The 144,179-nt window shown below is 40.9% G+C and overlaps 3 protein-coding genes across 3 annotated transcripts; 2 read left to right on the forward strand and 1 right to left on the reverse strand.

The window, feature by feature from the left end:
- The first annotated feature begins 9,276 nt into the window (after positions 1-9,276).
- Positions 9,277-11,725, forward strand: SMIM19 (small integral membrane protein 19). The gene is made up of 3 exons (XM_062493758.1): positions 9,277-9,440; positions 9,538-9,662; positions 10,827-11,725. Exons 1-3 carry the CDS (start codon positions 9,277-9,279, stop codon positions 10,892-10,894), a joined length of 357 nt encoding a protein of 118 aa, XP_062349742.1. The 3' UTR covers positions 10,895-11,725.
- A 24,896-nt stretch (positions 11,726-36,621) lies between these two features.
- Positions 36,622-69,527, forward strand: SLC20A2 (solute carrier family 20 member 2). The gene is made up of 10 exons (XM_062492963.1): positions 36,622-37,352; positions 42,131-42,271; positions 43,498-43,583; positions 45,574-45,670; positions 47,665-47,781; positions 48,483-48,686; positions 50,147-50,735; positions 61,226-61,411; positions 62,124-62,208; positions 67,878-69,527. Exons 1-10 carry the CDS (start codon positions 37,064-37,066, stop codon positions 68,040-68,042), a joined length of 1,959 nt encoding a protein of 652 aa, XP_062348947.1. The 5' UTR covers positions 36,622-37,063; the 3' UTR covers positions 68,043-69,527.
- Positions 69,528-92,013: 22,486 nt separating this feature from the next.
- On the reverse strand, positions 92,014-108,281 carry FAM241A (family with sequence similarity 241 member A). The gene is made up of 2 exons (XM_062492965.1): positions 108,155-108,281; positions 92,014-95,400 (listed from the first exon to the last, which is right to left on the reverse strand). Exons 1-2 carry the CDS (start codon positions 108,254-108,256, stop codon positions 95,155-95,157), a joined length of 348 nt encoding a protein of 115 aa, XP_062348949.1. The 5' UTR covers positions 108,257-108,281; the 3' UTR covers positions 92,014-95,154.
- Positions 108,282-144,179: the final 35,898 nt, after the last annotated feature.

A 144,179-nucleotide genomic window follows, 5' to 3' on the forward strand; every position in this document is an offset into this window, starting at 1 on the left:
CCACATCTCTTTCCTATTCTCTCTTCTTCAGCTTGTGTGTTGTCCAGCGCTGTATTTCAGCAGGAATAAATCAGATTTGTTCTGAATACAGCATTATGGAGCTGCAGTTTCTTTTTGGGGATGTTGTTTCAGTCTGTGGGGAAACGCTAGATGGCAGCATGAAGGTCAGTTCAGCTTTGGTTATTAGCAGCTGCCTCTGAAGCCCAGACATAGCCAGAAACGGGCCTTGCAGCCAGTATTTTATTTTCCTGGCAAACTTCCATGAATCCCTTAAGGATCTCATTGTGTTTGCTTTAGAGAGTCTGAAGGAACAAGACAGATAGATATAGGGGCTGACCTACTAACCACACATGCCACACATTGCTCGTGGTCTTTGTGTACTTCACTGTCCATTTCTATCTCAACCTGCTGAGACCAAACATAAGTTTGCGTGTCACCTCCTTCCAGTCTTTCAGTAAAATCAGATGTTGGTCTTGCATCTGCATCTTGCATCTTTCTATTCTTCCCTGCTAGCTCCTTCTGCAGTCTCAAGATTGCATTAATCCAGTCATTCCTACATTTCCAGCTTATTTTCCCTTAAAGGGAAGAGGCAAGACATCACAGAGAGGGGAAAAAGAGGCAGGACAGCCCTACATGCAGCAGTCTTCTCTCTTTCCACTCTTTTTTCTGAGCATTTCAATCTTCACCACAAATCACAGCCTCTGATAAACATTCAGGGATTTGCTGCCTCAGTACAAGCAGCTCTTGTCTGTCTAGTGGAAAACATCAAAAGATGAAGGGCAGAAAGAGGCCTGTTCACAGCTGGGAGCCTGCAAGTCCCTCTCTGCTCACCCACTCCCCAGCCAGCTCTAGACCAGTGGACATGACTTCCTATGCTAAGACCACTGCCACAGTTCTGCCTAACCTCAACAACAGCTGTTGGTTCTTATCTCAAGCTCAGATCAAGTGTCCCACATTCCCTGTCCTTTCTCACAAAAGATACTTCTCTGGGGTCTGTCATTGCTGTGTTTCTTACTGTATTATTGTTCTTCCATCCCAAAAGTCCAGTCAAAGAAACTACACAAAGAAGCAGGTCACACAAGGAGAAGGACAGCTACTGATGCTTATCTCCTTCAGAAAACTTAAGAGGAGGTTCCCCAAACCACCCTAGGTAGTCAATACCAGGCAGATGCGATCCCAGTCATTCCAGGGCTTTTGTTTGCTGTTGCTTTCCTCTTTGCCTGTGGAAGTTTTTCCCATTGACATGCTAAGAAGCACTGAGGGCTTGGTCCTTGAGACTGGGGGGGGGGAACCTCCCTGTTTTTTTGGGAGTTCCTCTCGAAGCGGAGGGGGGGGGGGGGGGGGAGAGCGGACACCCCCGAAATTAGAAGCAGCTAAAAGCAGAGTGGGGGACAGTTGCTCTCCCTCGCTCGCTCTTGGTTTCAGAGGAGCAAGGTCGCTGTTACCACCACTATCCCAACGCCGGGAACTGCCTCTTCCTCTTCTGCTGGACCCCAGCACCCCGGACCTGCTAACAAGGACGCCCTCCCGCTTTCAGCTCGCTGTTTCCAAGCATCCTGCCTCTCTCCTCCATCCCTTCCTGTCTCGGACACAGCCGCCATCACCACAGCGCCCCCTGCAGCCCCGGAGGGATCATTGCACCGGCCCCGTGCACCGGGAGCCGCCAGCGCTCCCTGCCGGCTGTGACGGGAACTGCACCAAAGGGAAAGTGCCTGCGGCTGAGAGGAACTGGAGCTGGGTCATTGGTTCAAATTGTTATTAATTTCATTGTTGTTGTTTTGTTTCCCTTGTTAGATATACTAGTAGATATATATAATATATATACATATTCTTATCCCCATATCTTTGCCTGAGAGCCCCTTAATTTCAAAATTACACTTAATTCAGCGGGATAGGATTTACTTTCCCCATTTCAAGGGAGGGTCCTGCTTTTCCCTAGCAGATACCTGTCTTTCAAACCGTGACAGCTGTCATCATCAAGATGAAGGCCTGTGTCTGGTCCCTTTCCAAGGGACAGGGAACCCTTTTGCTGCAGTTAGTGTAACCACCTTACCCCTCCATTTTGGGCAATGCCTCCCCTGCCATCCTTGCAGCAGTCCCCCAGCATATTTCACCCACCCCTACCCACCCAGCTGGTAGACAAAGAACCAAAGCAGAAGCTGCCTCAAGAAATAGTGCCTGGTTCCCAGAGTGAGCTCTGCTGGGACACTGCTGTGCTAGCAGTGGAGGAGACCAAGACACTTAGCTTAGGGCATGCTAGCTGAGCCTGTTGACTGTCTGGCTGTGGGTGTCAGCTGTATCAGGACCCTCTACTGGTATGGTGCATTCTATCCTAGGCCCAGTGCTGTAGCCAAAACAAATTCCCAGTGGATTTCTACTAAACTTCACCCCTTACCAGGTAGGTTTGTGCCACAGGTTACAGAACGGAAACTGCCTGTCTCAGAGCAAGTTCCAGATTCAGTTCAAACCCACTGCTCCTTTCATTTTCTCCTTGGAGCCATCTGAAGAATAGCACTGTCAAAGTTATGCTGTTTTCCTTTCCAGACTGACTGCTGGCTGCACACTTCTGGGGGGGGGGGGTAGGGAGGGGGGCGGCAGAGAGTCAGTCTGATGGAGCATTTCCCGTTTTGTGGTATGGATTTCAGACTACATCCTGAAAGCACTCCTGTAACACTAAATCCTGTAGGGGTGAGCAGCCTATATGGCAGCCCATCTGTATGTTTGACACCATCAGATGTAAAAAGTAGTGCATGAATATCTACATCAACTGTTGTGTAGGTCTGAGTAAATGTGGAGGAAATTAAATGGAAACAATGTATTTAATTAAACATTTGTTTGATTTTTTTTTCTTTTTGAAGGATCGGTTGAAAATCTGCATTACTCTGTATTTAATAGAGTAGTAACTTTCAAATGTATCTGAAGTTTAGAATACCACACAAAGTTTTTGAAATTCCATCACAAGCTCTAAAGTAATATTTTCCTTTGGTGCCACATAAACAAAACATCAGATCATTATCTTTGTGAAACAGAGGCAGTGTTGTTTGCCAAGTATAATTTGTGAGCTATTTGGCAGAATATGCAACTGTAAACCAATTCTATCATTATGACTGTAACATCTTACCAACAGTCAAGAGACCCTGGGAACAAGAAAAAAGTGGTTCTCAAGTTCTTCTAGAGTGACATAATGTGTATATTTGTAGAGTCCAACCAAATAAATTATATGCCAGATGGTATTTTTTAAAAAGGAAAATGATTTTGTGGTTTTATTTTAATTGAGGCACTGTATACTTGAGATGACCACATGGTTTCCAATAATTGTCAGTCTCTGTTCAGAAGTCTATAATCCAGTATTTATCAGAATTAAATGGTGAATATATTTACATTACAGTGATATTTATGTATCAGCAATTTTTTATTCTATTTGGCTCTGTGTAACTCAGAATGCATTAAAATTATATATTTATACACACACAGAGATTCTTTGGCCATAATTTTTAAAATACTAAGATTACTGTTCCAGCAGTCACATTTTGGATATGAAGTAACTGGATTTTCAAAACTGATAATATTCAGTAGCTCCCAGTCAAATTTCTAGTAGTTGCTGGATGCTAACGACTTTTGGAAAGTGAGTTCTTTCCCTATAGAGCTGGGAGACTTTTTCAGCAATTCTCTTATAAAATAAATCTATGAGACTGAAGTTAGTACTTTTATCAAGTACACTCTGGATTTCTTTGTGGAATGAACAAAATCTCTATAAAAGTTGTGATTTTAAAGTGCTTTTCTCCCTAAGAGCTCATTCCTGGGTTGGAGGGAGAGTGGGGTGGTGTGTCTAACTCAAACTGAAACCCCACAGGCTTATTTGCCTGTAATGCTGAAAAACTAGCCACTAAGCTTGGGCCTTCATTAACTATGTGTAGCTTATGCTAGTGCCATATACTATTATCACATATTATTATTTTGTTGCCTCCAGGCTTTGGTCATAGGCCAGGATTCTGTGGGTCAGATACTATAAAGGCACAGCACAAAATAACAGTCCTTTCCCTACACTCAGCTTTTGTATAAGAAAATATGAAACAACCTCTGGCCTCATGAGTGAACAGCATATGCAAGTATTGGTTATCCCATCCCACCTCACCCAAGCCACAAATAAATATGCTACATAATCTACATGTACAGGTAACACAATTTCTCACACAAAATTGCAACTGCAAGGCCTGACTATGCTCTCTCTGAATTCAAGAGGATCTTTGCTGTTTGAACCAGATTCCTCAGGGAATTCATACAGAAACCTGCACTCCCAGAACTCCTATTTCTACAGTCAGGTGAGGGGAAGATCAGCCTTTTTCCTCATGTTTGCAAGGCTGTGAGGCTCAGGGCAGCACCAGCTGTTGTGCTCCTCAATCTAACTCTGTCCTACCCACTGATTCTCATCTACTAAATTCAGAGGGGTATATGGAAGGAGAAAATCTGTCTCTGCCTGTCTTGTACATTGGGGGTGTGTGGATAATCAAAGTCTTAAATCAAGTGTTTCATTAAATCAAATTAATTGGGCAATGCTGAGTGAGGCAGTCTGTTTCTGTGTGCTGGAGGCTGCAGAGAAAATCCCAGGACCTGAGATCATGTTTTGTGGATGCAGGCCTTGGTTTCCTCTGCATGGGAGGCTGCGTGCAGATTCCTGGGACATCCCAGTTCCTTCCTGGCTTGTCCAGAGCAAGCTGTGGGGTTAATACAAAAAGTACCTTCAGTTACAGCTGAAATACAGCTTCTCTCCTCCTCATACAAGGGAGCCTGATCTCAGCTGAGGTCTAGAGACAGTAATGCAATATGAAAGGGCACCGAAGTTAGTTACATTTGTTCTTTCCACTTTTCTTCAAAGATGTATAATACTTTCTTGTCAGTCTTGCTAGCAGAAAAGTTCAGCATATTAAAAAAGCAAACAAAAAGCCTCAACTTCACAAGAAACTGCTTTAAATCCCTCTGAAACCATGCTTAATTAACTGTCTTTTGTCATGTTGTGTAAGTGACTTTTTTTTCCATCTTAGTTCTTTCCACAGTTCTGTGCATGGGTGCCATCCCAATTTAATGACCTAGAATTATGTCTAATTGCTGTTCTATCCTCCTTTCCCACACCATGTGGGGCAAGGAAATGTTCTCATGACACCAGTGCCTTGGGTTTTTTATTTTTTATATGGTCATTTTCACTCATATTGTTTTGTGTCTTGATCAAAGGCCTCTTAAAATGAATCTGTTCCTTACCATGTAGAGAGAAAGACTTGGAACATCTGGCACTGAGAACACAGGTTCCCAAAGCATAGAGTTTCCTCAGGCTGATTAGACATCTGCAAAGCAAGTGCCATCAAAATGAGGTGTCTAGACTTCTTGCATTCAGTAAGGGATCACTGGATTTCCCGGGCACAGGAAGTGTGATTCAGAATGTTTGACATAGGTTAGATAAATCACACCCTGAAAATACTTGGGGTTTCGCCCTTTATGCTCTCATAAAGGGTGAAGATGCATAACCACAACACAAGCACATACCCCAAATACATGCTAAGCAGAGGGACATGGACCATATTGCTGATGTCTAAATTGTAATGCTTTTAGTATCTGAAGGAAGCTATGGTAAAAGGAAGTATCAGGGATAGAGGTGGATAGTAAGCAGAAGGCCCTAGTGAAATGTGCACCTAACCTCTCATATAGTTCAAACATTCCACATCAGGCATTCAGGAAAAATTTTGTGTGTGAGTATTAGAGCAGCCTAGTTTACCTACATCTCATTAAGCAGTTCAGAAAACTTTTCATGGTTCTGAGCTGAAACACTTGCTCTGCCAAAGCATAATCCTAGAACTGTGCTTTTTGGCATCAGGAGCATATGGACCAACAATTAAGCTATGTTATTCCAGCACCTGAATATCCAGCAACTCCCCTTTTGGCACAAAAACCAACCAACCAACCAACCAACCAAACAAACAAAAAAAAAACCCAAAAAACAACAAAAACACAAACAAACAAACAAACAAACCCGCAAATATTTCAGAAAGACCTCTTTCTATTTTGACAAATTTAGCTGTCACATTTAGTTCTTATGTGAAAAGTGAGATCTCATTCCAATCTGAATCTCTTTTTTTTTGACACCATGTACTGTAGAACTACATTCCATTCCACATAATTCTACTGCTGCTGCATAAGCACCAGCCCAGCCAGATGACTCCACACCTGCCAGGCTCCTAGAGCTGCTGAATTCACACTTCTGGCTCCACACCCATCTATGCCTTTCCCTTGGATGCTGGCACTGCAAAACCAAAAGAGTTGTTATATCTTCCATGCCCATGTCTCTGGGAGAGAAGTGGTCCACCCTGCATGTCCTCTCCCTGAGGGACTGGGTAGCTGGATGGGAAATGAAAGTGTGGCAAGGCAGCCCTGGGCCTCACGGACAGTCCAGAAAAATTGGATTAGTTACCCAGTGTGCAACAATTCAGTAATTACACACCTGAAAGATACATTGCTTATTCTCTCTACAGCTCCCTGAAAGCAGCCTGTAGCCAGGTGAGGGTCAGCCCTCACCATAACAAGTGACAGGACAAGAGGACATGGTCTTAAGTTGTGCCAGCTGTTGGGGGTTGGTTCTTTCCTTTTTTCCCTCTGTGGAATTTTCCCCATTGTCATGCTAAAATACCTGTTGACTGGGCCCTGGTGCCAAGGGGGAGGGGAGAGAAGAGGGAATCCCTGCGAGATTCAAACAGCCAGAAGAGGAAGCGGAAGGCTGGGCCTCGGCCCATTTCCCCCGCGGAGTTCGGACGAGAAGGACGATCGCCGTCTGTGTCCCATCCCTGCCATCCCAACGTTGGGAAACCATCCTCACTACTATCGGACCCTGCCCGGCTGTCTTCTCGCTGTGAACTACCACCATCCAGCACTCTGCTGAGCACCAGGACCCACACCGTAAGCGGAGAGCTCTCTCTCCATCTCTCTCTCCCCCTGGGACAGCGCTGCCATCACCCCCAGCCCTCCTGCAGCTCTGCGGGACCCGCCCGCCCCCAGCACCGGGAACTGCAGCTCAGGGAAAAGGTGCCTGCAGCCAGAAAACACTGGGACTGAGTTACTGTTCTGTTTGTGGCTAATTTCATAGCTGTTGTTGTTCTTGTTTGTCTTGTTAGATATACTAGTAAAGAACTGTTATTCCTACCCCCATATCTTTTCCTGAGAGCTCTCTTAATTCTAAAATTATAATCATTGGAAGAATCACATTTTTTTTCAGTCCAAAGGGAAGCTTCTGCTTTCCTTAGCAAACACCTGTCTTTCAAACCAGGACACCAGCATAGGTTTAGGTTGGACATTAGGAGAGATTTCTTCACAGAAGGGATGATTTGACACTGGAATGGGCTGTTCAGGGAGGTGGTGGAGTCACCATCCCTGGACACGTTCAAGGAAAGGCACTTGGCGCCATGATCTGGTTGACAAGGTGATGTTCAGTCATAGATTGGACTTGTGATAATTGATAAAGGATTCGTGTTAATTATAAAAGTATTGAACTATCTGGTGGTATATGGGGGAGTTTTGCTTGGGGTCCCCCATCCATGGGATCAGAGGGCTTGCTTTTTCTTTGTCCTATTTTTTGGAGTGCCTTCAGTCACACACACATAAACTTTGCCTCCCTTTCGTGGCTCACTTTCTCGTGGGATACGGGAACTGCACTACCAGGGAGTCTGCATTTGCTTTGTCCTGTACCAGACGTCTCACAACGTCACACTCTGGGATTCCCAATCCTAACTGAACGGATACCCGGCCTATACTTACGCACTCCTGCATCTTCGTTCAGAACTTCGTGCACAAAGATTACGGGGTTGCTGGCTTTTCTTTTGTTTGCTGCCGAGTTTTGAGTTTGTCGGTAGAGGGTCTGATGGGATCTCACCCAAGTGGGGGCTGTTGTACAACGGGGTTGTCCGTTCCCCCCCCCCCCCCCCCCCCCCCCCCGTATGGGAGCCCACACCAGGTAGCCTCTATCCGAGTCACGGCACCAAATTTGTTATAAGTGACTTACAGGAATTGACAGAAACAAATTCAATTAGATTCAATGCAATTTATTGAGCAAGTGACAGTAAGCAAAACAGCGCTGGGTGGCCGGGGAGTCTCCTCTCCACTACCATCGCACGACCCCCTTATTTGATAGTCCTGACTTACATACTTTTTAACTTTCTGTGTCACGTACATTTTCCGCTGTGTTCTGCGCATGTGCGGTGTGTTGCTAGGGGGTCTTTTTCTGCTTCCTGGTGGTTGTGAGGATGAAGGCCCCTCATCTTCCTCAGTGTCCTGATGAACCTTTACATACTTGTTGCACAACTTTCAGGTCCTCCTAATTTATTTTTTGTTTATTTTACTGGATGGCTGCAGTCAGTTCTTACGTCTGCAGTTATTAGACCTCATGTCTGCAGTTAGACCTTATGTCTGTTAGACCTTGGGCAATGTACTTTTTCATTCTCTTCTCTGTTAACTAGTGTTGTAAATGAGAAACAAAGTCTCGATATTTAACAAAATTTAAGTTTCTTTATTTGATAGAGAGAGAGCAAGCAGAGCTGGGGAACGTGAGGGGTCACCACCCCCTCCACGCTCCGTCGAACCTTGGTTTGCAGCTCCTTTTATAGTACGGTTTTCCTTGTAGTAATCAATAGCTGTTATTTTTTTGTTGTCATAATTCTGCCAGGTAAGCGGTGGCTGTCAAACAAAACCGTCCGTGGGACCGCTTGTGAAATCTCTGGACAATTTGTCAAGTAACCGTCTGGTTTTGGTAGATAAAGAACAGCAGAAGTGGGAAGTCTGGTCTTAGCAGATAGGTTGCAATTGATTACACAAAGGCAGGAAATCTGATTTTGCAAAATCTTTCAGGCTGTGGGAAACCCTCGTTTTGCAAACTGGTATTGAATACAATTTACTAAAAAACACACTATTCATAACAGGTGTATTTAAACAGAATGATTTAATAATATATATTTTTCTCTATCTAATGTCCATGCTTCATTTCAGACCCAAGTATTCCGGTTTATAGAAACCCCACTACTTTTATGATTGACACGAATCTTTTATCAATTATCACACTAGGTTCGGTGAATAAATACTGATGGTACTCTGTTAGAAGCGGCATTAATGTTCCCCGGAACAGTTTATTGTGACCATTAACTACGATTATCGGCGCCCCTCGAGGCACACCCCCCCCCCCGTCATGGCGCCCGGCAGCGGCTGACGTCACATCCGGGGCCGCCTCTCCCGACCGCGCTCCCCATGGCGGCGGTGGCGGCGGGGGCTGGTGGTGGTGGCGGCGCCTCGGCGGCGCTGGGCGATGGTGGCGTCATCGACTACTCGGTGCACGAAGCATGGAACGAGGCCACCAACGTGTACCTGCTGGTGGTGCTGGCCAGCCTCGCCCTCCTCGTCTACGCGCGGCGGTGAGAGGAGGCCCGAGCGGGGTCGGGCGGGGGCTCCCGCGGGGCCCCCGCGTGGAGGGGCGACACCTCTCACCGCTATGCCCCCTCCTCCTCGCAGGAACAAGAGGAGGATCATGCGCATCTTCACCTTGCCCCCGGCCGCCGAGACGCCCCCCGAGCCCAACTTTTACGACAGCGTGAAGAAGATCCGCCTGCGGCAGCAGCTGGAGATGTACTCCATCGGTAAGTCAGTGGGAAGAGGGGGCTCCCCCGGGCCTGCGGGCTGCTGGGGGCCGTTCCTAAAGGGGCCTTCGAGCCTTCCGCCTGTGCAGTGGGTGCCTGTCCTGTGGCACCATGTGAGCCGGGGCTCTGCAGCAGCCAGGGCCGCAGGACTGGTACTTGAGGAAGTAAGAAGCGAGGGGGCGGCTGTGGAGTTGTCCTGAAGCAAATGTCAAAACGAATCCCGTGTTACACTTTGAAACAGCTGCGAAGGTCTGGATGTTGTCAGAACGTGGACAGATTTGTAAAATTTGAGAGTATTGTAGAATTATGAGTAAGACGTAAATTGAAAATAAATGAGAATTTTACTGTATCAACAAATGTTGCTGCTTCCATCTTAATGCTGAAGGTCAGGATGGAGGCAGGAAAGAGCCCGATGCTCCTGATATTCCAGTGGTCCAATTCAGAGAAATACATGATCTTGCATTACATCTGCCTTTCGTGCATGCTTAGAGGAAATACGGCAAAAAAACCCTTAGTGACCTGAAACCACCTTTTAAATGCAAAGACTTGATGTAAAGATTCTTACAGCAGGCCATTGCATTCTATAGGAACAAAATTTGATGTTCTTCCCGCAGTGGAATGCCTGCTGCTATTTGCTGATGGTGTTTGTACCACTGCACACAACTCTTTGATCTCCCTTTGCCTTGCTAACCAGATTAATTTTGAAGTCACTGTAATTGTTAGCTTGTGACTTGTATATTGTTGAGGAGGTGAGAAATGCAGACATTGGCCTTGTGACTGTTGAGCTGTTTAGGTCATCTGTAATAGAACTTCTGAAACCATAGCCTTTATTTATTTTTATTTTTATTTTAATAAAAGGACAGGAATGGAATCATGGTTCTCTGCCATTGATTTTACTGACGTTTTGCTGTGACTACTGTTCAGCATTTATAAGGCCATACACTAAAGGTGAAGTTCCACGTGGTGACTGAAACTTCCCTTTGTATGGCTGAAATTAGGTTCTCTGATATTATGTCATTTTCTTGATTGTTGTCATAGTTATGTGAATATATATAAACACATGTGCACATATATATACATATATGTAATAAATAATATAATATTAGTAAAAATAATATAAAATAAATTGTACAATCAGTGTTGATTGGTGTTTCTTTTTTTCAGCAAGGAAGTATGAACAGCAGCAGCAGCCACCAAAACAGACTGAAAGTGTACAGCTCTCAGTGGAATGAAGCCCACAGTTCTGTAGGAACTCAGGACATATATCCAGTGCTGATTTTAGGAGTCAATGTGGAGCTATTTTCAATGCTTTTTTATTGATACATAGCTGAAGACAGGGGGGGAAAGGAAGGGGACTGTCCCTAAAAACTTAGGTCTTTGTAGCTTTTCTCTGAGCCCTCTTGAGGCAAAGTGAGTGCCCACTGGAACATTTCAGCATGAAAGTACCCTGCACAGGGCAGACCTGCTCAGAGGAACCTGAGAGTAGGGAAGTGCAGTCTTACCAATGTCTGAAATTGTCTCTGCTAGCACCTTGGAAATCAGCTTCTACCTTCTCTGGCCAACAGCACCTAGAGAAAGCAAGGCAGTACCTATCTGCTTGGAAAACCTTGTGTTCCTTGATCATGAATTGTTGAATTTGCTGAATACAGTCAGTAAGTGTGAATGAAGGCACTGTGGCTGTACTGCCTGGTGAAGGTGTACAGCTTTGAGAGCCCAGAGTGTCACTGGTGGTAGTGCAGAAAAGTTCTGCTGTCTGTTTATTTGGGAGTCATGTATGCAATACTGTGAACCTTTCCTAGAGAAACTTTTGAGAAGTACACAGTGAACTACGAGTAGAGAAGACACTTAAAGCCACTACTCTAGTGTTAATAGCAAAGGTGATTAGTTTAATTTAGTTAAATTGCTGCACAGAATGGGTCGATCTGTATAAGCAGGTCACAGATTATCCAGAAGAGACTTCACACTGCAGCTAGTTTGTCTTTCTAGGCAAATATCAAAATTTGTCAATTGAAAGGATTCTGCAGAAATTACTTTTCAATAAAAGCATCTAATCGTGAAAACTACTTGAAGACGTATCGTGCTGTAATTCCTAAGGTTACACAACTTGAGTTGGCTAAGTGATGAACAAACAGCACAGTGCTGGGACTTCATGTCCAGAAGTTTTTGCCTATTCTGCGCTGAAATACAAGTCTTGGAGCAGTGGTGAGCACCACTGCGGTTACATTTGGATACTAAGAAACTTGGCTTTGTGCACCAAATTTTACTATATTGAAGTGATCTGTACTTCTGTGGCAGAAGGCTCAGTGAGTCTGCCCATAAAAAGGCTCCTTTGGGTGAAGGGTGGCCCCCTGTGACAGCTTCCTCGGCTATAACCTCGGAAAACAGCGGGGTCACTCGCGGGGCCGAGGGCCGGCAGCCCCAGGGAGCGCAGAGGGCGCGGAGCCCCGGGCCTGCCGATGCCGTGTCCTTCCAACGTTACTCTGTCCGTGTGACGACCCCGCTCCGCAACGCGTCCCCGTCCCTCGGCGGGGTTTACGAGACACAGAAACCCATGGCCGGGCGCGGAGGAAAGCCCCGGAACGCATCCCCCTCCACCCCCCGGAAACGGCGCTGTTTCCCCTTCTCGCGACCTCACTTCCTCCCGCGCTTCCGTCTCCGGGACGCGCCGGCTCTCACCGCCGCCGCCGCCGCTGCCGCTGCTGCTGCTCGGAGGCCGGAGGCACCCGCCGGGCGGTGAGTGGGGCCGCGCCGCCCGAGCCCCGCCACCCCCCCGCACACCGTCCGCGCCAAGGGGAGGGGAGGGGAGGGGAGGGGAGGGGAGGGGAGGGGGCGCCTCGCCGAGCGCCGTGGCGAGGCGGGAAGGGGTCGCCCGAGGAGAAAGCGCGGTTGGGGGCGGGGAAGGGGTGTCCGGTCCGGCTCCATTCCCGCGGGAGGGCTGCGTGCCGCCGCCGGTCCGGGCGGGCTCTCCGCTCCGTCCTCCTCGGGAGCGCGCCCCGCGTGTCCCGTGGCCGGGTTCGCGCCGCGGGCGCCGCAGCGATATCCCGACAAGGGGGCTCGTGGCTGTCCGGATAGCTGAGTCCTCCCTCCTTCCCACCAGCCCTGGTGGGGAACGGAGCCTTTCCAGTGGCACATCTCCGCCGGCGCCGCTGCCCGCCGCAGCCGCCTGGTGCGGCTCTGCTCGCTTCAGTGGAGCAGCGTGGCAGAATGAACCCGCGCCTTGCCGCTTACCCAGCACAGCCTTCTTTCGGGCTGCAGATAATAATTTCACGATTTGCCTCTCAGCTCAGCTGAAAGCACCGTGAAAGGCTTAGAAATCTGGAGAAGCGTGTGGCTTCGTTTGTATTCACAGATCTGGGGCAGTGGCACGAGCATCCCAAACTTACTTGTCCAGAACAAAAAAGCTTTAAGGAGAAGTACCAAAAGCAAAAAGTTTTCCAGGGTCCGTGCCTCTTGCACGTGCTAGGTTGTTCGAAGTATGCTGCTTGAACCATGAGCGAAGGGCAGGTCATAGTTTGTTTTCCTGGCATGGAAGTGCAGCCATGGAAGTTCTGTCCCAGTGGAACTATACCCTGTTCTGCAGGGAGGTTTATGTTTTCAGCTGTACGGTACAAGTATGTATTGGGACAGAAGGTATACTCAGCTTTTGAAATTTTACCTCAAATGTCTGCATTGATTTTTGTCTGTGAATTCATGATTCTAAAAGCAAAGGCAGGGTAGAGGGACAATAGTTTTTTGTGGAGTTTTTTTTGCATCCATTTTTAGTAGGCAGGCTTATAGGCATGCATGGGAACAGATTCTCAAACTCTCATGGAACTTTGTTCATGAAGAAATTTGGATGTCTCACATGGGGCAAGTTTATGACCTAACAAAAATTGGGCCAAAGTTATCTTCATTACATTTATTTTTGAGAATGCTGTACAGGGGGAACTGTTTCTACTTTACCCAATGCTGTTTAAAAATCTTATGTGATGTGTAGATTTAGTGGTGTCTGATCACACAAAGCATGTGAGGGAAGGCTTTCTCAGCAGTTAAAACTTTACATCTGTAAGATACTGTAGAAAATCATTAACAAGTTGCTCTCAATTACAAGTCCAACGTTTTTGAGAATCTGATCACTCTGTTGTCTCCATGTGAACTGCTGAATGTCAGATCTTTGTAAATGTAGTCTTCAGATGGCATTACAACCATGACTCTGTAATCTTATGTGAAAACTATAATCTTCTGTGGAGTGGTGGAAAAATCATCTCTCTCCTGGTAACCCAAAATGTGTCTGGCTAAGTTTTTTACTCAGCAATGCACAGAAGAGCAAAGGTTTTTGGACAGAGCTGTATAAATTCTGTGACAAGTCTTTAGAGGGTCTTAAATATTTAACTTATGAGTATGTCTGTGTTTAAAGAAGACGTCATAAACTCTGAGGGCCTTGTAATGAAAATATCCTCCCCTGTGCCATGAGCATTTAGAATTTCAGTCCAGTGTTACATGCCTGGATAGTATGAACTGGTATGTGCAGGGCGAGCCCAGATGAGAATCTATCCTGCAGCAGCTGCCATGATGCCTTATAGCCAGCCATAAGATTTAGGAATTTCAGCAGAGTGATGCTCAAGTGGTCCTAAACTTGCTTTCAAACTTCCCTTCCAAATTTGCCTGATCCATTGAAAAGACCCACAGAGGAAGCCTTTGTTGTACCACTAGGTACTGCTGATGCTGGTAGAAGCTCTGAAAATGGGGAGAAGATCCCAGTGCTTTTGTCTGAGGACAGTTTGCAGGGCAGCTTCTTCAGTGCAATGCAAAATTATTAATTGAGAATATTCTAACCAGTGATGAATCTTTCTGTAATTTATGTTTTGCATATATGATTAAACAGCATTGGCCAAAAGCCTGGTGACAGCACAGGGCTCTGGAATGTTTCCCTGTTGCCTGGGCAGTTTATTCATGTTAGCTTACTTCCGTGAGCTTAATCGCTCCTTTTAAAGTCCTCCTGAACTCAGGAGTGCCACCGCTATTGAGCAAGCTGAAATTACACACGCTGCAGGGAAAAGGTGGGGATGTTGCAATTTAACATCTCTTTCGGAGGAATTGAAAAGATTTTGCCCCAGCCCTAATTTCTGCATTAAAGAGATTGAAAATTGTCTTTGCATGCCTTCTTCAACAAGGAAGCAGCACGTTGTTATAAAATGTGTTATTAAATCCATGATGTCTTTGGCCTGTTATGCCTAAAGAACAACAGCAGTTGGATGCAACTTGCTGACAAATTGGAGTCTTCAGTCATGGTTTCTTATATTCCAGATCAGAAGTAGTGATCAAAAGGCATTCCCTTTCCCCTCCAAACATTTAAACTGGGTCTTAGTCATGGTAAGGAACCTGGGTGTTTATTAATGAAGTCACTCAAACAAAAGGCAGAACTTGATCTTGTCTTAAGGATCCTGTACTTTAGAGGGATGAAGAGCAGAAGGTTTCAGTGCCTCAGGCCCTCAGGAAAGGAGGTAAGATCCTTCACTTTGCAGCTCCACATCTGTTGTGGCATAAGAGTTAAGGGCTATGATCTAGTTTTTTGTAGTCTAACAAGCTCCACCAGAATTTGACATTGCCTGGGTCCGGGGGACTCCCAGCTGGCTGAGGGGCAGATATGGAGGATGACCAGAGATACTGACTGCTGGCAGAACAGCCCAGAGCCAGCACAAATGTCTCATGAGGAATCTGACATCAGGGAATGGAAAATGATGCTACTTCTTCTGTAACAGAAGGCAAGAAGAGAGTAACAAAGAAAGACACACATACTGTTAGGAGCAAAAGGCTCATGATTTTTTAGGCAGAAAAATCCTGCCTTAGTTGCTTTTTCCCCAAGTCTCTGATAAAAAATGGCTGATAAAAGTTCACAGTGCTCAGCTGTCTCTGTGAAATCTGTGTTTGCATTGAAAAGACTAAGAACCTTTTTAAGAATGAAGGTGTTTTGCCTTATTTTTGCAAGGAATGTCTAAGCTTTGGGTGTTACTTTAATAAAAATAATTCCTGTTCTTTTTATGGAATGTCTAAACTCTGGGCGTTACTTTAATAAAAATAACTTCAAACTCCAAGATTAACAGAATTGCTAAAAGGAATTAGTTCTCAATATGAAAAACAATAAACTAACTTTGGAATTTCTGAACCAAGCCCTCAAAGGCAATTGGTGGCAAAACTCCAGGAAAAAAACCCTAATTTTTATAAAATAGCTGTATATCTTGCTTCTCAATCTAGGCACTGCTTAGAAAAGTGATTCTCTCCTTACAGATGCCGAGGAATGAGGTGTTTTAAGAGAATTTGGTTTAATTTTAATCTAGCAGTAAAATGAATTAATCTTTGAAAAGGGGCTGTTCAAATTTGGGATTTACTGAAACTGTACTCTGAGAAAATACTTTACATTTGCATGTCTGAAGAAGAACTTAGATCCTGAGTCTGAGAAGGAGTAGTCCCCTTCAGTTTCTGCTAGGCTGTCAGACTTGGCTGGAACAGGTTTTGGACATTCATGATGTATGAAATGTATATGTGGATCTATAGCTTGCTCCTGAGAAATACCGTGGTTTTGATAAACTAATAGCAACATTTGTAATTTTTGTAATGGAGTAGAACAGGTATTGTGAAAAGAATCAGCCAACAGGAGGACTGTATTACTTTCCAAAATATCCTGTGGATCATCTTGGAAACATAGTTTGTAATATGCTCTTGACTGACAGTGTAGGGTGTGAGGTGTAAATTCCTGAGCAGGAAAGATGTATGTGGGTTGTGCAATGGGAGACTCCATGTGATGTCGTTATTTATGGTGCTTCTCTCAGATGTCTTTCTGGGACTCAAACAGCTGCTGTGAACTTTACCCAGCACCAAGCACTAGGTGTGTTTGAATGACTATTTTGCTGTTGCTTGGATCATGGTGGTAAGCAGTACAGAGCTAGGTTCTGTGACACTGGCTGGAAGAACAGAGCATAACTTTTTCTGGTTAATGGAAGCCTTGCAAGGGGAAAAAAAAGTAAGATTATCATCTTCCATAGCTTTGCCCGGTGGACATCATGGAGTGGTTGTCGAAGGCAACCCATTTCTTTCTGCTGTAATATGGAAGGAAGGGTGGACTGACATAAGAAGAAGAGTTGCTTTTTCTTTTCAGGGAAAGGTCAGGAGGATAGAGGCAGAGGTGCAGGTTTTTCACTCTTACCTCTTTTCTTCATGACTGTTTGTTAAATGGCAGCATTCATTGTTTGCAGGAACTTTTCCTTGCTTTAGTAAAGAGCTGTGGGTTGTCATGCGTGTTGATATGTGGCAGTGCTGTTGTTAAACAGATCCAAATCTACAGTCAGATAAGGCTCGGAATAGTTGATGTTTTTAGCTCAGCTAAATAACTGAGTTCACATGATCTGTAAGTGGCCAGTGCGTTTTTTCTTAGGGAAAGTATGTAGTGCTTGTATTGTACATTTATTTAAAGCTAATTTTATCTCAACAGATTGGGAATTGTATCTACCAAAAATACCTTAGTTGAGTCCATTAAAAGTCTGCTTACCCGAAGTCTGTTTCTGTGTTTGACAAACAGAAGATGTCACTTCTTTTTTACTTCATAGGCAGTAATGACCCCAAAGTGGTGAAGGCTTTGCACTCTGTGCCTCCGAGATTACTTTTGCCACTGCTGATGGGAGAATTGTTCTGTATCATTATTGTCTTCCATTTCAACCTCAGCACATTCTGGAATGCCAAAGGCAAACCCCTTGCTGGCTGATCAGAGGTTCTGTTGGTGCTGGTATGGCAGTGCTCTGAACCCTGTGGCTTGGACCACTCCTTGAACACTGCCTAAAGAGCATTGTACAAGTACCCAGCTCAGTATATTCTCTTTAGACTCCTGAGACCAAAGAACAGGAAAGTGTTCATGGCCTCTTAAAAAGAAAGTGTCAAGATCCTTGCTCTGAAACAGTTTCTAAGACCACTGTAACTATTAAACAGCATGGAGGGGTCCTTAAGAAATATGCAAAAGGAGACTTTTGCTGCTATTATGAGACCTGTCACCTTATTGACTAATAAGTCTCTGATACTCAAATAGAGAAAAAAAGTTGCAAGTGTTTGGATTATTTAATGAGGTAACTGTTGTAAAAGTGGTGCCTGTTACCAGTTCTGTTAGTGCTGTTTTGATTATTACAGAACTCCATTTGTTTCTGGACTGTAAGCTGGAAAAGGCTTTTTCTCTCACCTGATTGCTTGCCTGAAGGTTCTTCCAAAGAGAGATGAAATGGTGTAATTTTAATTTTGGTTGAGGCAAAGAAGTATTCTCTTACCATAATTCACCAGTTCCAAGCCTGTAATCACAACATTTGTGGTAAAACAATCATGACTCTGTGGTATTTCTCACAAATGCTGTAAAAACTCTGTCATCTCCTTGGGAGGCCATCTTCCCATGAGATACCAGCCTTTCTGTCTTTGCTGAAGACTTTTGGACTGAGAACCTGTGGCCTGAAGTCCAAAGTTTTAACTTCAAAGGCTTGGAGAAGAAAATGCAGCCAAAGTAATGACTGAAAGCAGGACTGTGTTTCAGGGAGACAAGAGGATCTGGAATGTCAAGTGTGCTTTAAGAGTCAGCCTTTCATGTCTGCTTCTTGCATATATATGGGTTTTTTTCCCCTCCAAGCTTTTGTTGATTGAAGGTGTGGCTTTATACCTTGATGCATGTTGGGCACATTCTATGAGCAGAAACAGCAGAGATCACTGGAGCTTTAATAAATACTTGGCATAATAATCACAATGAGTGTGCCATGAGCTCATCCATAAGCAATGAAAGTAGCAACATAGGCTAAAGTTATTGCACAGGGGAGCCCGCAGCCCACAAGAACATCAGCCAAGAGGAAAATGGGATTGGTGTTGCATGGTTGGGCCCTGTTGCTCTTTATTCAGGCATGGAGATGAGAGGGCATCTCTTTGTTGAGAGGTTCCTGTACAGTCCTTAAAAAGCTGAGCATAGTATGCTTGTTGTCTGTTCTAAGCAAATTTATCAGAATCTTGAAGGGGTGGTTCAAAGAGCACAATATAAAGCAAAACATATTGCTTATAAAAGTGGCAGCTCTGGAGTGGAAAACGTCATAAAAGTGAGCTTGTAAGATCTAGAACAGGGTAGGTCCTGCTGAAATCTTGGTGGAACTGCCAACATTCCTACAGATCCAGAAAAGTAGCTTAAAGAAATGTTGCTAGATATCTGGTAGAAGTTGCTCAGTTGTTGCCTTGAAGATCCTCAGATTGTGTTCCTGTCCTGTCACAGGGCACAGTGTGGCATGCAAATTTATGGTGCAAGGTGGCTATGCTAGTTCCCATAGTGCAAGAACAAAGGGATATTTAAATGACATTAGGCATAAATACACCACATGATATTACCAAAGGCAAAAGTTTAGTTTGATTCCAAGCAGACTTGGGTATATATTTAATGACAATGTCCAGAGTTGCTGTAAATAGGATTAAAAATAAATTAAGCACATAAACCTTCATGCCAATTGGTGAAGTCAGGAAGGAATTAAACTTTTGGGGTATTACATAATTGTTCACTACCTGAGCTATTCCACCTTCTGAAGCATCTGGTCCTGAGCACAGGAGCCTTCTCAAACAAAGGCACCAGCAATCTGACCTGTCATGCCAGTGCTTAGCTTACACTACCCGGGGTATGATCTTGTTGAAAGGGTTTGAGAAACAGATGTTTTTTTGGGATTTTTAGAGTTTTTAGAGGCCACCTGTGCTGCTGTGCACCTGTATGTCAGCTTTTCCAGATTCTCATTGGTGAAACAGGACAGCTGTTGTCCAAGTGCCTTTAATGAATCCTGAGAATTGCCTGCTGACATGTCAGCAGCAGCCCTCATAGAGATGGAAGATGTGATAGACTGAAGGCATTGGTGCGCTGCTCCGTAGATTCAAAGGTAGCTCAGTGAGCAGCTGAGCTAGTGGAGATAGGATTTCCCTGCAGCTTTCTTGGTTTTGGTGGCATTTCAGTACTTTACACAGTTTTCCTTCTTTCTTTCTTTCCAGTACACAGCAGTGCTGTTAGCATTTCTGATTTTCCCAACAGCACAGTGTCTGAGCAGCTTCTCACTGCCTTGTAGTTAGTTCTTGAGTATATTTAATCAAAACATGCTGTCTTCTGATGTTTGAGAACCAGACTTGTTGCTCAGAGGGCTGCCTTGGTTGCTTACTTTGCAAGTGTGCTGTAGGAATTGAGCGCCTGTGAAATCTCTGTGCTTTTGCATGAGATTAATTTGAAATTTGCCTTATAGTTTACATTTCTGTGCATGGGACAATCAGTGTGATTGTATAACTACTGTTTCTTTGGGAAACAAGGAACACTTTCAGTCTTGCAAGCAAATCACTGTAGAATTTTTTTTCCTCTCAAAGCAGTTAGGTGCATGAAGAGTTACACCAAATAATTGAGGCGTGTGTTCTTTTAAAACATGCACTGTTTAATCTTCTAAGATTTTCCCCAAGGTATAAGGGGTAGGCTTCCTTGCCAAAATACTGTAATTGAGTTAACATTCTGGGAAGTTTCTGTGTTTTGTTACTGAGCTATAAAGCTTCAGAACTTCTGTTACTGAGCTTCTGCTGGTGTTGGAAGGAAGGAAGATCAAAGTTAGAAGTACCAGCCTGCCAGTAAATTGTCTCTTCAAAAGAAAACTGAAAATTCCTTGGTTGTTTCAGGTGGCAGCCAGCATCAGATCTTTTTGACAATTACTAACCTTTTTCTGCAGTTCTCTTGAGAACAGTGAGCAGCCTGGATGTCTTGTAGTCTGTATGGTGTATATGCTGACTGTAGACATCTGATTAACAAGTGAGGATGTCAGTAATAGACTGAATTCCTTGTCCTCAGTTAATTTCTGCTGCTTAGAGAGAATGTGGAGTTATGATGACTGTGGAAAAGTGAAACTATGGTTTCTGTTTCCTGTATACAGTGATCATCATGATAAAAGATTAAGAATCACTGTAGTATAAAATAATTTGATGGTATATATTTTATAAAATAATTCTGGATGTCCTGACAGCTGGGCGTTTGTGGCTTTCTCAGCTTTAGTGCTTTTGAAAGCTTTTAAGCTCTTGATATCTATGATAGTTACCTTTCCTGAGTAGGCAGTAGCATGTCTCAGTAGCAGGCATGATCACTGATCACTGAGGTGTGAGTTTTCAGGACTGTTTGCTGCCTCCTAAGCATTTTTGAGGGTAAGGACCTAATCAAGAGTTCAGAACTGGGGTAATATGTATTTTTCTTTGACATGTCATCTCAGCACAGCAAATATATTTGTATCTAGTTACTTAAAAAGAGTTTTTTCTGCAATATCCAGAGCACTCTCAGAGGCCTTATTGCTTTGACTGTCTGAGGCTCAGTTATCTTCTCGACTGTGATGTGCAAGAAGCAAAGCCAAAACTTTGTGCTCTAATGTGACTATCCTTACATCTGTCCCTTACTTCTGAAAGAAAGTCATAATAAGCCCTGTTTCACAGGGAGGATTTGGGGAAGGACTACACTGTCTTTCTGATCCATCCATATGGAGGATGCTGCTGTCAAATGCTTTTGCAGAATGAAAAAGGATTTTAGATGGGATGTGGAATTCTGAGAAGTTTAGGTGGTAGCCGATAAGATGTAGGGTCTGCTCTGTTTATGGTACAAAGAGGTTTTGATGCTAATGTTTATTTAAAGGTGGCCTTAACCCTAAAAGGGAGAGATAAAATTGCTTTCATGTTTCTATTTCACTGAGAGCTGGCTGGCAGAATGGTTTTGGTGCCTGCTTATCTGCCCTGAAGGCTTCATGGCTGGGGAGGCTGCAGAAATAATTCTCCTGTACCCCCTCATTCTGCATTCAGGCAAAACTGTAAGGCCAGCAGATGGTTTAAGCTGCATCTTTGGACACAAGATGGCTGTGTCTCCATTTTGCAGATGAATCACCCCTTTGCTGTTTTTAAACAGTTCTACTCTTGGCTTTGGGCCTGCTTGATCCCATTTTGGATGGCAGAAACAGATAGGCCAGTGCCTTCCACCCCAACACCAAATCTTATGACAGGTTGAAAATACCTTAGGCCTTTGTCACCTTGTAGTTAAGCTGCTGTAATGCAGAGAAAGCTTTGTCTTCTCTTGTACCTGATAAGTGTACAAAAAAACCCAAACTGTGTGCTGTGGAAGTTGTGTAAATTAGGGAGCAATGGGAGAAGTAGAGGAGAGGCTTACTTACGTCTTTGTTTTTCGTCTAACTTGTGGGCTAGAGGTCTACTTGGACAAATGAGTCCTGGATAAAGATAAGTGGCATTGTTTTCAGTAGCGGGTAAGTCAGCAGATGGGTCAGCAGTTTCTTTTAGTTGAGCTGGCTGCCGCAGACTGGTTCTGCAAGCTTAGCACCCAGTAATATTTTCCACAGTATGTATGGCTAGCTGGTACAGGATTTCTCCTGCTCATCATGTCAGGATCAGAGGTACAGATTGGGAGATTGCATTAGTTGCCCCATTTTTAGCATGCCATGTTTTGCCAGACTAGGTTTGTAAGCTTTGCACTTGTGAAAGGAACTCTGATTTCCTAAAAGGAACTTGAATGAAAGTTGGGATTTTATTAAAGACACAGAGGCATATTATTATTCATCTTTCATTGCTTCATCCCTGTGATGTTTCCTGTTTTGCTTCTTGAGATACAGGTGTCATGATGAGGAGCTTCTCAGAAACAGAAGTGGATGATGAGTGGAGATGAAGAAATCATACATTTAAGAAGTTGGCTCAAGTTTCCGTTACAGGCATGGAAAGTTTCTGAGACCAAGCCATGTGAGAAGAACATGAGTAAAGAAGAGGGAGATGTAGACCCAGACTTTCTAAAAGGGATTGCAGGATTTGAGAGGACACTGCACAAACGTCATGTAGTTTTCTTGCTTATTCATTTACCTGCACCCCTGAACTGTAATACTTTGTTTGCATGTCTGTTTGGAAGTTGAAAAATCCCCTCACATCTGTGTCTTTAATATAATCATGGCTTCAAGCTTGTTTTAGAAAGAGCAGAACATCGCTGTAGTTTTTTTTTGTGGATGAGATAGCTGCTGCTTTGTACTTGAAGTCAATTTGGGACATTTTTGTTGAAACATACATTGAATACGGAAAAGCTCAGACAAAATAGGAAGTTAGAGGTTTTGCTTACATTTAATAAATAGCCTTTGTATAAGAAAGTATGATGACTGGTGCATAGGTAAAAGAAAAAAAAGCAGTGCTAGCCCTCTAATTTGAGTAACTTTATAATGTATTGTTCTCATGGTGACCTTAGATGTCAGAATCAAATATTAATCAATTTTATCTTTTCTATCTGACTGTTGGTCAGAAAAATGTTCTAGATAAGATTTCTTGCCAGGGTTGTGGGGTTATAAGTGTAGATTACTTAGTATTGAGTTAGAAGAGAGTTTTTTTGAGAGGTAGTTTTCTGAACATCTTGACTGTTCCGTGAATTATCTTGAAAGAAATACTAGCCATGCAGTCCAACAACTTAATGATGCTGTGAACAGACTTGATTGTAGTAAGTCTCTGATACAAAGTCATTAAGATTTTGACATATCTGTATTTAAAATTGTAAAAGTAAATGTATTTTCCGGTATTGAAAAGTATTGCTGGCAGAGGCAGGCAAAGAACATCTTTATTTTTCTTATGAGCTCCTGTCTGGTGTCTTATCCTTAATAAAAGGCTATGGTTATTTTTTTATACTAACTATTTGGCCTTTAAGAGTATATAATTAGATGGAAGGGTAAAAGCAGTTGTTCAAGGACTGTTTTTTAAATGAAAATAGTTTGAAATCGTGTAATTTTAGTTTCTTCCAAATAAATGTGATTAGTGTGTAAGAAATACATCTACAGTGGATATAAAGGGAACAGTTGAGAGACAGTGGCTGAGAATGTGTCCAGCTATTTTTGTAGCTAATAGTTATATTTTTTCAGTCTCTTTACTTAGATATTTCCATGTAATTGAACTGCTACATCACAATGGGATACAAAAACTATTTGCACTTTATAATATTTACATTTAAAAATAGGTTTTATTGTACTAATTGATAAGTAAATTGCAATGACTGTGATAAAACCCTAGCCTATTTTATTACTTTGATAGAAATTTGAATATGGGATAGTATTGTCTGTATCATATAAGAATGTTTTCATGGATTTTTAGCTGCTGAAATGGAAATCAATAAACTTTAGCTACTGTTGTTGACTGGAACAAGTAAATCTGCACATTTGTTTTCTTCGTGTTACCTGTACTTCTGTGTTCACCTAGTGTTCTCCCAGCATTACTCCTTTCATGGTGTTTGCCCATGAGGCACACTCGGCGTGGGTTCCTGCATGTTCTTGTGGAAGATTTTCTTGATGGAGAACTGTGCATTTGAGATTGTGCAAATATTCTTTTTTCTGAATATATCTTAGAGAATCTCAGTCAAAGTAGAATCCCAGGATTAGAGTAGCCAGTGGATCAGTTTGTAATTTTTTACAGATTTTAAATAGATTTTTCAGTAATTGATAATAGTGTTTTAAGGTAGATAGAGAATGGTCTTCTGCACCCCTAAATTTCACATTTGATTAGTGCATCAGCATATCCCAGATGGAAAGTACATTAGTGAGCAATATAGTCCAGGTTCTGGATTACTTTAGAGAATGGAAAATACTTTTTGCTTAATTGTGAAATTTTTAAAACTAGAAGGGATTATTTTTCTTGTAAAACCATAGTACTTTGGATTTGAAAGAAACAAACTTGTAATATAGCCCAAATTTATTGTAATTTATTTAGTTATTAGTATTAAATTAAGTGATTAAGAGATCTTAATCTCTGCAGAAGTTTTAAAGAAAAAGTCAAATTGGGAAAGATATCTGGTTAAAGACTTGAAGACAATATTGATTGAAATATTAAGCCCATTTTGGGAATAATGTATTCCACTGTTTCAGAGCAACTCTTTTCCTCACATAATTTTATTCATTTGATTGAATTAAATATCTGCTTAATTCAAAGTGGAGAAACTGATTGATAGTTGAAGAAATATTAATTTCCTCCTTTTTAATTTATGTGTAGAAGAGATGGAAGAGGAAATTATATGACTTCTGAAGGTCTTGGTGACTAGAAACTATTTTTTTTTATTAAATATAGATTCCTTGATTCCTTCCTTGAAGGAAAAAAATACATTCTTTTTGCCTGTGTAGTCAGTGTTCTTTATTTATATGATTATCTGCTTGTTTTTTGGATAACAGTGGGAAAATTTTCTTTATCACTATGACAGAAGTAGACCGTGGCCATTCCAGGTCTTGCAAGAAATGTGCTTTGCATATCTTCTTCTGTACTTTAGAGGACTCTTGATGCGCTGTGATTCACATGTGTGGCTGTCATAGACTTAATTTTAATTATTTATGGGGGTTATTTTCTCCTTTTCTGCTTGATTTTTTCAGCTAATTCTGGAATTTGCACCCTTCCTTGGGGTAGTGTGGCTCTTCTCACAGTGCTTGTGTGGAGTGGAGAGGTCTGTGTCAGTGCTGTGCCACTCCTACTGTTGGGTTGGTCATTTTGTGTGAGGGAGGTGCATAGTCTGGAGAAGTCCCAGCTTGAGCCGTAGTGGGCATAGCAGATCCTGGCATGACCAGCTCTGATTCTCACACCAGAAGGCAGGGAAGTGGGGAGGGTTCTTCATGGAATTCCCTTTGCTCTTCCTGACTTCTCAGCAGCATCCATTCTGTCTTTTCTCCTCTGGGCAGCCATCGGGCTGCTGAAATGTGTCACTGTGATCATTGTGGCTTAGCTAAAAACACTTTTTCCTGAGGATAAGCCACAGTAGCCACCACTGTTGGTTGGTGCCAGGTACTTAAATACATTCTGCTGCCTAATAACTTCCTCTTCCCTACAGCCTATGTGTCAAAGCAGAGTAGTTTTATTTGTTCAAGTTCTTTTGGAAGATGAATATGCTCATCAGTCCATGTGTCCTGTTACCTTGCCCAAACCTTTAGCAAGACCCTTTGTGCTCCACCTGGACACTGGCACTGGACCCACTGGGTTTGCTCCCCAGCCTTCCATGAGAGATAAAGCCTACCTTTTCTCAACTTGCTTCATATGACCACACACCCTTAGTAAGTCCTCTTGGAGCTGTTTGCTAAGCCAAGACCCCATCTGTGGGACTCTCTTTGGCATGTTGCATTGACAGTGATTTAATATCTAGCCCATATGACAAATCTGTTGGCCACTTCTTTGCTTCAGTAGTATTGTCAACCTGAGGTGAAGCTACCAGGATGTTAATGCTGCGTGGTAGGTAGAACTCAAGGTATTTGCTTCACCATAATGCCTCTAGCAGCAAAGGCTGCAGGAGACGTAGCCTATTACATGGTCTCAAGAGCAGATCAGCAGCTATTGGACTCTGAGGGGGAAACAGGCCTATTATTTGGCAGATGCCATGCTTTGCGTGGTTGCCAGGCAGCATAAGCATGATCACCAGCCTCCTGGTGTAATATTTGGCTCCCATTCCTGTTAAATGAGCCAAAGTCACAGCTTTCATTGCTGTTTTCCCCTTTATATCTCTCTATTACTGCAATGCTCATAGGGAAAAAACCCAGCAAAATTTCCATTGCTAGAGAGTGCACTGGCCTCATTTACTTCCATTTACCCCCATAACCTCTGACACCTCTGTGAGTGTTGTCCTCTGTTTGGTTGTACCCTTGGTCCTTTCCTCCTTTTAACATTCAGCTAGCTCATTTCAGCAGTGTTTGGTCTTCTGTCCTGTGGGCCACACTGATTTTGGAGGTTGGCAGTGAGAGCCAGCCGGTGTGGTTTGGCATGTTGATAGCTACTCACTCACTCCAGCTCTGTTTGAAGAAAGCGGGTTGCTGGACTCAAGGGAGCTCCAACCATCTCTTCTGGCTCAAACAGAAGTCTCCACAGTGATTGTTCTCTGAAACCCAAACTGAAATGGAAATGGCAGGCAATCTGGGGCTGGATGTGTCAGGTTTCCTTTATCTGAAAAATTTGCATTGTTGACTTTTGGCAACCACACTCTGTCTTTTCACCAAGGGCATCTTTGCATAAGCCTCTGAATTTGCAAAATGCATATTTTTGGATTGCCACAGGAGTGTTTCATGGACAGTTTTTATGTACTGTGTAAAGTCAGTACAAGTCCATTAGTATTTCAGGATAATGCTCCTTGAGTTGTCAGCAGTAGCCAGGGTTTTTATAGTACTGTGCCCGTGCTGGTTTATTTGGATATGGGTCTGGAGGGGGGAAGATTAAGCTCAGGGTGGCTCAGAACAGCAGCTTACCCTTTTCCTTGGTCTTAGTATGGACACAGGTATGCTCTAGTCTCTGGTCAATCAGTTGGAGTCACAGGTGATCCAAGTCTGGTTCTCTGCATTAACTGGGGCAGTGCTTTTGGCCAAAGCCTTGCTCCTTCAGAATTGCTTTGCTGCCTTTGAACTCCTCCTGGCTTGACATGGGCTTGTGCTGTGGTAGGGGTTGGAGTCAGCATGGCTCTCCCAGGCCACACAGCACCCGGAGCCTGTGTCATCCTCTGTGCCAGTCTTGGCCTTCAGCAATTCCACTTGTGGGTTCCTCCCTTTCATTTCTTAGGGCTGGCTCACTCAGTAGACAAGTGTGATCTCAAGCAGAGTCACATGCTGTAACATGGCAGCTCTCCATGCATGCCTGTGCAAACGCAGCTAATTCACCTCAACCACTGGGAGTGGAAGTCCCCTAACAGGGGTGGGATGTCCTCTTCGAGAGCCCGCAAGCTTGCTGGAAAGAAAAATGTTTGGATGACAGGGTGACAGAGTTCAGAGCCATCAAGAAAGCCCATCCAAGGGGTTTGATTCCTTAGAGCAGAGCAGTCGCTCCATCCCTGAATGCTAAATGACTTCTTAATTTTTATGTCTACTGCATTAAACTTTCTAGAGCCCCTGAGATGGTTTTTCTTGCAGTGAAACATGAATGCAACTCTTGGAGATTATCCTGATAGGTAACAGAATGTTTTGGAGCTTGCTATCCAACATGCAAAAGCAGATGTACTTTTACTGTCTCTTTTTAACTTAAAATGTGTTTGCAGCTCTCTGCAGAGCAGATGCTCAGAGTTTTGTTGGTATTCATTGAGCATAATAGACCTAGCAGAGCACCTAGAAGCTCTACCTGTGTTTGGTAGAGCAGTGTTAAATCTCTGTTAGTCTCAAGGATCTCAGGGCTGATATCCAGGTAATGATTAGCCTGTGGTGTCCTTCAAGGCCCCCATGATGGAGATGGTCATGGGGACCTTCAATACCAGAAAGAAGAGGGTATTACAAGAGTTGGATTTCTTCAAGGTACAATGGGCTGCCATATGCTATCCATTTGCATTCGTCCTCATTAATTTTATTTTCTTTTTTAATAGATTGAGGGGGAATAAGGGTTCCCAGGCAGGGTCAGGGTCCTCGGTTCCAGGTGCTTCTGGCTCCTAGCTTTAGAGGAGGTATGTGAGAGCCCAGAAGCTCCTGTGGTTGGTCAGTAACCTTGTTCTAGCTGGCACAATATAACTGGAACAACATCTTGCAGCTTTTGGATATTTTTATTGTATTTCTGTTCCTGATTAAATACATTTTACAGGCATCCAGGTTCCAATTCTTATGGGGTTTTATATTAGAAAATTATACTCATTCCCCATTATTTTCTACTCAAAATGTATGTTTTAAAATATGAATAATCGTTTACATATGTAGCCTTCCAACCTGTATGGCAAAAAAGGCCAGTTACATTTGATATAAAAGTTACACTAAGTTGCAAAATTAACTTTGTTTTAGTGGTCACTGGGAAATGAGAATCTGGGTGTCTTTCAGAAAATAGCTGATGCAGAAATGCAAAAGAAAAAAAAGGGTTTTGAAATTAAATATTTAAATTGGCTTTTCCTATTACATTATTTAAGCCTGAATATAAATCTGCCTAGCATGAGTTTGTTGAATCAAACAAGGATCTATCAGTTGTGGATTTAGCAAAATCATCCAATTAAAACCAAATTATGTTATCTGATCAAGTTTGTAATTTATCATTTCTACAAATATTTGATGTGATGGGAACTAAACTGGTGCTTCCATTTCCAAAAACTGATCCTCATAATTTATTCTGTGGTCTTATAAATTTTCCTTTGGTTGCTTCTTTAGTGGTGTCCCAAATTATAACTCTTTTTAATGGTCAACCTATCTTGGCTTGAATTTTCCGATGCCTGAAGTCCACAATGCTGATTTAGCAGAACAAAAACTTTGAAGATATTTCCTTTTCTCTGTGCTGTTTATTATATCCTTTGCTTTGTGTGTAGACCAAGCAAGCTTAGGTCAACAAGAAACCACCACTGTGGCCAGGCTGGCTCGTGGGAAGCAGCACTCAAATGTAGCTCCCCTGGGTCTGAGATGCTTCCCACAGGTCAGGTTGGCAGCTTCTGGGGTTTGAACTTGAAATAGATAACCTCTCAAATAACATATCCCCTTAGCAGTGGTTTTACCTGCACAGTGGTGGTGGTTACTCTAGGCTGGGGGAATGGTCCTTTAAGGAGAATTAGGATGGATTTAATGCTTACTGGGACCCTTTGGGTTGGAGACAGACATCAGCTATAAAGAGAACATGAAATTATACATTATCTATCTATCTATCTATCTATCTATCTATCTATCTATCTATCTATCGGTATTTGGTTTGTTTTGGGGTTTTTTTTAACTTTATAAAGTTAAATAAGTGCTACAATAAGTTTCTGTGCTTGTTTATTCACTTTCTTCAAACTTTGAAATCCAGATCTATAAATACAGGCTTACTTAATGTTTACAGTTATGGTTGCTCTTACTTGAATTGATTGATGCTACTAGTTAAAAAAAAAAACAATTTTAAAACAGGTATTGAGATATATAATATGCAGGAAAAGATTACTGTACTTGTTGTTAAAATATGTTGCTTTTGTCCATAAGGGAAGGCCACTGTGAAAGTTTTAGCTTCTCAGTTTTCTAAAAACTGGAAGCCTGTTTGCCAGCTATTACAGAAGCAAAAGGAAAGACATCACAACCACACTTAAGAGATGTAGCTTTTCATAAAGGTAGCAGCTATATCACAGGCTTAATTGTAGTTGGATATTGACTTTCAATAAAGAATCAACATTTCTTAAAAATAATCATGGCCCAATAGATATAATTTTTTGGGGGGGAGGTGGGAATTTTCATGTAATTTCTTCATTGCAGATTTCTAGTTGGAGTTTTGCCCTAATTCTTTTTAGAAGGTGATATAGGCTTGTTAATCCAGGTTTCTCAAGAAATGTAAAACACTCCTCAGTTTTACCAAATTTACCCTTCAGATGTGCAGCTGAATTTAACCAATTCAGAAAATTTTGACTACTTGTTAGGAAATATCTTTTATTCAAACTTGAAAAACTAGATGAGGAAAGGATTACATTTCCAAGTCTGTGTTTACAAATCTGAATTGATTTGTTTTTTCTCAAATGTTCAGTATGCAGAAAATTTACAGATTTAATTTTATTAAGTTGGAATATCATTACACAATGGAGTATAACCTAGCAGATAAATTTATAAGCCATAAATGTGTCCAAATAAATTTTTGTCTGTCAGATTTTTAACTGTGACAATGCAGTTTTGATTTTAATTTGGTTTTGCTGAATATGATAGCTTAATTGCATTTTATAGTCTTAAAGCAAGTATTTTATATAAAGCTAAGCTGGGTACTTTTAGGCAAACATTAGTTTTGCCTTGACTTATGTGGAAAAATGTTTCCCACTTAAAGGAAAGCAGTTGAAGGAATCTGGATTGGGTAATTTAGGCTGAACTGTTGAAAGTGAAGTTGTTTGCTTAGGCATTGATCCAGTCAAAACTTGTGCACATCTTTAACTTTCTGCAGTCTGTGTAGCCTGTGGGACCTCTACTGACATGGATAAAGTAGCAAGAATGCAACGTCATTCCCAAATTTGATGTATGTACAAATTAAAAATGCATTTAAATGTGCTTGCAAATAGAAGATCTGGGACTCCTCAGAGATTACCTGATCTCACCAAAACACCCATCTGACAGCCAAAAAAGAGGTTTCCTTTCTTGTCTATGTCTATGTCTATGCCTGGGGGCGGGGGGGAGGGAACATTTTGTTGCTTTTAATGCGAGCGTCATTGGATTGGTTTGTCTCTCTGGTGCAGTCCTGACGCAATGTTGTGTTTTATCAGTGCCCACCCCCAGCAGAATTCTTTGCTTAAGAGGAGGCAGATTTTCACCTACTGAATAAGAATCGGGACTCGCATTGATGCTTCTCAGTGTTGTCTTGTGTGCTCTCCTGTGCCAGAGTGAATTTTATCCCCGGACTGCCTGGTGTAAGTTATAGCCCTCTTTCTACCCTCTGAAAGTTTGCATGTTCAGATGTGACTGTGCTGAATGATAGGATGTCTGTTTTAGACTTCAACCTGTATTTCTAATCAGGAGGGAAGGTTGGTAGAAGAACTTAGCTCCTTTTTCTCTTGCAACAACTTTTAAATACTGGATGAGTTTTGAAGACTTCTCTGAATGGTTTTCTTTTATAAAACATGTTTTATGTAACTATGAACACTTGTTTTCTCTGAATAGATCTTGAAAATCTTTAGTATTGAGTCATAAAAATGATTTGCCTTTAAAAAGACTTTGTTCAGTGACTGAAGGATAAAATTGTCCTTTAGTTAGAGAAAAAGATATCAGCAAATGCATGAGAACTTGTTGATACTTCACCTTTCTTACTTGTTTGTAGAATTGCTTGAAGTGACTGCTGTCTGTGTTTTTAGTGAATGTTTTCAGCAACAGAATCTCGTGCTAGATATTTTATATCCATTTTTGACCTTTCAGTTGTGGGAACAAAAGGTTGATAGGGATTAAGAAAAGGAAGCATCCTCTGGAAGCTTTGGGAGCTGACAGTAACAGTCCCTCTCTGCAATGTTAAACTGGATGGGAATCCTTGGAAAGCTATCAACTTCAGTCTTGTTTCCATATCAAGTAACAGCATGAAGTATGCTTAAACACATTGTGAATGTGTTAAAATAGGAACTGATTGATATAAAAAACCTGCTTCTGCTCATGTGGTAATTGTTTTTTTTTTATAGTAAGTTGGGAGTGCTTTTAGTGTACTAGAACATTAAACTTGCATAATGTTTGGCCTTGTGACAAGTCCTGTGCATGTAATTTAGAGCCATATAGGGATGTTCTCAGTATTGAACCACTTGATTCAATACCACCTTTCATATCATGAATGTAGCGTTAGTAATTTAAAATAAATAATTTGTGAGTCCTGTAGCCTAAGCATGAACTGGAAATGATAAGGACTATTGATATGAATGATATGAGTAGCTCTGGTTATAAATCAGGCTTGATTTCTATACAGTGCTGTGTTTAATACCCATAGACTGGAATGCCAGATCTGGCCTAAGTTTATACACATAGGTGGGAACCTGACAGATCGGTTTTATATGAAAAGCAACATACAGAAATAGAGAAGATATGGACTAACCTCCCAGAAGCTGCTGTCTGGGAAGCATTTTAGACAGACTTTTCCACCACTGGTAACTAGAAGTGAACCTGCCTGTCAGTACAAATTCAGTGCCTTTGTCAACCATGAAACGTCTACTGTTTTCAACATGGCAGAGGCAAAGAAATTGTTCTCCCTCATCTGCCTTGCCATAATGCAAAGCAGAGTAGTCATAAAAATTATTTTGGGAAATGCTTCACTAGCTGCTGTCCTATGATTTTTGTTCATACTTGGGCAACTACAAATTGGTTAAAACTTGGACATCACAGAATCTCTGTCCCATCCAGAAAAGAAAGAAAATTTTCAGCTGCAGCACGGGGCAACTTCTGAGAGTAGGAAAACTGCATACAGCATGATTTATATATGGTATGAGCTGCATACCTTTCAGTGTTTCACAGGTGCTGTAGGTTCTTCCCTGATTTTCAGTGAAGAGAGGATTAAAGGGCATTTATGAGAGCTCTGTTTGTTCCTTTATGTCACACAGTTGGATTGCTGGTGGGTAATGCACTCTGATTGCTTCTCTGGAATTTGAACGTAGTCCTGAGCTTTTATTTATCCATTCATTCCTGCTGTTAGATACTTCTCTGTTCTGTTTAGCAGCAATTTGTTCAACAAAAACAAAAATCCCCAAACCCTGATATTTCTGATTTTCAAATTTAGTATTATTTTTTTTCACTAAAACTTGTCCAGGCTTAGTAGTGTACTGTGAATAGCTTCTAGGAGACCTGTCTTAGTAAATGTCCCTATATAAACATGTCCTAAAATGATCTTATGGTTACCATGAGATCCTAACTTTTTCCTGAGGATTCACTTGTCATTGTGCATGAATAGAGGTACTTTTAACCTAGGTTTTGTTCTCATCTCTCCCTTAGGGAAGAAATAGCACTCTGTGTTGACAGAGTTATAACAAGCTGTTTAGTTAACAACAAAATACAGTCTGAGAGGGGTGTCTGGATTATCTCCCAGTGAGGCAGAGGGACATGCTTAGCATTGCCAAAAATCAAATTTTCTCATTGAGGTGCAAGTTTCTAAGTCCACTTAAAAGGCTTCAACTCAAACCTTGTAAGTATGGTACACTGACTATGGACCATAAGAAAACTCTGTTAGCTAAAAAACTTACCTTAATGCAGAATTAGCTTCTTACAGCTTGAAATGTCATCTCTACACATTTCTCTCCACTCTAACAGCCATCAGAGATGCATGGTTCAGCTTCAGGTCCTAACACAATTCCTTTGGCCTGCTAATGCCCAAGTGTGAGTTTGCAGCATGGCAGAACAGGGTGGGCTGGTTCAGGAAGAGTTATCCAAAGCCTAAGTAGGAAAATGTACTTTTTCAGACAGAGTCTGCTGTAGTAGCATAGCACACCTGATTGCAGAGGTGGTACCAATCCCAGAGGTAAATGGGAGGATCTCCCAGCATCCAGCAGGTCAGGTTGAATTGCATTTGGGTTGCATAGAGGCACTTTGATGAAATATAAGTGAGAACAGGAGAGACACAGGCTGGTGACTTCCAGGTGTCACACATGGAGCAGATCACCTGCCATTCCCTACTGCATGGTGTTTTTTCCAGTTTCTTTTTCATCCCAGTAACAACATGACATACCGCAGGCTCTTGGGTTACGTTAGGTGATGAGGGGCATAGCTCAGCATGTCTGAGCATGCCAAATATATTTTGGGCTCTAGAAAGAAGCACGCTACAAGATTTAGCCTGTATTTAGTCACTGGTCTGCTTTGCAGGATATTTTGCATTTCCGAAAACTTTCTTAGCATTGATGTGCCCTTTTTTTCTTTCTTTTTTATAAGCATTTAAAATCTCTTACCATTTTTAAGGTTAATAGTAGTAACACCTAGCCATTCAAAGGCGGCCTACATGTTAATTTTTTAACATGTGTTTATTCCTTTTTTCCTTTTGATTTCCATCTTGTTACAGACATGGCTTGGCTGCTGCTGTGCTGTTGCTTGTGCCAACACAGTGGACATGAAGTTGAGCCTCTCAAGTTTTGGAGGAAGCTCTATTTTGAGCCATCACCTTACATAAAATGACAGGAATGGTGACTTCTTAAGACATCCTTTTCTCCTGAGGCCATATATCCTATTTCACAGGGAGAGAGTTTATGTAGCTGCCTCTCTCAGCCCTTTGCCAAAAGCTTTTCTGACAGTCTCTTGGAGACTTCTTGGCCTTCATGAGGTGATTTAGGAGCACACATACACACACTTGAAGTCTTAATTTCTTTGGGACCATCTGGAGGAGTTCACCCCACCCTCTCCCAGGGAAGCTAATAAAGGCAACCTTGTGACTTAGTGGTTTATTTTGGAAACTGCAGGAACTCACTGTGGCTGGAGGAGCCAGATTTGGCAAACATTGCCCCATGAATTCTGTTGTGGTGGGGGAATGTCACAATTGCCCTGGCCTTTCTCTCAGTCCCAGGAATTGGGTCACCACAATAAATTGGTAGGTTGGTTGATAAGTGGAGAAAAGACAGATCTCTATTGGGAATAAGGGTGTGCTTTTATCTAGCTGGTCCAAAGAAATGGGTCTTGTATAATCACAGTCTGTGGATGCATGCATGGACCTCAGTCAGCTTTGCCCATTTTCAGGAGAAGAAACTGGGACACTAAGGCTAACTTGGCAAAGGTTCTGTGGAAGTGCATGCAGGATGAAGAACTTAATCATTAATCTCCAGGATCGAGGAAGGACCTTAGTCCTGTATTTCATCTCCCTAGCAAAAATCTGACACACATAATAGAATTTTTTTAACAAATTCTTTTAGTGGGGTTTTGTCTTCATTCACAGGCAAACAAGTGCTAGCTGTAATTGTTTCTTCCAAATATCATTAGCCTTTTCTGTTTCTGTCAAGTCCTTTTCCACTCAATGGGCTGAGTGCTCATGAATTATAAAAAAGCAACAAGTCTTCAAACAGAAAACATGCTTTGGTGTTTCATTTTCTCATGTTATCTCATAGTATAAAAATCCTTATAGAAATGTTTTTAGCTATTAAGACCTTCTGAAATGTTATTTTAGAGTGTAAGGCATTCAAGAATTGATGTCTGCTTTATGTCTGGAAAAGACTGGAGCAACAGCTGTTCAGCCAGTTTGGAGCCTATGGAAAAAAAAAAAGGGACACCTTTTTTGCTGAATATGTATATGTAGAGAAAGCATCAATCCTTGACATCAGTTTAAGAGTTTTCTAGGAAACCCTTATGGATAGATACTGTATTTTCCTCTTGGTTGTTCTCAAGGATCCAGCACCTCAGGAGTATGCAAAATCTCTTTTAATTTTTCAATTTTGCTATTATTTCAGGAGTTTGAGAGACCCTTCCTCCTTGCTACCGCAGGACCCAAATTGCATTTGGGTCATTGAAAGAAATTAAGCATGATCTTGAAACTGTGCATGTGGGAATATTGTATGAAGTTGAAGTGACTGTGGGGAAATAGTGAGCAGGAGGTGGGCTCGGGCTTTAATCTGTCATCCCCTGCTTTCTAGAAGAGCTTCTTAAAAGAGATGAAGTTGGCTGATGAATATTTGCTGCTAAATGTTCATTTAACCCCTTGCCACAGGACCACAGGACATCTTTGTGGTGGCCAGTAACAGAAGAGAATTAGCCCTTGGAGGAGGCTGGTGGTTTGGGAAAATTTGCTTCTAGCTTTTGACCATTTTCATGTAACTGTAGGCCTTTACTGCTCTTTTTAACAGACTTTTGGATGATGAAGATTTTATGTTTTAAACTCCCTTCCTCTGTGTCCATTTTTTGCTTTGAAAGAACTTACTCTTTTATTTGACTTAGAAAGATGTAATTCAAAAGACAGTCATAAAACTGAAACTGTCAAAATTCATACTCAAAGATATCTTTGACAATAGTTAGTAACTGTTAGTAATAGTTAATAACTGTTAGTAATTGGCAACTACCTCTAGGAAAAAGAGGATTCAATGTTTTTGTTGCACCTTTTTCACAGACTTCTCTAAACCAGTAGGGATACATGGAAATATTGAAATTATTGTGCTGTTTCAGTGACTGAAAAGCTGTAAGGAAGTTGTATTCTTACTGCATGGGATGTGAAAACAACAACAGATGAATATTAATTGCTCTTCAGAGTATTTTCAATGGTGTTTCCTAGGCAGACATACATATAAAGTAATTTTCCAAAGGAGCATATCCATGGCTGCAGCTGATAAAATGTTGAGAGCTCTGCTGAGATCAGTGGAGCTAGGTGTTATATATGAACTGGGAGTCAGGCTGTATGGTATGGTCTATGTACTCTGTATGTCTTATATTCACTGAGTGCAAAACACCAAGAGCAATCTTCCTGCTAGAAAGAGGGCTTATTGCTCTGCTTGGTAAATTCAACAGAAACAAAATTCTCAGACTTTGTAAATCCTTTTAAATTGCTCAAAAGATTTTATTGGTCAGTGATACTGCAAGAAAAATATTGCTTTGGAGGTGACCTAATTTGAATCTTTTCTGAATTGCTTTATGATTAGAGCAGTCACATGCTGAGGTAGGACCCCATTAGTGGGTTTAAATCATCTGTTTGCTTCTGAAAACGTGCACTGTTATGAGCTCTGCTGAGTATCCTTCCTTTTCTTTCTTAATTTTCTTTTATTTTGTTTGTTTGTTTGTTTGTTTTTCTGTTGCAGGACAGAACATCGCAGTCCTACCGGTTTGGAAGAAAAATATGGAATGTGTTTCACTGCTGACCGAAGGCAGCCAAATGAACAGTATTTATAGTAGTTCGAAAATCAGCAGTTAGCAGTTTCTTCACATTCTAACACTACCCAGCACTTTCCAGAGAGAACTCATTGTTTACAAGAAATCTGCTTTCCAAATCCGTTGTGGTGCCCTCCAGCCTTGACTATTAACTATTTGCAAAGGGGAAGCTAATCTACAGTTTGGGGAAAGATGGCAATGGATGAGTACCTGTGGATGGTCATTGTGGGTTTTATCATTGCTTTTATTTTAGCTTTTTCGGTTGGTGCGAATGATGTTGCAAATTCTTTCGGAACGGCTGTGGGCTCTGGTGTTGTTACTTTACGCCAAGCTTGCATTTTGGCTTCAGTTTTTGAAACCACTGGCTCAGTATTACTGGGAGCAAAAGTAGGAGAAACAATTCGGAAAGGTATCATTGATGTCAACCTGTATAACAACACTGTCTCACTGCTGATGGCAGGAGAAGTGAGTGCAATGGTTGGTAAGTAATACTTTCCTATTCCAAGTAATGTTTATTCTGTATTTGTCACTCTGTTAATTGTGAGCATTGTTAATTAACTCTTCCCATCTTCTGGATCTGCACATCTGTTTTTGTTTGAATGCAGGGGCTTGTATTCCTTTTCAAGTCTCCTGTGTATTTTTAAATGCTTCTAATAATTTACATTTTTCAATGGTTCAGCCATTTAAATAATAGATGAAAAGAAATGTTTAACACCATGTATCCTATATACATATGAGATACTGAAAAAAATTATTTTTGGAGATTTTTGTGTTGGTAAATGGAAAATATAAAAGCCTAGCATTTGTGTCTGTACAGAAGATCCTACAGAATCAGCAGTTTGAAATATGTGGGTACGAGAAGGAATCTTTTTAAAAAAAGTTACAGAAAATCCAAACACATTTGTGTAAACTGGTTGCCTGGCTGAATGATTGCAATTAGTCCTACACTTACCCTTGCCCACAGCAAAACTAAGGGAGCAGTAAAGATAATCATACATTTAAGGTATTTTTAGGTTTTCTGACCCAAATGACAGCAGGTCAGCGTCCCTTAGAGTCTGCCCCCTTGCTTGTGTTTGTAGTTAACTAAATCTCTGTTCAGAACAAACAGCATATTCTGAGGTAAGTAAAATTAAGCCGCGGTATTTACTCTTCATGTGCAAGAGGCTTTGTGAGCTTTTACAGAGCTCCCTCAAGGAGCAAACCTGCTTTTAAAGGGCAGGAGGCAGCAGGAAGGAAATCCTTTATCTGTGGGAGAGTCAGCCCCAGCACGGGGTCAGCCCTCCCACCTCAGTCTGGCAGGTTGGTGATATATGCCATGACAGAGTGTGTGATTTGCACAAGTATCGCAGCATCCTCTGCTTGAGAAGGATGTTCCACTTACAGATTTTCTTCCTTAAATCTACTTAAACCTGACCTAAATATTATTTCCAGCTATCCCTTCTAACCTCCTCACAATTTTTATGCAAGACCCGCACAGGAGATAGGTGAGTCTGTGCAGAGATTTACTATATATGATTATTTTCCTGTTTCCATTGGGAAAAAGGAAAATTGAGTGCCTTAAAAAAAGTAAATTATTTTTATGGATCAAAATGGACACTGAGTGACAGTTTCTGGAGTTGTCAGAGATGGCTTTGTGTGCTTAGGAGTATGGAGGTAGCTCCCTTGGTTCTTTGGCTCCTTCTGAGCCTCCTGGAGATTGACCGCCTTTCCTTGCCCAGGAGGCAAGGGGGGGTTTGGTTATCAATAAATCACTGAACAGCAGCCACTTCCACAGATGGTCCCACCTTAAAACCACCTCAAGTGCTCTTGCCCTTCTCCCTCTCCTCCCACCAGTTCCTCTATCCTGATACCTTGCAGAGTCAGCTGTAGATGTCTGGTCCTTCCCTCAAGGTGTAGGGTGGCTTTTTAACACCATTCCACTTGCATCTTTGACCCTTGTGCTTGCTGAGATGGCTCTGTCTTTTCTCATGGGTGTTAGCCCGGGAGCATTGCACACCATCTGAAACGTAAGTGACCTGTGTGTTCTTGATTCCCATTGAAGAAGGGTCTGTTTACTTTTCTGTATCTATTTCTGGTATCCTGATCCTGGCAGGGCAACGTTTGAAGTCTCAGATACCCCCTGTAGAGGCAGCTGACCAGAAGCTCAAAGAAAACAACTTATTTGCATGTGTATTTACTTAAGCCTGTGTGAACTTCATGATCAGTTGCATTCTCTTCCTCCAGGATGGGTCATTAAGAAGAAATTCCACATTATAAGTTTTAGAATTAATCGCAAGTTAAAAAATGCAGATTTCAATTTTTTCCCCTCAAATCTATTTCCAGCTTTACTCTGGATGTATGATATTTTTTCTGTGTTTTCTCTGAGCCTTCTTGGATGTTTTGTTTTCCTCTTTCTGTTTTTGCTCTGCATTTTCCCCCACCCTCTACTCTCATGCCTCATGATCATGTTTTTGCAAATGGATTCAGCTTCTGAATTTCAATGAGGCTTAAATGAATCAACAGTCTGGGAGAGACCTCTGTATCCTCTTTCCAGATGTTGGTAGAAGATCCTTTGATGCTTGCAGCAAACAGCAGATGTAATTTTCAGGTCAACCTTCTCTCTTATAAGAGGAAGTAATAGGATTAAAATTTTAAAATGTAGCATTTTGTACTAATTTGTAGCATGTTAAAATGTTGTTTATTATGAAAAGTTAAGGACTGTTGCTCCTGGGGATAAATTGTAGTACTTGCCCAGCATTAACTAATTGTAGGTTATTGTCAGGACTTGCCTGTATGTTGTTCTAGAGGTTCTGGTACAAGCTGAAGTCAGCAGCTGGTGCGACTGAGGAGATGCCAATAGCAGAGAGGACATCCCAGCCAGGATTAGCAGAGCCAAGTACTTATCTAGTCCTGCAGGTGACATGGCATTTGATGCGGGCTCACAGCTGGCATGGAGCAGTGGAGCCTCAGGAGAATGGATGCCCACAGCAGCAGGGGAGCATGAAACACACCCTGGCCAAATGCTGGTGCAGGCAACTCCTGGTCAGGGCAGTCTGCAGCCAGCCCTCTGTCTTTAGGGGATATTAACTGAGAGTAAAAAGGTGGACCACAGTGTCAGCAGGCACAAAGGGTCTGAATTTGGGATTCCGTGACCAGTCTAGTGAACCTCCTGCTTCCTAAGTTAGTTTTACAAAGGTAAAAATTGAGAGCATAAATATTATGTTAAAGAAGAGTTAAATCTTTGATGTAGGTAGGTAAAGCGCTGCCAGTCCCAGAGTAAAGTCCTGCTCTGGCTTCCTTTGTATTTTCTTCTGTTCCTTAACATATTTCCTTAAACTTCTGTGGATTATGCATTGTCCTTCTCAGACTATCCATTGATCCTCACCTTTTTCTTTCTCTCCCATTTGTTTTCTGTTGAGCAATCTGGTCTAGTGGAAGGTGTCCCTGCCCATGGCATGGGGTTTGGAATTAGATGATGTTTTATGGTCCCTTCCAACACAATCTACTCTGTGATTCTATGAAGTTAAATAGACAGGAAATGGTTCCATACTCCCTCTCTTTCTCCTGACAAAAAATCCCTGGTCCTCACTAGAAATTTGCAGTGCAGCTGTGGCTTGGTTGCATTTCCCTTGTGGTTTTTATACTGACTATTTTGTAATTATGTATCTATGGGTAGCTTATCTTTTTATTTGGCTTCTTTCAGATGTTACCTTCTGATTTGTTCTTCTCACTTCCATTTGCTGGTCTCTAACTTCATGCCAAAAGTTTCACAGTATTTTTATTTTTATTTTTATTTTTATTTTTATTTTTATTTTTATTTTTATTTTTATTTTTATTTTTATTTTTATTTTTATTTTTATTTTTATTTTTATTTTTATTTATCCAGGGGAAAAGAAGCCAAAAAATTAAGGAGCAGTTGTTCCTTGATTGATCTAGAATTTCCACTAGCAAGAGAAGTAACAGTTGTTTTGGGATAGTACTCCATGAGAGATCAGTTTTACAAACTGGTTGACATCCAAATGTAGCCACATATGATACCAGCAAATCACTGTTTTCAGATGGCTCTGTTTCAAGACCTTCAAACCATCTTCTCATGTTGGAATTGAGGATGGAGGTTGAAACTTTGGGTAATCTGCCAGCATGTGTTCAGTGACCTTGCTTTATTAACTGTATCTGCTGCAGATCTTTTAAGAGAGGTGGCATGAGCCAGAAAATTCTGGATCTCTTATGGCAGTCTGACTGCTGCCATTGGTGATTCAATACATGAAGATTTAGTCTTAAGGCCATGAAGTATTAAAATGAAGGAGAGACCTTTGTAAGAATTCTCTAATATTAGGGGAGGTCCACGGAAAGCTTGTGTCACTCCAAAAAGCATTTTGGGGTCCTGAGGTTAGTGCCATTGCAAGAGGAGCAGGGATCATGTGCTTTTGCAAAGTGAAAAGGAGTCAGAGCATGGAGCTGCATGCTCGAGAGCTTGGTGGCCAACTGTGTCTGATCTAACTCCTGAAAGAGGTGCTTGGGATACCTTTTTCCCCTGCACTCTTGGCCAGCATCCTTCCCAGATGCCTTGCTGGAGCACCAGATGTTGCATTTACTTTACAGACCATTAACCACTGTCCCTTAGTTAGTTAGGGGAACTTATTTCCTTATGCCAGGGGTATCTTTGGCTTCTCCATGACTAATGTAAGCTTTTTCAGTAGTCTTGAGTTTTTGCAGTGCAACAACGAGCTGCAGATGAAGGCAGTGAGAGAGTCGTTGTTCTTTCCTCAGTCCATTTTTCCTATAGAGGGCTGGATGGCTGTGTATCACTGAGATGAAGCATAAAATCTCTGTGTCCCACAACTGGAACCTTTCTCTGGTAGTATCCAAGTTTAGGAGCATGGGTAGTTCACTAGTGAAATGGTGAATACCTCCTCACACTGATCACCTGGAAGCTTCCAGGGTCAGCTCTCAAGAATGAGGATTTCTAAGCTTGATATACACTGGGAGCAGTTTGTGTCATCAGGCTGTAAATACTGAAAGCAGAACTGTCATGAGTTGTAGAGAGCTGTTAGTCATTAACAGTCATAAGTGAGATGTAGCATTCAAAGCTGCTATTAAACTGTCTTAGTATCTGCTTTTAGAGACAGAACAGGAACAAAACTCTCTTTAGAAGATTTCTCTTATTCATGAGGAGTGTAGGCAGCACTTGTAAAAGAATGTGGGCACATGGCAAAGAATTTTCTGTGTTACATTATTATTGTTGTTGTTGTTTATACCATATGGTTCATTTGTTTCTAGGTTCTGCTGTTTGGCAGCTAATTGCATCGTTCTTGAAACTCCCAATATCAGGGACCCATTGCATTGTAGGTGCTACGATTGGATTTTCTCTGGTGGCAATTGGTACACAGGGTGTCCAGTGGATGCAGCTTGTCAAGATTGGTAAGTGCTCCTTTTATGTGTAAAAGTCTCCTTTTATATGTGAAGGTATGTGAAATAGTGTGTGTTGCCTATGAAAAACATTCCCAGAAATCTGCTTTGTGCAGATAGCACTCCCTCATTATTTTCCACCCCAGTTGTGTCATTCAGAAAAGGCAGTGGTGCCATGTTCATTGAGGGCTGCAGTGTGTCTCCAGTGGAGAAAGGGGTAAGACAAAAGTTGTACTTCCCCAGTGGTAAGCTGGAGACACATTGTCCCTCAGGAAACATGCTTCAAGGTGACATTCCTCCTCTTCTGATTTTTTTGTGGCAGCTCATACTACCCTGTTCTTGCCCTCAACAATGTGAATGCTATCATGTGAATGCCCACAGTCATGTTTCTCCACCCACCACCTTCAGGGCATACAGCACATTTAACTCAGAGCCTCCCATTGCCAAAATCAGTGGCACATCCAAGCAGGGATGTGATGGAGTGTTTTGTTATTGTTTTGGAAGCCTTTGGAACTCAAGGAGCAGCCTAAAGTCTCTATTAAAAGGATTTTGCGCTGAAGGCAAGGTAGTATATTAGAACTTTAGCAATGCATGTATTTTTTTTTAATTCTGTCAACAGTGAAAGAATTTTCAGTGGCAGCAGAATCAATCTGTTATCCATGCTGCAAGCAATAAATCACTGTGAATGAGATTTCCAGAGTGCTGCCCTAATCCAGTTTTATTGAAATCAGTGGGAGCTTTGCCACCTACTTCAGTGTAATCAGTCCTGGACACTTGGAATGCTGGCCTGCAAAATATGTACACACATCATACATTATAGTTGATACTTCTCTGGTATTCTGGAACTTGAGGCTGTTAACCTGGGAGCAGCATAGCATCCTGCTAGATGCAGTTCCTTTCCACTTGCCTGCAACATTTGTGGTCATGGTGATTAGGAAATTGCTGTGCTTTCTTGGTCTACTCTGATTCAAACTACAAGAAAGTTTCCTGATGAGTTTGACTGCTAAACTTGCAAAATTAGCAGGAAATGCTTTGGCTGTTGTTTCTAATGGTGCTTAGCATTACTTTGACTTTCATGAGTGTAGGTGGACATTGAGTTGCACCAGTTGTAAATAAACATGTAGAACATTAATTCCAGTTGTACAAGAATGGTTTTAAATTTATTGCTCAATAACAATGTACTTAACTATTATGCAAGAATACTGTTTATTTCAGATTTCATTCTTTCTTCAACACAGTTGCCTCTTGGTTTATTTCCCCACTGTTATCTGGCTTGATGTCTGGAATCCTCTTTGTGCTGATCAGATTCTTCATTTTAAACAAGGTAAAGAAATCTCACTATTATAATGAGTGCTTAGTATGAAGGCTGTGTTTTAGCCTCCAATTTGAGTGTTGACATTTCCAGAGTTGAGAGTTTGTGACTTATTTCTGGACAGGAGACTAGTAATTTTTAATAGCCATTTGAGTTATACTTGCTCTTAGCAGTTCTGAAAGCTCACAGTAAGTAATTTGACAAGTGTTTGAATCTTAGAAGGTGCTATGTGATAATTAATATTGTATATTCTGTTTGGTCAGAGGGATGGTACATTGAGGCTGCTTCTATATTGGTACAAGCTTGATGGCATCAGCTTAGCCTCACAATAGCTGTTCTGACTGTAATTTAAACAGAACAGTCCTCCCTTGGAGATACTCTAATAGGTGTTTTAAAGCTGTGAAATTTTAAGCCTTGGTTTTCCAGCACGTCAGACATTAGAAGATGGGCATCTCCCTATATCTCAAGAAGCCTGAATCAATGGGTTTTAGTGACCTGAGGTAACATCAGTCCATGTATCTCCAGTGAAAAAGATGACTTGTCTGCCACCCAGCATGAACTGGAAACCTGAACACTTTTATCTGCCTTTTCCATTTCTCTCACACCATTCAACTTGCTAAAATGGGGAAGTGCAGTGCATGACAGTGACCTAAAATAAGGGACACTATATTAGCAGTTATATAGGGAACTTAAATAGATGAGGGATTAATTCTTTTGCTATAAATAGCACCACCTGTAACCTCAGCTTCATCATTCTTTCTTTCTGCTCTAAATAAATGTCAGTGATAAAAACAGATGATAGATTTGATCAGATTCAGCTTTGAATAAAAAATAACTCAAGTTGCATAAAACATAAGGGGTTCCACAATTGTATTTACATCCTAGCAACTTAAGAAATTAGCCATCAAAATCATGTGAACTTTGGTATTAAAGCCACATATTTAAGCATTCAAGAAGCAGAAAAAGTTCAAATTCAGGAAATTGCCTCCCAGCTGCTGTCTGTGCCATTCACAAAGCAGTAAGATCTGTAGAGCTTCTGACCTAAGCAGGTAGTGACTTGTGTGCATGCATAAAAAAAGAACAGCTTTCTTGCTTGTGAGTCTGTGGCCTGTATAGGGCTCCATGCCCTTGTTGGGGGTGTCTGTGAATAGCAGCTGGCCCTGCAAATACAGCCTATCTGCATCACACTTGGGCACAGGGTGGCCACAGCCTTTTCTCAGCTCCCTTTTATAGCTCGTGGCAGCAAGAAATAAAACCACATTAGCCAGCCCTCAGCTTTGCCAGGCTGTTTCCAAACACGTGGAGCCCCTTGAAAGACCAAAGCAGTCCCTCCCAAAGGCTTTGTCCATGGCTCCCATGGTGCGTTTCCGCTGCACCGTCAGCTGAGCCTTTCCTTGTGAGTGCTGAGAGCACGAGAATGCAGTCGGCAGCAGACACTAAACATTGCTGTGTTAAACACTGCCTGCTCACTTAATGTGTATTACCTGTTTAATACAGCCAGACACTTGGGATTTCAGAGATTTCTGTTAGCTGGTAGGAAGTGCCAGGCTGTCTTGGTCAAAACAGAGAGCTTAGGGGTATGGTTTTGAGATGATGCATTGCACTGCTGCTTGTAGCACTGATCCAAACATCAAAACCCTCTCCTGCTTGGCACCCTTCATTCGTGTTAAAGGAAAGGGGCTCCTCATCTTGGACACAAAATAAATAAGAATACACTTATAGAAAGAAACCTGCCCTCAGGTCACTCAGCAGGTCTGCAGCTGACTGGAAAGTATAGCAAATGTCCCCGGTTCCCATTAACAGTGTCAAGCTTCCCCAGAGTGCTGGTACTTGCCAGGACCAGCATTGTGGATTTGGGTGTAGCAAAACACTTCAACATGTAAAAGCTCCACCTGCCTGGCACGGACTCCGGAGCACGAGTTCTCTGCATGGAGGTTCATGCTGAGGTGAATCTGGTGTGAAATCCAACTAATATTTCCTTTTCTCCATGGTTTCTGTGCAGGAAGACCCTGTGCCCAATGGCCTCCGCGCACTCCCCGTGTTTTATGCTGCTACAATAGCTATTAATGTGTTTTCCATCATGTACACTGGGGCACCAGGTGAGTGAGCCGGGGAAGCACTGGCGGGAGGCTTCCCACAGCGTGTAAGGATGCTCTACCAACATCACCAGACACCACAGGGTTATCTCCTGCATTACAAGTTAACGAGGGCAAGAGTAAATCATTCACCTCCCCACATGCTTCTATTTGTGTGTGTGTGTTTTTGTGACACCCTCCTGATCATTCTGGGTAGTGGGGAAGAGCACAGCTACAAAAAAATCCCTCTTTAGAAGAAGGGAAGTTACTGAGATGCAGCTTTGGCATCATAAATCTGGGCACATGTTGAGCTCTCAAAAGTATTCTAGATTTGTGCATCAAGGAGTGAAGGTTCGGAGCAGGGTGGGAGAGCAGGTGCTGTCTGCACTCAGTTTAATGCTGTCACTCCACTGATATCAGCAGAGTCACTGTTCTGGCATATCTGGCTCCAAGACAGTTATTTAAATTTACTTCTTTATTTCCCTTTAATGGTAAGAATCCCCAAGCATGTTTCTTCATTGAATGAATCTTCTTTCTTTGGTGTTGTGTTTTGATTGCAACTCAGTAGAAGGAAATGAAGTTGAAGGACTTCTTTTATATTTTTGTATATTTGTGTATTTTATGTGCACTTACATGTTTGTGTTTATTCATATATATATTTATATCTGAATTTTTATTTTTGTATTAGTTGAATTTTTATATTCTTGTATTTATATTTGTATATATTTATATTCTCACATTTTATGTTTATGTATTTGCATTTATGTTTTTATGGTTTACTGAAGTGGTGTAAATTTAAGCACACACTTCTAGCAAAAGGGTTCAGAACAAAGATGTTCAGTGATCTTAACTACTTTTTTGAAGATTCTGGTCATTAAATGTTATCTTTAGGTTAAATTATTGTCCAAAAAACTATGAATGAAGATAAGAGTCATGAACATGGTCCTGAATTAAGAAAGCAGGCTTAGAAATTGACCTTTTTGAATGGAAATATTTCTCTAAAATCCAACACACTAGATGTACTAAATAAATGCAGTTGCTAGACCCTACTCCATAGTATAGCAGTACTGGAATTAGTAAAAAAACTTGAGACATTTCTAATTTGGAGGTAACATTACTATTCCTCTTAAGTCTAATTGGCTATGTATGCAAGATGTTTAACAGTAAACCAGCTGTATAACTCACATTTCCTCATTAGCTGTACTGCAGAAGTAGGTCAGGCACTCTGCAGTGACTCATTAAGCAAAGTAAATGAAATAAGGATCTTAATGTTCCCTCTGTTTCAGCTTAACAGTCTCTAAAGTGTGTGAATAGAAAGGTGGGACTCCGTTTTTGATACTGGGGAAATGCATATTTACTGTCCAAGGCCTCCGTTCTGGCAACATTTATTCACGAGGATGAATTAATCATGTAGGTTTCAAGATAGGCAATGTATATATGGGTTTGAAAGATTGGATTCCAAGCTCTTTCTTCGTTGAAAGTCAGATTGTTACACTGAATAAGTGCAAGGATGTCTGTTGGGGGAATAATTACAGAAACATGAATTGTTGATGTCGCTGTGCATCGCAGAATGAAGCCTCAGCTTTGGAGTGCTGCATTAAGCTTATATCATAAGCTAATAAGGGCTTAGAGCAAGCTAAGCTCAGGTTTTATGGACAAGAGCAAAGAAAGGTCAGGTAAACACTTAACCATAATGAGCAACATGGTTTAATGTGCATTTATCACTGCAAACTTGTTTTAGCAGCCCTGATGTGGGGGTTTTACCCTTGTCTCTTTTGGAAATCACATCCCAGTGGGGCAACAGGAAACTGGAAGACTAAACCTGCAAATGTTTCCATGTCAACTATACCTTTAAATAGTGCAGTAACTTGTAATATGTTAAAAGTCATCAGCGCCTTCATGTTGTTTTTGAATACATTGTGAACACTGGCTTTTCTGCAACAGACTGTTCTTCCACTGCCTGGGGTAATTAAGTAATATTAATTTATGGCTTACTTTGGTTTTCTTTGTCTTTGCAGTACTGGGACTGATACTGCCAGTGTGGGCCATTGCTCTAATATCAGTTGGTGTATCCTTAGTATTTGCTGTCTTAGTCTGGATTTTTGTGTGTCCCTGGATGAAGAGAAAAATAGAAAGTAAGTAGTTATTTTATGAAATGTGAGTGGTATAAAATCACAGAATATTACATTTCAGAGGTGGAAGTGTCCGTGAGGGTCACCTAGTCCAGCCCCCACCCACAGGCAGGATGTGCCTAAACTATTCCTCATGTATTTGTGCAATTTGCTCTGAAAAAGCTGCAGTGGTAGAAATTCAAAACCTTATTAGGCAAGCCATTGCAGTGCTCAGTTCTGGAGTCTAGCAGAAACAGGAAAATAAAACCTGGAATATAAACTGGTTTCTGTTTTGTAAAAAAAGTTAAAGAGAAAAAAACCTGTCAGAATGATCATCTTTAAGTGACTGTTTTATCTTTACAGTAAGTTGGTAAGACTGTTTTATCTTGCAGTAAACTGATCACAGCTTTTAGTTGCTGTATTGCTCTCAACAAAATGCAGAGAATAGTTTCAGGTTTCATTAATAGATGAACAGCTCTGTTTTACTTCAGTTACCTACTTTGGTGAATTTGATCAGAAGAAAAAAGATGTAGAATTTTCACAAATGAGTGAAACAGTTAAATAGTGAAGTGTCAGAAATAAATAGTGTGTGTATGAAATGAAGCTTGGTTGTAGCCAAGTTAAACCATGCTGTTGATGCAAACAGTAGACTTAAGTAACTTAAGCAATTTAAGTAACAAGAGGTATAGGTTGGGTTTAAAATTACAGTACTATTCTTTCCTTAGGCCGGTTAAAGAAAGATGCTGCACTGTCAAGGATATCAGATGAAAGTCTTGATAAAATTCAGGATGAAGAAACACCAGTCTTTAAAGAGCTTCCTGGTGCCAAAGCATCCGATGAGAGCACGATTCCCCTTACTGGCTCAGTAACAGAAGCTGCTGGGGCATCCGATAATATTGCAAATGGAAACCATCCACGTGTACCATATGGTAAGGAATTTAAACAACTTAGAGGGTTTGTTCTATTCCTGTTTCATCAAGGTTTCTTAACTGCAAGTAGGTCTCTGCTGTATATAGCAAATTAGAGTTGGAATTTCCACCTCTAATCCCTTTTTAGTGCTTGTTTGGAAAGATGCTAATTTACAAGTGACGTTTTCTGGAGAGGACGTAAAATCAATTACCTTTTTTTAGCTGTATTTCAGTTTTAGAAAGAGCTGAAAAGAATTACTTGCCTTTTTGTGTTGGTTTACTTTGTATTCTTAGTAGTGTTTCCATCCTATCAAGCAGTGGAAAAATACAGACCACAAAGATTGCTGATGTATGAAGGTTAAATTCAGCATAAAGATGATTTGCATACTACAACAGGAGATGAAAAGATTTGAACTTTAGTTGACAAATGTATGACCATTTGGAGTGTGTTCACTAGAAAAATCTTACACATTGTTTTCTGAACATATATTTTTAATAATTAGGCTTGTGTGCATAATGCTCTTTCTGTTCTGACACATGGTGGGAAAATCCCCCTCCACTTAGCGGTCTGCTGACTTTGATGTCACTTTGCTAACATCTACAGAACCCTGTAATTTGGTTAATAAATGCCTAATATATTCAACTGATTCGTACAAAATCAAATAAATCATGACGTGGAGCCCCTAGAGTGTGTGCTTCCAGTTTAAAAATAGCCAAACCAGAGTCTGAATGTTGCACAGTGAAAATTCAGGAAGTCAGGAAATGAAAAAGACAGTTTCTTCAGAAGTATTACCTGTGATACATTTTGATGTGTGTCCTACAGTGTGTGCTAACATTAAATGTATACAGTGGAAATAATCATCATGTTCATAGAATTATTATATAGAAAATGTTGCAATAGCTAAGGAAGTACTTCTGTAGAACATTAATATTTTCTTTGGTTTTTTTAAAATTATTTTTAAAAGCTATATAAATGTCTTCTAAACAAAAGAGTATGAATGAAATGTCTCTTAAACAGATAATTCCCAATATGAAATTGCAGTAAACCACATTTCAGAAACCCTAATTATTCCTATTCAATGTAGACAAAACCTCAGAAAAAAAGTAGAGCTTGCTTGTAAAGCAAGGAATTGAATAGGAATAAAATTCCAGAAAGGAATTTTATGGAAATTTGTATTTTCAAAGAGCCTGGGGTTTTAACCATCAAGTATCACATTCAAATGGCTCATCCCAAGTGACTTGCTGCAGGTCATACAGCATGTCTGGGGAGACTCAGCACTGGAACAAAGCTCCTTTTGCACAGAGGATAAGAGACTTTATTTTGTAGTGAATTGAATGGGTTATTCACTGCATGTAGTGCAAATTGATCTTCTTTGTCCTGTATTCTCAGATACTAGCCACGTTATTGTCTTGTGTTGGAGGAAGGGGTCTTTTGTATTGCATTTTGTGTAAAGAAAACTTCTAAATCTCTGCCTTTTTAGGAAGGGCATTTTCAGTGACGCACACCTCGGTGAAATCACCTGTTTCCAATGGCACCTTCAGCTTCGATGGCCACATGAGGAGCGATGGCCACGTTTATCACACTGTGCACAAGGACTCAGGTTTATACAAAGACTTGCTCCACAAAATACACCTGGACAGAGCCAATGATGACAGGCCCACTGCAGAAAACAACTACAAACTCTTAAGGCGCAACAACAGCTACACTTGTTACACTGCTGCTATTTGTGGCATGCCCGTGCATTCCTCCTTTAAGGCAGTGGATACATCTACTCCAGAAGACAGTGAGAAGTTGGTGGGAGACACTGTTTCCTACTCCAAGAAGCGAGTCCGCTATGACAGCTACTCCAGCTATTGCAATGCAGTGGCTGAGGCAGAGATTGAGGCGGAAGAAGGTGGGGTGGAAATGAAGTTGGCCTCTGAACTCACAGATCCTAACCGGCCCCCCGTTGATCCTGTGGAAGAGGACAAGGAAGAGAAAGACACCTCTCAGGTCCATCTGCTTTTCCACTTCCTCCAGATCTTAACAGCCTGCTTTGGATCCTTTGCCCATGGAGGCAATGATGTCAGGTAAGAGGATGAAATCTCACAAACCAGCAATTTTACAGTGTAAGTATGTGGAGCGAGGTTTGCCAGCTTGGCTGGTTGGAAAGCGCAATCATTTCTGCAGGTAGATGATCATCAGGGCTGTGTATCATCAATTCCTCAGTGCTTTCCAGGAATTGCACTGCTTATTCTATGGTTTCTTTTCTTCTCAAGGGCAAAATTTTTATTTGCTGCTAAATAACTGTGAAGTAATTTGTTTAATTTGCATTTAATTTTGGCAATCTTGGAGGCATTGAGACTCCACCCAACGTGCCAGCCACTGTAAAAACAAACAGGATAGTCCCAGCCCTGCAGAATTTGCAGCCTATTTTAACTGCAAAAGCAGAAACTTTATAAACACATGAGAGGTTTTTAGACTATTTTTGCCATTATATGAATTTCATCTCTTGTCACAGCACTTCACCATCTCGGTGGCATGTGGCTGAAGAGCAGTTCAGGTGGGTTTGCTGTGCCACTGGGAATACTATGCATTTTTCCTTTAGGATGTGGCTGGACTGCCTCTTCCCTAGACCTGGAGCAATCCATTTGGTGTTTAATGGATGCTTTTTCCAGTATCATGGTAAGGTCCTCTGAGAAATTCTCTCAAGTGGCTTGTTGAAGCAGCTGTCCTTATTTGGGTTGTGCCTGGGGCTGTACCGAGTCCCCTTCCTGCTGGACCCTTGCTGTGTTAGCCATGCCCAATGGTGTTGGTTTCAGTGTTTTCAGCAACACTTTGTAGTGTTCATAATTTTCACTGTCCTCCTTAGCCTTCTGGGCAAACCATGTCCCACTCTACAAGAACACTTATTTCTCCTTTCTCTCGTCAGCCTTAGGAATTTAATTTGTAACTCATCATGAAAACACTTACAAACATGTTTCTTTGCTTCCCATCCATCCTGCATACTGGGAATTCAGAACAGGGCTTTCTGAAAGAGCCTTTTGTACTTCCTTGGTATCCACAGGGATCTGGCTCTGGGAAGGAGTCCAGAGTCCCCTCATGCTCTAGATCAGAGGGCAGTGCTGTGGCTCTCTTTCCTCTCATGTGGTCTCTGTTGTTAAAGACCTCTGCTCTAAGCATACTGGCCAAGACCTAAGATTCTTGGGGGTCAATATGCGAGCTCTGCAAGTGGCCAGCAGCGAGTGCTGAAGAGAACACAGACATAAGGACAAAGACTGCTGATATTTCTTGTAATGTACCCTTGGAAATACCACTGCAGAAAGTTCACAGCCTATATCAGCAGGTGCCACAGCTCCTTTATTCCCTGCAGGTGGTGCTTATACATACTCCTCAGGAACTCACATGTTTATGCAAGCATCATTTGCATGTTATGTAGGAGGCAAGGGTAGTCGATTTTGTTAGAAGTGATCTGTAAGGATGCAGTTAGTTCAGAAATCAGATTTGGTGTTGACAGGAGCTGATCAGGATGAAATACAAAGTTTAGACTCTGTGCTGTATGTGTTGTTGCATCTTACACTCTAATTATATTAGAATTTTGCATTTGGACTAGCCTGTTACCATGGCAATATCCTTTCCTAAAAATTCATGTGTTTGTAGTGTTTTTCAGATCCCCACTTCTGTTGGTGATCCTATCAAATTTACCAGGATACATGTCTTCATTAACTGCTGTTTATTCCAAAAGCTCTTCTTAAGTTGAAGTCATATAACTGCAAAACTAAAGAACAAGTTGGCTTCATTTTGTCAAAGCTGGTAGAAAAGCAGGGAGATGGTCATGTGTCTATGCTTGGATAGGAACCCATCCTTGCAATTGTATTGAGTTCCAGCTAAACAATAAAATTAAAGACCCCTTCATATGCCTAAAAGATTTAGTAGATAAATCTCTCTGGGAATGCAGATATCTATCCTGTGGATCATATAGCAGAGGTGTTTTGTCATTCTTTGTCTAGCGGAGCAAAAGATGTCTTGGCTCCACCACATGCTGCATGAATGTCAGCAGTGCTCGAAAGGCAGTGCATTGTTTTAAAAATGATGCAGTAGAACCTGATGAGTAGCACAGCTTTCTATTAACATTTATGTAAGAAAGTAAGCCCTGGCTGTCCATCTTCTACTGACAATTGCTATCTTTTCATCTCCCTTCTTCGTACACTTTCCTTCTGCTCATTTTAGGTGCTGCTGTCAAGCTGTTTCTCTAATGTTTTTCCTCAGCCTTGAATCCTGTTGTTAAAATCCTGCTTTCCCCTGCATTTGGTTTTAAGCTCCTCACTCATATAATTAGGATAGCACCTCCATTGTCCACATCTTTTTCTTTGGACTTGACTGCAACTTCTTTGCATATTCTGGAACTTACTCTTGTGCCATGTTTTCTATTTATTTTCCATCAGGCTGTTGGTGGGTATTCCTTGAAGGCACAGGAGCAGATAAGAGGTGCAAAGAGAGAAAAATAAAAAGCCAGTATGAAACTTAAAAACTGCAGGTGACTGCAAGGTAAATGATTGACCTGTTTTAGAGCATATTTAAGCATGGGGCATACAGTACAGACTGAACTGTGATGCAGCTCAGAAAAGCTTCATGGATCAGAATTGCCCCATATTGTTTAGACAGCATTTTGGTGAACATAAGATCATATAGAGATCTCTCTTGCTTTATTGTCCAGGATTTACCCAGGGACTTGGAAGAGATAAATCAGTATTTTGCCCTCAACTGCAGGACTAATTCTTTACTAACTCATGAGGTAGTTAGATCGCAGTTCCTTCTGTGCTTTTAAGCTTCATAACAAAATCAGCCATCTTTGCTGTGGGAGCAGATGTTTGTAGCCATCAGGGCTCATGTTCAGGCTGACATCAGCAGGGATCCTGGCTGGGCCAGCTGTGTGTTAAAAGAAAGAGGGAGTCATGGTAGCACCTTATTTGGATGACTGTTTTGTTTGGACCATCCTGTACTGCCCCTGTCACCAAGCTTATATGCACTGTGTCAAGGGTGCTGGAGCCCTTCCAGGGCTGGGACCAGCTGAGCCAGGCTGAGAGCCTTGTGACACCACCACGCACATGGACTGAATGAAATCTAAAGAATTTAAAATCCCAACTAAATGTGTTGGGACAGAACCACTGAATAAAATGTTGTTGTTGAACTTAATTAGTGGCGCCAAGTGAGCAGGTCCCACTGGCTCAGCACCCCAGCGCAAAGAGAATGCGTCAGGTCATTGCAAGGGCAATGGGAGAATAAAAAGGGCAGGATAGAAAAAAGACCTGGGCCAGGAGTGTGACACAAGGAGAGCTGCCAGCTTCTAAATATCTGTTCAGAGCCAGCTTTCCAGAGAGGCTAGGAGGCTGGGCTTTGTTGGCCAGTACGGATTATACATACCTATGGTTGAGTTGGACTGAGCTTATTTTTCTGTAGATATAGGCTGATTCAGCAGGAATTGTGATCTGGAGCTTCAGTGCTGCAGCCACAGCAGCCTACCTATGTAACAACAAATAGCAGAACGGTTGCTGAAGCTGCTGGGCTTATGCTGTGCTTTAAAGTTTCGATGCATGTCTGAATTAACTAGTTCTCAAAAACAAAGGCAGTGGGGCAGGCTGTTTTGGACATGGCTAGAAAGGACTGCTAACCCTAAAAAGTCAGTATGAGACTTAAAAACTGCAGGTGATTGCAAGGTAAATGATTGACATGAGATATACAGTACAGACTGAACTCTGATGCAGCTCAGAAAAACTTCATGGATCAGAAGTTTGCCATATAGTTTTAGAGGATCATATGGAGAGCTCTCTTGTTGCTTTGTCCAGGATTTACTTATGGACTTGGAAGAGTTAAATTGGTATTTTGCCCTCAACTACAGAACTAATTCTTTACTAACTCATGAGGTAGTTAGATCCCAGTTTCTTCTGAGATGGTGCTTTTTAGCTTCATAACATAATCAACTACCTTTGCTGTGGGAGCAGATGTTTGTAGCCATCAGGGCTCATGTTCAGGCTGACATCAGCAGGGATCCTGGCTGGGCCAGCTGTGTGTTAAAAGATCAGGGAGTCATGTTTTCTCTGGTGCCCAGCAGAGTGGCTGTGGCTGTGGCTGCTCTGCTACTGGGTGGGAATGAGAAAGCTGTGAGCAAACAGTGTGTTTGCCCCATGTCCTAGCAAATTGGAAGATGCATTTGTTGACTCTAGCAATCTCTGGAGCTTGCTATTCCTTGAATTCTTGCAATCAAAGCAGGGTGACCCACAGAGAGATGCTGTAGGTCAGTGTGAGTTTTGCTGATTAAAATATGCTGTTTATGCTATGAGGAAAGCCTGAGCCTTTTAGTCCTTCACACTGTCTGTGCATGTGTTTAGTCATTTCTCATACAGATTCCTTCTCCTATAAATGTGCAGCCTCTTCTGTTCCTTGCTACCCTCCTTCCCTGCCTCAGGCCATCACTCCTGCTGTTATAGGAGAAACCCTGGAGGTGTCAGAATGAGCTGTGTGCCTTGGCTTGTGTGAGCAGGCAGCTACCTGGGCCCATGGATTCGGGCCATGGAGGAAGGTTGATTTAGTGCCATGGCAATGGCAGGAGGTGTGATGCTCCAGCTGAGCAGGGTGACCATGGACCATGCCACCACCCATGTCTGTGCATGCCAGGGGACAGGCAGTGCTGAGGTTTGGCTGGTACATGTTGTAGAGAGGAGAAACCTGCCTGCGGTCATTTCACAGGATCTCAGTTTTGCTGAGTTCCTGCTGCATAAATTGTTTGAATGTGTCTGCTCTAATTAAATTTCCTGTGGAGGACTTCAGGCCTCCCCTTGCATATTCATGCTTAGATATTAGGAAAAAGGGGTCATTGGAGTTAGAGTCTGCAGGTAATGCCATATAGATTTATGGTACAAGTTTGAGAAAGAATAACCAAAGAATATAGGCTACATCACTGACAACAGGATTCAAAAGCATTTTAGAACTACAGTAAAAATGTATTATATTTTTATATGTTTCTATACATTCTTTCAGTGGTTCTTAGGGAAGCTGACTGCTACTAGATAGGGAATTCATTTTTAAGCAAAGCAGTTTGAGAAATTAGGAAATGTGTGCTTGCCCAAAATATGTGGAGAAGAGCTTTCTCCTCTCACCTTCATACAGATTTCACTGGACATTTAGGTCAGAGCACACAAACAGCAGTAGGATTCACCTTTTTCCTCTCTTCCTAAAGTAAATGCAATGGGATTAAAGGAGGGAAAGACCAGAACATTGCCAGTATCTTACTGCACACCGAGAGCTTAGTGGGATTCAGCCTCTTGGCTAAATAAGGAGTCTAAAGGAGCTATAGTAAGGCTGGATTACAAAACAGGTATTTCTTATTTCCTCCCTGAGAGCTGCAGTCAAGATCACTGAGAATATTTAGGAAGCTAATCTATTTCTAATACTTAGTGAGGGAAGCCTGATTTCTTCCCTTTTTAATAACAGTCCATCCTGTGAGTCCAGCCTGTGCCCCAAGTAGATGTGAGTCTTCCTTTCTGCCCTTAATTTTGCAGGTGCGTGACATTTTTGTTGTGCCATGCAGGCAAGTCAGAGAAGAGCAGCAAGAAATGGGGTCTCCAGTGGGCATGGAAATCCCTCCCCATTCCTCTGTGAGCAGGGCCCATGGCTGGGCTTGCTAGGGGAAAAGCTGATGCTGATGGGCAGGGGGGAGGATGGACCCAATCCTCCAGGATCCAGGGAGGTGGGGTTTCAGGGCCAGTATTTGCAGGGCACAGAGATGAGCTGCAGGAATAAAAGCATATCCACCCTGACTCATTAACACACCCAAAGCTTGCACTTCACAGGGCACAGCTCTGACACACTTTTGTTGTGCTGTGATAGATGCACTATTTCAAGGCTGTCCAGTTGTTTGAAGTAGGATAAAACTCTCTGGATAATCTGATATCCCTGGAGATTAGGGCATGCTTTTTCCTGTTACTACATACAGGTGTATCTTACCTTCACTCTTGCTCAACTGGGTGATGTCTCAAGGCATAACTGCAGCCTGTTCAGATCCCACTGATTTTCCCAGTAGAAGTTTATTTATGAAATCCTGGTTTGGGAAATAGTCAGCTGGCTGGACATTTTATACTTGTAACACCTAATACAGATTTCTCAGATGGCTGTTTTTCTTGTAATTCAGCTTTAATTGATAATGTATGATGATAAGGTATGTTTCAAGGTTCTTTCACTCAACTAGAAAATGTGGCTAAAAAGTAATCTCCAGAGAATCTAAGCATGGTCATCAAGGAGTCTATACATTATTCACAAAGCATATTCAGAGTGCAGTTTTCAAATACAGTTAGACTTTCTTTTTGAGCAACTCACTACTACCCTCAAACAACAGCAAGGAAACATAACATGTTTCATGGGGTTTGGCCATACAGCATTCACCTGATGGCTGAATTACTGGGGAAAAGCCCCTTATTTTTTTACTAAAAAAGATTGAGAAGTGTTAGTTCTTATTCCTCCAGAAAAGGTCTTGGACTTCTGACCCAAAGGTACCTAAAAATTTCTGCGTGTTTGTGTGTGTGTGTGCATGCACATGGGAAACTGTCATTTCTAAGCCTGTCTCATGATAGCTGAATGTGGGGTGGTTATTTTTGTTGGTAATACTATCTGTCTCACAGGGGAGAGGAGAAGCCAGCTCTATTTATAGTTCAGATTCACTTTCAAATGCTATTTTCCACAACGGTTTTATAAATGCTGTGTGACAAATTCTAAACTGGCACAAGCGAGGAGAAAAAAGCGAAGTTCTGCCAATTCACATTAGTCAAGAGTGCCAGCAAAATCATCACGAGGGTCAGGCTTCTGAAACATGGAGCAGCCCTTGAGTGAGCCACTCTGGAACACATCTGCCAGTTCAAGTATTGCTGTGGGGAGCATTAAATCCTCCACTGCACTGGGAAGGCAAACAGCCCCTGTGCAGCACCCCAGCTGTAGAGCCCTGTGCCCTGCGAGTAATAGGGCTGGCACAGCCTGGCAGAGGTGGGGGAAGGTACTGAATGTGGAGAATACACTTTGCAACAGGCAGACTCAGGAGATGGGCTTCTTACACCATAGCATTTTATAAACTCATCCTAAAATTAACTTGTATTGGCCACCCCTTGTGCTCAGGGGCAAAGTGTGTATTAGGTGTGCAAAATCAAAGTAATACCATGACAGGAGCAGCTTATTTTCTGTTTTAAGCCAAACAGCTAGATAATACAGTAAATCCTCTAAAGCACTTCAGTTTCATAGGAACCTGAGGGCAGTTTTATATACAGATAGATGTCGATGGGGGTTCAGAGCCCCTCTGTGACCATCTCAGGCTTTTTTCTTCTCTAACCTACCATGGATAAGATGGGGAGCACCAGCACAGATGAGAGAGGTAGTTAAGGTAAGTAGAAACTTGTGTGGGAGAGTAAGAGAAAATAACTTATTGAAAATAGACTTGTGAAATGAGTCTTAGCCTAATGCATGGAAGATTTGAGGTCTGCTTTCCTGCTAGTCATGTCTTGGATCAAATGAGCTAGAACCAGTGGGAAATACTGTGAAAGGCACATCCTAGTCTAGCCAGCATCCTTGTGGTTGATCTGGTTAGTCACTCAGCTGTAGGAGACATCTGTTAAGCAAATTTTCTTATCTAACAATGCCTTTTTAATTGCTGGGGATTTTTTTTTATGTGTTGTTTCTCTCTTACCCTCTCTTACTGTGCTGTTGGGAGTGGTTGTCTTCTACCTCTGTGCAGAACCTAGATCGTAGTCTTTGCAGTGCCTGAGTCAGACCCATTTGCTGTGAGCTTTTGGCAGTTTCATGGTGGGACGGGCCTAGCAGCTTCTTCTAGAGCTTTTCCACTGGCATAGGGAGCATTGATACCACAAGCCCCTTGGACCATGCCTCCTGAACAAATCCAGAAGCTGAAGGAACCCCTTGGAGAGCTGTGATGGTGTTAGATTCAAGCCACTGTTGTTACTGTTTGTAGTCACTTGCAGATATTCAGGCTGAGAGATGCCACTATCCATAGGAGCTGAACATTTAAGTCGCGTTGAACATGATTTACTGGGAGACAAGTGTCCCTCTGGTATAGATAACCAGTGATGCAGACACCCGCAAAGGAAAAGTAGGTTACCTTTTTGCCTTTCCAAGCCTATATGGATCCAGTGCTGTTAGGCTTTCTTTTCTTACAGAGGAGGTATCAGAAATGCTGCCTCTGTGGGCAGCAGTGTTATCTCTTCTGATCTGTTGGACAGAATCAGCCACTCAGATTTTCTGAGGCTAAGCATAAGTCAGCAGAGTCTTCCGTGCCACAAATAAGAACCTTTTCCTCAAGGATTAAGCTTTGTTGATTCACAGAGGTGTAGCATTTGTAAATAATTAAAACTAGATTTTGATATGGAAAAACATAGTTTGCTGTTGCAGTTTTTGAAGCCTTTTCTGTATTTTCATTTATGTTGGGACTGACAAATATATATGCATTATCTCTTTAGAATAGTTGGGAATCAGTGCCTGAGCTCACTCCACATGTGGCTGTTATTTTAACAGGGAAGTTTTTTTCTATGTCATACAGCACTCTAAAAAGGGATGATCGGTTTTGCCTTTATTCATTTGATCAATGTATTATTTGTCTTTATCCATCCTTCAGCACCCATCAGTTTATTTGTGAAACTTCGTACATTGAATCACCTTTCTTTTTCTGTGCCCAAGAAAGCATTTAAATGTGCAAGTAATTTAATCCACACCTGAAAACACTGGAAAAGCAGTTTCAGGTTGATTTCAAAATATCAGAAATGCTTCAATCAAGAATCTCTTCTTCCATGGAAGTAAAATAATTCTTGCATTGTAATCCTAAGGACTTTCCACATACAGTCCTTCCAAAACTCAGCAAATTGAATGCTTACTTGGACACAGTATCAGATGAGAATTTTAAAGTGTTTCAGCCAATGGAAATCACTCTTTATTTAAAGAGTCTTTATTTCTTCATTGTACTACCCAGCATCTTCAAACCCACTGGGTTTTATTATTCATGTTAGCTCACTAATTTATTTTCAGGATCTTTCTTGAAATCCATAAGAATTATTCATTCTTTTTTATATAAAAGAGCATTTTTAACTATTTTCATTTCCCTTGCAGCTTGAATGTTGCCGTATGTGTTTACAAGGGAAAAGTTTGTCCTTATTACTTTGCTTCAGGATCACTTCTCAGGGTTCAGAGCTCAATTTCTCAAGGGCAAGATGAAAACAGGAGGGTCTTGTGTTGCTGAGATGTTGCAGAGCTTTGCACTGCTGACAACCCTCATCTCTTGGCAATTTCTACTCAGCCCCTGGCACCTCATATCTGGCAAAGATGGTTTCAAGGAAATTATTAACTGGCATATACAGTGGCCTGGTTTGCACAACATTTGACTTTATAACTGGCCCTTACTCCATATGTGTGCTTTGGAGTGGAACCAGGAACTAAATTTAGCAGGTCCTGGCTTCAGGGAGTGCATGGCTGTCCGTCCTGCCTGTGGTGCACACTGTGACCTGCTTTCCTATTGGTTTACAAAGAGGGGGACTTCCCTGATGATTTTCAGATTTTTTGAATGACATTGATCAAGTTTGTTCTGCTCTTCTCATGATTATTTAGACATAAATATAGCACTTCTTCACTAATTATGCTTTTTGGGTGGCAAATAAAAGCTGTTCAGCAAGTCAGGCAGCTACTTGGTTTAATAAAGGAGCTGAAAAAAAGAGGAATGTTGAAATTCTTATCTGCTTTTCACTATTTAACCCTCCAAAGTAACTGGATATCAGCTTTCAAGTTTTTCTTCTAGCTACAGGTTTCTGTTTAGAAATGAGTTGCTTTTTTAGAAAAAACAGAGTCAGAATTCTGACTCCAGCCACCAGTATCAGATGACCTGCATTAAGAGTGGAGACTTCGGTGTTGCTGACTTCCAGTGTTTTTCCAGATAGCAGCAGCAGGGTAGCAAAAAGGGCTTACGTCAGCTGTGTCACCAAAGGCTCCTCTCTGATCCAGTCCAACTCACTCTACAACACATTTGAAGATGACTGAGTCACCTTTCCAGCTGCGCTCAGATCACATCCCAAACATTGCAGGATATCAAACTAGATTATATTTCTGTATTCTTGTCTGTGATGGTAATTTTGTTCATTATTTTCCTCTCTTTGACAAAAAGAGCTAATTTGATACTTGGATTTTAAAGATGCACAAGTCTTGAATTGGTAGATTTTGAGAGTTTCAGAGTGGTACTGAAAATACTGATTTTTGTCACAGAACAGACATAATGAGGTACTACCGACTCTGACATTTCAGGAAACTGTAAAAGTGAAATTCCTTTCAGACCTTGCTCTAGTTATCAGTGAAGTGACAACTGAAAAAGCAACATGATAATAGTTGCCTGCTGCACCCTTTCCAAGTGAGAAAGGGTGTTACCTGTAGTGTCAAGTCAGAGTAGTGCTGCGCCTATGATGAAGAAAAATCATGCAGAAAATAAGAGATTTCTTTCAAGACAACTCTCTGCATTTTTATAACTCAGGCACATTTGTTTCTCCAGCAATGCCATTGGTCCCCTTGTTGCACTCTGGCTTATCTACGAGCAAGGTGCTGTAATGCAGGAAGCATCAACTCCCATCTGGCTGCTGTTCTATGGAGGTGTTGGGATCTGTGTGGGTCTCTGGGTCTGGGGAAGAAGAGTTATCCAGACTATGGGTAAAGACCTCACTCCAATCACACCATCAAGGTAGGTCCACAGGTCTCATTGTGGTTGTGTGAACTTTGTGTGTGAGCTAGTCTGAGAAATTGCTACTCCAGTATTTTGTTTGCAATTCAGTATGCCGGATTTGCTGTGCTTTGATTTTAATGATAACCTGGCTTTGACTTCTCTGTCTTCTAAAAATAATGAAAGAAATAAGCAAAAAAAAAAGGAGAAAAAGAAAGCATGAGAAAAAGAAAAAGGAAGAAACATGACCCTGTAATACTGAGTGTGTTTAAGCCATAGAGGTCTGCATGAACAGACAGCAGAGTCTTCTGTTGATGACCTAATTAACAATGGCAGAAGGTGCATTTGGAAGTGGCAAGATTACAGTGGCTTTCCCATTGTGCTTCAGACTATTAAACCCAAATGTATTTATTACAGTAATTTTCATCTTTAATGTATACTCTACCTCTGCTGGTGCTTAACCAAATTACTAATTAGGCATGATTCACCGCAGCATAGAGTAGTGAAGGTCTCTGATGCAGTGAGCCATGCAGATAGGGTTCTGCAGATAACTAGCCTGTGCCGTTCCCATTATTCAGCTCTTTCTTGTTCTCTTAACTTACTCACATGACAAAAATCAGTTGGAGATAAAACAGTCGAAAGAAGAAACTGGTAAGACTTTGGCACGCTGCATGGTATCAGTCCAAGCTGATGCAAAGAGTGATTGTGAAGTGTTTTCTTATGCTTCCTGCAGTGGATTCACTATTGAGTTGGCTTCGGCGTTCACAGTTGTGGTAGCTTCCAATGTTGGACTTCCTGTCAGTACTACACACTGCAAGGTATGCCTTTGCCCAGCGACTGCAGTCAAGGCAGTCTGGACTATTCATCTTAAAATTGTGCTGCTCGAGCCAGGGATAATGGCACGGTGAGGGGAAAACAGCTGCTGATAGAGGATGGTTAGGTAGGGGTACATCAGCACATCTTAGTCATGCCAGCAAAGTGGGAAAGTAGTCAGGTTTCCAAAAAATGTGTTGGAGTTGTCACAGTAAAGTCACTGGAATTGGCCACAGCATAAACTCCATAGCTGCTGGTGGAGAAAAATAGCACATAGAGAAGCATGACCTCAATTTTAAAGCAAATGATTGCAAGGAAGAGCCTGGTTTCCTCTGATGGTGCCATTTGAACCTGGTAGGGTAACATTTCTCCCTTGTTCAGAGGCTGCGCACCATACTTCATTTATACTTGACTTTCTTGATAAGTGCATGGCATGGGATTTCCTGCATATAACTCTTTTACTACAGGTTTTCCATCTGTCTTTTTTTTTTTTTTTTTATTTCTTCACAGTGGATTTTGCATTGAAGTAATGTGTGCGCTAACGGTACTTGTAGCCTCAAATGTGGGTATTCCAATAAGCTCCACCCATTGCAAGGTATTGGAGTTTGCAGTGATACTATCAGTAAATCACATCACTAGGACAAACCATAACAAAATCTGGGAGATACTGACTGTTGCAGATTGCCTTCACTGTGCCATGACCTGCAGACCATGACCGCAAAATAACGGGGCCCACTTTTAAAGGCAGTACAGCCAAGCAAAGTCAGCATTATAACTAATTGCACAAAAGTCTGGACTGTCTTTCACCCCTACATGGTTGTATTGAACTAATATAGACATATTAAAATAATGTAGATTCGTAGTCTGTGTGAACCCACTTATGTGTATTTTAAAACCACCTGTATGAAAAACACTGGTACATCATTAAGCTAATATTTTAATGCCTCTCTTCTTTTAAACCAACTTGTCCTCACTTTTGTGCATTGTAATACAGAACCCGGCCCTTCTAATTATTCCTTTGAAGAAGGCACTTTGGTTTCTTGTTTTTATTTTTTTTTTTTAAATACCACTTTGTAGTATAGATACAGGCTGGGTAATGACCACAATTTAATTGTGTCATGGAGATTTATATATCTTGTAGACATGAGGGAGCATGTGGACATTTACACTAGTGGAAGAACATAATGGGAATTTGGAATTTTGTTCTCTGGGAAATTCTCCGGTCAAATATTCCTTCTTTTTTCCTTTGTTTCTCCATGGACTGTCAAGCTCCTGGACATGCAGAGCTATTTGTTTCTTTCACCCTCTGGCAGGATGTGGGGAAGTGCCTCCAAAATCAGAGACCCCAGAATGGCAGTCCCTCTGCGTCATTGCACGCCACCAAGACCAAGCCCTAAAATTAGACAGTCCTTGTAGGATTCACTACTGCATCCTGGAAAGTTATTAGGAGCCCCTGGCTGGGGCTGGGGGGTTTCTGGGAATAACTGCTCCATGGCATGGCAGGCAGGCTGGCAAGAAGCCTGTCAGCCTTGCATGTGACATTGACCTGCTTTCCAGTAAAAGAGTCAATGAAATCCACACATCCTGCAAAATGCCTGAAGTTGGTTCAATTGGCCTTTTTCTAGTGAAAACCATTTCTTCAGAAAGCCTTCCTCTGTTGCAAAATCATTTTTTTCTTCTACCCTGGTGCTCTTTGAGAAGCAGCCAAGATTGAACTGCTCTGAAAGGCTGTTCAGATTTCCTGGCACTGACAGAACTCTGGTTCCTCTGAATCAAGCAGGGAGGGGAAAAATAATAACCGTGTTATTCACTTCTAAAAATGCTAGCCTGAAACCACCTCTCTTTAAGCTGACTGGTATATAAAATGCATGATGAAGAATTTGCCAGGGAGAATAATACAGTTTTGATTATCCCAGTTGCATGCCTGAAACATTTCTAGCCAACTATTGTAAAAGAGCAAACATACTTTGGTCCAAACAAATAGACTGAATTTAAAAAGAAAATGTCTTGGAAGCCATAAGCTAATGAGAAGGGTATTCATTCATTCAATGCAGCTAAAAGGTTGGTCTTTTCTAACTGCAGAGCAAAATAGTTATTTTTAAAAGTACTTCCATAATAGTAGCTAATGTGGTTAGTCTGTGTCTGTTCCCTGTAGCTTGCTGTATCTCATTAGATGGACCATTCTTAATAGGAAGATTCACTTTGCAATAGGATTAGACTATTCCAGGGATGTCATGTTATTATAACTGACTCTGTGTTTCAGCAAAATGAGATTCTGAGTTGAAAGATCCTAACTGAGCAACACAAGATAAAGCAAGCACTTGTAACAAGTGTATTTTTGTATTCCTTGTTTTCTTCGAGGGCCCAGGGAAGGAATAAAATAATTGTTAAATATCATTTGCTCCATGTGAAAATGCCTCGCTGAAAGTGCTGTCAGCCACTGAGTCAAAAATGCCTTCTTAAAAATCAGCAGAAAAATTATTTTGCCTTAAAAATCCAAAAGAAAACAGGTTTGAGGTGAGCTGAATCTTGAGCCTCCAGCATCAGGGATTGGGAATTATTCTTTTAATTTTTCTCAGTATTTGCTCCACTGTGAAATAGCATTTGCTTGAGTGGGAGCCCTACTGAAGGGATGTCAGTCAACTGAATGTGCAGCAGCTGGATAAACTGATGGCAAGTGAGGAGCAGCATGAAACAGTTGAGGTGGAGGGAAACCTTTTTGAGGTGAAGCAGTAGACTGTAATGAAAAATGGAGACCAAGTATGAAGGAAAGCTCTGAGCAGCAGTTTTCAGATCTTATAGCAGATGTGGTGGCAAACTGGAGGTTGGTAGCAGGAATAAAAGCATTTAGCTTCTGGGGAAAGTTCGTAAAGCCCTCTCAGATCAGGACCTGCCTTTGGTCCTAAATCAGAGCCTTTGGTCTACATGAGGTAGTCACTGCTCGATGTGCCTGTCCCACATCTATGGCCGAGCAGCTTTTTCACTCTCAGTGCCTGCTGAGGGCCTGAACTGCACCTTCGTCTTTGCCACAGGTCCAGGGGGAGAGGAAAAAGCCTTGAAAGCTTCCAGCTCAAGAGGGCTTTGAGGAAAGACCTAATCTTTTGAGCCTCCAAAGGAATTTGTGGGACTGAATGCAGTAGCCACATTGGTCTGGCTGCACCAGTTCAACCTCCCCTGGGATTTAGCACTGAAAAGCCACTGTGGTGTGAATGCATACCTTCCCTTTCTGCTGCCCAGGTGGGCAAATGATCATATTGAGTCTTAGAGTGTCTATTATTTGTTCTCAGATTGGAGATTTAGAAATAAGCATTTCTTAGCTGTAACAGAATGTGTTCAGGTACAGATAAAATTAGAGTGCAGCAGTTAAAGGCTTTTCCTCTGAAAAAGTGACTTTGCTGAGGTCATTTTTTCAGCTCTGTTTTGCCATTATGATTTTGCGGTTTTGAAAAATATTCTGTTGCTATGATTGAATTATCATGTTCTCTGTGTTTTTTTATTATACCCTATTGCATAGGAACAAGAGAGCCAAAAGCATTTCTATAATGTTTTAAGCAGAGCATACTGAAGGCAAACTGCACTTATTTCCAACCAATCTCAAAGTAGATATCATCTGAAATTCTACGGAAGGTGTAGTGTGCCTACACACAAGGATTAGCTACTCTCCTAACCTCTAGTCCATCAAAAATCACTATTAATAAACTAAACTTTAATAATGCTTAAAACAAATTGCCAATGCCATCATTGCTGATACCATTTAAATTTCAGGAAGGACTCGGAGATTAGCCTACATAGACTGCAGGCTTGCTCAATAAGTATGTTTCTTGTGGATGGATGCTAAGGACACACAAAATGTAAAGCTGAGCCTGACAGCTGAGTTGCTGGAAACCCAAATGCTGTTTCCTCAGGTTAATGCTTTGATGTAGTCACAAGTGTGGCTTCACCCAGATTCACCTCCATCTCCTAAATACACTTACACCTCCTAATTACAGAACAGCATATTATGCACTCCAGGAGTGTTCAGATGAAATATTATCTAATTTCTTATATCTAATAAAGATTTCCTTATTGGGTCAAATTGGGTTTTGGGTTTTTCTTATTGGGTTTTGACAGAGGTCTTATTGGTCATAGCATAGCAAGTTTAGTTTTCCCTTGTTCTGTCACAGGCACCCTAGAGTTACAGGGTCTTCCACAAGTAACTTTTCTCTGTCAAGAAACATTAAGCGGTAGTTAGAAGCTAAACAGGTGTTAGCAAAATATGCAGATTTGATATCCCCATGCTATCTTTCCTTGATTCCCTGTACTCCTGGCATGTATCATTTTCCTGGCTCTGTACAAGGGGAGCAGCCCATCTTTTGATCTATAGGCAGGGACTGATACTCCCATTAAGAAAATAAGCAGAGAGGCAGGGATGGCACTTTAGGGAGCACATGCCCAGCTGTGTCTTGGAGTTTCCTTATCTTCAAAACAGGATATTTCTTCCACATTTCTTGCTGCTTTACCGTGCACTTTGAATAGACTTACCCTGTTTTTGCTAACAGCATGGAAAGCACTTCCAGGGCAGAAAGAAAATGTAGTCTTTCTCAAGTTTTTTGTATCATTTTTCACTGAAAATGTTTTTTCTCAGTCCGGTTTTTTTTTTCTTAAAAACTGATATGCTGAGTTTATACCTGAGCTTATGAACTGAAGATACCTTTGAAGAAAGAAAAGGTTGCAGCTTTGCCCATAACACAGTGTGTTTTGTCTAGAAAACCACTGACCTACCCAGTGCTGCCCTGATAATAGTGTCTTTGAGGGATATCTTGGTGTTTTATCCATTCCGCACCATTCTCTTGGTGTCTGAACAGTTTGTGTGCCCCATAGTATTAATCTGGTATCTTTGTCTTAAGACAGGATTTTAGCTCTGGATGCTTTGCTTGACTAGCTGGTCCAGAAGCGCTAGTTTCTCTCACAGGGCTCAGACTGATGGGTTTGATGTACTGGGTCTAAGCCTGCACTGTCTGTCTGCCCCCTGCAAAGCCACCATCACTGCCACAGGGTGGGCTCAGCTGCTTTTATCTTGCCACTGCCATCCTGTTTGTAGCCTGTAATATTGGAATATGGATGTGGTGTTTTGAGTCAGCACTGTATGCTGGGCTGTGAGCTGCACAGAGAGGCTCAGCAGCTGCTGGGTGAACAGGCAGGACATCCCAGACCATCAAGAGGACAGGTAGGTGGGACAGGAACCATACTAGCTATCCTGGCCTGCCCCATGCAGTGCTCTCCAGCACAGCCTTAAAAACAATTTCCTGGTGTTTTCCTGATTTAAACTGTCAATCAGGCCAGAGTCAGTGGATAGTTGCCCTGTGGACTGAGTCAGGCAGAGGGCTGCCTCAGTTGCACTGAAGGCTCACGTAGGAGTTGGCAGGGCAGAGAAAAACTCACCAACATATTTTATTGCCTTTGGCTGGCCCCAAGACCCATGAAAAATAGAAGAACATTGAAAAGCAAAGGTTTAAGTACGCTGGAAGTGTCACTTCCTGCCACCACACTAGAACAACACCACTGTCATCCTCAGGGCGTTCTGTATCTCAGAGCATCGCTTGGTATCAGCTGACTGGCATTGGTGTGGCATGTTACAGGTGCTCAGACCTACCCCTCATACCTTGTCTCCCTCTCTCTTCCCCACGCTCCCAAGGTTGGCTCCGTGGTGGCCGTTGGCTGGATCCGCTCCAAGAAAGCTGTTGACTGGCGCCTTTTCCGCAACATCTTCCTGGCATGGTTTGTGACTGTGCCGGTGGCCGGCTTTTTCAGTGCTGGGGTGATGGCACTGCTGATGTACGGGATCCTGCCTTACATTTGAGGAGCTTCCTTTCCCGGGAAAAGCTGAAATGGCCAAGCTACTACCAATGGGAGACGTGTTCCCATGAAAGAAGCAGTCAGAGAGGATCCATCTTCCATACCTATCTTCTTATCTACTGTACATAACAATGTGTCATATTGGTGACATGGTGATGTGGTGCCATTTCTTATATATTAAAGAAATATATGCATATAGTAGGTAACAATACCTAAGTTATATCATCAGTGGGGTGAAAATAATTGCCTAGAACTTAATATTTAGTAAAATTTGTACATAGTGTATCATTTTGGTGGCTATTTTTTAATCTTTCGAAGAAGAGTATGGATTAGGAAATGTTTCTTGTACATTTGATATAAGAAGAAGCGAGGTACAGGACTGCATAATACATGAATTTTTTAAAGCTATTAAGATACTGGAACAAAATAAAATGTGCAGAAGTGCTTTTCATAAAATAACTTTGTTCATATCATATTGATTTTTGTGTATCATAGTGTGATGGTTATGGCTGTGTAAAAACTTATGAACGGTAATTTTTAAATGGTGCATTTCCCTTATATATTTTGGATAAGAAAGTTTAGGAAGTACCAAAGAAGCAGGGGAATAGCTTGCCAATATTATGTTGTTGTCTCCACGTGTGTTGTGTTTCCCCACCTCTGATTCAACATTGTTTTCACCAAGCTCCAGCCACCGAGGCTGGGAGAGTACTGTTCATGTCTTAATGTAACTTTAAAAAAAAAAAGCGCACACAAAAATTAGTTCTTGTGAATTAGTATGCAGCCCATGGCTCTCCACATTAGCTGATAGTAAACTGACTTCATTTTGTGGGTTGATACTTGAGTATGTCACTGCTCACTTTCTACCTTTCCCCTTCAAGTCTCAGCTCCTAGTTGCCCTGCTCTCTATTCCTGCGGGAGGGCAGACCATCAGCCTCCCCTCCTTCTCTCCATCCAGACACAAGCACACTCTCAGGTACAGGAGCAGGGCTGTGGAGTGCACAGCACCCCTACGTACAGAAGCGAAGGGCAGCAGTGGGCAGGAAAGGGCTCAGCCCTGGATTTGTGCTTGGAGGTAATGGGCACCCACGGGAGTGCTGATCCATGCAGGGGAGGATGTGAGCAAGTACTGCATCCCCCACCCCCGCAAGTCCGATCTCAGCCACCGCTAGCCAGCCTCCTGCTGTGCTTCCTACAGCAAGGAGGGGTGAGAGCCTGGCCCTGTGTGGATAGAGGTAGAATGGTAACCAGCATTTGGGATGAGGTTTTTTTTCATGGTGGCTCAGGGGAAAATGGCCAGCTCCATCCCCTGCATGCCTTTGGAAAGCACATTTGAGTGAAGGTTACTGAGTTGTGGGTGGGAGGCAAAGGGCAAGGGGTGCCCACGGGAGGTTGGGAATCTATTACTGTTTAAATGCTGCTAAAATTTTGATAAAATGTTCTTGGTACTCCATTGTGATTTGTCCATTGGTCATTTACACCAAATTTATAATTAAAGGATAAACAGCCCCTGTAACTGACTCTTGCATTTTTGGAGTGTTACTCAGCTGTAATGGGAAGGCTCCCCAAGCAGTTAAACCCTGCTCCTTGGCATCTGCTGCCTTTTGTCCTTTGTCTGCTGTGGTCAGTGGGATCAAACCACACTCTGTGATGCTGACAAAACCTCCCTTTTCTTCCTGCTGTCCTGGCAGCCCCAGTGCCCAGCCCTCACTCTGCCCAGGCTTGGCTCACAGACATCTCTCTGTTGAAGTTTGGGAGCTCGTGGGCTGCTTCAGACGCATTCCCTGGGCACTTGCTGCCTCCAACTGCCTCCCTCACTCTGGCTCTATTTCTGGGGCTCTGGAAGCATCCCTATGCCATGGCACTGTGGTGCTCTGTTTCCAGCCCCGCTGAAACGCTAGAGCTATGGTATAAATAGTGCTGGCAAATGGGTGGGAGTAGGGGGCAGCAGCTGAGTGACCAGAGCAGCCGGTAAATGCACAGAAACAATTTGGGACCTGTGGAAAAGAATGGAAGAACTCACCTTATCTTAGCACTTGCAGAAACAAATGCCTGCCCAGTGGCCCAGCAGCTTCCCACCATGTTTTATCTATAGAGACAAAACAGACTTCTCTCACTCCAGTGGCAGGGATGCAGCTGCAGCCCTGCTAGACATAGGCAGCATGCAGAGAGCTGTGCCAGCTCTGGGGGTGTGTGATAATCCCCCAGCACACACAGCTGGGTGTCTGTCAACACACACATATATAAATAAAACGGCTGTGAGGGAAATGGCTGGCAAGGAAGCATCTCCAAAATATTCCTGCCTCAGCTACAATAACCTTCAATGTGGAGGGAGATGGAAAATTCAAAGTCATTTTCTTCACACCCCAGAGGTGTCCTTTGCCACCCCACAGAAGCAGAAACTACAGAGGAAGCACAACTGGTGAAACATGGTGCAAATATGGGCACAGTTAAAACTCCCTTTGCTCAAGCAGCAATCAAAATAGGTCTATTTTTCAGGTCAAAAAATGGTGGGGGAACATTTTTTCAGCAGCATGGGAGCTCAATGAGGCTGGAGACCTGAGCTTGTTTAGCCAAGGCCTATTTAACAAGCACATGCTGATAGACCTCGACAGAGAGACACTGGATCTTTGTGCCCTGCAGAGCTGCCCCATTCCCCTGGCAGAGCTCTTCCTACCGTGGTTCACAGCCATCAGGGCTGCAGCCCTCCCAGGCAGGACACAGGACAGCATGGTTGTCACTGGGCAGACCTTGCTGCGTGCTGGGGAGAGGTGTGCACAGGCTGTTGGGGCTGCAGGAAAAGTGAATACAAGAAACAGGTCAGGAGGCAAGAGAGAGAAGCCTGATGGAAATATTACAAGTAGAAAACTTTAGCCGAGGAAATGCAGCCTGAATTTCAGCAACCTACATGTTTCACTGTGCTTCATAGACCGGTGTTAAATCTTTGACTCAAACCAGCCTGAGGAGAGCCAGCTGGCAGACTGTGATTATGCAAATAGACTAATTACCCTTATCAACCTCTCCTCTTGCCTCCAGCTTTCACCCCACTACCAGATTTCATGGCTTGCCCCGGGAGTTGATTTACCTTTGTATGTCTGATATGTTGGCACATATTATTGCCACTAGCTCTGCTTGGGCTGCTTGGCACAATGTGCTGGGTGGTGAAGTTGCTGTGGCACGGTGACCTGTGCATCCTGGTCTGTCCTCCCCAGCAGAGCAGCCCTGTTCTGACAGCTTCCTGCTGCTTGTCCTCCACCTCCAAGGTGAGTGCCCTGTGTGCTCATGACTGCTCTGACTGGCTGAACACCGCTTGGAGCAGGAGCTCTTGCCCATGTCATAGGCACTGAGATTTGCTCTGGAGCTGGTCACTAAATACTCCTTGTGGGGACGTGTGGTGAGAGAGGCCAGGAAATGCAGTGGGGAGGTGCATAGGGCAGGACAAAGCAAAGGCACGGGGCCTGTATTTGTGGTAGAGAGATCTGGGTTGCTTTGTGAGATATCCTATCCCAGACCTGGGGATCTAGGTGCTCCTGGGACTGCAAGATGGTGCTGATGGAGACATCCATATTTTTGGAGGGCAGAAGACTGTTTGAATTAGTGTCCTGTGTTTTGACTTCTCTAGAGAAGGTGGATGATGGGGAGAGTGGTTTGTTTTGGTTTTCTTTTTTTAAAGAAAAAAACCTTGGGTTTTAAGTTCCTCCTTTCTTGGAGCTTGCTTTAGTGTCACTAATGATTGGTTTGATGGAGCATTGACTCCACCTGCTGGTTACCGAAAAGAAGTCTGAACTAGAGTAAGATTTTTATTGCCAGTATGAAGTTTTGTGAGCCTCCTTTTTCTAAGCAGTAAAGCAGAACAGAAAGGAATTATATGTAACAAAAATGTGAACTGTGCTCCTTCCAGGTGAAATGGTACAAATAACTAAATATTGCGCACTCAGTTTAATTTTTATCTTAGGTTCTAGGAGAAAAAGGTATTACTGAATTAAATTTTCACATTGATTGATAAAGAAGACTTTTCTTCTACTTGTCTTTCAAAAGTAACTAGTATGTCACTTGAGTTCTTAAAACTAGGCTGCTGAACTTCTGCAGTGATGCTATTTTAGCACAGTATTGATGAGGAAACCCTTTGTCCAGGGGTAGCATTGGTCTGAAAGATTTTATAAGCATATTACAGCACTTATTCAATAAATTGCAGTTTTCAGAAGGGTACTATTTTTCCGAAGTGAAATAGTATTTTTAAGTTGTACAAACACGCTGTGCTGTTACCAGCTTTTCGGTGCTGAGGGGTTTTTTTGTGTGAGAAAGTGAATGCGAAGAACAAAAGCTTGTTTCCTTCCTTAACTGCAACCATCTTCAAAACAAAGCTGGTGCCCGGAAACCAAGCACAAACAATGTCTCAGTTTTGTGGCTCCTTGCATCTGTCCCAGCTTACATTAAACATTCAGCTTCAGGAAGATGACTTCCCATCTGATAAACCCTAAATTCAAGGATGTGACATGTGCTACTGCAGTGCAAGTATTTACTGTAGATCATTATTCATTACTGTGCTTCAGGAAGAGAAAAAGGAGTGGCAGGTGTCCAGCTGATGGCCACTCCTCTTCATTACCAAGTTTCAGTCAGCCCCTGGATGGATCTTCCCACATGATGGCACTGGTGCATGCCAGTTCCTTTGCTGCGGGCTTACAGAATTCAAGTTGCTGCTAAAGAACTTCTTCCAGGTCTTTCATTGTAAGGACAGCTGGGGTTCTCTGCCTCTGAAAGCTGACTTCATTGACTAACTAGGAATATTCCACCAGTCCCTATCCATCCCCTGGTACAGAGGGAGACGATGCTTGTACCTGCAGATCGAGTTGCCAGTGTCAGGGAAAGGTGAGGAGGGTGTAGTACAATGCTCTTATGTGAAATATGAAAATGGTTATAAGAAGAAAAGCACTAAAACATTTTTGTATACTAAAACTGTTTTCCTACTGTGAGATGTTTTATCATCTTTTTTGCTGGAGGAGAAAAAAATATAGGAAATTTATTCTGAAAATAGCCTTGCTATCTTGCTGTACTTTGTAATGGATGATCTTCTCTTGACCTTTTAAGACAATGTTGAGAATCCTCTTAATCCTATGGAAAAACAGGCATACCTGGAGCTGCCCAGGGTTTCTGGACTGAATAATTTTCTGTAGACCTGATTTTTCCACTCGTTCCTGCTTCTCATGAAATTCTGGTGATCTAATGGAAATTGCATGTGACATGTTTTTCACACTCATAGGCTTATCATGGTAAAGCTGACAATTTCCTCTCAGTCTCTGCCTTTGCCTCACAACCTGCAGTAAGTTTTGGCTGTTTTCTGACAGATGATTGCTTATGTTTCCCACGAGAACAGAGATGCTTTGCTACACTGATGAAGTGCCTGTCAAGTGCTGGGGTCAAGTGCTGCTCAAAATACACCAAAACCAATGTGGAACTGGCACAAGAAATTATGAAAGGGAGAAAAAGAACTTGAGGCTATACCAAAGGACCATGAAGAGCTTGGTCACTTTAGGGGGAAAATGTCACAAATTCAATTCTATGGACAAGCTTTGGATGGTAGACAAAGGTGAATGCACCTGGATTTTTTTAGGTCACAGCCATGTGGTGCTTTTGGTACTTTCCAATGTTTTAGATATTTTTTTTCCTAAGCACTTAGAACAATTTGGGTACAGAAATCTGTGCCCCAAATACTTAAGACAACAGTTCAAGAGCCAAATTATGTAAAGGTCAGCTAAAACCCCTTTTATATACTTGGGTTAAGGTTTCTAAGCACTACAGAAAGGTTGAAAGGCTTTATCAACTTGCAGGCTGTTCTCTTCCATAAAACACTGTCCTTCTCATTCCTATTCTGAATAATGTTCATTAAGGCAGTTTCCCTTCCTTTATGAAGGCTGCAGTAAATGCTTTTAGATCTCATTTGAAGAAAATCTCCTGGAGTCACATTATTTGTCATATGTATTACAGCAAAGACTTCCTGTTTGCTTCATCCTTTCATTTTGGGTAGTTTACATCAAATGAGTGTAAGGATATTTCCTTTGCTACTAAAAATTACTTCAGATCCTCTTTGCACAGGAATGTACAGAGACAAAAAAATTCTAATTTGTAAGAACTAGAAACAGATATGAGACTTTTTCAGACTGTGTTGATAAAAAGCACAAGTACCTGGATAAACAGAAAGTATAGAAATAAATGAGGTGGGAAGGACACACTAACAATACCAAAATAGCTTTCAGAAATCAAGAGGCTGTGTTTGAGACAAACAGTGGCAGAAACACAAGCTGCTGATACAAAACGAGAAGAGCACTGCTACAGAGATGCTAATGGCCTTCCTCAGAATTCACCAGCTTAAAATGGCCTCTGTTAGAATAGATTCAACTGGCAATATGTTTGTTGGGTTTTTTGTTTGTTTGGTTGTTGTTGTGTGTTTCTTTTTTTTATTTTTATTATTATTCTCATGCCAACATTAGCTCTAGGGCAGAGGTGGTCACTGGCTTTTTAAATGGGGGACATAGAAAGATGGTCACAGAGCAAAGTCAGCAGTCTTTCTTCTGCCCTTATTATTCTCCAAGCTCCTGGGATGTCTGGTCTTATTCTGCTCAGCTAGTTTCAGAAGCAGTACTCAAGGACTAAATTTGCACTTAATTTAATTTAGAAAATAGCTGTAGGGCTTTTCTGCTAACATTGTTTAGCAACTATTTTCCCTGAAGCTGCAATTATCACTGCCAATGCCATTCAGTGAGTAATGGAGGAAGTCAGGACAGGAAACACTTCAAAACCTCTCAGGTGCTACCCACAACACTTGAAAGGCACAGACTCACTCGAAGATACTGAAGTTCAGATACAGCTTGTTACATCTTCCGTTAAGATTCTGCTTCTAAAGAGCTAAGAAATATTTTAATACATTTTTCATTAACTAATTTTTTTGGCAAGGAAGGAAAGGAACCGGTTATAGAAATAATTCCCTGTAATGACCTTAGTAGCTTCCTTTAGACCTGACAAAAACCAATTAGTGAGAACCAACTAGTTTTGAGAACTAACAACCTGTTAAACCACTGAGGAGGTTGAACACGCCTCTGAGAACACACATTTTAACGTGAACAATCCCCAGAAAGCTCTCCTCTCTCTTTCCCCCAAGGACAAGCAATAGGCCAGCCGGGCGGCTTTCACCTCCGCCGGGCCGAGCGGGCTCTGCCGCAGGGCTGGGCCCGTTCTCGGGAACCCGCCGGGCCCCGTCCTAGCAGGGCCGGGCCGGGTCCCTCTTCCCCCAGCACGGCCTGACCAGCCCGTGACTCGGCTGGAATGCTGCTGCCACTGCTGGGTTTCAGCAGAAACCAGCGGGCAGGGGGAGCCATCGACCCACGGCACGCTGCCGCCGTGCTCCAGCCTGGCTGCTACGATCCTCGCTTTTCCCCAGCGCGGCTGCCGAGGAATCCTCCCGTGTAAACAGCTCCGCTGCAGCCCGTGCGGCCCAGAGGGGTCCGGGTTGGGCCCCCGTAAAACTGAACACAGCAAATACCAGAAAACAGCCATGCAGCCAGAGTAGCCACCATCGCTTCTCTATGGGCGCCTGCTGTCCTGGCCCAGCCCCCAGCATGGCCTAAAATACTCCAGCTCAGCTACTCCAGCTTCTGCCCGGGCAAGATATTAACTGTTTCATTACACAAATAAAACCTGCAAACATCAGTTCTCTCTCTTGACTAAACGAAAAGGACAGAAATAAAGACACGCACAAAAACAACATAAAGACACCAAAGTCAGAACAAAGACAACAAAGAGAACAAAAGACAACAAAGAAAAATCAAGTTCCGGATGGAAGGGGATGAGCAGAAGCCTTAAGCTGAAATTCTGTTGTAAACTATGAAGAAAATGCAATTAATATATCATACTCTTTTCTTCGTATAACTCAGAAAATGCATTTTGGGGGGGCTTACGTTTTCTAACCACAGTCATGAGCAGAAGCACCAATGCTAAAGTAAGCAGATGCTGAAGTAGTTGTGATCGCATAAGAAGTTTAAACAGAAAAAGAAAAAAGTGATAAAGACCTTTTGCCCCCAGGGAAGAAGACCTCTGTTCCCAAAGCTGATCTCGGATTATCTGATGAAGAGAACTTGTACTTTCAAACAGTTTCATCCTTAAAATTAGTAGCCCAAAAGTGTGAGAAGATAGGTTGAAAGGATAGTGCAGGATAGTGCAGAAGGCAAATCTTTCTCAATGAATTGCAGCTGTACTGATTACCAAGGAGTGGAAACATCTGTGCTTGCCCAGTGAGGTTGGGTGTTCTAGAAGGGTGGGCTTGCTTGGCCACTAGTTACAGGTAGAGACACGCTCTGCTGCAGTTTGGGATAGAGCTTGCTGGCTGTGCTGTGAGGGACAGTCAGGGTTAGGTGGCTGGGAAATGGGCAGCTTGGAGTTTGGCCAGTTATGCGGAGAGGTGAGAAAGAGTCAGTGCGTTGTAAAGCTGCCTGTGAGGGAAGGAGTCAGAGTTGTCTGAGAGAAGTCCCCTGAAAGAAGGCATGTACAGTTTTTAATAAAAGACTGATGATAATGCCAGTTGTGTCTATCTTGACATAATTACTACATAATGGTTACCCTGATGTGATGACTGGGACTTGGGCTGTAGGGCAAGGTATAGCCTTGAGAGATGGAACCTGGTGAAGCTTGAAAGCAGCAGGGAAGCTGCCAGATCCAGACCAGAGTGATTTTGACACCTAGAGGGATGGTTATCCAGGTGAGCCACTGGGAACACATGTTTTATCTACAGGAAAAAAAAAAAAAACTCTTAAAAAAAAAAAGGGGGTTTTAAGACTGATGAAAGTACTGCCTTTAGTGTTAGAGTATAGAAAGAAGTTGAGGAAACACTACAGTATCTACAGGTGACATGGCAGCTACAGACCTGGCTGCCACTTGGAGATTTCTCTATGAAACTTCAAAGAAATGGAAAGAGAGCAGGAGGTGGGAAAAGAACTAAAGCAAGGAATTGAAGTTAATGGAGGACAACATAAAACTGAAATTCAGCTTCAGAATGTGCTTGTCCCTGAAGTAGAGCCTGCTAGAGCTGCTTCTGTGTCCTCAAAAAGCTGAATTAAGTGCCAAGTCAAAATATGTTACTCCTACACAGCAGTTACTTAAAATAACTACAAAAGCAACTAAGCTAAAGAAGGAACAAATGAAGTAACTAAAATAATAAGATACAGGTGAAGCTGAAGAGAAAGTAGTTCTGTTGTTCAAGGCAGTGTATCTATTTGATGTTGAAACATATGTTCATTAATTGCAGTTTTCTGATACTTGAACTTTAATAGTATGTACTGTGTAAATCTGGGCAATGTATCAAGCTTAATTCACAAATGTATTTCAGAGCTAAGAGACTCCTTAGGTTGATGTTCTATACTGATAAAAGCTGAACTAAACCAAAGCAGACAAAAACAGAAAGTTAACAAACAACGAGAAAATGATGAAGAAGAATTAATTGTAATAAACTGGATGTTTATTACTGGTTGTTATGCTACTGTAAACTCTTACTTGGAGTAATGAAATTGAAATAAATTGGTTATATGTAAGGAGAAACTTAAGTGATAAAATAAGACTCTTGGCTCTGAGAAAAGGTAAATATCTAAATAATCTACAGCATGTAGTCAATTATCTCTCATATAAGAAGCTGCTGAAAGAAACAATCATAAAGTAAAGCTAGGCAAGCTACTTGCAATATTTGGTATGTAGGATTTGAAGTGTATGTCCTTATTGTGATGTGTTGCCCAAACAATTGTATAACTGTTAGTCTGAGGTGAAATATGTGAAAGTGTTATAATGTCAATTTACTTTAATTAAATAAAAAAGGGGAATTTGTGGGAAGATAGTTTGTAAGGATAGTGCAGAAGGCAATCTTTCCCAATGGGTTACAGCTGTACTGATTACCAAGGAGTGGAAACAGCCTTGCCTGCCCAATTCTGTTGGGTGTTATAAAAAAGTGGGTTAGCTGGCCTCTAGTTATAGTTACAATTGGAGCTTGAGGCTGAGCTGCAGTTTGGGATGGAGCCTGCTGGCTGTCTGGTGAGGGATAGATAAGGTAAAAAGATGCTGTGTGAGGGACAGGCAGGGTTAGGGGGCTGGGTAAGGGACAGGTTGGATTTAACCAGTCATGCTGAAGGAAGAAGGAAACTTGCAGAGAAGGAGTCAGAGCTGTGTGAAGCTGCCTATGAGGGAAGGAGTCTGAGAGAAGTCCCCTGAAAGAAGTTTTTAATAAAGGACTGGTGATGATGCCAGTCATGTCTGTCTTGATGTAACTACTACACATAAGTTAACATAGTCCTCAAAAGCAATTGTAAGGGAAACTGTTAGTCAAGAAAAAGGACTTCTGCACAGCAGTCAAATTTCCATTCTCCTGGGCAGCTGACTCACTATAACATTAAAGCCATGAAGGAACTGTTTTCTTGTAGAAAAGTCTCCATAGGCTAATGAAAGAGATTCCTTTCCCGAAATGAACTAGAATATTTTAGGCAAATTAATTTGTTTTTGTACATTGTCATTGTAAGAGAAAAGAAAGTGTGGGAGAAATGTGTTCTGAAAACTTTTATTCTGATTCTTATTTTTTTCAGTTTCTGTTAATAAAGTTTTCTTTTATACTCTTTGAAGCTTGAGCCTGCTTTGCTTTCCTTCTAATCCTATCTCACAGCAAAAAACTGGTAAATAATTCTAGTAAGTGCACCAGCAAATTAGCCAGTGCTAAATCCACCATGTTCATGAAGTCATAAAATCCAACAGACCAGCAAGTTGTTCTACCTGTGGTCTGTAACCATCTGCAGCATTTGCTGATGTATTGATAACCATCCAGTGGTACTTGCCAAAAGTGATAACTTAGCTGCCCTTTAAGGGCCCTTCCAACCCAAGATGTTCTATGATAACACTTTGCACTCTTGCATAGCTCACTGGAGTTTCTTTGATATGTAGTTGGGTCATAATTATATTACTTTCAGGACAGAAATTAATTTCCATTTACGGTTTAGTAACGAATGCAATTGACAAATCTGCTACAAAACTTCTGATAGAGGAAACAGAGGGCAAGGAAAATTTGTCATCCTTGGGAAGCAAGTCTCAGTAAGAAAATGGCAAGTTTCTTACCAAATTAACTGAAGAAAATTTATCCAGGTACTATATAAATAATAAAAATTGCAAAATCAGGGTTTTTTTTTGTTTCATTATTTTGTATGCACTGCTGATTTCTAGTCAATACTCCAGTGTTGTATCCTTTTATCAGTTAAACAGGTATGTTCATGATGCAGAAGAAACTAAGTGGAACAACTTTGGGCAGGATGTGCTAGTTGATTTGTGCTGCCTTCAGCCTGTGGTGTGCTAATGCAGGTGATCCATCAGGTGGTACAGAAAGACAGAATGTGATGATGAACTGATCCTCCATTTAAAGCCTATTAAATAGAGGAGACCAAGTGTCCCCTAAAATGCTTTTTATCTATCAAAAGCAAGTGAGAACTATTGATGTTTCACTGTAACACTAAGCAGGAAAGAGCTCTGTGGCTAGGCTTACCAGGGCTGTAGCTACATGGACAAATGTCTATGAATTCAGCAGGCTTTTAGGCTTATGTAACAGTTTAACCTTTTCAGAGTCTGCCATAGGCTCTAATTACCATGGAGAGAGATATGTATCCTACCTGACCAAACCAAGTGACTCCCTAATGAGCATTCTGAGGAGCAGTGGGACCCATTCCTGCACATGACACTAATTTCAGTGTAGCTCAATTCAATGCAGAAGGGAAGCTGCAGCTGTCACTGGCACCTGCTGGTAGTGCATGGTTGGTGGAAACCTGTACCACATCTACAGGAACACCAGGAGATCCTCCATCCTCCCCCTTGCATTGCTTGCAGCCACACCAGAGCAGGTGAATTTGGCTCAGAAATGTTGGATTGGGGTCAGGGATATAAAAGGAAAAAGCGAGGCTGTGTCAGTTGGTCTGGTGTTTGCTGCTAATGGACTTGTGTTAAGTTATGCTAATGAAGCAGTGCCATCAAAGCTGAAGGCAGTGTTGGAAGCAAAAATCCAAGTGGCAGAGCAGCAGCAGGATAGATATTGCCTTAAAAATGAAGAAGTTGGCTTATACGATGTTTTAATTGAATTTACCTTTTCCTATCATCTGCCTCTCAGGCAACTGGTAAGGCTATTCCAAACTGGCTAGGTTTACCACTCAGAAACAGTAAGTCATGCTTTTTGAGGGGGCTTGAAAAACAAAAGAAGTCTTGTGTTTTGCAAATTTGAAACCAGGCTCATGTGGGGCAGTTTAAAGTCTTAAAAACTGATATCAAGTACTATGTTTTCCTTCTTGAAAAGCTGTCCTGAAGCCCTTGGGGAAAAGCATTGTTGGGGCTTGGAAACTGGCTCATTTGTGCAGTTTTAGAGTTAGCAAATTGGAAACCAAGTTCTGTACTGTTGAGCTTGTAAACAGACACCAAGTCATGTTTTTCGGGGACTTGGTGACCCATTTGGCCAACTTAGTGGTCAAAAACCTGAGGCTAAATCTTGTGGTTTGAGGAAGTAGAAATGGGAATTAACTGGTGCAGCTTTGGGGATTGAAAGGTGGTTCATTTGGTCAAATCTGGGGCTTGGAACACAGGAGACCAAGTCCCATATTGCTGTGCTCAGAAACAGAGCCCAGTGCTGGGATATAGCTGGTTAGAGCCTGGTGCTGGTAATGCCAGGCTTGTTGAGTTTGATCACTTGTGGGTTTGATCAAGCTTATGGGCCACTCGAGAGTCAGACTCCATGATCCTTGTGGGTCCCTTCCAACTCAGAATATTATGTGATTCTTCTTTGGGGTATGGAACAGGGACTGTGCTGCTGTTCCCAGGCTGCATATTTGGGCTCAGCCCGGAGGCTCCCCAGCTGATCCTGGAGAGGGTTTAGGGACAAAAGGCAGTTCCCAAGTCTTTACACAGCTCAGTGCTGGCAATGTTCTGATGGCCAGAGGAGTGGGGGGCTCAGGGCAGGCCTGAGCAGCTCTAAATCCTGGCAGCTGCCATCTCCCCCAGGTCTTTTGTTATCATCATTATCCCCCCTATTCTGGACCCATGTGGTGCTGCACCAGAGAGAAGAAACCATGTGGGAGGATGGAGCCTGGTGGTAGGATGGGTAACTGACCAAAAATACCGTGATGGCCCCAAAATATCCCAGAAGGTTATTAATCTGTCAACAAGAGCAGTTGGATATGGAGATCAGCTGGACAATTTCCTGGAATGTGGTGCTTCGGGGACTCCCATATACCGTTCTGATTTCCTGCTGGTGTTCATGAGGCGGTGGTGGTGGTAGTGGAGAATTCTTGTGTGTGTTACCGTTCCCTGCAGCACCAGGATACCATGCAGACAGGTCACTGGGTAATAGAGCCCTGCCAGAAAGTGTATTTCCTTAAAAAAGCCTGCCTTTACAGAATTTGGGCTGAGTTAAATATCTTGTTCTTTATGCCTAGGACTTTTATGAACAATTTTAAATGAGGAAAAGATTTTTCTATGGAACAGGAATTACTTTGTTAACACCTTTTCCAGTTATATATAGCAAACACTAAAAAATCAGTATTCGCTTAGAAATGGCTTGGCAACATGTCTCATTTCAACAGAATCATAGAAATGTAAATTTGAGAATGCGTTTGATATTTTTTGTCCTGCCTGTTTCACTTTGAAGACAAAAAGAAATCCTGCCAGCCATACTCAGTTGTTTTTTGTATCATTCGCTGGGGGCCAGCAGTGATGGCAGATGTGATTAACGAAGAAAGTGTCAATTAGTTTCACCTTTACATAGACAGATGGTCCACTTAGGTTAAGCCCCCAGGCTCCTGGAAAGCTCTCTGTGCTATTTCCGTCGCAGCATCTGGACTTGTCTGAGACGGTGACACAGCACAGAGCACAGTGCTGCAGCCACAGTTGAGATGAGTTAACCTTGCACAAAGGTGTGACAGATGAGCCCCTGCTGTAATTCAGCAGGTACTAAGCACCGCTTGTTTCTTCAGTTGGTTTTGCGTACCTGCCGGTATTTATCTCAGACACATCCCGCAGGCTGATATTCCAGGCTTGGTGGGTTTTTTTTTTGTTTTTGTTTTTTTTTGAGCAAGAACTGTGTCTTTGAATGTGGCTCCCATGTGAAAGATAATAACTTATCCATTAGCGCACTAAAACACTTAAGTATAATTTCTAGGTGTTGTTACGGGACAACCTGAAACTGCTAACATCATGGCAAGTAACTGCTGTTGGATGCTTAGGAACATTTTCCTGCAGAGCTCCTGGCATCCTGCCAGCAGCTGCCCAGGCAGGCAGAGTTCAGGCTGTGCATGCTCAGTAGGTTCAGCAGCTGAGTGGGAATTTTCTGGTGGGGTTGTTGGGGAAAATGCACACCAGTTGAAAAATATGTTTTTCTTACTGGAACTGAACCAATAATTTGTTACTGAGCTGAGTTCAGACTGGTCACTGATGTTTTCCCACATTCTGAAATGACTGCCCGAAGTGTGGGCCTTTGGCAAAAGTGGGAGTGGGAAAACATGGGGAAATGTGAGACTGAACTTCTGCAGGGCCATGCTCGGTTCTGAGCTCCCCCATAGACTCCCCTGATCTCAGACAAGTCTTGGCTCCCAAATACAAGCACTCCATACCACCCCAGGAAAATTACTGTTTTCAACCCTCTGCCTTTCTTCATTGCTTACTACAGGATTTTGCAGCATCAGATGCATAGAAGTTTGCAGCTATTAATGGAAAACAAATAATACCATATACTGCCTTAGTGGTAGTAAACTCTGTCCTATGGGAGGTGGCTGATCCTATATTGGCATCTGATAACGTATCAGATAAATTACAGGGATGCAAGTTTCTTAAATGACATCTTTTCACTGTGTTTTCTTCAGGCACAAAGAAGGTATGTACATGCTTTTAAAGAGAGCCTATGTGTTTTAACTACACCTATCAACAGGCATGGAGCACAGGTCTGCATTACTGTGGTAGGTTTTCCAGGGAACTTTGCACTTGGAAGAGCACATCGTAGCAATGGAAAACTATTATATGCAGGTTGAAGCAGCATAAACTTGCTGGTCTTGCAATGTCATCCCACTTAGCTTTGATGTTCCCTTAAATGACCTGTTTTATTTATGTCCTTCTTCCTTTCATCTTTACAAAATGGGATATAGTCACCTTCCACTGAGGCAAGGAGAAATTAATCCAAGTTATATGAAAAATTTAATCAGAGTTGTAATCTTTCGGCTACCCCTCTTTAAAAGCTGAATTCAGTTCCATGTTTCCATAAGTCTGCGTTTTTTGGCTCACTGGACGAAGAAGTGCATCAAGCAATGCCACCTGTGGCATTTGCTTTGTGGACTAGGGCTTTGCTTTACTAGCTGTGCTTGAGTCACCTTGTCCAGCTGCAGAAGCCCTGCAGTAATCTCTGAGGTGATGGCAGTTGTGGTTTTCCTGCTGGCTTGGTTAGCTTAGTCCTGAGCCAGAGCCGACAAGACTTCCCTCCTGCCATGGCTCCTGTGGGAGGCTGTGCCTGCCCAGGCACCCTGTGCTGCTGAAGTGCACGTGGAAGGGCAGGAAGTGCTGTAACTGCTGAGCAATTTCTGTTAAACTGCAAAGGGAAATGTTGCTCACATCACTGGCCACGAGATTACCAGTTTATGCGGTCACAAGTTATTAAATGTCCAACTCAGGGTGCTGGGGGCACATTGCTACAATGTATGGTTTATTGAGCAAACCAAATGCAAGCCAGCAGAATTTGGCAATAACTGAAGAACCTAATCAGTTAACTTTCTTTTGCGCTGCAATGGTCTGACACAGACCACACCAGATGGGTTGTTCAGTAGGAAATAATATCACTTCTGCCTCCGACCTGGAGAAATCAGATATTTGGAAACAGAACAGTATGAAGCAAATATAAACTGTGTTATCTTTCAGTTAAACCAGACACAGCTGGAGCCAAGACAAGGTTAGATCACCTCTGTGAGTCCTACACAGCTCTACAGTGTGCTCACAATCAAAACAGGAAATGAGTAAAAAGGTAGTTTCTGCAGAGGACTTAAGTGGTCCCTTGCACTGATGCTTCTGGAAGAGGGTGAGTGAAATAGGTCATCTTTTATTTGTAGCTGTTCCAGAGAACTGGAAGAAACTTGCTTCAGAGCCAGTCTGCTCTTCTACTCTTAAAGACGACCATCCCATAGCATCTCTTTTGAAACAATCAAGCTTTATCCTAAAAGCTCTTTTCAGTTCTTGTTGTAACTGATGTAAATTTTTCAGTCTTACTCAGATGAGGGTTTTGCCTAATGTCTGGACTGAAGTTACTAAGTTTTTACCTAACTACCATGCAGCCAGCATCACCCTTTCGCTTATGCTTTTCCCCATGACTTCATTTTATATTTACAAACAAGCCACCTTCCATTAAGATTTTCACAAAAATGTCTGAAAATTTCTGTACCACAATATATTAAAACAGGATTTAAAAAAAATCAATGCTAGGACTCATTACATGTCTGGTAAAAATATGCCCAAAACATTCTAGGACTTTTTTTTTCTGATAGCCACATTTTATTCTTGGTTCCTGTTCATCCAGTGTGCAACTGAAACTCCAGCTATCCTCTGTCATTTTCAAGAGATGAGCTCTTAGAGTGCCTTTTCATTAGCTCAGAGCTATATGATCTTGCACATTACACTATGAAATTTACTTCTCTCTGTTTTTATAACTCCAGGCCTTAATGTCGAGGCATTTTGCATAATCCTTCCTATTGCTTTTGTAAGTTTATTACATGCCTAATTCTTGTGCTGCCATCACTACTACAAATATGAACCAGGTAGATGTACAAGACCTCACTGTGAAGAGTTCTCCTGTAAAACTTTTTCCAGTCTGACACCTTTTCTTCATTTCTCTTGTCTCAGTTGAAGTTTGATTATACTTTTCTTCCTGTATTGTATAAATACCTTACTGATTTAGAGATTGGCTATGTCTGTTGCTTTGGTCCTGGCTCTGAAATCAGTTATCAAAAGCATCTGGCTCTAAGAAATTAATTAACTTTGTTTTTTTTTTAATGTAGTTTTGTGCAGAAGGGTATGTTTTCTGGTATGGAAATAGGCAGCCTCAGGTAAGCAATTTTAGTAAAATGCAGCAGTTTCCTGTTAACTCTAAGGAGTCTGGGCTTCAGGTGCTCCATTCAAAAATCTTGCTGTTCAAAAAAGCAAAATAGGAAATCCAAGCAAAAGCTACAAATGCGTTAAACTTCCTGGAAAAGCCAAATACAGGAAAAGGTTTAAAACTATTTTTATTTATTTTTTTAAAGGAGAGGACTCACCTGTGAAAGGAGAAGGCTCACCTATGAAAGTATCAAAAGCTTAAAAGAAGCTGAGCTTGCTGAAGATCAGACGAAAGTAAGCCATGAGGCACATAAATAATTTATATTATTTTTTCCCCTCTCTGCACAAGTTAATGCTACTGGAGAACTTGGTTCCTGCTTTGCCCTTACCCACAAAGAAGCAGTAAGTGCCACTGAAGAACAAAAATAATATGCTAAAGCAGAACTACGCTTTAGCATGTTAAGAGTCCAAAAGTATTAAAAAAATCTTTGCAGTAGTTGATTTTTGGAGATAACAGTGATTGAACAGATGCAGAGAAGGTACTATAAAGGAACTGCTACAAAAGCGTCACTCAGCACCAGGACACATTTGCAGTTTGGCTCACACATGTCCAGGCTGTACATTGCTAGGAAGAGTTGGAGATCTCTTGAGTAACCAAGCACAAACCAAAGTTTAAACAATCAACAGCTCTTCAGGCTGTCTGAAACTCAGAAGTCAGTTCAGTCCTAGGCACTTGTCTACTACTGATTCTGTTGTAAGCTGGTACCTACTGGCTTTCTGGTGTTGATGCCTTTGAGTGCTGAACACCCCTCTTTGTGACCCTTAAGGGAATTTGATAATTCCTTCCCATCTTCATGTAAGCTTTAGTTTTGTGTCTGAGAGACACTTTTCAAGACCAGCATATTATGTAAGTGATGAAGAGAGAAGTGCAAAACCCCCTACTTGCTGTGGGGCTGGGGACCAGAATGGAAGCCAGGGAACTGCCAGGCACAGCTCAAGGAAGAAGGCCCTGCACTGATGCTTAGATGAAAGACCTATGTTTCAAAACATGAGATTCTATGTAAATTAAGGTACTGTGTGCAGTATGTGAAGACATTTTAAACTGGGTTTTGTAGCATCAACCTTCTAAATAATACAGTAGTTTCCATTTGTGTGTGTATTATTAGTAGCAGAATATAAAGAGGACACTCCTGAAAGAAACAAATGGAACATTTTTACTGTGACAGCTCATTGTCCAGCCGGAAAGGTAACAGATATTACGTATCTGTGAACTGCAGTGCTAGAATGGTTGTACAAATTTCTGCTGTTAGTAAAGTCATTGAAGCAGGAAGAGATAACAAAGGTAATCATCCCAATGTAAGGCAGTATTAACTGTGAAATTTTTCCATGGAATGCTTCAGTGCTTTTACAGCAATGATGGCACAGACCCTTGTGCCTGTATACATTTATTCATGCAGTAAACTCAATTTCTTTTCCTCACAATAAAGTGCTTTTCAGTTCAGCACGTAAGCAATGTTGATTCAGTAACACACAGGACACCTACACACAGTCAGCTGGCATCACATGGTATCTGCTGAAACACAGCCACCACAAGGAAACAGCTCTTCAGGCAACTGCTAGGACATATGGAAACCCCAGGATGTCCTGGGAGTTGAAATGGGATGCATTATTTTAAGACTCCCTGTGTTTTTGGTTTTACAAAAGAATAGTTCAAATGTCACTTCTTCATTTGAGAAACAAGCTATTCTATGTATTCCTTATAAAAAACCCTGAAGGAGAAAATCAGAAACCTACCCTTAGGTTGTTTTTAAAGTTCAGAGCCTGTTCTATTTTAGTCCATGCAAATATGAACTTGGCAAAGTATTCCACCTAAACCATCAGTCAGAAAACTAGGCAATTGCTCTACACTCCCAGAGAGAGCCAGAATTATCCTTGCCCATGCAAGGAGGAGCAGCATGTGCCTGCCTTGTTGAAAGTCACTGGAGGTGCAGGTGACTTCTGTCACAAAACACATTATCCTTCAGAACAGTGCTGTCATGAAACAGTCCTGATGGATTTCTTCTTAGGGTGCCAAAAAGCTGGGATGCAGTTTTGCTTTAAACCCACAATGGAATGTTTTCCTTGCTGGAAAAACACCTTGGGCCCCAAACTCACACCAAGCAACCCAAGGATATTTTTCTGGACAAGGCTAGAAATCCCCTGTCAACTGCAGCATCTAGCAAGCTTTCAGCTCACTGTGAATGACAGTGGATTGAATAAAAACATAGCATGAAAGTGTATAGATGGAGAATGTTAGAGCTCAGAAGACAAAAATTAACTCTAAGATTCATTGATTACAAACAGAAAAAAACCCAAACACCAGGAATGTAGGATATAAATCATTAACAGTGCTGAAAGTTAAGGGAATAAAAGATTTGACTACACTGTTTTTATGAGAAACTCCAAAAAACCCTTTGTATCTTATCAGAACCCATGACAGTTAAACATCTTATTTCTGGCACACTTCTTCATGACTTTGTGTTACAGGGAAGGTTACTGAAGGTTGAAAACTCCCTTTGAATCTTCTGAGTGATTTTGCAGCTTTCAGCTTTCTGAAAAGGTCCCCAGCCCTGAATTCAAGTTGGAATGGAAGGAGCATCTCCCACATCCCGGCACAAGTCTTTGCCATGCTCTAACTGCTTTTGTCTTCTTATTCTAAAATTCATCCAGAACTCCCCCTCTGCAAAATCACTCTGAAGATTCAAAGGGAGTTTTCAGCAGCAGGCCCCAGTAAGCTCAGTCACAAACTTGCTTTTAAATGCCACTCATCAAAACAACTGAAAAGAAACAACACATATGATATGGGAGCAGAGCTGAATTAAATAGATGCCAAGCTTCCCCAGGAAAACTCTGAAGCACTTAGGGAGCAAAAAATCTCTGTGCACTACTATACAGGAAGCAAGTGCCTTCCAGTGGGAATTGCTCAACTTTTTTTTTAAATTTTTTTCTTCTCTAGTGTCTGTATTACACAGGAATTTGGAGGGGAAAAAGAAAGGTGGCAATCAAGAAGCTTTCAGAAAAGGAAGAAGAGTAACATCAAAATGGTCTGTGCTACCAGTCTCAGAACTTAAGTGGAGGGCATTCGAACACACTGATTTTTTTAATAACAAAGGCAGAACAGAGCATTAATGGCAGAACAGTTACTCATTAAGACCTCAATTATTTTTACAGGATCTTTAGCTCAATTTCTAAATTTATTTGCAAAACATGGTCGTTACAACTCATGGCTTAGTCTTCTGGGAAAGTACAGCAAAGCCACCAGTGCAAAAGTAAATTTGATTAATCTCAACTCTTAACTATACTTTAACCCCCCACCCCTGCAGCTGGTAAAGCCCAGCTGACAAGACAGGCAGGTCTTAACAACGAGGCTCAAAACACTAAAATGTCCAACAGTCCCACCACCACTGAGGTATATCCAAAGCAAGCAATAGAGATTTGTTTGTTTCTTCTTAGAAAGAGAGCATGTTTGGTTTTCTTTCTTTATTTAAAAAAAGGGGGGAAAAATGTTATGCTAATTCATAAGAACAAGAAAAAATAGATGTTCTGAAGAGAAAAAATACAGCAATTTGTATGTATGTGCTGAATACCCTGTTAACTAAGAGCCAAGTTGAACTCTATGGCTAGCAGAGTTCAGCCAAATACTGTCTTACCTCTCTAGTCACAGACAGAATGAAGACATTAGGAGGCAAAATGAAAAAGAATTACTCAAATACTTGTATGGCTTTTGTTCTCTTATTTACAAAGCATCAAAAGTAGACTCAAAACTGTCATTTTTTTTTCCTCTTTCTGTAACAGGAAGATTCAGAGAGGCATAGAAATGTTTGTTCCCTCAGTAAAACTGCATCATCATACTTTCCCTAATCTTATTAGGATGAGGACACGACTGTGGGATGCCAGACAGTATTCCCACTCTTAGCAGGAAGCAAAGGACAGTTATGTGGGTGCCCAGCTCTGTGGAGTCTGTTCAGCAGCACAGAACAAGCTCAGAGAAATGCCCAAGGAAATCAGATACTTGGCTAATGTGAGCTCTCATTCAGCACCTAGCAAAATGCATAAATACAGGAAGTGACAGCAAAGGAAATGCCAAAAACCTGCTTGAAGGCTTTCAGATACCAGCCATGTAGCATTAAAAGGACATCACTGTCACCCTGTGACCTGCCATTCCATGTTCACAGGCTACCTTCAGCCCCACTGGTAACAGCTGCTGACACAGGAGTGGCTTTCAAGAATTTTGGACTGATATAACCAGCTTTTGGAAAGGACATGAATGAAAGAACGGTTTAAAACAATAAACAGGCAAAATATTTAACATGAAGACTTAATAAGCCAAAGCACTGACTCAAATTTCATTCAAGTCAGGAAGAGACTTCCTGTTACAGACCAGGATTTTGGCTGACAAAGAATTTTCCTTAATTAATAGCTCATTTCCTTGCTATGGACTTCTTGCACCTAGGACGTGTTCCAGCTAGCTTGAGGAAGGATTGCTACAATAAAAACCAGACAATTAATTTGTGATCTAGGACAGAAGAATGGTCTCTTTCCACCACCCATTCTGAAGAGTACGCAAATCCAGATACCTTGTACATTCATCACCCACACTTCAGTTAGCATCTTCTTCCTCTGAAAGGAAGCCCTCAGCAGTGTGCCAGAGACTAATTTGACTCCCTTCTCACATATATTAATTAAACCCTCAACCAAATGAGGACTGGAAGATGAGCCCTTTCCCCCTGTAATGCTTTAAAATGCAATTAAGAGTAAATGGTACAACTGAAAGATGCCTAGACACACACAGGTGGGTTCCAGAAGCAGAAAAATTTGCCACAAGCAGCGTTCATTCTGAACACAAGGTGATGGTACCAGGACAAGCCAAGAAGGAATGGGGCATAATTAAATTTCGTTAAATGAACATAAAATCTAGACACCATACTCTGTAACAGCTGTGTCTGAAACAGTGCCTGATCAAATCTCTTTGACTGTGGTACAACAGTCTTTCCCCTTCCATGCCACTTGGACTCCAGTATTTCAACAGCACTGGTAACCAGCCTGCTGTACCCTGGGAAGGAGACCCTGTACCCTGAGGCTGCAGCAAGAGCTGTCCCCAGAAGGGCTTTAATCCAGTCACATCCCTCCTGCCACTTGAGAGGAAAAAGTGGGTGTGTATTCTCAATGAACTGGGAATATTATCACAGCAGCTTCACTTTCATACTAATTAGAAAATACATATATAGGCTGGGGGAGATAAAGACTCGTGACAAGACACAAATATTCTCTGGATAGTACAAGACCACAGTTTGAAATTACCAGAAGCTTGCATGCAAGTTAAAACTCCCAATTATTAGTCCAATTCCACTTTCCTTCTCATCCCCTTTGGTTCCTCTCTGTAAAACAGAGCTCAGTTTTCTTCAGATTGACTGTAGAAGGAATACTGACCATTTTTTATGCAGAGATATTCCTGGAAGCAACCAAGTCATTGGCAGGAGTTAAGGGAAGTTACAAGTCCATCTGCCTGTTTAAGCTTGAAACAACTCCAAGTCACATGCTGCTTCACCCATCTATTCTCAAAATCCTAGTGCCAACCTCCCAACATTTATCCTCTACATTTGCAATACTCTCTTCGGTGATTGCAAATCAGTTTGGTAACCATTATCTAAACCAGCAGATAAGCACTGTAAAAAAAGAAGTGACTGACCAGCATACACATATTTTTAAAAAATCCTAATTTTTCCCCCCTCTGGTATTAAGCAGGCACAGTAAAACAAACAAAACACCAATCTGAAAAGAGACTACCTATCTAGGTGGCTTTGAAGACCAAATTATGAAAAATCCTGAACCCTTGGCACAAAGACAGTTCAAAATGAACACCCCTAGGGAAGGGAACACCAGAATGTAAGGAGGAATGAACAAAGCAGATAAAACTGTCAGTTCTGGCAGAGGGGAGAGGCTAAGAAGTTCCCAAACCCTAGAATAAAGCCAAGGGTGGAAAGAATCAGAGTCAAAGCCAGGCTGTTCTGAATTTGCATGCATCCTATAAAAGGCCTGGCAAAGATACGTCAACTGAAATAAAACCCGAAGGCTTGAATTTATTCAGGAATGAGCCTTATTTCTTTTGTGCACATTCACCAATACAAGTTTAAAGGACCAAAAACTCACTTTTGCTACTTTAAAAAAACAAACTGCTTAAATCACTAGGCATCCTGAGCAACAGAGATACATTTAAGTGTCTGCTGGATGTGGCAGAATGAACACCTTTCTGACCTGCAGAAGCAAACCAAAAAACAGTTTGAGGTATATTTATTTTGAACCACATAATGTTCTATGTATATCTAAAAAAACCAAAAAACAACAAAAAACAAACAAACAAAAAAAACCAAAAAACCAAACCAAAAGAAACAAAAACAAAAACCAAACCCCAAGCCTGAAAACATCCAAACCTTTCTGTGGCACAGCAATTGTAGCTTCAAAGAATTTTTCACACCCCTGACTGCATCTGGTTCCCTTCATAGGCTGCTCTAGATGCAAAACAAATATGCTGTGAAACAAAAGCTACTTTATACCATAGCATTGCCATTATTTGTTAACATCTAGCTCTACTATTTATTCTCTTTTAGTTTAGCATAACTTGCTGCACACAAGCATGGAGACATGATGCAGTTTATTTAGGTCTTGTACTGCAGTTTTTTCTCCACAAGCTGCAAGTCAACTGATTTCAGTGGATATCTGAACACTGCCCCATTTCTTCTGGGCCTACCATGACATTTTGAAAGGATCAAATAACTTTGAACAAAGCACCACAAAGAATTCCCAGATATCATTGATGGCAATACCTTTTATTAGAAAGAGTAACAAAGTGCTTCCCATAGGATTAATTCAATACAGAGTTTTTAAGAAATAGAATTTTTCTTTTTTATATGGACAGTTTTGATGTGATGACGTTTCAGGGCAAACAGGGTTCTCCAAGATTCTTCTGCAGAGCTTCTCTGTACACACTATTTCAACCATTTAGGCATTTGGCAGGTGTGAAACAGTACTGAAGAGTCCATCCCTTAAAAAATGGAGGTTATGCAAAATGCTCGCAATGTCACATCGACCAACAGGAATTATATTGTTTGTTGTTTAACACAGATTTAAGGGACATAATTCTTTCATACAGTCCTACACAGATGCATAAAGGTGCATTCAATTCTAACAATAATAATAATAGCAATAACAACAACATGTAACAGCATAAACAACATTATCAGTTTTTACTACATAGAGACAACAGTGAAATTGTCTTTTTTTTCTTTTTTAAAATTAACCTCCTGCTTTTTTAGCTAGGGACATCCTTTGAACATTTGGTGATTCCTTTGCTTCTACACCTCTATAAAGGACAAGACATAGTTACCCTTAAGAACAACCACCTGAGACATTCACTAAACACAATCTCAGTCCCAAAGCCAGCCTATCTACATGTACACAAATATGAACATCAAACAAGCAACTGAACTGAATTCATGAGTGCAACAGTCACAGCTCTGCTCATACTAAAAGGTCACATGCATACAAACAACATCCTCACTGAAGTTGTCAGTCACACCCATGGTTCACTGTTCCTCCTTCCTTATGTACAGAGCAGAATGACCACTTCAAGGAAATACCAGCCTTCTCACAGCACAGCATCTTTACTCAAGAGAACTACTGCAACAAGGGTATCACAGACACACTTTTTCCTATGGGATGAAAGGAATTAGATGAGATCCTTTGTACAGTAACTGGATTGTAGGAAGAAAGAAATGATTTTTTTTATTTTTTACTTTTAACAACAGGATGCTTTTGTAACACAGCCCTTATACAGGAGGAGAATACACATAACCCCATCATTCTACCTACACAAATACACAAAGATGTAAACAGATGCTCTCCTTCTAGCGGACTTGAAAAAACTCCAGAGCTTACCCCTAGGCACTTTTGAGTACAGAGCTCCTGGCTCTGAGTTCAGCCTGTACTTGCTGTTTGCTTTGGGACTTCAAGCTTTGAACAACAAAACCCCCTGTATCCAGAAACACCAATGTTTCCCTGCCACCAGCATAACTATTTGATCAGGTGCCAGTCAACACAGGTTGCCATCTAACTACACAGCTGGGCCTCAGTTCCAGTGCCCTGCAGTCCTGCTGGTTCAGTAGAACCTCCTGAATCCACATGCAGGGTCATCTGAAGATCCAGAGAGGTGACCTGTCTCCTCAGAAGGATACTACTTGTTCATTATAAAAGCAGACAGACATGTCTAGAGATGGCATTTCAGTACAAAAGACTCCAGAGGAGATGGGCTTTCATGTTCACTGCAATAAACAACAATTATTTCCCTAACAGGAAAGTCTTTAAGAACTTCCAGGAGTCCTGGAAACAGAGCCCAACTGACAAAATGATGCATGCATAAAGCTGGACTTGAGAATCCAGTTGCAGGACTGGGACTCTAGAGAGCCAATCCTTAACTTTAAAAGTCTTTGAATAAGACAGCATCTTCAACTAATTTATTCTTGTAAAAGCATTTAGGAAAAAAGTCACTGCAAAAGGTTAAGTAATTTTCTGTAAATTTCACATCTCCTATTACACAATTTCACTCTACCACAGATGAAGCCAATTCTGCAATCAAGTTTCTTGTTAAAAGTAATGTATAACAAATATTAAATTGGTAGCCTATTTAGCAGTAGTAATAAAGTAGAAGTAGTAAAGATATTGTCCCATTTTTCTGTTTCTCTTCATAAGAGGAGAACTTGGAAGTACGCAGCATACCCCTGAGGTGGCTACTGGGGAGCTGAGTGAATTCTGCATCCACTCCTGAATCTATATAACCTTTTCTCTAGGTTGTGTGGTCCCTGACATACACCTATGGCTAGGCATTTTGGCTGCCTCGTATGGAAAGGAACCAGTTAAAACTACTAAGTAAAATGACCACCTGGTTTCAACTCCATTTTTATCTTGAATGAAGGAAACAGGTCCAGTGTGCTTAGGTGCAGAAAGCTTTAGCTTGTGTGGGCCCACACTGCAGCAAATATGGGAAGCATTGAAAGATCTGGTCTAATATCTGGTTGTTCAGCCACTTCTCACACCACCCAGAGGAAGCAGACAACATTCTAGCACTGCTGTCTGGAATGGCAAGTGTCCAACACTGCAGCTGGAACTACCTACAAACTCCATGATTTATCCAAATATTTATCTTAAGAAGGAGGACTGGGGGAAAGAGCAAGTACAAAGAATAAAGAAAGAAAAATAGCAGTAGGAACTGAGTACATTTCCAAAAAACAAGGCAGTGCAACATTAGACTGCTTGGCCAATGTAGGACCGGAATTTCTCCTAAACAATAGCTGAAGTCTTGTGTGAAGTCATTAACATTAGTATAAGGGCATTTTGCTGGTACAGTTTGTTTCCTGGGGGAGAGCTTACTATAAATTACACTAACCAAATTTGGTTTTGCGTCTGGAAATTGTATTCATCTTATGAATGCTTGTCATTACAGGTTTGTTACCAAACCTCCTTTGTCCAGATTTAGCTTTTCAGCAAATCACTAACAAGTTATGCAGATTCAGGGAACAAACAGCACATGAACCCCCTCAGCAGTGAAACAGAACACTCATATCAAGTGCCCTCTTAAAACCAGACATGAAATTTTTACTATACAAAGAAAGAACATGGGGAGAAGGGAGGGGGAAAATGAAAAGCCAGTCCTTCAGCTAAGGCCCCAAGAGCCCAGAAATCAGTACATTTCACACCATTACATTACAAACATCTCCTTTCTTCCCTCTAAAAGATGTAGTAAGGACACTGCTGATTTGGCTTAAAATGTAATTTTAGCCCCCCTCATTGGAAATTTAGCAATTTGAAGTATTGCAGCTTTTGATATACCACCCATTTACTTAAACACATAAAACCACTGACATAGTGACACTGTTGAAATACATAATACAAATAGTATCTACAAAATTTTACTGTTGTACATAAATAATGACAAGGCACAGAACAGCCACCAGTCCAAGAGCCTGTAGGCCAAGAAACCAGAGCATAACCCAGAAGAATATAATTATTACAGGTTCTACTATCCGTTCTCCAAAGTACATCCTTGTGAAGCCTATTCTGATAAGGCTTTTGTTTAGCTCTCCAAAGAGTGTCCCCATCTTTTTATAGTCGTCTATCACAGGTTCTGTGGTGTGGTTCCTTTGTTCTTGGTGGACCTGCAGACGGAAGACAAAAAGAGTAAGTATGTTGTACAGTTTTATTACTGTGGCTCTGAACAAGTCTCTCATCTGTTTCTATCTGAATGCATAAAACTAAGATATACATGCAATAAATCTACTCCTTAAATCAAGAGATTGAAAATGCTACATAGCTTATGACCTCGGTACAATGCTAAGGACGTAATTTGTCAAAGCCTGGGACATCTGAAGTGGTGCTACAAATGTATGACAGCCCCTCCCTCCGCTCCAGATGTCACTCCAGAGCAGGTGTAAAGCTCTCCTGCAGGTCATACATCTTACCTGTTTGTGCAACCTGCGGTTGTCAAGGCAACCACAACGGAATGAGATGCCTCTAATTTCAGGGAAGGCATTTGGCTGAATTATTTCCAGAACTTCAAGAACGATATCAAACTATTAAACATGAACTATGAAGTATTTTGCACTGAAGCCCAGGAACTGAAGGGCTACTACTCACTGCTAAAAGAAGGGCACTGGATCTGACCAGGAAAGTGACAAACATCTATCCTGATGTTGGTGTAGGAAGCCATGCAAGTCAGGAAAAGGAAGACAGACCCAAGGACTGCACAGATACAAAGTGGTGGTATAAAAAAGCAAAGGGAAGGAAAAACAGGTTCTGGACTTTTGTGAAATAAAAAATGGCAGAGCAAATGCACAGGAAGGCAGAGGTCCATCTTAAAATGAAGATGTCACATGTAAATATCACTGCAGAAAACATCAGTGTTTCAACATGCAAATTGTAACTAGATTAGAGCTTGAGATCTCATCTCTCTTCCCCAGTGTCCAGAGATTCTTTGCACAAAACCTTATTGCCTTGTGTTTGGGTATGACAGGGCAAACATGCTTTCAAGATGATGAACATGAGTCTTCTAATGCTTCCATTAGGCAGCAGTGAAAACACATGCAGCAGGTACTCATAAATAATTCAGTCAACAGATTAATAGGTCCTACAAATTGCCCACAAGCTCTACGTGCAATTAGTCTACTCCCAGATTCAAAGCAAGCATGTTCCATCTTCAAGGATGAATGCTATTCTGCATCCCTTGTTCCATGGCATGGTCTTGGTAGAGAAATAGAAATTCCCTTTCACACCAGGCTCACCATTAATAAATGATGAAGTGAATTACCATTCTTACATAAAAACATCCAGCAAAGACCAAAGGAAGCCAATATTGATTTTCTAGTCCAGACTTTAAAAGGCCACCATGCAGAACCTGCTGGCTAAATGCTCTGGGTAAAGCTCTACAGCTGCTGTTGAGAAAAAAAAAAAAAAAACAAAACCAAAAAACACCAACAAAACATCAACAGTTCCTTAGCTGAAAGTACCAGGATTTTTTAAAAATTTACTTATTCATAAAGAGGCTGGTTTAAGCTTCAGTACTGAATTCCATAAAGGCACAGGAAGCCTGAACAGTAATGTGTTCATAAGTAATTCATAACTAATACTCTGTTCACTCTTTCTGTGGTTGTACAATAGAGCCTGAGAGGGAAGAACTGCAGGTTTATGTACAGAAAGACACTCTCTTGCCTCCTTTCAGCCCACTTCACAGGCCCAGGTTGTTTTCTCCCCCTTACTGGATTTTCTTCAGCATTTTGGCTTTAACTGTGCTTTGCTTAATTCAACTTAATTCAAAGAAACATTAACTCATCAATAATCCCAGTGTTTCAAGATTAGTCCCTTCCAGAAAAGCAGAGCCTCTTGTGAGCCCCTGTAAACTAGGCAGGGCTGGGAACACAATGGAACTCTTATCCCTCCATTCCCAAAGAACACAGGGAGACAGACTCTTAACCTAAGTGTATAATGATCATAACAACTAGGGGAAAAGACAAGGGATGTGCTGGGAAGGGAAAATACATTTACTTGCTTCCTGCATGCAGAGACCAGAGGGACCACATGGCAGATGATGGTGGAGTGGATCAGAGCACAGCTCACATCAAACGATGCAAAGACCACTTCTGAGAGAACAGTTGAGAAATCACTACATTTTCTAGCCATGGCCAGGGCAACCAGGAGGGAAAAAACAAACACATCACTTTGCCCCTGGCTTGTTAGTGGTACTCGGCAAGGTCCTGGAAGCCTTTGCACAAAGCTAATGCAGCACTGGCCCGGAGGCTGCCAGCAGGCACAGGTATGCAAGCTCTTCTGCAGCTCCCACCGGGCAAAGCAGGATTAACCACACATGTCCATGCCAACAACATCTCTCCTGGTATGAGGCAACTGTAGGACACATGATTGCACTTGCAGCTCCGCTTGCTTTGATAAGCTAACAGCAAGAAACTGCACACTGTCTCTTAAACAAGGTAAACACAGTAAATTCCACCTCATGTAGGCTGTCTAGGTATTGCTGATTTTTCATTACCCCTCCCTCACCTTCTCAAACAAGGGCAGATTTATGTACTCTAAAGCGATTACACACATGGAGCTGCCAGGCACAGAGACTGACAAGTGTATGTTTAATTGCATAATAGGTGTCAAGTTAATTTTCCAAATATTTTTCAATAGCTTATAAAACCTTTCAAAATTATCATGGAAATTCTCAAGACTTCAAAGTCTGCTTCAGTTAATTCAGGCTAAGTAGATCTTGCTTCAGGCAACTCAGCAAAAAAAGTGGAGCTGAGAACAGATGATCTGTCATGAAACACTGATGGCATATTTTTCTTTACTATTGCATGATATTTCACATGCTGGACAAATACATGTCTTCAGAGGTGTAGCTAAAACAGAACCTTTAGGGCAAATGCCAGTAATGTTACAATACTCAAAATTGCTAAGGAATAATAAATAAGTTTTAATATTACAGCTAGAATTTCTCTCATGAATTTTCAGGGCAACAGTACAATGGCATGCAATCCCATACATATGGCATAGCTCTCAAATCATAACCTCAGAACCAACTTTTTTTTTCCCCTGTAAAATACTTTTCTAAACCATTTTAGAAATTGGCCGTCTTCAGCAAACACACAGTCCCAGCCGACTCTTTAATTTTTACTGAACTATTTTCATAGGGTTATTTTCATACTAATCTTGTTAAATCAGCCTGAAACAGACAGACACTACCATAACACACAAAATGTGGAGAGAGAAATGTACCCATTCTGAGCAGTTGCAGCTGTGCCCCCTTGCCTCTGCAAAACCAGAGCTTCCTCCTGTAAAAGCAGAAGTTTCCGTTTCAAAGTTACTAGTTTAAAAAAATCAACAACTCAGCCTATGCTTTGTAACTTTTGAGAATCAAGTGTGTATCAGGAGGGAGCAGAGGGAATTTCTTGATCTGCACTAGCCTCAGAGAAAACATGCTTTCCAGGCCTTTCCCAGCTGCTCTTCTCATAGCTAGCAGGTGCCATGCAGGGGGCACTCTCAGACTTCATCTGCTACAGCTGAGGAGAGAATGTAAGAGATGGCCACTTAATCTGCACTCATTTGTTTGCCTTTCCTCACTCCTTGAAACACAGGAGTGTTGAAGAAATTCAGAGGGACTGGAGAACAGCAGAGCAGGCAGAGATCTAGACGGATATAGATTAATACATGCCCAAACTATATCCTGAAAAGACAGGAACAGCAGCACTGCCTCTGAGAAAAGAACTTGCCCCCTTCCTCCAGCAGGCTGAAAGACACTCACCAAATAAACACATACAATATTATTCCTAAAGGAGAAAGGAGAATAAGGCTTTCCTAAGTGAGTAAGTCTAAACCAGAATGTATTAGAAATGCTGACTGCATTTCTTTCCTAACCTAATGTTTCTTATCAAATTACTGCAATGAATTACTTCTTACTGTAATTTAAATTAATTTTACATCCATATAATTTTATTTTAGGCTTACTGACAGACCTAGTCTGAATCTGTTCTCTGTCAGTTTGAAACCGTTCCCCATTGTCCTATGCCTACATGCCCCTGGTAAAAAGACCCTCTCAAATTCTCTCCTTTTAGGCACTGCAAAGTGCTATAATAGCTCCCTGGAGCCTTCTCCAGGATGAACAGCCCCGACTCTCTCAAGCCTGTTTTAACAGGAGACTTGTATCTTCATGGTCATCTTCTGGACTCATTCCAGCAGGACCATGTCTTTCCTGTGTTGGGGGCTACAGAGTCTGCAGTACTCCATACTCAATTTCGTATTTGGTTTCTAATTTTTAAATTATTCAAAGTTAAAAACAAAGTTATACAGAACAGAAAGGGAAGCATCTGATCCACTCTACTGCCCAGCATGCACAAACAATGTCCCTCACAAATCCATTGGTATCTGCAGCTTCCCACCAACCACCTCATTTCCTCTGGTCTTTTCAGATGTTTGATATTACAAGATCTCCCTCCCTATCCAAAACAACACATTTTCACCAGCAAAGCCATGGTCTGCTGTCTCCCACTGCTTACTGGCAGAAAGTCAGAACCTGAAGATCCAAACTCTGAAAAACTTTTATACCTGGAAACCTGGAACTAAACTTCCCCCTCTGTTAAGGCCAAATAGCTTAGGGGCTGTGATGCTTCAAGGAGAACCATGACAGGCCCTTGCAGATGTGATGCAGGATGCCATAAAATCATCTTCTTTAGAATGAAACCCAACGAGGAGGTCACAGAGGAGCTACGAAGTGACAAGTTCCGTCTGCTTTCAGAACTGCTGATGGTCCTATATGCCTGAAGTGCTTCTGAAAGAAAATCCTGCATGTAATTGAATCTTTTCCTTGACTAGCTTTAAAATAACAAAGAAGGTAAAGTTCTAGTCATCCTACTGAACCCAACTAACATCCATCCGTGGCTTTTCCAGTTATGTTTGTTATCAACACAACACACAAAATACCCTGTGTTCTGACCACTAACTGCCCCTGCTTATGGCAAACTTCCACGCATTCACTGAAACTCACTGCTTCATAAACTCAGGAAAACACATGGTATATTGCAAGCAGAGGCTGCTCCATACCAGTCTAACAGGACATTCTTCTTCTTGCTTACCCCCTTCCTATTAAAGGGTGCTTTGATGAGGCAGTGAAACACGAGATCCCATCACTACATCCTCCACCCAGAAAGAAGCCATCTTTGCAGTGAGTCATACGCTATTTCCTAGGAGAGAAGGATAAAGTTAGCACTGAACTTTTCACAGTGGCCTACAATTGATCCATATCTGCATCTTCAGTGTGCAATGTAGCCAGTTTATGGTCTTTTCCCCTCAAATTGCTGTGGGCACACAGTTCTTGCACCTGACTATTTGCAGATCACACCAAGAAAATCTGCCAAGCCCTTGGAGGATGCAGAACACAAATGGATCCAAGAGGGACACAAAACTACCCTACACACGTGGGAAATTATTTTCCCGTGGCTAATCAAAAATAGCATGGGAACACAGATTTAACATTTATTTTTTCTGTTAGGAGGACTGAACAGCTCCAAAGTAACCACAAATTTCAGTTCTGTTACCTTACCCCTGATGTGGCCATGTGGAGAGGTATAGTTATGGTTTTCCAGGCATTATATCTGCTGAAGCAGCCGCTCAATCCACAGCTTTCCACACTTAGCCTAAGAATTTTGAGGTGGTGTGTTTTGTTCGGAATTTTTGTGCGTGTCTGGAAAAAGAACCCCAAGTAACTTACTTGAGTGACAAGAGCCGTTGTACTGTGGGAGGGAGAAGGGAACAGATGAACACAAGGAACTGGCTCGACAAGAAGATTCAGGATGTTTTGTTAAAAAAAAATAAAAATCCATTTAACCACTATGAAGGTACAACCTCCATTAAAGCAAACCAAGTAGCAGTCTTCTATTTGGTCATGACTATTGAATAGAAGAAACCTCAACAGTCTTCTCTTGCTCAGACAACCTGAAAAATTCCCACCATGGACTTCACAACAGCACCAGACTGAGTACAAGTTTATAATTGTCTCTTTTCTTGCATCAAATGCCTAAAAGTGTGTTAGACAAACATTGAATTCCAACAATGAAGGAGAAAAGGACAGTGAATTGGGAAAATAACTACTCTCCATGTAAAAGCTTATTATTTTAAAAAATCAAAAAAGTGCTGCTGGGCAAGGAAGGTAATGAGAGAGGACACACAAGCATATACAATGTTCACCTCCACCACAGAAAAGCAGCAGCATCTCCAAACTGTTTGTCATGCCTCAGATCACAATCCATCATATGTACAATTATGAACAAAAGAAAAAGAATTGAATATTAAAGAGAATTATTTCCAGATTATATAGAAAAGAAATTCCTTTTGAATTCCATTGCAACCATGTGTCTAATGACATCTAAATGAGATGTTAAAAAATCCTTGTAATAAAGAATGCATGGATGACTTCTGGATGAGATGTTAAGATGACTCCAATCCTCCAATAAAGAAATGCAGGGATGTCACATTTATATACCCATCTACACATTCCATTTTTTTTCCAAGAAGTTTTATCTGCAGTATTTAACTGCTCACTATCTGACTCCAATTGTGATTATTTTTACTCCAGGGAACAGGTGGTGTGTCTGCTATCTGAAGCCCTAAATGTCAAAATGAAGCATCTAAATGTCAAAAAAGCCAGTGAGATATGACTTTAAGAACAAGCTTACTTTCAAAAATAGGAGTATTTTTCAGTAAGTTGGGATGTTAATGTTCAGAAGAGAGTGCCTCAGAGCTGTCTTTTTTAGAAGATGCAAACTAAAACTGAAAATACTTTAGGACCATTCTTTAAACAAAACATAAAAGCAGAAGAAAGTGAGCAGATGACAGAGACCAGGATGGAAGAAACCACAAGTTCCCTCCCCTCCTCCAGAATAAGAGACTGACTTCTGCTGGGTGCAGATAGGGACCCACCAGCCAACACACAGCTACAAATATTTAATAGTTGGGCAGCCAGCTGTGGAAGTCCTGAGGGAATGAATGATCCAATCTGGCTGGTACTCAGCCATATGACCACACAGTGTATTGCCATGGACTGGCTCTGGAGATTTGCAGCCAACAGCAGGCTCCCAGCTGGTGGCCTCCTCTCTGTGCTTACCACAGCCTCACCCCATTGCAGGTCACAAGTACAAACGCTGCTGATGCACTGGCCTGGTGGGTGCTGCCTTTCTGCCCCCTACTTCTCCACATATGCAAAAGAGTTTTGTTACTAGTAACACCTGGCATCTGATCAGGACCTCACCCTGCTTTCTTGTACTTAAAAGATATCTTAGACTTAATGAAAAGAAAGTGAAATTTGCACGTGATTTCATTGGAAATATTTCTGATTTTCTTCCTCTTTACTACGGGAAGAGACTGGTATCCCTTTGCTTGTGTAAAACTAACAATTAGTATTTAACCTTGTCAACATTAGCAGTAAAAAGATCTTGATATACAGCCAATAGACTACAAAGATAAGAAAATTAATTTCAGATGTCTGGAGAGGAAAAAACACAACAAAACCCACACAGGTTCATTTCTCTAGGCTAATTTTAATCTGATATTTAACTAAGAAAAGATCAATAGATTTGGAAATGAAGAGGAAAAAAAACAAACTTGGTTTACAGTTGAGAAACAAGACAGAAAAAACATACTTTAACTTCTTCCTCTGGGAAAAAGAAGCAAATTCAAGAAAACTAGAAAAGTTCTTAATACCAAAAGTACTTTACAGCAGCTACCAATAAAAGTGACATACTTAGAGGAAGCTTAAGCAAAAGATTGTAAACCAAAGATTGGGTTAGCATTCCTTTTACAGCAAGAATCTAGAAATAATTTATAAAATTGAGACAAGATGTTTCTATAGAAACAAGTAACAACATAAAAGCAACAGTGCCAGATTCCTTTTAGTCAGCTTTTGCAGCAACTCAGGTTTAGAACCAACAGATGCTGGAACAAACTCTGAAATACCAGGAGAAGTTTTGCACTGAAGAGATGAAAAGGCTTTTCTAGATACTTTAACTTGTGTACAGGTGGAACAGAGATAGCTTCAAAAATAACAGAGACTTCCCTTGATAAACACAAAAAATGTCCCATAATTTCAGGAGTAAATTCCCCACTCATGCAGCACCAGATGGTAAAGTGTGAGACAGGAACCTGGCACAGGAGGGAACATGGGAGAAGAAACCTGCCTGCCCCCCTGTCAAGATCTACTACCTCTCTCTCCCACTTTAAGGATGCTGTTTACACTCTTTCTTGCGCTCCTGCTACTGTTCCTGTAACTCAATCCCATCCATACTGCAATTTTACATAGACACTAGATCTAATGCAATATCTAATCCATCTTTTCATTACACATTCAACATTTAATTTCTACTGATTTCATTTATCAGGGTCCCTCACTAAAATTGGTCAGTTTGACTCAGAAAAAATGTTTGCAATCCCTGTACATTCAGCGTGGTATCGAATGCGCTGGCTTGCTGAAAAGCAACAGCTGTTAATTTTGCCTTTTAAAGAGAGGATATTTCTATTTGCTTGTATCTCCAGAATACTTTTTTCTTTAAGAAAATTGGATCTTGACATCATTCAAACAAAGCATGTTATCCTATCTATTGTAGGTGCTATGGGTATGTTTGAAGGGTTGGTGGTTTTTCCTTCAAATGCTGTTAAGCCCCAAAAACTTAATAATGCATTTACAAAAGTTATTATCATCTATTGTTTGATAGTTATGAACCTCTGCAATAGAGTTAATTTATTTGTAGAGCCAGAACAAATTTGAGATTAAGTCCTCCTTGTCAAGTATGACTGCTTTCGGAAACAAATTCCAACAACTGTGAGCAGGAGAAACCTACAATTTTCAGATTATCTCAGCATGGAATAAATTAAAAATAGATCTCCAGCCTTAGGCATAAGTTCCACATATACAAAGGTACTTTAAAACATTCTTGATCATTACTGACTTATGACTGAAATTATACCATTCTGAGCAACACAGCACACAACCACCCAACAGCCTAATGAAGATTTTATACAAGGCTTACCACAGGTCTGTTGATATTATTCTCTAGTTCTGTTTCTGCTTATCTTCTCCATTCTGAAGAAATACTAGTGATACTGTAAAGTTATTCAAAAAGTTCAGGGCTTGAAGTTAGTTAAGACACCCATACCTCCTCAACAAAATTCTCAATTCTCAAAGCCCTTTTATAACACCACCTCTAAATCTGAAGCCATTTATTAGAGGACAAAATACTCCACTTACAGCCATAAAACACTCTTCAAAACAATAATAATAAAATATCCCAAAGATTTACAAACTAAGGTTTATGAAAAGGTGATAGTCTATGCTAATAAATCTATTTGAAAATACATGTATCACATATTAACTCTGCACTTCAACATTTTCTAGAAGCCTTGGTTTCACAGTTGAACAGCACTGTGGATTCTGCGTATCCTAAACCAGTGCAGAAATCCTGGCCTCAGTGAAGCAACTGGGAATTTTGTTATAGTCTTCAACTGTGATTACAAGGAACTAAACCCCGTCCTTGCCCAGACAGGGAACTGCCCACAATTCTCAGTACAGAAGGCAACCACAGTACCACAGCTGTCAGGAGCTCCACTGTGATACACAGCTTGGCTGCAAAGTCCCTATAGACAGACAGGGTGCTGGGCATCCTGCTAATACCACCTCATGCCCTGCTGTAGGGCACGTGCAGGATGCATGCGTTGCAAATGCAGGATTTCTGCATCAATTTTTATTAATACACAGTCATGATTTTCTATTCTTATTTAATGGTTCAATTTATAGGTGTTGATGAGATTAGAATGCAGTAGTGTGACAGTGGCTAACCTATTTTAGGAAGTGGGTTAGAGAAGGAGGTTTGAGGTCCTTGTCTCTAGTGATATTGAAAATACAGGACATTCTATGTGTCTGACTGATAACTATTAACAGTTGGGAAAAAAAATGTGACCTTGAGGGGCAAAGCAGCAGCCTATTATTCCCATGGCTTCAGGAGCAGCTGAATCTTTGGGTGCCTTCACTTACTACTTCTGAACCCCAGCACTGCAATACAGGAGAGGTGGAAGAAACTATCCAGGTTGGGCAGTGTTTTGAAGACTAAAATAGGTGTAATTACCTTTGCATACAAACCTACAAAGGATACAAATCAAATTATCATCCAGTTCTGCTTTCAAATCTAATCACAGAAGTAGGTAGTTCTACAGTCTACTTTGATAATGAATTTCAAAGGCTATGTATAACATTTAGTTACATATCCTTCCATTCTTTCAAAACTGTATCTGTCAGTAATTTCACTACGCATGCCTGTGCTGACACAATAACAAGCTTCAATAAAAAATTAAAGCCACAGGGTTTGACATTAAATAGATTTGTTTCCTACAGAATACTCTTTCCTAAAAAAAAAATAAAAAATTAAACTGTGTACTCATTATTACTTAGGTTCTGCTTGTCAGGCAGGTATTATTTTAGTTTTATGTTACAAGGTATGATCTTACACAACCTGTGTTTATTTTGCAGGAAATGGGAAAAACCAAATCGCACCTAGGTTTGAAGCCCCAGAGCCTCACCTAAAAGTCCCTCTAAAAAAAGAGGCCAAAGGATTTTCTCTCATGAAGGTCTTCCTTCACATCAGAGGAGAGAAATAAGAATTAATACCAACACCAAAGCAGATTTTGACTTCCTTTGCTTCACACATCTGACTAAAGTGGTGCACGCATTTATAGTTCAGGAGAGAACATGGAAGAGGAAAACACAGGCTTAGGACCAGAGTCTGTGTTAGCAGTGCAAATACCCTCAGCAAACACAGCGACAGTGCTGGGGCTCCATGAGACACTCCAATAAAGACCTAGCCTGGAAACAGGATCCCTGCCCGTTGGAACAGCAGAGGTCAGCAACAATTCCTCCATGAGAGCAAAAAGGGCAGGGGAAACTGATTATTGGAAGAGAAAACTGAACACACTCATGAAAGCCAAAAAGGTACAGAGCTTGACAAGGCTTGGTGACCCAGGAGCCCCTGCAAATCAAGCTACAAGTTTGTTCTTCTCTTGAACAAGAGAATCTGGGACTTTCTCTCAAAGTTTGCAGTAAGTTTAGGTACCACCAACTCCTTGTGTCTTCCCTACACATAAAACAAAGCAATACTGCTTGTTTACCCAATTATTATTATTTTACTGTTACTTTATCCAACATTTAAATTCTTTCTGTATATTACATAAAGGCAAGCGATAATCCTTATTTCCAAACCTAGTTTATTTTTTTCTCAGCTGAGTGCACCTCAGTATGCAGAAAAACTACTCTGTGCTATGACAGTGAGACAGATCCAATAAATAGGAAGGATTTTCTCCTTCTTCCTTGTGGCCTATTTAAAATTTCTACTGTCCTATTTTTACACCCCAACTTGTCAGAAAGGGCCTGAGAAAAGTGGAATGAGAGTTTGTGTGGCAAGTGTGGCTGTGGCCACCCAAGCAGTACCTTTATTACCAGTTTCATTCGAAAATGTGTTTAGGCACTACTGGAAGGCAGCTCTTCAGCCTACATCATCCCCTGAAACCACAACACACCCTTGGAGCAGAAGCAGCTGTAAACTGCAGGGAAAAGCTCCTTGGTGAAAAATTGCAACTAATTTGAGCACAGTAATACATGAGAAGATGTAATGCAACTTTTTAACCTCTTTTCAGGGAAGACAGTAACCAGAACCAGCAAGTATTCCTTACTTGCCTCCTGTGACATCCTGCACGAGGCCTTATGGACACAGAGAGAGAACTCTGAGCCTCCCTTGGTGCGTCTGTCCTTACCCTACATTCGGGCCTGTGCCCTGCTCTGCCCCATTTGTCTAGACAAAGGGGAAAGAAGATGCGCTGACTTACGTAAACGTGGCTAAGTGAATTCTCAAGTAGCAGAATCTTTCTGAGTGGCCCGCTTCTACGTGTAATGTCAGGCAAACCACCAGACACTTCCCAATATTAGACTACTTCAGCTGTAACATGGCTGAGTGCAGAGCATGGTTAAGTGCAGAGCATCTTGTACGAATTGTCAACAAACATGATTAACGAAATCAAAGCCATCTGGAAATTACTTAGGGATACGCTCCAGCAGCTTTGCTTGCCCCTGTGCAATCATAAGTACATTTCAGAGCAGATCATTGCATTCTACTATTGTGCATGAAAAAGGTTGTGTTCTTTCTTCCTTTAAAGGAAACAGCAATAAAGGTGCCTTTAAAGTACGGCCTTTGTCTACACACCGGGGCGATGCTGTCTGCAAAACAAAAGGGTGCCTGGAAAGGCAGTTTAAGCTAACAACAGGGAAACCGCTCCTAAGCAAAAAGCCCATTTCCATGCCATAAAAATATAAATCCTGAAGCAGACAAAAAAAAAAATAAAACAAAACGGAAAAAAGAATTGTTTTCCTCCAGTTACAATATAATACGTTTCTTAAGTCATACAGAGACTAAAAGGTTAAAATACTCAAGTGAACGAACACAAGAGCTGAACTACTGGGGGGAATTCCGGGGATAGCAAGAGCACCCTGGTTATTTCCAGCTAGATATATGCGGATGCCGCGCAGGGACTACCCTCGTACATCTGCTCCCATTTTCGTCCAGGCGGACTAAGCGTCCCGAAGGAAGAACCAGGGTCAGGCGGGCCCACTGGCGGGATACTCCAGCACCACGCGTGGGCAGCCCCACGCAGGTTGCATAAGCCCCGCCGCAATGGAGCTTTACCCGGGAGCGGCTCACACGGGTGGCTGTACCGGGAATGAAACGGGAGAGGAATCAAAAGGCATCTCCGCTTTTCCGTCGTTCCCTGGCGGCGGGGCCAGCCCCGGAGCCGCGACCCGCCCTCCCAGACCCCTCACGGGAGGGCACCCACCTGCTCCTCCGGGCGCCGCCGGTGCCAGGCGGCCGCCGCCCCCGCTTCCCGATCGCATTCCCCGAGCGGCGGGGACGGCGGGAGCTGCGACACCGAGCCCATGGCTGCTGCTCCGCGCCGAGAGGAACCGAGCACTCCCCGCGCTCCCGCCGCGCCCGCCTGCCGGGGCGGGACGGGGCCGTCACGGGGTCCCGGGGAGCTGCGGCAGGGAGGGAGGAACGGAGGGAGGGAGGAACGGAACGGAGGGAGGGAGGGCGGTGCTGGGGGCGGCCCCTGGCAGCGGCCTCGGAGAGGGGAACCTCCCGCTGCCGGCTCCCGCCTTGGGGCGGCAGCTGCTTGCTGCTTGTTTTGAGGGAGAAATAAACCACCCCAAGCACCCGATTTTAGCTTTTACTAAAAGCAGGAAGTGCCAGGTGTTACTAAAGCGATAATTTTAGCACCACTCCTGTTTGGTGTCTCCCTGGGGAGAAACGGCTGCCTCTTGGCAGTGTGAAATGTGGCATTTGCTGTTCCTCCCTCGGGAAAGAGGAAACACCGGCCTCGCTCTTCTGAAGCTGTTTGGATTGTGTCTTCTGTTCTTTAAAAAGAGCTAATACACACCAGGAAGAAGGAAACTCAACAGGAGACCCCGGAGATAAAACAATGTATGGACAATGCTGGGGAACGTTTAGATTGGATTTTAGGAAAACAGTTCTTCAGTGAAAGGGTGGTCAAGCATTGGAACCGACTTTCCACGTGAAAGCACCGTCCCTGGAGGTATTAAAAGATGTGTAGATGTGGCACTTGGGAACACAGTTCAGTGGCGAACTTGGCAGTGCTGGGTTAACAGACTCAGTGGTCTTAAAGGTTTTTTCCAAAAGAAAAAAATATTTTCTGATTCTGAAAGAATTTCTTTCTCTGATTCTGTGTTAATAAAATGCTTCAGCACAGGGTGTGCCTGGCTCCTGCTTTGAGCACCACTGTTCCTCTGTAGACAGGCCTTACTCCTGCCAGCCCTGCATGTCTTATGCATGCTGTCTACCCCAGTACAGGAAGGACAGAGTCTGAAAGTGAAGCTGGATTTCAATGTGTGGCATTCCCAAACTGTGGTGGGGCCACTGTTGTCATCTTTATGCATCTTTTCTCCTCATTCAGTTCATGCACAATTGGTAGCAGGTCTGCTTGTCTCAGTTTTCTTTCCATAAGCAATTAGTGGAGCTGCTAACAGGTTGTGTAACAGTAGGGTTCAGTGGAAATCAGACATTTGTATTAATATTATATGGCTGGGTATGGATCCCACTGTCATTTGGAGCAAACTCTACCTGCTGTTTGCTTTTCCTGTCATTATTGTTGGGAAAGAAACAGCAGTAGCTGTAGCACACCTAAAACGATCACAAAGAACCACTCAGCGTACTGTGGCATAGTCACACCTTCAGGCTACAAGCAGGTGTTCTTCCTAAGTCGTGGGCAATAAATACCCAAGCCTGGCACTGGCAATACCCAGGCCTGGCACTTGCCAGGCCTCTCAGTTTGGCTTCGGGGGCTGAGGGCCAGCACAGGGACAGCGGGATTTGGCACTGGGGAGGGGCCACTGCTCTGCTCGGCTATGGCTCCTCATGCCCATGGAACAGCTGGCCCAATCTGCTCCCCAAGATGCAGGGTGGCCAAAAGCAGTTTGCCCTGAAGACCTGACTAACTGCTTGACCAGAGTCCTCACCCATGACCCATTTGTTTGTTAGTATTTTTTTCTTAGGAACAGGGAAAGGCTTGAAGAAATATCACACTGTTTAGACAGTGACCATAAACTATTGCAGTCCTGTCAGCGTGCAAAATTACTGGACGCAAGAAAAATCCTATGGAGTTCACCACCAAGTGCTGTGGTGATACATCTCTGTGCACAATATGACTGCTCAGCAGCAGTGTAATAAAACGTCTCTGAGGTTCTCTGCTCTGTGGGTGATTTGTGAATCATGAAGTGTCACATAATTTGTGTGAATTTGTGAAAAATAACATGTCACACAAAGTACTGACATTCTGTAAAAGCATAGATTTGATGTCTATTTCACTGAACTTTTTAGTACGCTTGCATCTATAAACTTTTGCTGGGTTGTGGATCACAAAAATGTGCATTAGAAATTTTTTAGAAAAAGTTTATGCTGAGGCCACCGCTATTCTTCATAGCACAGCCTCTGACCAACTGCTTCCTGGGGACCAGTGACCATCCTTCCAGGAGTAGTAAAACATGTGCTGGCTGGCCTGGTGCTACTTTTTCTTCCTCACTTATCTGCAGCCCCACTGATTTGATGCTATCTCCCTGTAGACAAAGATTCTTCCATTAATTCTGCAGTGAAGCAAAGTTTGTTATATTTCTTAGAAAGCCACACTCCTTCCTACTGCAGCTAGCAGCCTTTGACTGCTTTTTCACATTGAGCAACTCAGAGTAATGGAACTGCCTCGGGCTCCCTGGCACTCTCCATGTGTGAAAGCACCTCTGGGGTAACAGATACAGTGCTCAGGGAAAGAACAGGGACTCAGAAGCCCTCACTGAGATCTCTTAGGATGCATTCACCATTGCAACCTGTGCAACTTCACTAACCTTAACCCGTTCCCCTTCATAGCAAACGCTCACATGGCAACCTTTTAGCTCTTTCTATGGTGAACTTTCTGAGGATTCATGTGTTCTGTGCACTGGTGCCTGGGTCTGTGAATGTAGCTGAGCTGCTGCAAACTACTTTGACTGTTTCTCCTTCGTCTTACTGAAATTTGGATTTTTTCGTGACATTTGAAAGTGTGTGGTAGCTTCATAAGGATGTAATCACAAGAACAAGCTGAAGAATATGTCACCAAAAGAGATCCCCAAAACTTAGCAACTTTCCTTTCAAGATCTCTGTCTGAGGGAAGTTCCCCACCTCCCAAAGCCCTCTGGACATGGCTGACCTTCTTCTGATAATGCTTTCTCCCAACAGTGATACTTTCAGAAAAGGTGAGGATAAATCTCAGTGTAACTTAAGTGATAGGCAAAAAAGCAATGTGCCAAAAAAAAAAAAAACCAAACAAAAAAACACATAAAAAACCCAGCACAGAGATGCAAGCTAAAGAGCAGATTCTGCAAAACAATTGTTTTATTATTTCTGCAAAATAATGGGGCAACTTCTAGTGGATTTGTAAATATATGTACAGTCAAAATATCTCCCAAGGAATAAAGAGAATGCACCTTGCACAACTCTGTTATTTGGGGGTCACTAAGGAGAATCAGAATGTCATGCTAAAAATCTGTAATTAAAGGGTTTTTGTGAAAAACAGGTGCTTGCAGCTGGAGGAAGACTGAATGCTGCAGCTTTGCTGAGAGGCAGGACAGGCTGAGCTCTCTGGCCTTGCTGAAACACTGGTCTAGGATATGCAAGACAGACACAGCTGGAAGGAGTGGTTCTAAACTCCCTGTATTTGGCTCTGACCAAAGCCAATAGTAGGTGGTGGGGAGAGAGTAACAGAGTGAACAGAGCTTCAGAGACTCCCTGATCCCTGGTGCAGAGTTGGATAATGAGAGCAGTATTTTAAAGGCAGCAGAGGAAGACATGCTACCACAGGGATCACATGCAGCTGAGTCACACAGACTGCTTCTATTGGTCTTGTTGCCCAGGAAAATGTATCCCATTCACTCTGCACTTTTATTTTCCTGCCCCTGGCATTCAGTCATCTTAGGCTGCTGTCATGGCTAGGGCAGTGAGGCCCCTCTCAAGGGACATCAGCTGCTCCTGCCCTCAGGACTTGCCCATCCCAGTTACCCGCCTAAGGGCACAAAGGTGAAGCTGAAGCCTGTCACAGTGCCGGCTGTGGTTTGGTGATACAACAAAACCAGGTTTTGGCCATTTAATTCCAGATTGAAAAGGACATCACCATGTAGCACACAGGCTCCTTCCTGGTTCAAACAGGTCAAACATTTTTGATGGATTAACACTGTGTATAAAGGTCTTATACCAGAGCAGGCACTGTGTGTCCGCTCTCCCACGTGGTAGAAAGCTGGCTGAACAGCCACCCTCAGCCTAAAATCAGACACCATAAACTAGCCAATTCAACAGAATTGGCTGCATCTTGCCATCTACATTGGCAACTTCTGTATGCCTGCATCTGCTCCAGACCAAGCCTTTGGAGTTATTCCCAACACAAAACTCATCCTTGAAGAGACTCAGAAGCAAAAGGAATTAGATACAGTGGATGTCCAGAGTTCCCACCTGCCTGCTACCTGCCACTTCCTACCAGTGGCAACTCAGCTAAATTCCTTTAATAAGTATATGGTTAAGAACTTGAGAAAAAAAAAAAAACAAAACCAAAACTTTTTTCCCGTCTTTATATGCATCCAACAGATGTAACTGACTTCAGTATGAGATTCACTCAGATTGCTGACTGCACAGTTTAATCCAAATCTTTTCAATCTCCAGAGTTCATCTAAATATTAAAAGGCTTGGAAAAAACAGAGGTTCTCTAAACCTCAGTTAATGGAAACTTTTGTCATAACTGGTAAAAGGTCAATGTGGTTTTATATGGTATAATGGATTTACTGATGAATGGAAAATTGTCGAACTCTCTGATGGGTTTTATCTACTTTATATTCCAGATGTTAATATAAGTAAATTCTCTAAACTCTCAGACAATTTGTCCAGTATGACCATGTAGCTTATCATGGTCATTGCAGCTTTACATGGATTTTTGAAGTAAAGCTGTTAAATTCTGTAATTTCCTTAGATCCTTCAAGTATATTAAAAATACAAGAAAGGGCATTTCCAGCACTGGATACAAAGTGAACTATAAGAAATTGGAATTCAAAACATGAATATATATTAAAGGATACTGAATAAAAATGAAATGAAACAATTAATTTGGTTCCTTTCTTTTTCCCATGTATAATGACAAAAGGACACTGAAGATCACCTCACATTAGCAATATCTTTCTCCAACAATTGATATGTATCATGCAATCTCATTTAAGGGTCAAAGCAAAATATACATGGGTTCATATACATGGGCTTAGAAAGGCAGAAGCAAAACATTAATGGAGAAGTTCTATTACAAAAGCTCACCTGGAGCACTCCTAGGCATTGCAGGGTGGTTTTCTCTAGTACATTTTCTAATGCATTAGCCAGTGTAATTTAAAAAAAAATGTTTGAAGTAAATTCTGCCATTTCCCTTGGATATTATTTCACAATACAAAAAATGTGACAAAAGGCTCTTTCCTGGATATCAAGTCTAAAAATTTCCTTTTTATTTAATTCTATTTCTAGGTTAGGTTAATTTATCATCCTTGATGAGAGGCTGATTTTCTGCATAGCCTGCTTGAATGATCAATATTTACCTCCACCCTATTAGAATTAGTAGGCTTTCAAAACAAAATTTCAAAACTTAAATTTGCTTACTTTGATTGCTCAGATCTTTTGTAATTTATTACTTTTCTTCTTGGCTGCTACCTCAGAAATGAGTTTTGATTTTTTATCTTGCCATAAGCCTTTTATAAGCATTTACTCCAGTGCTGTATAAGCTCAGAGCAGGCAAAAAATATTTTGAAAATGTACAGACAGTCCAAATTCACAGCAGGGTATTTATTTATTACTTTGGGACATAGGAAGTATGGGTCCAGTTTGCTGCTTGCTGCCACTCACGAAGCCCTTGTGCTTCCAGCAGTTTTCCACAGGAATAGAGCCCTTTTCTTTTTGCAGTCTTTTTTTTTAATTTTTTTTTTTGCTGTGTTCCATAGCAATAAGACTTTTCTCTCAGTTCATCTGTAAATTGGAATAAATCTGACGGGGTACTAATACGATGCTTTATCTTTACAACGCCACAACACCAGTTTCACAAGTCCCTCCCCCTGCCTCTCCCTCCATCCTTCCCAGTGGCCCATTGCCCCTCCAGCGCTGCAGATGCATGGAGGACCCTGCTGTGGGCATCGAGAGAAATATATTGGCCAAATATGACAAAGAGCTTGTGATTATTCCTAGCCCAGTCCCACGAATAGTTTTGTTGCCACTAAGCCAGGATAGAGCTTTGAGTCATAGGAACAGAAACAAATGGCTCGAGGCTTAAGAAAGAGAAGGGAGAAGAAAACTCTTAATAAAGCACTGGTGCTGAACACTTCACACTCTGGACCTATGACCTCATCCACAATATTTAATTATGCCTGCTCTCCTCCAATGAGAATCTCTTTATGCTTACACATAAGAAGCATTTTTTTGTTTGTTTGTTTTTGTTTTGAGGACAAGCATATTCAACCAATGGATACTTTAATAAGTATGGACTCATGCAAAAGTTGTTAGGCTAAAATAAACTCTTAGCTTTCCTTAATGTGCTGTAATTTGTCCAAGTGCAAGCAAGGACTGGACAGAATAGTAGACTGCTGTTTGGGGGGTTTGTGTGGGCATGTGTGTTAAATCTCATGTGGACAGATGAATTAGGGTTTTGACCAATTCTGAGCATGTAAAACTAAACTACAGAAAGAACCAAGGTGGGTATGTGCCAGAAGAAGAGGCCCTTTGGTTAAAACTGGGAAAGATCACAATAATTCCTGATTAAAATCCTGAGCACCCAGGCAACCACAAATGATTGTGGTAGCATGATTCTCTCAAAAAATATCAATGAATATATTATACATGCATAATAAGGAAGAGGAATGGCGTTACTCAAAGTACTTCACTGAGAAGGCTTTCTGGCCCCCCAGAGTGGGCAGATGAACAGACATAAGAGAAAGCATGGCAGAATCTCCATACAATTAGTGTTTTGTTTTTAGCCTGGCAGTAGAGACAGTATTTTATTTTCTGACAACAGCAGCCTGTGAGAAAGCTCCAAGTGTGTGTACATGTGTGCAAGACTCAAGCTGGGTTTGAGGAGTCAGGGCTATGCTTGGTGGTGGCTTGAGTTTATGTGGCTCCAGTTTCATTTGCTGTAATTAATTGAATGAGGCTACAAATCTGACAAGGTTCATTGAAGAGAGTTATTAAGGATTCAGAGAAGCCTAAGTGATTTGGTTTAAACTTGATTTTTTTTTTAACAAAACCTGATTATTTGAAGCTGTCACGTATTCTTGTGCTTCAGGGAAGGGAGTAATAAATTAGGATTTTTATCTTGGACAAATTTAAGGCTTTCCATAAAATTATGTGAATAATTCACAATGGATAATTTAGTTGATTAATTTTACCTCTCTTTGCTAATTGTCTCCAAGCAGAGCAAGTTTTCCTCAAATGTGTTATCAAAGTTTATTTGTTAAATCTTTCCATTAAATAAAGTTCAGGATCTGCAGTTAATTCAATGACTAGATCTCTGTGAATACCTCACAGTCATCCTGTCATTTTCCTGGCTAGGTCCCTTGTTTACTGAATATATAGTCCCTTAACTGGGGACCCTCTCAAAGTTCTTTGGGGGACTCTTCAGATTTGTGTGATCACCAGATGAGGTGAAGAGAATGCTGAAGTGATGAATATCACATCTGGTCAACCTGAAGATGTAGCTGGGAAGTGAACTGCATCCCAGTTGCACCACTTACTGGATAAAATGTCCATTAGGAAAGGTAAAGACTGAACCCATTGGCTGTTTCTGGGTATTTGCCAAAATACTTGCCTTGCTTAACATTGCCATATTCTTGAAGAGAAGGTGCAAGAGTCATGATCCTAGTCAAAGAATATTTAGACAGCTAAGGTTGCAGATAATGCAACATCAGGCTTTTAAAAGGTTTCCTGAGATGTTAATGAAAGTGCCAGGGAACACCTACTGGTACTTTTGGGCACCTAAATAACCTTTGAATATTAGTAAAAAAATATGAACTATCATCCTTTGAAATGTTTCTGCTTTTTTTTTTCAAGCCCTATATACCTACATGTCACTATGATTGAACCAGGCCCTTCCTAAGGGCCAAATTATAACACTTAGTTCTTGGACAAGAAATGATTACAGATCAAGTCTTTAATAATTTAAACTACAGAGAGTAATAAAATCAGATATTTCTCTATCGGATTAAAAAAACAACACAAAGCAATGCAACAGAGACCTGCTGTGATGACAGGCTAAACTTCAACTAAATGGCAAGACCTAATTACACTGCCCCAGCCTGGGTTCAGAGTAAACTAATGACTACTATATGATTAACTCCTCTGTGCTTTAGTAAAAGAAAGGGAGATTGCAAAATGGAAGCATCTGGCATATCTCAGAACTTAATTAAAGAAATGCAAAGAAGCTATTATTGCTATTACAATTTCTCCTTGGGGTAACAAAAGACAAACGTAGTAAGTAGGAAAGGAGAAACTGACATATGAAGGAACAGTCCCCAAACAAATACTGAATAACTGATTTTTTTATGGCTGTCAAGCCTTCTGTTCCTTATTTCCACAGCAAATTGGTCTAAATATATATTAAGATACTGAGAATACTGAATGAATTCTGCTTTGAAAATTACTACTATTTTTTCAACTTTGTTTTTCCTTTCACGTCAGTGTTGGAGAGTGAGTGTAAAATATTATTATGGAACTACATTAAAGCAGCAGCTGTTAAGTCTTTAAAGCTGCTCAGGGATTGTGATTCAGCTTCAGTGAATGCCTAGTTGACTTATTGCCTAATTTTGGAGAACTGGTGTATTTAATAAAAACCTAACTGAAGTATTTAGCTTTAAAAATACCCTAGAATTTTTTCCCTTATCAGATTATTTTTGTACTTCATGTTCAGAGAGGAATCTGAACAGAACAGAGCAAATTTATTGTTCCCAAAGAAGTGCAAATCTGTTCCAGTGTGCATGACTGTTAAAAAATAAAAGAAAATGGCTAATTCCAAAGGGAAAAACAATGGAAAAGGAAAGTTACTAAAACCTTTTCTGAAAGCTGTTTCATGTTCTTGTTTATGTCCTCATTCCTTCCTTTTTAATTACTATAACTGCAAGTCTATAGCTTTTCAAAATATCAGAACATAATAGTACTGGGGTAAAACTATTTTATTTATTTTTAACGGGGTTTTTACTCTGGACAGTTATCTTGGAACATTCATAGTAGGACAGCTAATCCAGACCAATCTCATGGAGACCAGCCCGTCACACCAGCTCTGCTCATCTAACAGATAAAAAACCAGCCATTCAATTTAGACAAACTCAGGGCAGTGATTCTAAGAGAGAGATGCTCATTAAATTAAGAAACCTAGTGAAAAAAGAGGCAAGCTGTTGAAGCCTGTTTTGAATTGAAAGTTTTGTTTAAAGTATATGATGACCTTCCTTGGACAAATTTAGCATCCAGTAGCCTTTCCTCCTAAGCACAGTTTCAATATGACTCTAAAGCCATCTTTCAGGATAAAATGTGCTGCTGGTGCTCCACGTGGCTGCAGCAATAGCAGTCGGGGGTGGTAGGAAACAGCACTTTGAGGCTTCAAGGGAGTGTTTGGAGTGTGTTTGTGAGAGAGGAGAACTGGTACTAAAAGCTACATATGTCACATAAGGCTGGCATGACATTGCCTTTGACACAGATCATTTGAAATCTGCTACTTTACCTGGAATGCTACACCTGGAATCTCAACCTGACTCATCGGCTGTAGAAATTCCCAGTCAGTGTCATCACTATCATATGAGTGAGGGTGTGATCAAGCAAAAGAATGAGAACTTGTGTTGCTCCATAGCAGCAAAGCCTGATTTTATAAAGCAAAAATTCCTTTATTTTTTAGAGAGAAAATGTCAGAAATTTTAAGAAAATTAAGTTATGCTGAACTGCTCCTAAGTATATTATCTACTAAAGCTTCTGATCTTTAACATTTGGAAATGCAAGTTCTGTGAAATTAAACTAAACTCCATTCAAATTAATATAGTTGTGCAATTCAATGCCTTTCCTGCTTATTTTCTTAATTTAAAATTTCTTATCAAGTTCATTAGTTTTTTAATTAAAATTCCCTATTCTTCCTGTCTGATTGGCTTTCCCCCCCCTTTTTATGCTATATAAGATATTTTGGACCTTAATGAACTTTATAGACAGGCACTTCTGCAAAAAGTATAAAATTATGAGGTTGTGTGCTAAGAAGCTGCACTGAATTTTGACTATGGTCATCATTGTCTTATGCAATTATTTAGTAATTGCTACGGCATATGTGTGAGTCTGTGAAACCACTGAATTCTTTAAAATATATCAATCAAATAGTGCTTATCACTATAAGAAATCCTTTGCTGATCAAGGCAGACAAAATTACAAACATTATGAAACTTACTGGTCTATCGTGCTTACAGCTGCACAATGTTGATACTCCTCTAGTCTTGTAAAAAATGTTTGTAAGGTTTAATTCTGCTTTTAGTCCTTGCCTTGTCATGGAAAGATACGTTGTCATTTGCAGTTTCAGGACTGGAATTGGAACCAAGTGATCTATTTTCTTTGAAGGGAGGTCTGAAAGAGGAATATATATGCCTGGAAATAGATGTCTAGAAAACTGGTCTATGATTCCTTAGTATTGTGGTTCCTCTGAGATCCTGGGTCAAGAGTCTAGCACTGAGTGGCTCAAAACATGAAGAGGACTGTCTGCTTCTCATCATCTTAAAATGTTTCTGTATGCCTATGTCTTAGCCTCATCCTCATTCTCTTGTTACCTCTCCTTCTTTCTCAGTAGGAGCACATTCTCATCCCTGACTTTTTTTTTTTCTTTTCTTCTCTTTCCTCTTTGGAGACACAATCATAAAAATCTCTACCACTTAATTTCTTTTATTTTTCATGATTCAGAGATTGGTGTTTTGCAGTTGATCAGACCACTGTTCAGGAACCAAGTTCTTGAGCATATCAGAAATACAGGCTGAAAAATGAGGAAAAAAATGAAAAGTGACTGGCCTAGTTTTGGTTACCAGGAACAATGATAAAGTATAGTCTTATTCTCAATTTTAGAGTACTGTTCCTGTAGTACTTTTTGGAATTTATTTGGTAGAGGCAAGAAATTTTCCCCTCTAATTCTTTTTGTAAAACTTTCTAATATGACTCTGGGTTGAGGGAGAAGTAGAAGTAGGGTGGAACTAGAAGGAAGGGAGGCATAAAGGGAGGCAGAGATAACAGCAAAGAGAAGGTTAGAAACTGTTCTTTTGTGGAAAGATTTGACATAAGATGTTCCTCTGAGATGTATAATGAAGATCTGTGCAGAGGCCCTCAAACACTTTGTGTGGCTGGATAATTACAATAATACCACTACATTGTGAGGTATTCCAAGGTATTGACGGTAAAGCAGATTTTAAGAGAAGTACTCTATCTCCATGGGCAGGACAAGTGACAGTTTTCATTATAGTATTTGTATTTAACAACTCATGATGAGAACTCTGTTTTAGATCAGAAATAACAACAGCATGATTCCAGGATGCTGTTATGTTTCTGGGAATTGCTTATTACTGAATGTGCTTGTTTCTATGACTGCAAACTACTTGAAACTATTGTTTCCAGTTCAGTGTCTGTTTCCAATGATGGTACAGGGTCAGGAAGATTTCTCCTGCATAGTGTAGAGTAGCACACAATTGCACTTCCTAGAATAACCAATTTAGGCAAATTCCCTGGAAGGAGTTTTTCTTAACAGAAACAAATGTGACTTTTAAGAGAGTTTCATGCATTGACAGGATGAAGCCTTTTGTTCTTTCTAAGGAGAGCTAGATAGCTCATATACTGTTTTCTTGTAAGTGTTCTTACAATCATTATTCATCCTTTTTCTAGTTCCCTTACAAGCTTTTCAGCAGAACAAAGCTAGACAGGGTTGAGGAAATGTTCATGTATTGCACTAAGGAGACAGAAAGTTCACTTATTTAACAAACAGTAATGAGTATACTGAGGTCTCTGAGAAGCCTGGAAAGTAGATGGACTAGCAAAACACAAATGCTTCTAAATAACTCTTGATGGAAAATGAACAGAAATATAAGGCAAAAAAGTGGATTGGTCAGGCAATAAAAGCTCTTCTCTAGTTCTATCAACACAAAATTCCTTTACTACTTACTGAAACAGTGTCACAGACCTGTCCTAGCACAAAGGCCTTGGCAGCTCTTCTCTATGATCTCATTGTGCTGTTTCTGAGAAAGTCATTACTGTCAGAGAGCTGCTATGGAAGGCAAAGAAAGAACTGAGAGAGTCTTGTGGTAAGATCTGAAGTTGTCTAACTGGGACTCTATTGGTTGGGGGTTCTGCTGTGCACTGGCTGCTGACACATGAGGTGGATTGATCTCACTGGATAAAGAGTTTTGGCTTTCACCAGTATATTTCAAGAGTTTTGGCTTTCATCAGTATATTGCATGCCACTTACACCTGTCATTTACCTAGACATACTCATATTAATTATGCACAGAATAGAACATTTTTAAAAAGCATTCAACTACACTTGAGGCACAGATGACTGGCAAAATAACAGTTTCCAAACTCCAACTGTATTGCCCCCACCACAAATAATTTTTTCCTCATTTACATCATACAGATGTCTTCACATCATATCTATTCTTCAGCCTAACTCTCAGATGGTATGGTAGAGAAGGTACATCAAGCAACATGTGCTTGGATTAAAACAGAGTGAAAATAAACATTTATGAATTCTATGCTGGGGTGTTTGACATCAGTGTAGGAAGGATGATTTGTCTTGTTTGTTTGGCTTATTTGTTGTCCCAGACTCTGAGTTTGTGCCAGTCAGTGGCTGTCACATTTTCCATTTCCCTTCTCTGTTGAATTACATATAATCACTCACCATCACTCATGTAGCTCATCTAATAAACAGAGAGAAGAAAAACAGTCTGTCCTGCAACACTGAAGAGATTTTGTTTCTCTAATACTTCCACTTATTTGAGGCCAGGTTACTTTCCTTTTAAGTCAATGACAAAAATTCCATTCCCTTAGATCCTTAGATCAAAATGACCTCCCCAGAAGAGAACTGGGTAGATTACATTTCCACAAACACGGAGATCCTTGCTCAATAATTTACAGCTCATATAATCATTACTTTTGCCTTAGCGTGATTTTTAAACAGAGAAACTCGATGCCCAAGTGCCACCTCGTGGACAAAATTACTTTTTCCCTGTCCTCATCTAACCTTGTGTGCTAAAACTCTTCTTCCAGCAAGACCCGAGTTACAGAAGTCTCTATGGAAGAGACCTAAATCAAGCAATTAATTTTAGATTTATCTCTATATATCTAGCTCTACATATAGACACATCGGCTTAAAAAAAAAAGCCACAACCAGACATAATCAATGTGCAAATTCATTGCTTCTTGCTCCTGATAACTCCTGCCCTCACAGAGAGCTGACTGGTGTAGCAAGAACAGCTTCTGTGGCAGGCACACAGAATTCCAAGATTTAAAAGCCATGTAGTGAAAGCAGCTGGAGATTCATTTTCCTGGAATCCTTTCCTCCAACTAGCTGTTGTCACTGTCAACTGTAGAACTAGTTTTTACTACTATTGTTTTCCTCTAATTTTCTGCAAGAGCCTTATTTTGTGCTAAGTCATATAGACTTGCTAAGATCCATGGCATGGAGTATCGAGGAAATGGGAAAACGTGAGACTCCTGATGGATTTACTTGTTCAAGCTCAATACACTAATGGGCTTCTTTTTGTGAACTTAGCCAGGTACAGGAATTACAGCAGTGAATGGCAAATAGATGCCTGACAGTTTATATGTGAATGTATGTGTAATGTATGTGAATCTCTTCAGCTGAGCAAAATAAACTATTCACTGGCAAGTCCATGAATGTTTGCGGCACAAGAGCTTTCAAGGAAGATGCAAGAAATTCTTAACGGGACATTTCTAATACAATCTACCCAAATAATATTTTTTTTCTAATGACAATGGTAGATATCCCAAATATCATGGATGAAGTCCTTCACTACAGTCTATTTTTAAAATCATTCTATCTCAAACTATAACTATGTTAAAATGGAGATCCTTTTCACAGTAAGAATGCTCAATCCCTGGTCGTGCTTGACATGAATATTAGTGTCTTTGAACATGGGAATTTCCCTGCTCTTCACTATATTTGGCAACATTGTTACTATGTGGAAATATATAGTATAATTAATATAATACAATGTAATATGATATGATATAATATAATTAATATAATATAATATAGTCTTTAAAAATGGATGAAAATAATACTGACATATGCAACTACTATGTACCTATCAATATATAAAATATAGTGGTTTCACTGCGACTCATTTAGACCTTAGCCACTAGGAGGTAGTATAAGATTAAGTCACGCAACAGTATCTGGTAGTTTTATTTTCATTTTGCAGCAAACTTCAAGACACATGCCAGCACCATACGAAATACTGTAAAACACTCCTCTTCATCAAATCAGCAAGACACTGAACAAAAATATGGCTCACAAGATTCATTTAACTATGGATGAAATGCATTATTTGAAACTGATGAACCCCAAGGACAATGGGTACACACCACACCTCCTCCCATATTTTTCTCTCACCTTATCAGTTTATGATTAGTAAGGTTCACCAAATACAGTTTAGTCATTGAGGAATGACTAAATTCTAATTTAGAATAAAAAAGCTACAATATAATCAAAATCTTCACACTCTGCTGTGAATCTCTCACTGGAGCTGAATTAGCTGAACTAATTATAGGAGATGTTCCTTTTCAGAGAATCACAGGATGGCTGAGGTTAAAAGACACCTCTGGAGGTCATCTAGTCCATGCCTGGTCAAGCAGGACCATGTCCAATTTGGTTCTGAGAATCTCCAAGGATGGAGACTCCTCAACATCTCTAGGCAACTTGTGCCATTTTGTGTGTCCATTTTTTGACAACCTTGGAATAAAAAGAAACTTCCTTGTGCTTAGATTTTGTGTTTTTTTAAATCTGTGCCTATCACCTCTTGTTTTATCAGTAAGCGTGACTGAAGAGAGCCTGGCTCCCTTTTTACTCCTTCTCATTAGGCGCTAATTTACATTGAAACAATTTAATTTAATTTTTGCAAGTGTTTCAGAAGAATTTCAATCTGGGCCTAACATGACAAAGTAATTTTATAGGTTTAGAATGATAAAAAGGAAGACTCCATGACCACAGGGTACAATACTGAGTGCATTTTGGGAAGCTACCAGCTGTAATAAAATAAGTCATCCTAGTTTGCTGCATCTGCTGTGTTTGACTTCAGCAGCTCACATGATAATAATGTGATTAGTTGAATGCCTTCACTGACTGCAAAAAATTATATGCCAAAGTGAATTTGGGTAAGCAACAAAAATAATAGGTATGCTGCATTTTGGCAACTTTTTACACAAATGAAACAATCCAGTCTTTCTGCAATACCACCTGGGAGCCATGAATTCATGTTTTATTGAGATCCTCATCTAATGTTTTGTTCTACTAGGTAAATATATGTCCTGCTAAAATACCTGGGGTTATTGTCTAATGTAGGGCTATGTCTCTAATGTAATGCAATCTCTCTCATGGTTTTGTTTTTTAATGATGAGGGAATGCAAGGAGATAATCAGGAAAAAAGCCTTTTTGTAGATTTTCATAATTTAAAACTATTTTCTCTGGTGAGAAGACAAATGAAGTAGATTATTAGGAAGACTAAAAAGCTTTCCTTATTTTTTCCTTACTTTGCTAAGAAAAGACTAACTTTCCCTTGCAGTATATTTTAATTTTTTTAAAGGGTTGCCAACATCCTTATTAATGTACATTTTGTACAGGCTATTTGGATCTACAGTACTGTAAAATGAATTTTTAGACCAAGACTAGAAATAAGCCATGAAGTTCGAAGTCAAACAGCGAGGTGTTTTAAACTCAGGGTTTGTTTTTAGCCTGTTACATAGAGAGGAGCCAAAAGCTGCATGAGATTCCGGGCTCAACCTTTTTTGAAGAAGAAATTCTATAAATGTTCTCATTTAGCTGGAGTTCTGCCCTTTCAATATAAACTCCTGCGCCCCCTGCAGCCCCGGAGGGATCATTGCACCGGCCCCGTGCACCGGGAGCCGCCAGCGCTCCCTGCCGGCTGTGACGGGAACTGCACCAAAGGGAAAGTGCCTGCGGCTGAGAGGAACTGGAGCTGGGTCATTGGTTCAAATTGTTATTAATTTCATTGTTGTTGTTTTGTTTGCCTTGTTATGCATACTAGTAAAGAACTGTTATAAGTACATATTGTATTATTGGCTTTTTGCAAGTATTAAGAGGAATACTATATGTATAATAATAAAATAGCTTTGCTGTATGGATATAGTCTTTTATTTTCTGCTATTAGTGAAAGTTAGGCATAGCGTTGATAGTATGCTTGAACTGTCTGCTTGGTTGGGATAACTTCCAGTGAACAGATGATGAGGACCCTGCTGCTGACATGCCAATTATCAACACTCACCATCTGTGGAAAGAAGGAGCCAAAGTCCAAATTAAAGTCAATAAAGAAGATGTATTAAAACCACAACCAAGAAATACTCATGGTCTAAAAAGGTGGACCCAAGGAGTGGCCATGCTAAACTGTTACTGGAAAATGTAAACTAGTTTATGGAAAAGCTTGAAAATGCATAAAGGTCTATCAATATGTAACAGGCTAGAATAATGGAAAAGGTATTTAAGAGGTATCTCTGAAGTAGCAGTGTGCTCTTGGCTGATTGCCAAGCACCCAGCTGTATTAACCCTTTGCTTTATTTTTGTCTCCTACTGTCTTTTTGTTAAACCTTTTAAATTTTACCAGGAGAGTGAATTCTGTTTTTCACAGAACTGTTATTCCTATCCCCATATCTTTGCCTGAGAGTCCCTTATTTTCAAAATTATAATAATTCAGAGGGAGGCGGTTTACTTTCTCTGTTTCAAGGGAGGGCCCTGCTTTCCCTACCTGTCTTTCAAACAGAGACAATTTCTTATTTTTGCACAATGTTTTTGTATTATGGGACTTGATCTCTCAAGGAAAATGAAAAAACTCCCAGCACCTCTAACAGTTCAGGATGAGGTCATACACACTAATATGTGACTTTTTTCATCTCCTTTCGTCCATTTTAATCTGATGCAAGTCATGAGTCCTCAATACCCATTTCCTTTTTCTTTTCTATTATTTTTGGAGGACCTTCATCCCATGTACTCTGTTGAACTATAACATGAGGTTGTATACTGTAGGGGAGGAGGAGTTTCACAAAAACAAAACAAAACAAAACAAAACAAAACAAAACAAAACAACAAAAAAGCTGTCTGTCTTTTGTTTTTTCTCATGAAGAAATTTCAGTCTGAATAGGTCATGGTATGAACAACAATTATGTGATGCTGTAGTTCTTTTAGCTATGTGATAGTATAGCTATTTCCTGGATTTGTAGGTATTGATATATTACATAAAAATGCTTGTGGTTCTTTCCATAAAAAAATAACATTAAACTCTTGCATCTTAATATATTACCTTGAAAACTCAAAGAGTCAATAGTTATTTTAGGAGGCTATCCAAAGGTTAACCAGATAAATTTACAATTATGGACATAAATAATCTAAACAATGACCAGCTGTAGAAACAGATGGTGCTTCTGGAAGGGCCCAAACCATTTCCACCCTTAATTCAATGTAAACCTCCTGTTTGGAGCTCTGGAGCTTAGGTTCTTTGTGCCCGCCTCTAAATCCGTAATTTCTTCCAAGGTGAGATTTGTGACACAATGTGTGAAGCTTCTTTAATCAGAAACAATGCAAAACCCCTATTTGCATGACTGACAGATGAGATAGTGCTCCTGAAATCAGACAGAATGATCATGGAGTTACACAAATTACAGCTGAACATAACAAGCCCATTCAGGCTTAGTTGCCACTGCCATTTGCTTGTTATGGCATTATGAATTGCTAGTATAATTTGTTATTATGGATTACTCCATGTCTGAAAACAATAAATTTTGGTACCCACCTCTGATATTTCTATAGTTAGTTTTGGGGTTTATTCAAGTACAGGTTCATTTACTTTGGTTACGGCATTTGTGACAATCAGATGCTTTGTGCTTGAAAGAAATGAAGTTACTTAGGTGAATGCTCTGAAACAGTCACCTGAGCAAAATAACTCAAATAACCCAGCTCTGCAGGGGCTGGGTTTTTAGCCAGTGTGAAGATTACCTGAATGATGATCAACCCACTAAAGGAGTGGTGGTAAGTTCCAGCAGACCTATTCCCAGCTTTAGGGGTTTTTTTTTCTGCCAATTCCAGCCAGGAAAAAAAAAAAAAAGCGGACATAGGTTTAATGCTATGATGTGTTCACTAGACAAATTCTTGCCAAAAACCCTCTTTGTGGAAGACAAAATTCATTACATCATAATAATTTTAAAGAATTATATGAAATAAGTGCAGGATATGCTCATGCCATGTAATTTATTAGTTCCTGTTCTTCATCAATCTTTCAGTCTCTTCTGCAACGGCTTATTTTTTTACTTCCATGGTACTGAGATCTCCCATTCCAAAAGGAGGTAAAAGTATCCAAAGTGGGAAAAAAATGTCTGAGAATTTATGAACTACATACATGAAATACTACTACATATATAAAATCCAAATAAGTGGTGCAATAATTAAAATTCCAGGGCATAATGAGTTAAAAGCATTTCCTCCTCTTTACAAAATACCCTAGAAAGAAAATTCAGGAGTCAGTTGCATAAAGCTACTTTTGCTCTAAAGTGGTTGATTATGATTGTCTTAGTCAAGAGCCAGGAAACAGCTGTATTTATTTGATTGGTTTGTACTGTTTCAGGATATTTATAACAATTGATAAAACATGCAAGTCAGTGGGTGGAGATATTTAATACAGAGTAATTCTTAATGAGTCACTGGAAAGGAGGAAAAAAATCTTTTTTGTAACTGCTTAGAGTCAAGGCACCATAGCAACATTTGCAGTTCCAGAGACTTGATGATGTGGCTTTGGAGTTTAGGGTCCATCTTTGGAAAAAGTTGAAAGTAAATACCTTTCAGGATAAATAAGTTTATATGTTTTACAGAACATGGTAAGGGAAGATGAATGGAGAGAGAGAAAGAAAACATATGTGGAGGAAATAAATATTTCTAGACTCCTGGAGTACTCTAGAGAAGTTTAGTTTTAAAAGCTTGCACAAGAATAGCTTCCAAATATTTGTGTCAAAAGCTTCTGTCACTAAGGCATCTGAACTTTAAAACAATACTAAATAAATACACCTTTGCAATATTTTGAAAGAGAAGGAACAGAGCTACAGTGAAAGCTTTATTTCCATTTACTTTCTAGTAGACTTGTACAATTACAGAATAATGGATGTGAGAGAAAGAACTTCCTGTTCACAGCAGGAGCAGTGGGAGATTTGAGTAGCCCCCAGCTTGTGCCTGGTCCTGCTTCTCTTGGGGGGCAGCTGGGAGTGTCAGAAATGGGACCCAGCATGTGTACATGGAAAGCAATGTGTCCCTCAAAGCCAGAGCTACTGAGTGACATTTCTGTACCCCACACACGCTTATCAGTTTGTATTGGTCAATATTATCCATTGCTGTTGTAGTCCTTGTCACTTAAGTCACTGTTCATTATTATCTTCCTGTGAGTGAGTGATGCAGAATTACATTCCAGCACACAGCATGAAATTCTTGCTGCCCCTTTGAAGCAACATCTCTGGATGAAAACTGGACTGATCTGATGGCTGTGTGGACAGTGAGCTCCTGCAAGAATTGAATGAGGTGGATTTTCTCTACAAGAACTATTAACTCCCAAACACTTCGATTACTGCGTCTTATTGTACATCTCAGAGCTTAATGGAGAATCTGGTGTTCAGAGGATCAGTAATTTCTGTTACAGGAATGATATTCCTGAGGGCTCTCTAAATTGACATGAGCTTTCCTAAGCAATCTGTGCGCTATTGCTAAGTTTGCCTTAAAACCTTGCTCGATAGTGCCTTATCTTGAGTTGTGCTCGTGCACACCACTAAAATATAAGTATTTCCTAACTATGTCAGAATTATTCAGAGCATTGGTGGCATCCTGAGGCAGGGACATGCACTCCAGGACCTTCTCTGTCTGTATCCTGGGATCTGGTACTGAGAGAGCGCTTTGCCTGATTTGCCTTCAAAGTCTGTGAGTTCTCTAATGCTTTGCAGTTCTCTTATTCCTGATGGGTGAACTCATCACAGTTGATTCAGAGAAGTGATTTTCAGTTACTGACGATTTTGACAGGTTGTTTTTACATAGACACATTTATACATAGACTTAAACACATATCAGAGGATCACAGAATGGTTAAGTTTGGAAGGGACGACAATTGTAACCGCCTTGTCCAACCACCCTGATCAATCAGGGTCATCCAAGAGCACATGGCACAGAGGGTTCTTGAGTATCTCTGGTGAGGAAGACTCCACAACCTTTCTGGGCAACCCGTGCCAGGGCTTGGTCATCTGCACAGGTGGGACTTCCTGTGCATCAGTTTCTGCCCATTGCCTCTTCTTCTGTTGCTCAGCACCACTGAGAAGAGTCTGAATCAATCTCCTTAGCACCCCACTTTAGATATTTATATACACTGATGAAATCCCGTCTCAGGGGATTTCCCCATCTCTGCTTGTGGCTGAACAAGCTCAGCTCCACCAGACTTTCTGGATAAAAGAGATGTTCCAGTCCCCTCATAATTTTTGTTGCTCTCCACTGGACCTGCTCTGGGAGCTCCATGTCTCTCTTGTGCTGAGGAGCCCAGAACTGAACACAGCACTCCAGATGTGCCTCACCAGGGCTGAGCAGAGGGGCAGGATCACGTCCCTCAACCTGCTGGCAAGGCTCTTCTTAATGCACTCCAGGACACCATTGGCCTTCTTGGCTGGCTGATATATATATATGTAGAAATATAGATTGATATCTGTTTCTACAGTGACCAGAGGAAAAGGAGAAGGAATAGGAAGGGGAAATAATGAAAGAAACAGAAGCATTTAGAAAAATGATGAAAGATCAGATTCTGGTTTACCAGAAGTCAACCCTGTCTTGACAATGAAGACTTGGCAACAGCAGGAAACATCAGGCTTTTGTTTCTTTGTACCAGTTCCAAGATTATAAACAGCACATTTTCCTAGATATTCTTCCAATAGAGATAAGCCTGAAAAACACGCCAGTAAGAACAGTGTTTAGCTTTCCTGTGCAGGAAGAGAGCTGGGTGCATACTTTGAACCTTATCTTTTCACTATGCACTATCTAAACAGAAACTTCTTAAGAGAGTTTTCAGTGTTAGGACATCACTCCTGCATCTCCTTTGCTGGTAGTATTACTGAAAATATTGAATTGTTATTGCTACTTCCACACAAGATGTGGAAATTACTCTTCTTTTAAAATGGAAAAAAATTTGAACCAAGACCAAGCAGGGAAGGTTCCTGTTCTGCCAAGTAGGAGAGCTTAAAATGTGTTAAGAAGACTTGTTTGCAAAAAATTATTCCAGTTTTAAGAAGTAGGTTCAGTGATGTTTTCGCAAACTTTTTTGCCAGTACTTTTATAAGCAATCTAATATGTTAATCCTAATTTCTGACAAAAGACGACCATAGGACTATCTCAACAGTATTTGAGGTTTCCTTGTCCTTATAAAAAACAAGGAGTGCACAATATGATACAGGTGTTAAATTAGCATGAGCATTTACAGATGCAACCAGTACAGTCATCTCACCATTATCTTTGGGTAAAAAAAAGAAAAGAAATATCCAGTTGAAAATTAGACTGAAAAAGAATTTTCTTCTAGTGCACCTTCATTAATTCTATGGAATTACATTGAAACTAATAAGTTCAGCCAAATCATCACACAATTAGAACAAAAATCACACTTCTCACCCTTCTGCTGGTGTCAGAATTACAGCTGAAACAATTACTGCATGAGATGATTTTTAAGTTCCATGAAAGCTGTGCTTACTGATTCAACACTACATTTTAAGTTTACAAATCCAGTGTCAAAAATCAATGGCATAATGTTCTTATAGTAATCTAGGGAAAAGCCTTTTCTAAACCTAATGTACATTGTATTTATTCCTAAAAATCTCACCAGCTAATCCTTTAGAAATAAACTCTTGTACCATAGATGTCACATATTTTCCTGTCTGTGCTTTCAATTAAAATGAATACTTCCTTTTTGGAATTCTCCCACAGATTATCTTTTACCTCTCTGAAGCCAAAGAAAAATAATTAACTCTCTGGGGAGATGGAAGACTCCTACACAGAGTTTATAAAGGAAAGTATGGATGCATGCATTGCACACCTTTAGCTGTGCTTGTTACGCACAGGTTATGTAATTTGTCAACAGCCTTACACTGGGAAGCCAGTCTGCTACAGAGGTCCAGTTGCGTGTGATGTTCACGAGCATCCATACCAAAAATGAATCTGGCATGGATTCTGCTTGTGGAGTTCAACAGAGTTTGAATTTGTTTCTTCAAGATTTGACACATAATCTCTATTTTAAAAAACTAGAACATATCTTTATTGCCCTTTTCCTAAGAAAAGAACGGGTAAGCATTAACTCTAGTATCATTTTAACCCAAATCACTGACAATATCTCTTTTATAGCCATAAGCTGTCTATTGCACACATTTGTCCCTTTTTTTTGTGCTGGAGATTTCTGCAATCTACAACCACAAGGGACTTATTTTTTTCCTAATGCACCTACATCTTGACCACCTGTTATTTTATGGAACAGTCTGGGACAATTAAAATTGCATAACTAAGAAAAAAAACCAAACAGGTTTACAGATGGATTAATTTTCACAAAAATAATCTGATGGTATTTTGAAAATTCATATGTTCACATACACAATACAGAGTCATGAAAACCGTTTAATTTTTGGACTCTGTAAGAAAACATCCACCAATCCTTATTTGATGCCATTTGCACACCTCACCAAGCATTAACTGACCCTCCATCTGGCCTCTGGTAGTGCAAGCAGTTGCCCTGGGTGTGAAACTACTGTGGCTCTCAGGAAGGAAGATATACCACAAGATACTAGATGATTTTTCCATCAAGGCTGATATTTTTCACTAGCAAATCATAAATAATCAATGTCCCACAAAAAAGTAGAAAATCCCATAATGGGACTAATATGGGGTAGAAACAGAAGAACATACCAGGCTGCTGCTGAAATTCAACTACCTTTCTGAGAATGAAAAACTCCATGATTAGAGGCAATTGAACTGTTCAAGTCTTGAAAATGTAGTTATACAGCTTTGCCAATGTATTCTCCCCTGAAGAACAATCACACTGAGGTTTTCTCATAAGTGGTACAGATAACCCACTGTTCCCTTTGTCACCTCTCAAATGCGGGAGTGAGTTCACATTCAGTGCTAAAACTTTATTCTTTGATTAATGGTCATTTAAATCCAGAATATTGCTTTGAGCACATCTCAAAATGAACAAGTTAGTTGCACAACCATTGTTGTCACACAACACTGATGAAGAGTCATCAGTGCAGTAACTGTTGAGTAATGGTGTTTCACAGAGCTGCTTTGTTGTCCACCATTGGCTGGGAGACCCTGCCTTTGAAAATGTCTTTGCAACACTGATACAAAACCCTACAAGAACCAGTGGGAATTGAAGATTTAGTACAACAAATTGTGTTCTTTGTTGTTTGACAGTGAAAAGGCACTTAGCTCTAATAATTTTCCTAATGGCTTATCTTGCCAGTTGTAGCATGTTTCAAAACTAAACTGCTCTGAGTGTTTACCAAAATTAACAAACTACGACATCACTTGCTTTTGAAAGAGAAAAGCGAAAATTTACATGCAGTCCAGACAATTACAACATGCATTCTAGATAGGATCACAATATTAGCAGTGCTTCTTTGTGCTAGCTCAGGAGCCCATCTTTTAAAATAAGTTATGTATTCATCAGTTCTGAACATTGTTCCATTCTTAAATTCCTCTCTATCAGGCAGCTTAGAAGCCTAAATGCTCGCACTTCAGATTTGGCCAAAAATAATGAAAATACAATAGATAAAATAAAGCTTAGTGATTTATTTGAATAAAAAGGGGCCTCATATAAAATTAGGTTAGCTTGGCTTGTATTATACTCACAGCGTACGTGAACATGCTAACTTTTTTAGTTGTTCTTTATGCAGGTTCTTCTTTACATAGTATGAAAGGTATTTATGATATACGTTGTCATTTCAAGTATTCCTGCCAAGCAATTTCTGATCTTTTAATAAATTTAAAGGAACTACATAACAGTTCAGCACATTTAATAAACATACTTTATATGGAAATAACTTTTTTGGAGAGTAGTAAGTTACATTTGATCCCAGAAGGTTCTGCTTTAGCTTTGTCAAGCTAAAGCTTTAGCTTTTGCTTGCAAAAGCAAGTCAATCATAATCTGATTTAATATCTTATGCTAATGATAACTTAAATACAAATGCAGGCATAAATTAGATGCAGTGATAGTCCCTTACTGCACTTTAAAGGGTGCAGATAAATCTGGAATTCACTCAGAGAATCTTTTAGTGAGAACAGAGAAATAGTAAAAAATCATCTGAATTTGTAACAGCACCGCCATGGGACAAAGACTGTGAAATGATTTCGACAAAGAAATGAAATACAGCAGTGGAGTAGGGGAAAAAGAAGTATACTAATTTCAATTCTCAGCTTGCAACAGATCTCTTGTGCTAACTTTGGTGAAAAGAAATGGGTCTGTCACAGAAATCCCAGGAAATTAAATTCACCCAGTTTGCAGTGGGTGAGATAGCTCAGCTAAAAAGCAAGAAAGCCTGGCAGAGTGAGCAGCTGTGGCAAGATCTCACTCCATGCTGGCTGTCTTCTCCTCAAAGGCCCATGCAGCAATACCTGTGAAGAGAAATATTTTCCAGCACTGCTTCTCCCACAGCAAGACTGAAGCTCTCACCCTGGTGACTCTCACACAGGTGACTGCTGTGACCCTGGAGCCACCTCCTTGTAGGATGCTTTCTGAAGGGGATCATTCACAAAATAGGACAGAAGCTCTGAAATGGCAGCAGAAGGAACAAAGCTGCATATTCCAGATTGTTGCTATGAAAGGACCAAAGAAGATGGAAACAACAAAGACTTGTAGTTGGACTCTTCTTTATCAACACATGCAATCTTTAGTTATTATTTACTTGATGGGCCCAAGCATACTGGGCATTTTAACATGGATGTGCCACATTCTTATGTCTTCATTTAATCTGCTGCGCTTAATTTAAATGTCATGCTCAAGTATAACTGTATGTTTTTCCTCCTGCTTGTTGCATTCCCAAAAGCTTATTAAGCAGGTTATAATCCTTTAGAAGATGTCTACTCAAGGCTTAGTAATGCCACAATGTCTTGCTTTTTTATGTACTCAGGCAAGCTGGAGGATGCCTAATATTTATTTTCTAACTCTGAGCAAAAAGTATTAACTGTTTTTTCTGGATGAGTCTTCATCCCACCACTTTTCTCCCAGACCTTTTGTGAAAATCTCATTGCTAGTAGGTACTAGGCATTCATCCAACCTTAGCTATACTTCTTTGTGAACTTGATAAAGGGAAGTGAGGGCTTTATAGTATGCGCCACTGCAAAACATCCTGTTGTGTGGGTTTGATATAAATTAATTAAGCAACTCTTCTGGTTAGAATTTATGCAATGTGTATCGGTAATGCAGAATATACAACTTCCCTAGGGATTGGTATCCTACTGCAAATAGAAAATTACATTGCCCAATTTTTTTACAAAGACCTCCCACCAGATGTCCCCCTTTCCCCATCAAAATGATAACAAAAGACTATTGAACTGTCAGTTTAAACCCATGTGCAGGGATTCAGTTCTTCATTATGCTGTACATCCTGTAAAATTAATTATCATACCTGTACTTTGACTCAAATAGCAGCTGCATTTATGCATGATGCCATAATAGCATCAGCCTTTAGGAAGACCGTGTAATCTCAAAGTGCACTTTATACCTACAGAGGCTGAGCCAGGTAGAGTAGATCTCAAAGTGCATGAGAAATGATGGGATACTTCAGGTGCTTGTTTTCCAGCACTGGCAGTTACACATAAACTCACTGGGATTGATTTTAGTCAGCTATCCCTATGTTTAGGGGATGGAAAGAAATATAAAGGAGTATTTGAGTCTTTTGACCTACTCATGAGGAAGTTTTAACACAACAAAGACAGAATATTCCAGAGGCTCAAAAAGAAATAACATGCAACTGAACCGAGTATTGTCATGAAGCGGGAATTTTAGAAATACCCTTTTATCAGCATCCTTGTTGGCATTGTCAGTAGTCATGAGGGGGCACAAAAGCGCCTGAAAAATTTTGGTTGTGCTTCCAGCCAGATTTAATTTCAACCATGGCTACAACAATCAAAATCACTCTTTCAGATATAACCATCTCTTTCTCTGCATACACCTGTTTCCATTCATTCTGACAGTTTAGTACTTAGCGTGGAAAGGGCAGCAGGGCCTGACCATAAGATCATGCTTACATTCCATAGGGTCCGAGACAAACAGGAGAAATGAGTCCATGACATTTAATAATGAACACAGAATAATGGGATATTTCTGGTGCTTGAGTTCTAGACATTGACAATGAAATATGCACTCTCATAAGCAGAAATGTACTTATTTGATATCTTGCCAGATAAATTGTGAGCAAAGATGCAGATAAATTATTCTCTGGCACTGTTAGTCACCATGTGAGCCAAACCCAGTACTTCAGTATCAAATGGGGTAAATTGCTTTAAGGGTGTTGAAGCGACAATGAACCTAGCCAGTTTTTAGACATGACTGAGGAATAGCATGTGCAAGCTACAGATTGTAGATCAATCAATTTTCCCTGTTTTCCTATTAGCGGAAACCTCTGATTACTAGGTGGGATCAGAACTGTAAATACCATCCCCAAAACCCTCATTGCTCCCTAAAAAACGCCCAAACATCAAAGCTACCCAATGAACATAGCAAAAAACTCCCTCAAAAAACCCTACTGTAAAAAATAAGGATCATGAAGACAATTAAGTATCTTTACTTTGTATCTCAGCCACCTATGCATATAGCACAATTAAGAATATTTCTTTATTTTCAGCTTTTTTGACTGTCCTTGTACATTCCTTAACACTGAGGGGGTCTGAACCTGATAAACACATGGGATGGTTCAAGTGTTAGTAACAACAAACAGTGGGGACATCTTGACTGACATAATCTGTTTACAGACTAAAGGTGTAAGGAGTAATATTTCAGGGTGCTTATCTGCCAAATCAATGGCCAATGGTACTGGGCAGAGATAGTATTTTACAGGCTTAACCTCATAGTTACCTTCTCACTTTCTTCATGTTGTATAAAATCTGACTAAATTCAAAAGGCTACATGAGGAATAAAAAGGGGAAACCTGGTTCATGAAAGAATTTACTTTAGCTGTCAAAAATAAATAAATTCCCAAGCTCCACTGCAATTGAAACAGACATTTCAAATATTCTAAGGTAGACAAATACTCTCCTGTAGCTCTAATGGTTATGGTATGAGCTTATGATTTGTACAAAACAAGCCATAATTACTGTGAATATCCTACTGGATTTTGCAATAAGGAAAGAAGGTATTTTCATGCTTTCCAGGTTTGGGATAAATATAATTGATCTATGATTAATGTAACAGGTCTAGGCTTATACTCCAAATAAATTGTGTTTCACAGAGAAATGAGGATAAAGGCATTTTTCTCATTTGTATTGAAACATGGTATTTTCAAGGCAGAACAACTAAAAGCAATGCTGATGAGGATTCCTGCTAGATGAACACGTGTCCTCATTCATGCCAGACCGAAGTTCTTCTGTTTTATGGCAGGACAAAGATGAACGGGAGGTCAAAAATCTAAAGAATAATGTGAATAAGGTTTTTAAAGGACAGAGTTTGGAAAGTAATATACATGAGAGAAACTTCCTGTCAGTTTACTACAAATTAATTAAGCAACACTTATCACTGGACATTTCTTGGGAACTAATGGAACTATTAACTATGGGTTAATAGTCCAAGTTTGTGCCTTAGGACACCACTTCTTGACAGCTTCTCATGCCATGGAAGTGTTTCAGACCAAGGCTCTCGTAGTTTAGGATAAAAAGAGAGGGTGCAAATATATTCTAAATTTTTGGCAGCTGTATCAATAACAGTGAAATACTTATCCTGAAAGGGATGTGGATCTGATGCTGAGAAAACATCAAGACCCACCAATTCCCATCAATCCCTCTGGAACTCTGCTCCTCAGCAGCTGATAAAGGCTCTGGCAAGTCTCACTGAACCCCAACCTCAATTTCATTACATTGGCAGACCACTTTAGATAATAACACAGAAGATAACTACACTTTCAGGCATTTCAGGCACACTCAGCCTCCATGAACACCACAATCAAATCACTGCAGTGGGTTAAATGTGGCACTGCACTCATCTCCAGAAACTCTTGTGTTACATGCAACCTTTTACATAATAGGTGTCTTGAAAGACCAAGCAAAACCATATTGCTTTAGAAAAGGTAAGGAAAAAGTTTCAGTGACCTGGTGGCTGCTAGAAAAGGCCTGTCCCCTCATTAGACCTGGTGGCTTACATTTTAAACATGTCTCTAGAGTACTGAATATTTTTGCAACATCTCCTGCCTTGTTAAGCAACAAGGATGAATTCTTGCAAGAGCAAGATGGAGAAAGAAAAAAAATCTATGAATCCACTGTTAGAGAAGGGTAAATGTAATTCTGGCCATCCCATATGACAGGATGAAACAAGCAGATAGTTGTAATTTCTACGTCCATTTGAGCCCTTACCTTCTCCAAAGGTTGGACATGTCATCCACAGCAGGATGTCTGGCTCAAGTGCCAGTCAGCTACAAAGTTCCCTGGCATTAAGGATTTGTGTTTGGGTTGTCCAAATTCCAGACACAAGCTAAACCCTGACTAAACTGCCAGTCTGTCTCTCACTGGCACTGATGACAGCATTGGCTATGGCTCATTTCTTTAAGACTTCCTCTGAAGCTTCCCTGCTCCCCTCCCACCCTGGGCTAGTTCCTGGCAGTGCAGAGAAACCAGAAATTTCACAAGGTTGTTTTAAACACTAGTCCTTTTATCTAAAACCTCTCTCTTGTTAGCTTTGCTAAAACACGTGGCACTCGAGTGCTTTCTAAATGGCTATCAATGGATGCTGCACTTAAAGGGCAAATGTAAAAAGGAACAAACTGAACACATATGTCACATATATTTTAGGGCTGAGACATTAAAGAGCAGAAGCTTAATATTTGGAATTTTTCAGTATAAATAACTGGCTCTGCTTATCCAACTTGAGAAAATATCTTCCACAGTCTTACATGAAATCTTTTCTATCTACTACTTTGAGGAAGAAAATGTCTCAACTTTCCACACTATCATTTTCACTATTTTCTAAAGTGCATTTTCTGTTAAGAAAAGTTATTCCAGAGTATTACTCTGTTTTAAAAACAAGGAGATACAAGACACTGTGAATGAACATTCTGCTTTCTAGGAAAATTAATTGTTCGATACAATTAATCTTGTCCACAGTTGTTGTTTTTATGAAGAATACCTTCTTGATTGTTCCAGTTTGAAAAAAAATAATCAAGTTGGTAGTAACAAAACAACTATGGGGGAGTGGAAGCCTGCTTGGTGTTTTCCTTATCTCCAGAAGGACTGAAATTATAGCCACTGAATAAGGGCAAGAGGCATATACAATGCACTTTATTGAACTTTGATCTCTCCAGATATTTCAGATGTCACTAGACAATGCTTGAAAAATGTTTTAAGAGTGCAAAGTATGGTTTAAAAAGTCCAGAGTATTTATTAGGTGTTGAGACATTCTCTAAGCCAGTGTGCAATGAGATAGAGAAAGTCCTTTAGAAGAATTGTTCTTGTGTTTAAGAGTGGAGTAGACGCACTAAAATAAATGTGATTATTTAAATATTTCTAGTTAGTGCTGTTGTTACACAGAATAACAGATTCTATGAGCTGCAAGCTACAGCCAGTCAACTGCCTGTACTCTGCACTTTACAGCCTCTCTCTTTACTGATTAATAAGATATATGGGCCTTAAAATACATGGTTACTTAAATCAAGCTTCATGGCATTTTTCGTGGATAAACACTGCCATCCCAAAGGCAGAGAGAGAATGTTTGCGCATTGCTCCCACTCCTGCAAGTGGGTCTGCTGAAGATCAGTGGTGTTACTCTGCCAGATTGAGCTGAGTTTGTGCTTGCAGAGAATTCCAAAATGCTTCTTTACTTTTATAGATGCCATGGAATATTCTGAGCAAAGGAGATGGATCCCTTCAGTTGGCAGCTCAGGCATATGACCATTGCTGCTCCAAACACCAGTAACAGCCAACCTCAAATGAGTAGAAAGAGCACCAAGGGAGCTGACTTATGTGGAGACCTCTCACATCATGTAGTTCAGTGTGCAGGATGACAGATAGCTGTACTCCCAGCTGAAGTGAGCTTCATGCAACTGTGATTTCTGAAGAATTGGGTATTTCATTATGAAGTATGCATCTATTAGAAAAACTTGGTAGAAAAAAAGAATAAAAAATATAAAAACGGAATTGGTCAGATTTGGATTTCCCTTCTGCTTCCATGCTTAATAGAAGCTAAAGAGTGATGCTATGGTGTCCAGCTTAATAAATGCATTGACTTGCAAAGTCTGTATAAGATGAATGTGTTAGATGTTCACAAATGTAGAAGGGTGAATATTCTTCAATGCTTCTGCTAATATTCCAAGATTTTGCTCTGGGAAAGAACATCCGTAGTATCAAGAAAAACAAACTATAACTTTTGGTTTGTAATAGTCCTCAGAATTTTAACACCAGTGGGTGTTATGCTTTGCTTTTCTATTCATACTCCTGAAAAAACTCTTTGCTATTCAAAACACTGTGCCCTAGTTTAGCATAAAGGATAGATTTTGTACTTGTTCCTAATTTTTTTTCCTTAATATAATTCAAATTTTTCCCTTATTATTAGAAAGATTGGTCAGGAATCTGAAGAAGAACTGGGTACCAAGGAATTGAATTAGAATTAGGATTCCATGCCTATGAACTCTTTCCTCTTCTATCTCTGCCTTTAGGGAAATCTCGACTTTCTTTTCCCTATGCATAAAAGCCAACATATCTGCCAATTTTAATTATATGGAGTACGACACCTCCAGGATTGTAAGTACCAAGCATTATTATAATCTGCGACCTTCAGCTAATGAAGGACTATCCTGCTTTCACATAAAGCATGTCAGGTATTAGGCTGTGATACCATTTGAGTGCTCTGTTCTTCTGGCACAAGCTGTGTATAACATTCTGTGTTGGTAAATCCTTGCTCACACCTGCACAACATTGTTGAAGTTTATAAAAATTGTGTTTGGTGCAAATCAGGAATGTCATGCATGTTGTGATTTTATATTCAGCTTATGCAAAATCAAAGCTTTTTACAAGAAGCTCTGTGACAGATTTCAAAGCAAAGGAGTATGATAACCTCTAACTCAGCATATCTCAAATTACAAGATCAAATGCAGATTCAGACATGTTGGAAGATAAGTTCAGCTCTGTGGGTGAAAGCCATAAGAATTTAAATAATGTGCTTTGATATGGCCTTGGGACCTCTTGCAATTTCCATGGAGATCTATTAATTCTTCTTTATTTATATCACTTTTTCATAGTTAAAAGATTTTTTTTCTTTCTCCCCTAAAGCTCATAATGTGGTAAAGAAGTTATCAGGAACAGTTAAATCAGTGTATAAATCAGTGTTTCCCCACAAGAAAGATTCCATCATACATTTTGCATATCTCAGGAGTTCAAGGACAGTGATCAAGAATCTGATCTGTTTTACAATCATTTAAACTCTGATTAAGTTGAGTGAACTCACCACCATTCCTCTAGATGTCAGTCAGAATAACAGAGAGTAGAGTGCTGCTCAGGAAGTGAACAATAAAGCAGAAGATCTGTGTCTTTCACTGCTGATGCTGTAACTTGTGACAGAAACCTTCTCTGAGGCAGCAATGTGCTGGTGTTCTAATCATGCTGAATTAATTTACTTTGGCAGTTTCTTGATTGTTCCACTGTCTATTTATTTGAAATGGAAACCAAGTCATGTTGCCTGCTCCTTCTTCCAGCATATGATTATGCAATACATCTTCCATTTTTTGCAATCAATCACTTGCAGTGCTATTTTCCCATTGTGCACCATGTTACCTGGCTTTTGGAGAGGTTTCCATCTGAAAATAAGTGTAAAGGAAAAACTTGAAAAAAGAGGAAGTGTCTGCATTTGCAAAGGGTGAAGAATGTCTAAGTTGTTCCATGCATTTGCTCAGTCATTTACTGGCAGCTGATTTAGAACATATGCTTCTCAGACACTCAGTGTCCTTCTCAATTTTGGGTGTAAGAGGCAGAGATTATAGTGTCTGATAAGCTAACCTTGTTTTTCAAGAAGTTAGGACCTGTCATCGTCATAGACATCTCGTGGTTGGCTAGGCACAACCCCTGTAATGTGGCTGTTCAATATCAGAGGCAGATCAGACAAATGTTTGGTATTTTCTGGATTCTATTCAAATTGTTCCACAGTCAAATAAAGCAAAGAAACCTAAAATAAGGTAGGTAAGTTAAAACTTACATCTAATGAATTGTATGCAACACTTATTAAAATGGATTTCAAATGGAAAGAAAATGTATTACAACAATGTTTTGATTTTTATAAAGGTAAGAATTTAGTTAAAATGTTTTACCTCTTCTAAGTTCACAGCTCCCACATATTAGTGGATAGGACATCATTAGATAAGCTATTTTAGGCTTACTTTAAAGATTTACAAACTGAGGTATGTAGTGTCCAAGATCAACCAGAAGGCCAATGGAAGAATAATTAATGACGTTTGAGAACTGGGAATAAAACTGAATAAGGGCCATATTTGGAAAAAAAAAAGGTCTCAGGTAGAGAAACAGGTGGCCACTGGCTTAATTCAAATGCTGACAAAGTTCCCTTCCCTATTGAGGAACAGCAATGTCTGCTAACATCAAAGGAAGGACACAGATTCTGTCAGCAATTGATTTACCTTGGGCTAGTGCTTCATCCATCTCTAGAAAAACTGCAGTAAAGCTACCTAATTGATCAACTCATCCCTCAGGAAAAATGCTTCTGTCACCAAAAGTCTGTCATTCTCATTGGGATCAGATTCCCTCTCCTCTCCAAACAATTGCCCTTCTCTGATTCCTACAAGGCTAGTGTCTCTCCCCTCTATCCATGCTGGTCCTTTCTTGGCAAAATATCTGCCAGTATCCCTCTTTTGTCACCTTCACCTTTTGCCTCTTTGTTGTTTGGACTCCAGCCACTGATTCAGGCTGCTATTGTTTTCTCCTCCTTCTTGACCTGTTTCATTTGGTAGCACAGAAACTGACCCTATGTTCAGCATCATTAGCTTTTCCAACATTTTTCTTAGTCCCTCTATATATCCACTCATTTTGCTGATAGAGAATTGATGGTTTGAGAGAGGACCACTGCCCGATTTCAAGGCACTTTAGCACTGCCATTATGTGGAGGCCCCATTTAATGCCTCAGGCAGGGGTGATGGAAGGTTCTTGCATCACTCATCTCTGTGTAGCAGCCACAACATGGTCTCTTGGCTGCAGAGCTGTCAAACCTTCATAAGCATTACAATCACAAATTACTGAAGAGCTATTTTTTTCTGAAGCTGGACCCATATCCAACACCTCTCTTCTTTGACATTTAAAATTTGAGGGATTGCACATGCACACCTACTCAAACTGTGGGTGCAAAAGGCATCTCAGACAAAACAAGCGAGATTATTTTTCTGGAGAAGACCACAAATCCCACAGACTTGAATGGAGCAACTTGACAGACAGCTGACACATGCAGAAGGCTCATCAGGCTTTGGAGAAAAGATTTGCAGTTTTGTTGTCTTTCTAAAAATGAAGGGACAGAGCCTGGGGAAATGTAATTTGGGTAAGTGTTGTTGCAACAGTGAGAGCTATCACACTTCCCAGAGGAGTGAATTTTATCCCTAACTGCAATGTTCAACCTTACTGCAGTGTCTGAGTGAGTCGAATAAAATAAGAATTTTAAAAAGAGAATTAACCAACTAAGGGGAGGAATATTTTTAAAACGTGTTTGTCATTAGTCCTTTTTATGCTTATCATCAGGGAAGACTGCCATGGCTGCAGGGTATGTACACCTCAACCCACTGACATGCTTACCTGGAAGTGAAAAAGCAAGGGGTGAAACCTCCACTGAACTGGCACCTAAATTACACCTTATTAAAGAGAAAGGTGACATTTGGAGCATATGAGTTGGGACTTGCTTTTTTTCAGCATCTGAACATTCATTTGTAAAACTGGTTCTCTCGTTATTATGTCAAAATGAAGGATCCCCAGCTGGATAGCTGACAGGTTAGACAAAGAGTTCTGTTCAGTAATAAAACAGTCATTCGGGTATTCTCCAGTTTTCCCTCCAGCATTTGCACAAAGTATATGAGCTGTGCTTCGGCCTGATACACTCTTTCTCTTATCTAGGATTTGATAATTTTTGCTAGGAAAGTGGAGAAATGTTTTGACTAGCACTGGAGTATGTGAATGAAAGGAAGTGGGTCGATATTTTACCTTCTCAGGAAGGCTAGTGATATTTTCAGTTTATCAATCTGATTCATTTACTTATCATTCAATGAAATTAAATAAGTGTTACATGCATGGGTGCCTAGAAAAGTGTGGTGCAGCTTGAGTAGGAGTTTACACTCTGTTTACTTGGATGATAACTGCTAAACAGTCAATGAATAAAGATGCAAAGTGATACCCTTTTCCTCTCACTCCCTCTTATCCCCAGTTGTCCAATGGCCCTAAAATTACACCACTAATATTCAGCCAAGCAAGACTTACACAGACTAGAAACCAACTAGAGAAAATAATCACATTATAGTAACCAGGAATTAAAAATTGCCACCTTTTTAGCTTCTGCAGTGATCTGTCCTCATCAGTTGTGTATATAGGCAAAAGTGTGGCCACATGACTTTGGTTCACACATGCAGTAGAGATCATAGACACTGAAAGTAAAAACAACTCACTGGAAAAACCTTTGTATCTCATGTGTTTTGGATTTCATTGGCTTTGATGTTTGTTACTCTGCTGAAGATGCAGTTCTGTATAAAAGGATTGCCAAGTGACACAACAAGAAGACAGTCGCCTACCAGCAAGACAATAGATACCAAAAGGCCACCTTATAATGAGGTGCCATTCTTCTGAGATATGTGAATATGATGCTTTAGAAAGCACTCTTAGATTATAACACTACCCAGTGATTTTTCTTACTATATACCATTTCTGTCTAAAAAAACCCCTGGTATTTGTTGTGCAAGAATTACTGGCAGTGGCACAGACATTCTCACATATAATTTGAAATGGAAAAGGGAAGGAATTGCTCACTGGTGCTTGCAAAACCTGTATTTATATTGCATATATATTTGCAATCTTATCAGCTCAGGTAGCAAGTAACACGACTCTCCCTGAATATCTGCAGGGGAATACTTATGTGTAGTTGATGATCACAGGACTGGGAATGCCAACACTTGCTTTCTCAAATGCCAGAAACCTTTAAGTGTCAGAAAAGCTAATAAAATAAATCATACATGTGTACTGAAGGAGTGGTATGTAAGGGAGAAATGGATATAGTGATTAGAGTTCATACCGGCAAAAACCGTAAATCTGAATGGACGACTAACAATTTGTGAAAACATTTCTAAAGTAACTATGTTATACTCCTCCCTTGGTGTACAAGACTGTCTAGGCAAGAGGAAAAATAAGCACTCAATAAACAGTGTAGAAGAGATAGGAAAATACCTTGACACAATGCTGGAGAACTTTTGGTGCTGCATTTAACCAAAGTCAAGCCAGACCTGGATGTGAGATAATGATCTGGTCAAATTGGAAACTACATAACCAGTGGCTGGGAGAAGACCAACATATTGTGACAATTCCAGAGAACAAAGACATTTGTTAAGCACTGATGGGACTGGCCATAGTTTAACAAGCAGTAATAAATGTTCAGACAGAGGATACAGAAGCCCAGGGGAAGAAGCAGTTGATCAAGTATTATAGTAAAGTAGTCACCAATATGTCTTGTGCAAGTTCACATCACAGTGTACAGAGGACAACCTGCAATGATTTAACACTAATG

Source organism: Cinclus cinclus, chromosome 5 (genome assembly GCF_963662255.1).
Source record: "Cinclus cinclus chromosome 5, bCinCin1.1, whole genome shotgun sequence".
NCBI lineage: Eukaryota > Metazoa > Chordata > Aves > Passeriformes > Cinclidae > Cinclus > Cinclus cinclus.

Excerpts from the sequence above, each read along its gene's own strand:
- FAM241A (XM_062492965.1), bottom strand. The coding sequence starts at position 108,256 with ATGGGCTCGGTGTCGCAGCTCCCGCCGTCCCCGCCGCTCGGGGAATGC. Across the intron at positions 95,401-108,154 it reads GGCGGCGCCCGGAGGAGCAG|GTCCACCAAGAACAAAGGAA; the intron begins GTGGGTGCCCTC and ends TTCCGTCTGCAG.
- SLC20A2 (XM_062492963.1), top strand. The coding sequence starts at position 37,064 with ATGGCAATGGATGAGTACCTGTGGATGGTCATTGTGGGTTTTATCATT. Across the intron at positions 50,736-61,225 it reads CATGGAGGCAATGATGTCAG|CAATGCCATTGGTCCCCTTG; the intron begins GTAAGAGGATGA and ends TTGTTTCTCCAG. Across the intron at positions 62,209-67,877 it reads TCAGTACTACACACTGCAAG|GTTGGCTCCGTGGTGGCCGT; the intron begins GTATGCCTTTGC and ends CACGCTCCCAAG.
- SMIM19 (XM_062493758.1), top strand. The coding sequence starts at position 9,277 with ATGGCGGCGGTGGCGGCGGGGGCTGGTGGTGGTGGCGGCGCCTCGGCG. Across the intron at positions 9,441-9,537 it reads CTCCTCGTCTACGCGCGGCG|GAACAAGAGGAGGATCATGC; the intron begins GTGAGAGGAGGC and ends TCCTCCTCGCAG. Across the intron at positions 9,663-10,826 it reads GCTGGAGATGTACTCCATCG|CAAGGAAGTATGAACAGCAG; the intron begins GTAAGTCAGTGG and ends TCTTTTTTTCAG.